Genomic DNA, 144,179 nt, shown 5'->3' on the forward strand with positions numbered 1-144,179 from the left:
AATAATGCTTCTAAAATAAATTTAAGGAAAATAAATGAAATCTTAAACAGGACCATAGGAAAGGGAGTATCCACATAGAAAAAATTTATAAAAATGCTCTCTCTACTTAAACATTAAAACTCCAGGGGCACCTGGGTGGCTCAGTGGGTTAAGCCTCTGCCATCAGCTCACGTCATGATCTCCAGGTCCTGCCTCGGGCTCTCTGCTCAGTGGGGAGCCTGCTTCCCCCTCTCTCTCTGCCTGCCTCTCTGCCTACTTGTGATCTCTCTCTCTGTCAAATAAATAAACAAAATCTTTTAAAAAACAAAAAACCCTCCAAATTTCCAACCATCAAAAGAAACAATTCCGGAGTGGAAAGGCAGCCACAAAACTCATGCAACAAATATGAAATAGACAAGCCACTCAAGAAAAAATAATGGGGTTTCATAGAAGAGTATATCCAAATGACCAAACTTCAGAAAATGTACTCATCTTCATGAGTCATCAGAGAAGTGCAGTCAGAAACACAATGGAATACCATCGTACACCTACCAGAATAGCTAACATGGAAAAGACAGAAAAGATGAAGCTTTGGTAAAGGCATGAAGCAACTAGACTCCTCTATACTGCTTGAGGGAGTGTGCATTGGGACAAGTACCTTGGAAAGCTACTTGGCAATATATTCTAAAGTTGAATGTGTATATATAACATAGGACACAACATTTCATTCCTAGTATATTTATCTAACACATATACATAGTATATATATATATATATATATGCACAATATATTTTATATGTATAGGAATATTATAGCAAAATTCTTTGTTATAATCCTCAAACTAGAAACAAGTTTAATGCTAATAAATAGTAAAATGGATAAAGTGTGGAGTCTATTTTGTACATTCTTCTTTGTGCTCTACAGGGGAATCTCATTTTGCATGGTCATTTGATGAGAACTAACCTCCAGTCTCCCGCTTTCAGCAGTCTATCCCGCTGCCTCTCACAGGAGGACCTAAGTCCCGTGCAGGCAACCATCTTGGTAGGACCACCCACAAGATGGTTGTGAAAGACCGCCCCCCCCCCGTCGTTAACTAATTAACTGCTCTTTTGTTGTGTAAAAGTACCCCTCCTCCCCTTGCAATGAAAAGACCCTTCCCCCAGGGTTGAATTCAATGTAACTGCTCTTTTGCCTTTCTGTAACCGCTTGGCTTTTAGGGCATGACACTTGACTCCTGTTTGAACAAGATACCCTCTCCTAATAGCCGGGGCTTGGTCACGTAGGCAAGGGGGCTGCATGGTCACATAGGTCACGTAGACAGGATGCCTTTCTGCTGAGTGATAAGGTCAAACTTCCCCTCTTTGTTTCCCCTTCCCGCCTTTCTCTTCGCGCGAGGGGGGTCTTCCAGGGCCAATCCACTAACACCAAGTATGCCTTTTTCAAAAGTTCAAACTGTCCACCAATCAGTTGCGCCCCACCCAAAACTTGTTTGTACCTTCCTATAAAAGACCCCGCTTCACTCCGGTTGGTGTGCTCGGTTAGCTGGAGCTGCCGACCACCCGCCGGTACCTGCGTGACAATAAACCTCTTGCTGTTTGCATCCAGTGGCAGTGTTGGATTCTTGGGTAAGGGGATCCGCGGGTCTTTCAGTTGGAGCCTAGCTTTCTTATGAGTCCACTGTGTTCATGGAACACTCCATATAGCCCACCAAATGGTGAGCATGTGGATGGTCCCATATTTTCCTTTCTCCTTTTCCTGACACTGTGAGCCACCCATCTTTGAATCTCTAAACCCTTCTCTGTGATCAAAAGTACACCCTCTGAAACAGCCGGGGATATAGATGAAACCACACCTCCACTAGGAACTGCCATACTACCTTGTGCTGAGAGGTACCACTATGGTCTCTGCATTTTCTGCAGCTCAGCAAGAAGCCATCCACACCCACCCATTTCCTCCTCCTGTAGGCAACCACCATCTCTATTCTCTATAAATGATAATTCTGAGAATTTCTGAATTGGCTTTGTGGGGATCACCACCTTTGTTTTCTCACAGGAACCTGAATGGGTATTCTGCAATGCTTCCCCTCAAGGATAATGATGCTTATTTAATGCAAAAAAAGAAAAAAAAAAAGCCTTCAGTTTTTTTTTTTTTAAGATTTATTTATTTATTTGACAGAGAGAGATCACAAGTAGACAGAGAGGCAGGCAGAGAGAGAGAGAGAGAGAGAGAGAAAAGCAGACTCCCTGCTGAGCAGAGAGCCCGATGCGGGACTCGACCCCAAGACCCCGAGATCATGACTTGAGCTGAAGACAGCGGCCTAACCCACTGAGCCACCCAGGCGCCCCAAGCCTTCAGTTTTCATCATTTACTTACTTAATTTGGATGGAATAGGGAAAAGAGTAGCACATCTGGCCCACCCACATTTTAGAAAGCCCTCTGGGAATGTGTCTTCTAACAGCATCTCTCCTTATGTTTTCAGCTTTGGGGTTTTGCTTCACTTTAAGACAACAGGAAAGATCCCACTTCTCCTTGCTGTTAACACTTGTATTCCTTGCCATTACTGAGCCCCTACTTTCTCACTTAAGAGAGAAGCCTGGGCGTACTCCTGCAAACAGCTCACATGCCTTTGGCCATTTCCTGGGAGTCTTCCTGCCAATATCTCTTCTAGGCATTTTCCATCCATCTATTTTATTTGAAAACCCCTCATTCACCCAGGGACTAGCACCACCCACAGCATACCTCTAGCATAGCTTTTATTACACGCTTGAAGGTGACATACCGCCCTTTTCTCCAACTAGGTAATAAAAAAACTTCAGAGCCAGGCTTGATTTCATTTTATGGTGAGCACCTGGAATGTGGTATTTAAAAAACTTTGCTTAATGAGTAAACAGAAGAAAGTGGTTGAGGTTCATTGTGAAGCATTGATACAGATTACTGGAAACTAGATATAAAATGGTCCATTATGGGGGTGCCTGGGTGGCTCAGTGGGTTAAAGCCTCTGCCTTCGGCTCGGGTCATGATCCGAGTCCTGGGATCAAGCCCCACATCAGGCTCTCTGCTCAACGGGAGCCTGCTTCCTCCTCTCTCTCTGCCTGCCTCTTCTCTACCTACTTGTGATCTCTGTCTGTCAAATAAATAAATAAAATCTTAAAAAAAAAAAAGGTCCATGATAACACTCCTCTGGACCTTTCACCTTACTGCTGCTGGTGGAAGGGAGATGTTTAACGGAGTGAGAACATGATGCTTTTAGGAATCTTTGACTTTGGCATTGCTTAGTCATCTTTTACAATTCGAACTTAGCAATGTGCAATCACTTTCATAGGCATAGCTTCCCTCAGTTCCCTCTCGAGTTCACAGTCTTTACTTCGGTATCATCACCATCATCCTTGTCATCATGGTTCTAATTTTATGGACTAGGAAACTCAAGTCCTCATTAGAAACTTACTGTTCATAGCACTTACTATGATGCTCCAAAATGCAAAGAGCTCCAGATCACAGTAACAAGTGCGTACTCTCTGATAAATAACCCAAAATAAATGTATACAGCCAACACAGTATAGTTCTCATTGCCGATCATAGTTGTAGTCATGCTAAACTATCCTTCTTGTCAACATGCTGTTAATAAGCTTGGTTTTACATGAATAGCACTAGAATAAGAAACAAGGACAGAACAGATGAGGTCTAGCATTTGCAGTCAAGTTTCTGGTCCTGGGAGTAATGTACCAGGTAAAGTTCATCCATTTATGGAAGCTCATTCAGGAGATTCTGGTCTTATATTTCTCTTTTGATCATTTAGATAGCTGATGGACCGAAACAACATGGGGCTTCCTGAAATCTCTCCTAAATGAAAGAGTTTCATCTTCTGTGCATTTCCTTATGAGAGCATCTATGGGTTTTGGTATCATCCTGGATTCTACAGAAACAAGCACACTCCCAAAGTCATAAGAAAGTTCTAAAACTATAGGTTTTTCAAACCAAAGTTGCCTGACTTGAAATTGCTTTGTTGCAACATAGATGAGAATACCGTTATCAGACTTGTGATTTGTGACAGTTAGATCTTGCACCTTTGAGTGTAAAGCTGATAGAATGTGTACTTTCATTAACGCCCAAAAGTAAAGAAATGCTCTAGTCTCAGGTTAGGCTAAGAAGAGGCAGGGAAATTAGAATAATGCTTACTAAATTTGACCACCAAGCTTCTCTAACCAGGTATTGTGGATTTTGTTACCATCCTTCATATTAGCAACAATTTCTTATAAATAGCATATATTCTCTTAAAGGATGAATATTATATTTTGGGGAGACTTAGAGTTGGTTAAAGATAAAAACTTTTGACCTGAGAAAATAGAGAACAATGTAGCAATCAGAGACGAAGTAGTTCACATAAATTGGGCACTTTTCTAGTGGGATGTTATCCAAAGGAAAAAAAAATGGAGATTAATTTGAGCACAGTAATGTTTTTCTAAAGTTAAGTTGTTCCCAGAAGTAGATTTTATTTCAGAAATCTTGGGATGCCAAATGGGCTGTAAAGAGCATTATTTCTGGGTGCCTAGGTGGTTCAGTGGGTTAAGCGTCTGTCTTAGGCTCAGGTCATGATCTCAGGGTCCTGGGATCGAGGCCCACATTGGGCTCTCTGCTCGGCAGGGAGCCTGCTTCCCCCGCCCCTGCCTGCCTCTCTGCCTACTTGTGATCTCTCTCTCTGTGTCAAATAAATAAAATCTTAAAAAAAAAAAAAAACAGTATTATTTCTTAAGGAAGAAAACCACAAAATCTCAAGAGTTATATGTATAAACTTTGTGTTCATACTTACAAAGTGGCATGGGTTGAAACAATACAAATTTATTTTGCATATTTATGGCATATGAATCAAAATCTGAATCTTCATTTTTTAGTTTTTTTCCAATATACTTTTAAAGTTTATTTGACATACTCAAACATATTTAAAAAAGAGAAGATCTCCAACTGAGATAAAACATGTCTTACTTGAGGATCATCAGGCTTGGAGGATTTAGAGTTCTAAGGGGGGAGTCTTTCTTTTAACATATTAAAATCATTTTCTAAAATTTTGTTTAAAGATGTTGTAGGAAAGTAAAAAAAAAAAAAAAAAAGAAAGAAAGAAAAAAGGACCAGAAATGTCTTTGTTTCTGACCAAGATTTGATCATTTTCATTTTAAATAAAAAATGAAAAGTGTACAACCTCATGCCACTCACATTTTTATCAAATGAATTATCCTATCTCCTTTCCAATTTCACTTTGGAAACTGATTATAATAAAGTTAAATAAGGATTTAATAGCTCTGTTTACATAAGCAGCATTAAGTGGAAAGATGAGGCAATAAGTTACATCATTTCCCCCAGGATGTTCGGCATAATACAAGTTCCCAGGAACTGTAATAGATAATCCATGAAAAGAAAATGTATTCTTTAGAAAAATAGATGTGGCAGATACTGATTAAATATATCAGACTGGGGCTCCTAGGTGGTTCAGTGGGTTAAGCTTCTGCCTTCGACTCAGGTCATGATCTCAGGGTCCTGGGATGGAGTCCCGCATCGGGCTCTCTGCTCAGTGGGGAGCCTGCTTCCTCCTCTCTCTCTCTCTGCCTGCCTCTCTGCCTACTTGTGATCTCTCTCTGTCAAATAAATAAGTAAAATCTTAAATACATCAGACTGGTGAATTTACTAAAAACTTGTGAGTTGAAAGGGCTCATTGCTTGGCCCCAATCTCTTTCTTAGCTTTATGCACACTTTGTGATCCATCCACTTGCCTTGTCGGTGGAAGGAGGGGTAACCAGTTGATGGACATTAAGGAGGGCACTTGATGTAATGAGCAACTGGATATTATATACAACTGATGAATCATTAAATTCTACCCCTCAAACTAATAGTACACTATATGCTAACTAGAATTCAAACAAATTTAAATAAATTTATTTCAAGAAAATCTAAAAAATAAAATAAATGCCATCTACATGCCTAAGACTTCCTACTGTATATCTCTAGCCTGTCATTTCTGCTCAACTCCAGACAACTGGAGTTTTCCTCACTATGTCTAATAGTCCTCCCAAACTTACCATGCTCAAAACTGAGCCCTGATATTCTTTACTGATTCTCTCATTGTCTTGTCTATGTCATTAAAGAGCAACTCCATTCTCCCACTTGCTCGGGCAAGAAATAAAATGGAGTCACTCTGTCTCTATTCTTTATTTCACACCACATATCAGCAAATCCTGTCCTTTCTACTTCACATTATACTATACCTCAGTTATACTGCACCATCTCGAGTAAATACACGGCAAAATCCCCCATTATCCCTTGCCTGAATTATCACCATAGCCTGTCTGGGGGCCTCCCAGAGGCTCACCCTTACCTTAATCTGTTCTCAACAGAGCATTGGATTTGTTTGACTCTTGTAAAATGCAATCCCTAACATGTCATTTTTCTGCTTAAAACTTTCCAGTATCTTTCACATCTTAAGCCAAAGTTCTTTCAATATCCTACATGGTCTTTTGCTATTTTGTCCTGGTTACTTGACTGAAATCATCCACTTCTGCCTTCGTTTCCTCTTCTTCAGCCATTAGGGTCCCTGTACTATTAGGAAAGGCCAGGATTTTGTCAGTGTTCACTGCTGTGCCCCAGTGCCAAGTACAGTACCTGATGTATAGTAGGTGCCCATGAAAGCTTTGTTGAATGACTAGCTTTACTGGAATAATCTGAGAGCTGCATAAGACATAGATGACCTAGTTGTTGATTAAGGAGCCAATGAAGCTGAAGTTATCCACCAGCAGTTGTAGAGAACTGGAGTATGTATATATTCCATGTACCTTTCTTTTCTAGGTTACAATAGGTGGAAATGAACCAATTTCTAAATTAATGTCTTTGCAGAGCAGTATGCACTTACATTGCTTTGCATCTGTCAGGAATGTTGAAATTTTAAGATTCTTATTCATTGTATTTGAAATGGAAATACTATCCCTTGAGGTAAGAAAGGAAGCTTTTAGGGAAAATGCGTGCACTTCAATGATTGCTAAGTCTTTTCATCATTGCCAGGCAAACACAGGCTGAGCATGAAGGCTTGCTGGGAAGGTTAATGATTAACTGCTCAAAGATGCAGGAGAGAAGTGGTCTAATTAACATAAATCTCTATGATAGGGGGTTCACATCCTTGCAGACAATGGATAAAGGTATATTTCTCTTTGCACGTTTGAGATGAATTGTGAACTGTAAAGTGACTTCCAGAACAATGTTAAATTGTGTCATAGCCAAATTTTAAGAAAAACAGTGCAATTAATTTACAAAAGACAGATCGTAAAGATATATCCTATAAAGCTAAACTAATTCAAAGATTGAATTAAAATAAAATAATCTAAAATAATTCAAAGAACTTTTTCCCTATCAAAGTGTCATTTTTGGAAAGTTGAAAAAGACTTTCTTTCACATATAATGTTAATTGGAATGATCTCTTCTCAACCATATCTATTAAATCATTAGACGTTTACTAATTCATTAATAAAGGAGTCAAGAAGATGATGAAGTTGGCTAAAAGATCATTTTAAGATTCTGGGTACTTATACACATGTTTTAAAAATGTTGTAATAAGATTCCCAGATTATTTACAAAACTGTTTGCTGTCCTTCAGGGCAATAAAGTCATAACATGTGGGGTTATGTTTTCTACCAGAGAGAAATCATTTGCACTCCTATTGCAACTAAATCTACCAGTTCCTGTGTACCTTTACAGAGTCCAGGACTTAGTTAATTGTAAATAGTGAATCACACAAGGCTATATTCTCTAGATCAGCACCATCCAACAGAAATAAAATAACCAGCCACACAAGTAATTAAAAAATTTCCAGTAAGCACATTGAATAAAAAGAAAAAGTAAAAAATGTTTTTAATAATAACTTTATGTAAACTATTATATGAAAACTATGATCAATTTAACACGTAATATAAGAAATTATTAATAGGATATTTTACATTCTTTTTTCTTACTATGTCTTCAAAATTTGGTGTCCATTTTATACTTCTAGCACATCTCGGTGCTGACTAGCCATATTGCAAGTGTTCAATGATTACAAAGGGTGGGTGGTAACCATGTTAGTGTAGTTTGAGATGATTAAATAATCATTGGATGGACTTGTTAAACAGTGCCTCAAGATGATGTTGAAAGGTTGTGCTGTACTTCTTTCACCTTATTTCCGAGTTTTGAGTCACTATACATAACATTTCCAATTAGGAATTATAGGAATTACAGTCTTTGGCTCCTAGGACATTAAGTGATAGCAAATAGAATTTTTCTACAGTATTACCTTATTTAGTATACTAAAAGTGTTTTTAAGAGCTATTTTTTAAAGATTTTAATTATTTATTTGTCAGAGAGAGAGTGGGGGGGAGAGAGTACAGGCACAAGCAAGGGGAAAGGCAGGCAGAGGGAGAAGCAGGCTCCCTGCTGAGCAAAGAGCCCAACACAGGACTCGATCCCAGGACCCTGGGATCATGACCTGAGCTGAAGGCAGAGGCTTTAACCCACTGAGCCACCCAGGTGCCCCTACAGATTATCTCTTGAAGATTATGGTCAAGTGTGTGTATGTTTGTGTGTGTGTGTATATATATATATATATATACACACACATTTAGGAATATATATACACATTTTAGGAATCAAATTGTGTGTTTTTCTTTGTGTCTGGTAGACATTTATAGATGGAATATTAAACTTTATTATTTTCAGAAGAAGGGTTGAGCCAGACCAAAAGCTGAAGAAACTCTTTCAGGGCTTTGAAAAAAAATACATATTTTTAAAGATAAGAGGTGCAAAAATAATTTCTATCTATCTGAAACAATACTGTAAAACCTCTGATTTCAGGGAAGGGTAAAAATATCTAGAAGAAGAAGTTTAACATGAAAACAGTACCAGTCAAATTGCTTAATACAGGCCCATGTGGCAGGAAACATCATGTAAAGAGATGGTCTAGCCAGCTGATGCAATTTCAGATCAACCATCAGGCTTTAACATTCAAATCAAATTCCCCTAGGCTGGGGTAAGCAATTTGGTTTTTTGGGGGGGACTTAGTCATCTGAATAGCAAGATGGGACTGTGGGCCAAATAATATTTAAAGTCTTATCCAACTCTCAATTTCTAGCTCTGACTTCACATGTATTTCACTCTGAGGAAAGTGACTACTATATGTGCATGCGTGTGTGTGTGTGTGTGTGTATACACATATATACATATATATGTGTGTGTATATATATGTACACGTATATGCCTACATACACACACACACACATATGAGCCACCCTATGCCAAAGTATTTTATTTTTCATTTTTTAAAAAGATTTTATTTATTTGTGTGTGAGAGAGAGAGCGCACACACAAGCAGTGGGAGCGGCAAGCAGAAGAAGAAACAGATGCCCCACTGAGCAAAGAGCCCGATGTAGGACTCATCCCAGGACCTGGGCTCATGACCTGAGCTGAAGGCCCACACTTAACCCACTGAGCCACCCAGGCGTCCCTGCCGAAGTATTTTAAATGAACCAACTTATACGGTTTTTAGAAGAATGAAATGGGCATGATATAGTTGGAGAATACTTTAGAATACTTGGAGAATAGAAGTATCTATCAAATTTTTAAAATAGAAATATAATTTATCCATTAGCTTCACGTCTACAAATCCATCCTTAAGAGAGAGTGGTATTCACATGCAAAGTTACATTTAAATCCTGTGGGTTTAAGTATTATATGTAAAGCAAAAAACCCAGAAAGAAAGCTAAAGGGACACCAATGTAAGATTAGAGCATCAGAATAATGTGCCAGAAGACAGCAGTTTTTTTTTGTTGTTGTTTTGTTTTTTGTTTTTTTTTTAAAGATTTTATTTATTTATTTGCCAGAGAGAGATCACAAGTAGGCAGAGAGGCAGGCAGAGAGAGAGAGAGAGGGAAGCAGGCTCCCTCCTGAGCAGAAAGCCCGACATGGGACTCGATCCCAGGACCCTGAGTACACGACCTGAGCCGAAGGCAGCGGCTTAACCCACTGAGCCACCCAGGTGCCCCAAGATTGCAGTTTTTAAGTGTGATAAATCTTTATGTACTTCCCGAAAAAAGTAGTGCATGGTAAGTAAAAATTGCAAAGTAAAACCGAAAGGTATACCATTTTGGTTCATGTATGCATGTTTATATGTATGTGTATATATGTATATTTATCTGGGGCTTATGATAATGATGATGATTATGTTGATATTGACGATGATATAGCTAATATATACTGGCCGTCACCTTGTGCTAAGCCGTATTCTAAGCACTCTACATGAAATGACTCAACTGATCCTCAAAACTATCCCACCAGCTAGGAATTCGTTTTCTCCCTTTTCAAAGACCACAAACAATTACCTAAGACAAAGTAGGTGACAGAACTGGAACTGATTTCAACAGTTTGTCTCCAGAAAGTGTGATCTCTTAAACCTTTCATTGAAATGCTCTGAACAGGTCCCGCGTGAAACAGGATAGTGGAAGCCTGGTTAGTGTGGTCAAGCTCTCAGAGTCTCACGGAGGTTAGATTCTTCGCTGAGCCAGGCAGGAACATTTGGAAAGCTCTTATGATTTCTTTTTTTTAAAAGAAAATCATAAGATTTTCTGGGCTCCTTTTCATCTCCAACAATAAGCAGCTGGATTCTATCTTTGATGTCTCCATTACTCTCTCAAGGGAATAAAATGGAAGGTTAATGAATGTAATATACTAAGGTCCTATTAGATAAGGAATAGTTTTGGGGGAAAATATTGGCACCCATTGGGTGAGAAGCTTTTTATTGGAGCTACAACAATATCGATTTGAGAATATTAATAATTAAGAACTGCCAGCGATGAGGAGACATGTTCTAGATTGAGTACAGTTGTACAACAACAGTGTACAGCCAGAGATGAGCCCTTTCACATTCTTACAGTCAGACAATTGCATTAACAATCGATGAAGGTCCAGGTGCATAACCAGCTGCTTGTGAAAGTTCTGAGCAATCAAGAGACTATCCCAAAAGAAAAGGAACCCACCCTAAATGATATTTTTGTCAGGATTATGTGGAGTTGTCAAGCACTTATCTTAGAAAAAAAGAGCAGTGATTTCCAAAGCTAATTCAAACCAGATGCAGTTTGAAACCCAAAGTATTTTCCAGCAAGAAAACAGTCTCTTTCAGGGAATTTCAGGGCAATTCAGAATCATTCAACTGTGCCCATACATGCTGCATTTTGCCTCATTCTACACCACAAATGTGTTTTTTAAACTTCTTTTCAAAGCAATTATTTTTGCCAGTCATACATACCTATTGCTGTGTATTTTACAGTAAATGTAAATGCTAGCCCAGAGCCAATAATAATGAATGTTTACAGGGCACATTCTATAAACGTGCTAGTTACTTGTTACGTACTTTTTATATGCGATCTGATTTTACCTGTACAACAGTGTGCATGGGTTTTCATATGTATGTGCCCAGTGCGTTCATCACCACCATTTTACAGATGGAGATGCTGAGGAGGTTACTAATCTGCCAAAGGCCACATTGCTCGTAAGTGAAGTATCTGGAAATAAAATATAAGTAGCTTTGTTTCTTTTGTAATGCAAAGTCCAGATTCTTAATTATTATACTCAGTGCCTCTAAGAGTTAAAACCATGCAGGAGGCAGGAAACAGCCTTCAAGTATCTTTTTATCTCTAACTTTATCACTGGAAAACCCACTTTGCTAAGCCGTATCTCCTAATCTACTAACTATTGGACATATTTGTCTGTCTATAAAATTGATACGGGCACAAAAGTGGCTTTTTAGGGGCCCCTGGGTGGCTCAGTGGGTTAAAGCCTCTGCCTTTGGTTCAGGTCATGATTCCAGGGTCCTGGGATCGAGCCCCGCATTGGGCTCTCTGCTCGGCAGGGAGCCTGCTTTCTCCCTCTCTCTCTGCCTGCCTCTCTGCCTACTTGTGATCTCTGCCTGTCAAATAAATAAATTTTTTAAAAAATCTTTAAAAAAGGTGGCTTTTTATTTTTCTCTGTAGTTTGAAGAATATCTTTTCCACATTTTCTAGGATGGGAGATAAAAGGTCAAGCCAAGATAACTGCCATATTTTTTAACAACTGTTGAGGAACATCCCATTTTTTCCTTTGGTTGAAATACAAAGTAAAAATACTCAAAAGTCAAATTATTTTCCTTCTAGTGAAGTAGAACTTAACACTTTTGAATTCCAATTTCATCATAAAACTCTTCAACTTCTCTTAGCAGATGGGCTGAGCACGCACATTCTGTAGAAAAGATTCACTTTTAACGGTTGCATAATCCCAAGAGGGAAAGTTGAAAGCTGTAAAAATGGAAAACCTGTCTTGGCCATCCAAATGACACAAGAAAGTTAACCTCTTGATGACCTTTTGAAAGATGTGACCTTTCCATAAAGAATGAGTTTGGTTTACTTGACATGACAAGAGGAGGAGGCCAGCTGGTTCCATCATTCTATTGGGAAGCCTGCTTGGCACAGACCTCCAGAGTGGTCCTCCTCATCCTCCCTGTTTTTAGTACTCCTAGCTTGAAATGTTTTAATTGTCACAAACCGTAAAATTACATGTTACTAATTTCCAACTAGTATTTTAATATAGAAAATCCTCCTTAAAACAAACAACTGGGTTTAAACTTGTCAATAACTTTAACAATTTCCCTCACCAATCTTTTTTTTGAGCAACTGTTCTCCACAGTGTGTTTGGGAAACTGCAAACAAACAAACCCGAACCAAACAACAGCAAAACCCTTTCTCTTCCTTTACAAGGTTACTTGATTATAATAAATATTCATCACCTCCGGTTTAATTTGGAAATTGCTCGGTGAGAGGGAAAGCAATGTCTGTGGACAGGAATTGGCCCCACTCATTTGGAGAGGAAGAAAACTCACCAGTGATCACCACCCATAAGAAAAAGCAGCCCACACCTGCCAGTTGTTCTGATAATGAGGGATGTGTCAGGCCATACCTCATCCTAAATGTGGCTGGCCTCCTGGATGGCATCATAAACTCTCCCAAATGTATCCTGCCCTGCAGCTCTAGAAGCTTTATTCATCTCATAAATATTTCAGGTCTTTATTGCAAAATCATTTTTAAAACCCCACAAAGCCCAAGTTTATTATGTTTTTAAGAAAAATGTTTATAATGGAGAATTGTAATCTGACAGAAAGTTGGCCTAAGAGAATAGGGGACCCCTATATGCCCATCACACAATATCAACAACTATTATCACTTTACCAATTTCATTTTTCTCTCTCTTTCCCCAGCTTCTTTCCTGGAGGATTTTAAAGTGACATTGTGTCATTTTAGTCATAAATATTTTACTATATCTTCAAATGATAATGGGATGTTTTTACCCTTTTTACCTTTTGTCTTTAAGGAATATATACATTGCATTTTTGCCATTGTTTAAATAAATACTACAGTCACATAGTAAAGGTCATTTATATAAGAGGATAGTAATTAAGACCATTAGAATATTGCTGAAAGAGAAGAAATATTTTCCATTTCTGTGTGTGCCTTTTCTTACTTTAAGTACTAAGCTTCTTTCTCTTTCTTGTTTCCTTGATTCAATAAGTAAATACATTTTGGGGTCATTATAAGTTTTGCATCTAGGCCAAAAGAAAGGCAACATAAGGCATATTTTCCTTAACAGTCACTGGATGTTTTTGTAATGATAGTTTGTAAAGCTGCAAGATTTCAGGTCACAAAAACAGGTATTTTTCTATGCGTTCTTAAACCAGGTAGTAATAAAATAGTAAATTAGTAACCCAGGTTTTACAGTTCATGTGAAACACTTCCTGAATTAAAGGTGTTCCTTTTTATCAAACAGCTAAAAGAGTATGCAGAGATAAAAGGAATTAGAATCACTATATTCATCTCCAATAATTCTCTCTGTGCTATTCTATAGGACTCTAAATCCCTAAATAACTTTTATTATAAGTCTAAGTTCTAAATAACTTTTATGTTATTAAACATATATATATTTATCAGAAAGATAGATTCTGAAATTTTTGTTGCTATTTCTATTTTATTTATTTATTTTATTTGCCTTGGGATTTTGAATCTCAGGTACACAGAACTGAACACCTTGGGTCATGGCAAATTTTTATTGTCAATCAGTATTTTATTTCATAATTGTTCCCATCCTTTCCTCCATCATCAATCTCCTTCCCACATTCACCTGGCAACAACTTACAGACAGTTAATTTGTACTTTTCCAAGCAAAAATCCACACAGTTTGTGGCAATTGGGAAATATGTGCATCCTTGAAATTTCTTTCCTTCCTTCCTTCCTTCCTTCCTTCCTTCCTACCTTCCTACATTCCTTTTTTTCCTTTAATCAGGGGGTGGGACACAAACTGGAGGGGCAAAGGGAGAGAGAGAATCTCAAGCCGACTTTGCGCTGAGTACAGAGCCCCACGAGGAGCACAGTCTCACGACTATGAGATCATGACCTGAGCTGAAAAAAAGAGTCAGTCTACTCATCGAATGCACCACCCCAGCGGCCCTGGAATTTATTTCTAATATAGGTATGCTTTTGATGGCATCAATGGTGTCACATTTTGTTTCTTCTTATTTTTTTTTTAAGATTTTTTATTTATTTATTTGACAGAGAGAGATAACAAGCAGGCAGAGAGGCAGGCAGAGAGGGAGAGGAGGAAGCAGGCTCCCTGCTGAGCAGAGAGCCCGATGCGGGGCTCGATCCCAGGACCGTGGGATCATGACCTGAGCCAAAGGCAGTGGCTTAACCCACTGAGCCACCCAGGCGCCCCTGTTTCTTATTATTTTTTGATCGTATAGTTTTCCTGTGGGGTTACACAGCTATTTCTTCCATGTTGCTTGTTGGCTCTGACACTGTACAGTATTCCTCTCACGCATATCCAAATGCCACATTTTACGTGAACAGATGCCTATTTGTGAACTCCTGGGTTGCCTTTCAACTGCTGTCTACCACAAAATGGTTTGGAGGCCATCACTGTCCATGTCTTCTGGTGCGTCTGTGAAGAGCATCTCCAGAGTGTAGACCCATAAGTGAGAGGTTTGGAGCACAAAGTATGTGCCTACAATTTTCACTAAATATTGCCAGATTGTTTTCTAAATGGCTACATTGTTTTAGAGCTGTGCCTCTCAATACTATATGATATTTTTCATTTCCCCACACCTTTAGCAGCCTCTAATGTTATATCCCAAATTTTTAGTGAGCTGATTGCTTCAGCATTACGTAACAGCCCCAGCAAGAATCCCAGTTATTATAGAGATTAGGTGCGTGGGCTCAAGGCCATCCTGGTTGCATTCAGATTCTAGCTCTTACCATGAAAAACTTGTGTAATGTTCTGTTCCTGATTCCTAATCTGTAAAATGAGATCATAATAATATCTAGTTCATAGAGTTGCTGTAATAATCTTATATTTTAAGAGCACTTGGAATAGTGGCTGGACATCGTAGGTGCTCAAATATTGGTTGTTAACATGGTTCCTCCAGTGAACATAAGGCCCAATTCAGTGAGCACCCCTCATGTATTTAGCGGCCACTCAAATTACTCCACAGCTTTAAATTACCTTTCTATAAGGCTCTTTGACATTGTTCTTGCTGAGTCCTTTTCCTTTGTATACATTCTTAACATTCTTGGTTTTTATAGAAATTGAAAGATTTTCACAGAGTCTACTGTTGATGATTTGATTTTGTATTTGTGGTCCGATTTTGAGAGCACATCTTTAATTCAATGTAGTAAAGTTATCAATTTTTTCCTTTATATTTCATGTTATTTTTTAATAGTGTTTAAAAATCTCTATTCTGAAATCATAGACACATCCAATTTTATTATTATAAATTTATAAAAATACTTATAAAAATTATTTATAATAATTACATCATTTTAATTCTTTTGAATTTATATTTCATTTTATATCAATCACATTCTTCTAATCATGTGATAATCTTTGGATTCTCTTATTGGTTCTATTGGTTTGTCAGAGATTCTTTAGACTTTTGATTCTCAGATTATCATCAGGAAGTAATGAGTTTTAATTCTTCCTAACAATTCCTAATCCCTTTTATTTATTTATTTTTTTGTCTTCTCCCATTACCTAAGACTTTCTGTGTCCTGTTGAAGTATAGTGAAATACTTGGTTTTCTATTTTTTTTCCCAACCTTAAATGAAATCCTTCTAAAATTTTTCATTTGATATGTTATTGCTATACTGTAGTATGTTGTCATTAGAGTAAGAAAATTCCCTTTCTACCTAATTTTTTAAGAATGTTGAACATGTGGGGATTTAATCTCTTTTTAATCTATTGAAATTATTATTATTTTTTTATTATTTTAAACAAAACACTTTTTTAGTTGATTGGACAAAATTTTATTTATAATATTAATGTTGATGTTTATAAATGAAATGGAACCATCATTTTATTTTCTTGAACTATCTTTATTGGGATTTTTATGCTAAAAATAGCCTAAGTAAAATAATTTTAGCAGCTGTTCTTTTTTTTTTCTGTTTTCTAGACAAACTAGTATACAATAGAAACATACATGGTAAAACTCATGTGCAAAAACTTCTAGAAGGAAAGTGTTTTAAAGCAATGTTGTTTATTTAAAATATATTGGTCAATTAAGATTTTCTATTTTTCCTTGTGTTAATTTTGGCATTTGACATTCTCTAGAAATATATCTGTTTGCTTTGAATTTCAAATTTATTGGCATTTATTTATTTAGAATATTTTATTTGATTTTTAAAATATTTATGTAATTGCTAGAATCAAATCCCTAGGGTCCCATCAACCCTCAGTCTCTGTCTTTGCTTCTCAGATTAAAGAACAACAGTCTGGCTGAGATCAATCTAAATACATGTTAAATCAATTTACTGTTCCTCATACATTAGGCTACCTCACCTGGTAGGGGCCTAAATAGGTTAATCCTGAAGTCTCGAGATGTTCAGATGGTCCCTATGGTTCAGATGGTGAGCTCATGACTCAGATTGCCTGGGTTCAGATACCAGCTCAGCACTGAGTATCCACATAACTTTGTGCAAGTTTCTTATCCCTTCTCTACCTCAGTTTTCCCTTCTTGAAAATGGAGATGATAATAGCTGTGTCCACCTGACATGATTGCTGTGTACTGGTAGTATGTATGAAAAAACGTACACAGTATATGGCACATACAAAATATTCAAAAGTAATCTGTTTATTTACAATTTAACCAAATGTGAATATATCACTTTGTATCTTGCATTTTTCCCTTCATTCAATGTTGTTACAAAAACTTTCCAGTAACTCATATTATTCTAAAATATAACTTCTAGTAACTTCCAACCATTATCAGATTTTTTTACCAACTATTGATGTAACTGTGTAGTTTTCACTCCTTTAAATTTGAAGATGAGCCTATTATTGGAATAGAAATATATGAAAATAAAACTATATGTATAGTTATATACCTATATAAGTTATATATATAGTTATATGCACACACATGCAAACACACATAGGGAAACACAAATGTATTATATATTCAATTATAAAAAGTCCAAAAATAAGAATTTTTAAAATATTTTGTTTATTAATTTGACAGAGAAAGATCACAAGTAGGCAGAGAGGCAGGCAGAGGGGGAGGGGGAAGGAGGCTCCCTGCTGAGCAGAGAGCCTGATGCAGGGCTTGAAACCAGGACCCTGAGATCACAACCCGAGCTGAAGGCAGAGGCTTAACCCACTGAGCCACCCAGGAGTCCCCAGGAATAAGAATTTTTTAAAATTCTGAAATATTATTGACTTACATAAACCAAGACATAACTAAATGCCAAGAGTACATTATGTTCCCAGAACAGTAAATTAAACTTACGTTAAACTTTAATGTTCAACTGATTTTTAATTTCACATGGAAAATTATGTAAGAATTGATGAGAAAATTTTGAAAAAATATATTTAGTGAAGACCTGCCATAGCGGAAGTTAAAGGGAAAAAATAATTATGGTGATAAAAGAAGCATACTACAGATAAATGAATAAATAAATAGATTAAATAGAGAGCTAAGAAATATGAATTTTACGTATGATAAATACAATATTTTGAATCAATACCTATTTATGGGTTATAGAACAAATCATATTAGGAAATGTAGTTATCACTTTGGAAGAAAAAATTTGTATTCTACATCATATGGTAACACTAATTATATTTCAAATGGATTAACAAGATCTAAAGGGAAAATACAAAATTGCCATATTACAATACAAAATACAAAACCACCATACAGTACACTATATGTGAATGATATTTAATATCAAGTTAGAAAGAACTTCCTAGGGGGGAAATAAAGGAGGAAAATAAATGAGATATTTGAAACCATGTGAGAGGAAAAATAGTCTTTACTTACAAACTATTAAAAATGTGTAATTCAACAGATACATATACAAATAGTAAAAATATGAAATTCCTGGGGCGCCTGGATGGCTCAGTAGGTTAAAGCCTCTGCCTTTGGCTCAGGTCATGATCCCAGAGTCTTGGGATCGAGCCTCGCATTGGGCTCTCTGCTTAGTGGAGAGCCTGCTTCCTTCTCTCTCTCTCTCTCTCTCTCTCTCTCTCTCTGCCTGCCTCTCTGCCTACTTGTGATCTCTCTCTGTCAAATAAATAAATAAATAATCTTTTAAAAAAATAAATAAATATGAAATTCCTATAAGGTACATAAATAGGTTACAAATATATAGAAAAGTGCATGACCTCACTAATAATCACAAATATACAAATCTTCAAAAAATTAGATGAGATTTTCATGCATCAGATTGGAAGCAATTTGTTTTTCAATGAAAGGTTAACATCTAATGCTAAGGTATGGGAAACAGATATTCTTTCTTTTTTATGGTGGTCATTTTTTTAAACATTTTAAAATTTAAATCCAATTAATTAACATAATACGTGTTATTGGTTTCAGAGGTACAAGCCTGTGATTCATCAGTCTTACAGAATACCCAGTGCTCATTATATCACATGTCCTCCTTAATGTCCATTACCCAGCCACCCCATCCCTCCACCCCATCTCCTCCAGCAACCTTCAGTTTGTTTCCTATGATTAAGAGTTTCTTATGGTTTGTTTCCTTCTCTGTTTTCATCTAGTTTTATTTTTCCCTCTCTTCCCCTATGATCCTCTGTTTTTTCCTTAAATTCCACAAATCAGTGATATCGTATGATAATTGTCTTACTCTGATTGACTTATTTTGCTTAGCATAATACTCTCTAGTTCTAGCCACATCATTGTAAATGTTTAGACTTCATTTTTCTGAAGGCTGCATAGTATTCCATTGTATATGTATATACCACATCTTTATCCATTCATTTGTTGAAGGACACCTGGGTTCTTTCCATAGTGTGGCTATTATGGACATTGATGCTATAAACATTGGGGTGCAGGTGTCCTTTTGGATGACTGCATTTGTATCTTTGGGTAAATACCCAGTAGTCCAATTGTTGGGTCATAAGATAGCTTTATTTTGAACTTTTTGAGGAACCTCCATACTGTTTTCCAGAGTGGCTGCACAAGCTTGCATTCCCACCAACAATGTAGGAGGGTTCCCTTTTCTCTGTATCCTCACCAACATCTGTCATTTCCTGTGTTGTTAATTTTAGCCATTCTGACTGGTGTGAGGTGCTATCTCTCTGTGGTTTTGATTTGTATTTCCCCAACACCAAGTGATGTTGAGCATTTTCTCACATGTCTATTGGCCATCTGGATGTCTTCTTTATAGAAATGTCTGTTCATGTCTTCTGCCCATTTCTTGACTGGATTATTTGTTCTTTGGGTGTTGAGTTTAATAAGTTCTTTATAGATTTTGGATACTAGCTTTTTATCTGATATGTCATTTGCAAATATCCTCTCCCATTCTCCCATTTGGTTGTCTTTTGGTTTTGCCAACTGGGGAAAGGGATATTCTTATATACTGTTTTAGAGAATGTAATTTGTAATATTTTAACATTTTTTAAAATAATAGAAATCCTTTGACATAGAAATTCCACTTCTAGAAATCTATAGAACAGGGACATTGTACATTTTAAGTGATCAAAAATTTTTATTGTTATAAGAACTAAAATTATTTAATTAGAAAAATGGTATATTAATAAAATGAGGTTAGTATTATTTTTAATGAGGTAAATCTATGCATACTTACCTGAAAGTTGTTCATCATCTACTAATTTTTTTGAAAAGCAAGACATGTATGAGGAGTGCCTGGGTGGCTTAGACTGTTAGGTGTCTGACTCTTGGTTTTGGCTCAGGTCATGATCTCAGGGTCTGGAGATTAAGTCCCAGGATGGGTTCCATGACTGGCATGGAGTGCTTGAGATTCTCTCCCTCTCTCACCCCCTCTACCACCCTCTAGCCCATGCACTCTCTCTCTTGCTCTCTCTCAATTAAATAAATAAATATCTTCATAAAAAAAAAATAAAAGCAAGCTGCATATGAATGTGCTCTCCATTTAGTTTGAAATGTGTGTAAGTATGTACGTATGTATTTGTGTGTGAATTTTAATATGCATTTACTGACAATTTTACTCTCTGGCAAGAATTCTTCCAAGCGGGGCGCCTGGGTGGCTCAGTGGGTTAAAGCCTCTGCCTTCGGCTCAGGTCATGATCCCAGGGTCCTGGGATCGAGCCCCACATCGGGCTGTCTGCTCAGCAGGGAGCCTGCTTCCTCCTCTCTCTCTCTCTGCCTGCCTCTCTGCCTACTTGTGATCTCTGTCTGTCAAATAAATAAATAAAATCTTTAAAAAAAAAAAAAAAAAGAATTCTTCCAAGCATGTTATCTTATTAACTTGTTTAAGCAACACAATAGTTCTATTGAATCAAACATCTCCCTTGAGAGACAAGAAAACTGAACATCCCAGGGACCTGCCACAGGATACCCAACTAGAACTGGCAGAGCAGGAAACTGAACCCAGGACAAGAGTGCAGTGCTCCAAAGCCTGCACTCTTAAGCACCAACATAGAGAGAGTTGGATGGACAGATGAACAGAGGTAGACAGATGGAAAGACAGAAAGATAATGCATGAATATGTCTGTACCTACTCAAACATTTGAAAAGGATATGAATCAAATTGTTAAATGTTGCAAGCTCTGAGAGGTAGACTTTATGGGCCAAAGATAGACATTAAATACTTAATTAATAAAATGTTTGTCAAAATGGGGAGCAAGAGAGATACAGTTACGTGGGAGTATAATCCTCTTACAATTTTTCAAATAAAAATAAAGTTTTAAATTATGACATTCTTTTAAAAATTCTAAAATGACTTGTGATTTGTTCATGCCTAACAAGTCAGGGTTTCCCAGAGGAGAGGATGGGAATTTTGGAAATTCTACACTGTGTACAGCACTCCCAACCAGTGAAAAGACCTGTGTACTATAGGTGACAAAACAAATTACAAATCAAAAGATATCTGTGATTAGAGCTAATTTGAAACTTATTCATAGTTGTTACTTTAAAAATCATCTTCAGTAAATGTAACCATTGTTAGCAGAAAAATTCACAATAAATATTAAAATAAAAAAATAGTGGGAAAAATGAAAAAAAGATTTTTGCCTTCAAACGTCTCCCAAGTATCTCAGTGCCCCACAATTTCTTTGATGAAACAAACTGCCTACCATTTTCTCTTTAGTGGACCTCAGTTGGAAAAATGAGCACCAGTTGTCTAAGGGATAAGTATTGAATGGCTTACTTTTGATCTTTGTCACTTCAGGAGAGGGACTGAGTATATCTGGAAGTGATGAGGCTCCCTTTTCCAAGTTCATAACAGTGTTCTCTGAAATATATAAAGAACAAAACAAAATAAAAACTCTTCAAAAATCCTTCCAGTCAATTTGAATAGTCCATAGAAGCCTATGATTTTAAGAAAACCTCAAAATATTGAGGTAAGAGGAAGCTAAGAGTAAAAGGAATACCCAATTGCTTCATTTAAACTCATATAAAGAATCCGGAGTTAAGAAGAGAATTTGCTAAAGGAAGTGATTCTTGGTAAATGAGAAGCAGATCTGCATGTCTTTCTTTTTAAAATTAACATATAATGCATTATTTATTTCAGGGGTTCAGGTCTGTGAATCAACAGGCTTATACAATTCATAGCAGTCAGCATAGCACATACCCTCCCCAAAGTCCATCACCCAGCAACCTTATCTCTCCCCCTGCTCAGCAGCCTGCAGTTTATTTCCTGAGATTAAGAGTCTCTTATGGTTTGTCTCCCTCCCCCATCCCATTTTGTTTCATTTTTCTCTCCCTTCCCACCATGAACCCTCACCCTGCCGCTCAAATTCCTCATATCAGAGAGATCACACGATAGCTGTCTTTCTCTGACTGACTTATTTCACTTAGCGTAATACCCGCTAGTTCCATCCACATCATTGCAAATGGCAAGATTTTGTGTTTTTTGATGGCTGCATAGTATTCTGTTGTGTACGTCTTTATCCATTCATCTGTTGATGGACATCTAGGTTCTTTCTGTAGTTTGGCTATTGTGGACATTTGCTGCTATAAACATTCAGGTGTATGTGCCCCTTCAGATCACTACATTTGTATCTTTAGGGTAAATACCCAGTAGTGCAATTGCTGGGTCATAAGGTAGCTCTATTTTTCAACTTTCTGAGGAACCTTCATACTGTTTTCCAAAGTGGCTACACCAGCTTGCATTCCCACCAACAGTGTATGTAGGAGAGTTCTCTTTTCCCTGCAACCACGTCAACACCTGTCATTTCCTGACTGGTTAATTTAAGCCATTCTGACTGGTGTGAGGTGGTATATCACTGTGGTTTTGATTTGTATTTCCCTGATGCCAAGTGATGTGGAGCACTTTTTCATGTGTCTGTTGGCCATCTGGATGTCTTTGCAGAAATGTCTGTTTATGTCCTCTGCCCATTTCTCAATTGGATTATTTGTTCTTTGGGTGTTGGGTTTGCTAAGTTCTTTATAGATTTTGGATACTAGCTCTTTATCTGATAGGTCATTTGCAAATACCTTCTTCCATTCTGTCAGTTGTCATTTGGTTTTGTTGACACTTTCCTTTGCTGTGCAAAAACCTTTTATCTTGATGAAGTCCCAATTGTTCATTTTTGCCCTTGCCTCCCTTACCTTTGGTGATGTTTCTAGGAAGAAGTTGTTGCAGCTGAGGTCTAAGAGGTTGTTGCCTGTGCTCTCCTCAAGGATTTCGATGGATTCCTGTCTCACATAGAGGTCTTTCATTCATTTTGAGTCTATTTTTGTGTGTGGTGTAAGGAAGTGGTCCAGTTTCATTCTTCTGCATGTGGCTGTCCAATGTTCCCAACACCATTTGTTGGAAGAGACTGTCTTTTTCCCTCTGGACTTTCTTTCCTACTTTGTCAAAGATTAGTTGAGCACAGGCTTGAGAGTCTGTTTCTGGGCTCTCTATTCTGTTCCATTGATCTATGTGTTTGTTTTTGTGCTAGTACCATACTGTCTTGATGATGACAGCTTTGTAATAGAGCTTAAAGTCTGGCATTGTGCTGCCCCCAACTTTGGCTTTTTTTTTCCTCTGGCTATTTGGGGTCATTTCTAGTTCCATAGAAATTTTAGGATTATTAGTTCCATATCTTTGAAAAAAAGTTGATGGCATTTTGATTAGGATTGCCTTAAATGTGTAGATTGCTCTAGGTAGCATAGAGATTTTCACAGTATTTATTCTTCCAATCCATAAGCATGGAACATTTTTCTATTTCTTTGTGTCTTCCTCAATTTCTCTTATGAGTACTTTATAGTTTTCTGAATAAAGATTCTTTGTCTCGTTGGTTAGGTTTATTCCTAGGTATCTTATGGTTTTAGGTGCCATTGTAAGTGGGATAAACTCATTAATTTCACTTTCTTCTTTCTTGCTTTGGTGTATAGAAATGCAACTGATTTCTGTGCCTTGATTTTGTATCCTGACACTTTACGGAATTCCTATATGAGTTCTAGAAGTTTTGGATTGGAATCTTTTGGGTTTTCCACATAAAGTATCATATCATCTGCAAAGAGTGACAGTTTGACTTCTTTGCCAATTCGGATGTCTTTGATCTTTGTTGTCTGATTGCTGAGGTTAGGACTTCTAGTACTATGTTGAATAGCAGTGGTGATAGTGGACATCCCTGCCATATTCCTGACCTTAGGAGAAAAGCTCTCAGTTTCTCCCCATTGAGAATGATATTTTCTGTGGGGTTTTCATAGATGGCTTTGATGATATTGAGGTATGTACTCTCTATCCCTACACTCTGAAGAGTTTTGATCAAGAAAGGATGCTGTACTTTGTCAAATTTTTTTTTAAAGCATCTATTGAGAGTATCATACGGTTCTTGTTCTTTCTTTTATTAATGTATTGTATCACATTGATTGATTTGCAGATGTGGAATGAACCTTGCAGTCTGGGAATAAATTCCACTTGGTCATGGTGAATAAACCTTTTAATGTACTGTTGGATCCTATTGGCTAGTATTTTGGTGAGAATTTTTGCATCCATGTTCATGTTCATGAAGGGTATTGGTCTATAATTCTCCTTTTTGATGGGGTCTTTGTCTGGTTTTGGGATCAAGGTAATACTGGCCTCATAAAATGAGTTTGGAAGTTTTTCTTCCGTTTCTATGTTTTGGAATGGTTTCAGGAGAATAAGCATTAATTCTTCTTTAAATGTTTGGTAGAATTCCCCTAGGAAGGTGTCTGGCCCTGTGCTCTTGTTAGTTGGGAGATTTTTGATGACTGCTTCAATCTCCTTACTGGTTATGGGTTTTTTCAGGTTTATATTTCTTCCAGGTTCAGTTTTGGTAGTTTATATGTCTCTAGGAATGCATCCATTTCTTTCAGACTGTCAAATTTGCTGGTGTATAGTTGCTCATAGTATGTTCTTATAATTGTATTTCCTTCATGTTGGTTGTGATCTCTCCTCTTTCATTCATGATTTTGATAATTTGGGTCCTTTCTCTTTTCTTTTTGATAAGTCTGGGCAAGGATTTATCAATCTTATTAATTCTTTCAAAGAACCATCTCCTAGTTTCATTGATCTGTTCTACTGTTCTTTTGGTTCCTATTTCATCAATTTCTGCTCTGATCTTTATGATTTCTCTTCTTCTGGTGGGTTTAGGCTTTCTTTGCTGTTTTTCCTCCAGCTTTTTTAGGTGTAGGGTAAGTTTTTGTGAGACCTTTCTTGTTTCTTGAGAAAGGCTAGTACTGCTATATACAGGACAACCTTTGCTGTATCCCAAAGATTTTGAACAGTTGTGCTTTTATTTTCATTTGTTTCCATAAATCTTTTCAATTCTTCTTTAATTTCCTGGTTAACCCATTCATTCCTTAATAGGATGTTCTTTAGTCTTCATGTATTTGAGTTCTTTCCAACTTTCCTCTTGTGTTGAGTTCTAGTTTCAAAGCATTTTGGTGTGAAAATGAGCTAGATGATCTGTCCATTTCAGTGGGGGGTGGGTGTTAAAGTCCCCTACTATTATTGTATTATGGTCAATCTATTTCTTTGATTTTGTTATTAGTTGGTTTATATAATTGGCTCCTCCTATGTTAGGGGCATAGATATTTAAAATTGTTAGCTCTTGTTGCTGGATAGACCCTTTAAGTGTGATATAGTGTCCTGCCTCATCTCTTATTATAGTTTTTGGGTTAAAATCTAATTTATCTGATATAAAGATTGCCATTCCAGCTTTCTTTTGATGTCCATTATCATGGTAAATTGTTTTCCACCCTCTCACAATCTGGAGGTGTCTTTGGGTCTAAAATGAGTTTCTTGCAGGCAGCATATTAATGGGTCTTGTTTTTTTGGTTTTGGGTTTTTTTTTTTTTTAATCCATTCTGATACCCTGTGTCTGTTGACTGGGGCATTTAGCCCATTTACATTTAGGGTAACCTGAAAGATGTGAACTTAGTGCCATTTTTTGGTCTGTAAGGTGACTGTTATGTATATTGTCTCTGTTCCTTCTGGTCTATTAGTTTTAAGCTCTCTCTTTGCTTAGAGGATCCCTTTCAATATTTCCTATAGGGCTGGCTTGGTGTTTGCAAATTCTTTTAGTTTTTGTTTTCCTGAAAACTTTTAATCTCTACTTATATTTTCAATGATAGCCTCGCTGGATACAGTATTCTTGGCTGCATATTTTTCTCATTTAGTGCTTTGAATACATCATACCAGTCCTTTCTGGCCTGCCAGGTCTCTGTATAGGTCTGCTGCCAATCTCATATTTCTACCATTGTTTGTTACAGATCTCTAGTCCCAAGCTGCTTTCAGGATTTTCTCTTGTCACTGAGACTTGTATGTTTTACTATTAGATCATGGGGTGTTGACATATTTTTATTGATTTTGAGGGAGGTTCTCTGTGCCTCCTGGATTTTGATGCTTGTTCCCTTCCCCAAATTAGGAAAATTTTCTGCTATAATTTGCTCCAGTATATCTTCTTCCCAACCCCCATTATCTTTCTTCTTCTTCTGGGATCCCAATTATTCTAATATTGTTTCAACTTATGGTATCACTTATCTCTCAAATTTTCCTCTCATGGTCCAGTAGTTGTCTCTCTTTTATTCAGCATCTTTATTCTCTGTCATTTGGTCTTCTATATCACTAATTCTCTCTTCTGCCTCATTTAATCTAGCAGTAAGAGCCTCCATTTTTTAAAAAATTTTATTTATTTATTTAACAGACAGAGATGACAAGCAGGCAGAGAGGCAGGCAGAGAGAGAGGAGGAAGCAGGCTCCCTGATGAGCAGAGAGCCTAATGTGGGGCTCAATCCCAGGACTCTGGGATCATGACCTGAGCTGAAGGCAGAGGCTTTTACCCACTGAGCCACCCATGTGTCCCTCCATTTTTTTTTATTGTACCTCATTAATAGCTTTTTTAATTTCAACTTGATTAGATTTTTGTTCTTTTATTTCTCCAGAAAGGGGTTTAATTTCTCCAGAAAGGGACTCTCTAGTATCTTCCATGCTTTTTTCAAGCCTGGCTAGCATCTTCATAATCATCATTCTAAACTCTGGTTCTGACATCTTACTAATGTCTGTATTGATTAGGTCCCTAGCCTTTGGTACTGCCTCTTGTTCTTTTTTTTGGGGGGGGGGGAGGGGTGAGGTTTTCCACCTTGTCATTTTATCCAGATAAGAATAGATGAGTGAGAGAGCAAAGTACTAAAAGGGTAGCAATGACCCCAGAAAAATATACACTAACCAAATTAGAAGAGACCCAAAACCAGGGGGAGAAGATAGGAGAAAGAAAAAAGAGAAAAAAAAATACATGATTAAAACAGAACCACACACTTGATTTTGGGTGTATTTTGGTCTGTTAGAAGAAACTGTCTCAACATTCCTCAAATTTTAATGAAAGAAAAACTTATATATATACAAAAATAAGGGTAAAGAAGATGAAGGGGATGGAATATGACTACAAAGATGAAAATTTTAAAAGATTCTAAAAAAGGAATTGATAAGATAAGAAGTTGCTGGAAAAAAGAAAGAAAAAAAAGGAGAGAATGCGGTCATTCTGGAGATGAGAAAAAAGTCATATGGTAGATCTAATGTATATTTTGATCTGTTAGAAGAAACTGTATCCCAAAATTTTGAAGAAAGAAAAATTTATATGTATATAAAAAATAGGTTAAATACAATGCAGGGATAGAACATGGCTATAACAATGAAAATTTAAAAAGACTTAAAAAGGTATTGATAACATAAAATAGTTTAAAGAGGTTGAAGTAAGAAAGAGGAAAAATTTAAAAAATAGAATAAGAAAAAATTTTTTTAAATTTAACTTTGAAAGACTAAAGAATCATGGGAAAAAAGCCATGAATTTTATGTGCTGTATTCCTGTCGCTCTGAAGTTTTGCAGTTCTCATTGGTGATCTTGGTCTTGGCTGGATGTTCTTGCTGATCTTCTGGGACAGGGGCCTGTTGCCAGGATTCTCAAATGTCTTTGCCCAAAGCAGAATTGTACCACCCTTGCCAAGGGCCAGGGTAAGCAATCTGCTCAGGTTTGCTTTTTGGGAGCTTTTTTTTTTTTTTAAGATTTTATTTATTTGACAGACAGAGATCACAAGTAGACAGAGAGGCAGGCAGAGAAAGAAGAGGAAACAGGCTCCCTGAGGGGCAGAGAGCCCAATGCGGGGTTCGATCTCAGAACCCTGGGATCATTACCTGAGCCGAAGGCAGAGGCTTTAACCCACTGAGCCACCCAGGCGCCCCTGTTTTCAGGAGCTTTTGTTCCCTGAATGCTTCCAGTAGAGCTTTGGAGGAGGAGGATGAAGATGGTGGCCTCCCAATCTCTGGCCTGGAGGAGCGGAGAGTTCCGGTACTCACTCCTCAGTGCACCCTCAGAGAAAAGTAGTCAATCCCTCCTGTCTCCCTGGTCTCTGCCTGCACTCTCTGCTCACCCGTCCTGTGACCGAGCGTTTCTGTCTCTGACGCATGGCCCTCTTTGGAGTCTCCAAACCCAGCTGATTCCTGCCAAACTCCGTGCCTCTCCTCCCAGAGAAGAAGGTGAGTTTCCCCAGATCTGCGGCTTGTTGGGTCCCTCCTCTTTGGATCACGGTTTAAGGCAACCCCGAGCTGAGCCCCTACTCCTCAGCTCCATCTCTGCAGCCGGCTCCCCCGCTCTGATATCTGGAAACTCTGCCTCACTCAGACAACCCTGGTCTTTTTGTGTCCCCATGGGTCCTGAGACCACGCTGTCCCCATGAGGGCTCCACCCCATGCTTACCCTCTGGAGCGATGTCCCTCGGTGGAGCGGACTTCCAATTTTGTGCTCCACTGCTCCACTGCTTGTGGGGAGCCAGCCCCTCCCCCACAGTCTATCTTCCCCTATGTTGTCTCAGATTCATTTCTCTGGACGTCCTACCTTCCAGATACTGGTCGCTTTTCTGTTTCTAGAATTCCTGTTTGTTTTTTTGTTTTTTTGTTTGTTTGTTTTGTTTTTTTTCCTTTGAACTCCTGTTGAGTCTGTAGGTGTTCAGAATGGTTTGGTAACTATCTAGCTGAGTTTCTGGGACCAAACAAAATTCAGGTCTCCCATTGCTCTGCCATCTTGCTCCTCCCCTCCCAGGTCTGCACGTCTTGACTTTTTTAAACAACCTGCCATTTGATTTAGGTGAATTAATTAACCTTATTTTGTACCTGACACAAAATGATTTAGGTGAATTAATTAGCCTTATTTTGTACCTGACACAAAATGATGATCTGGTTTTATTTGACTTCTGTCATTCTCTATGGTCTTAGAGTTCTGACGTTCAAATATTTAAGTAGTTGTTGAAAATCTGAAGTTTTTTCTCAGAGGTTGGTAAAGTTAGGGCAACACACAAACAAAACTGAATGAAATGTTAATTGTGATAATTAGAAAATAGATGCATTTAGAAAAATAAGGCAAAAAAAAAGCTGCTATTATCTCAAGCACTTTAGCCTCAATTTTATATTTTAAAAGCAGAATTGTCTTTAGATCTCTATCTGCATAAACACAAACTTAAAGCAAAAATGATCATAAATCATAAATCTCCATGGGAATTTGGATCCTCAAACTTCCCTTTTGCCATAAGCATTCTCTAATATGTGAACCCCTAAAATAATGATGGTGTTTTCTCTCAGTACTCTTACAGGAGTTAGCTATTTCCTATATAATTAAAATAATAAACTTTTTTATATATATAATGAAGATAGTCAAAAGAAAATTACTGAATCAAACTGCTGTAATAAGTAGGTTTACAAGAAATGAATTATTTATGAAAGCAGCAGACTTTCAAGACCAGTAAAACCATCACCATAATACTGAGCCAGGACCATGTTTTCATAGTGTATGTGTAATTTTGAATAAATTAATTAATGAAAGAGAAAATCATAGATTCTGACCGAAGCTAAAAGAAAAAGGTGAACTTTTTTTTTTTTTTGAAGTTCTAAGTTCTAGTTTGTCTAGTACGGTCATGAAAAATTTAAATATGACTTCCCTAGAGTGCATTTTCACTTTTAATAATCACACAGCTTTGATAGGTACTAGGGCTAAGGGCCCTTGCTAATTATTAACTGTGTTTATTGATTGTGTTCTCACAGTTGTGGCACATTATCACTTTTAATCCTCACAACACTCAACACTTCTGACTCTAGTTTTCATACTTAAACTCTCAAATCATTTGGTAAATCAAACAAAAGTGATTGCTTTATAGCAGGACTACCAATAAAACAAATGTATTTTTAATTACATTATTTCATTACTGATAGACAAAAGAAAGCAAATAAATGCCAATTTTGAAGCTTTTTCTTCTCTTGAAAAAAGAAATTTATACACACACACACACACTATACACTTCTGTCTTCTGCATGTATTTGATTTCAATAATTCTGTGGTCACAATTCAGTGATGGAAATAAAATAAGATCATCTGAGCTCTGAGGTTCTGCAACTTGAGGAATGAAGATCACTTGGAAACAATTTTTTGTTGTTTGTATGTCTTTATTTTTTATCAATTGATTCCAGTTAATTGCACAATGAATCAATTATATTCTTTACCATTGTTATTTATTCCAAGAATTTTTTTTTAAGATTTTATTTATTTATTTGACAGAGATCATAAGCAGGCAGAGAGGCAGGCAGAGAGAGAGGAGGAAGCAGGCCCCCCGCTGAGCAGAGAGTCGGATGCGGAGCTCGATCCCAGGACTCTGAGATCATGACCTGAGCCAAAGGCAGCGGCTTAACCCACTGAGCCACCCAGGCGCCCCTATTCCAAGAATTAAATTGTGCCACATTTCCCCTTGAGTACTAGCCTTCTAGAAGAACACCTGTCTTGAATTTAACCACAGTCCTCATACCTCAAACCTCCTAATTCTCGGTGAAAGACTTAATTATCTTGCCTGTTTAGACATGGACTAAGTGAGTATTGGAAATTGATTAAAAAAATAAAAAGTAATTTAATCCAAAATCAACTATTCAACCACACTGATTCAGTGTGTATTACCATAAGGCCAGAGAAGAAAATGATGAAACACAAGTCACTTAGTGAGCCTACAGTCTTGTGAGAAAAAACATACTTTCCCATGTGGTAACTGTGTATCTACAGCACTGGGAGCATGCAGAATTCTGAAATTCAGTGGAGCCAGGGTAACGATGTTGTTGAGTCTGGGCATCTTTAATTAAATATTAAAGAATTGCTAAGAGAGATATAGAAGAGGGGCTATAACACAAAGGGGAGAAAAGAATCCACTTTTAAGGACCTAGGATATGAAAGAGAGAAAATACAGGCATGGGAAGGAATTTGTTATCTGGTTTTAGGAAACTTTTTTGTATGGAAAATGGCCAGTCCTTATCTCATTAGACTTTGAGACATTATTCTGATAGGAGTGGATTTGGAGAGATGGATTAGCCACTATCAATTTCATTTGAATTTATTGTCACTTCTTATATGCCAGGTCCTATTCTAGGTTTGTGTCTACTTATCCATTTGATATTCACGACAATCCTATGAGGTATTTTCTTAATTGGTATTCCCATTCCACAGGTGAGAAAAATGAGACACAGCAGCGTTAGGTAACTTGTCCAAGCTCAGTCAGTTTAAAAGTCCAAGAGCCATTATTCGGCCCCCATCAAGGCCTTACTATACACTAGGCCCTTCACTTTGAGGCCGAAGATGGGACTCAGAGTTAGAGCAAGAATGTGGGCAGCTGGGATGGACTGAGAAACATTTTGGATACCCCAGTTGATTAAAGGTGGAGACAGAATGCTGAGTCAAAATTATATCATGTTAATGAAATTAGGGAGAGGAGGAGAAGCATGTTTGGAGGGAATGATGAGATTGTTTTGAACATGCTAACTTGAAATTGGCAGGATCATTTTAGGGAGGTCGGCTAGCAGGAAGCTGCAGATTTAAGTCTGGAGGCTGCTTAGCCAGGATAGAACTGGTGTGACAGAAGTGATTTACTTGCCTCAGGCACAAATTGAAGGGGAGTGGGAAAAAAAGTAATTAAGATCAATAATATTTCAATGTGATACTTGTAAAAATATCAAAATTAATGCAAAAAAAAATGACAACCCAAATATAGAAATTTTAAGTAAGGAAAGATCAGTATTTTTCCTTTCCCTTAGTCTCCAATATGGCCCCAGAGAGCATTATGAACAATTCTACCTTTATTTGAAAATCTTTATTTTTTATCATGATTTTTGCATCAATTTTGATTTGTTAAAATACTGTCTTAAAAGAGAATTGATCTTGGGATGCCTGGGTGGCTCAGTCAGTTAAGTGTCCGACTGTTGATTTCAGCTCAGATCATGATCTCAGGGTTGTGATATTGAGCTCAGTGCTGAGCTCCACACTGGGCATGGAGTCTGCTTAAGATTCTCTCTCTCCCTCTCCTCTCAAAAAAGAGAAGAGAGGGGGAGGAGAGGGAGAGAGAGAGAGAGACTGAAATTTGATCTTGATTCCCAAGCCTTTTTGTTGCATCCCTAAATTTTGCATCCCAGGCAGGTGCTACATTTGTCTTACCCTAGTCTTGGCCTAAGAAAGAGGAAATTCCACTTATCTGTACCAAAGTTCTTTTTTATTTCTTTACTAAAAATAAATTATTCCCTTTTTTAAAAAAAAAATTTCCTCATTAAAAGGAATTCCTTCACTGGCAGGAAAGAAATTATTACTAAAACTGAAACTGAACTTAAGTGATACTCTGATCTTAAGTTATCTTGTGTCCAGACCACCAGTTCTCATAATTTTTCACAAGAAGAAAGAAGAGAACAAACAATTTTTCCTTTACAGATAAGGAAACCAAGACATATAATGACTCAGTGACAAAGTTAAAAGTAAACTTGGTGCTACATGAGGCATACTAGATCAGAAGATTCTCTGGGGATAAACTGGAAGAAACAAAAATATGAAGTCTACTTATGTGAGCAAATCTTAACTAAATAATTTGACTGAAAGAATGACTTTTGGTAAACAGCATGTGCTTCTGAATGAGACATAGTGGCCTTTGTGAATTCTTCCTCAGCCATTTACAGTGGGGCGAACTTTGACAAGTTCCAGAGCCTTACTCAGTTTTCTCATCTATAAAATGAGCCTCATTATACCGACCTTTTATTGTTTTGGTTAGGAGGGGGAAAAAAGAGAATATAGCTAATGATATTTATCAATCAGCATCTCAACCTATAAGCATATGATACTCACAAAATAGGAAAATGTCAGAAGTTTGGGGGGTTTTGTTTTGTTTTAGTAGGCTCTACATAGAAGTTGAGGGACAGAAAAACCAAGAAGGATAATGCACCTGGTTGCTGGAAACTAAAAAGAGAGAAAAAGCGACATAGAATTACCGTGACTTTTGGTAGAAGGGACCACGTCAAATATTCTGACCTCACTCTTCTTTCTCCCTTTGATTTCCAACCGAACCCTAAGCTTGAGGTTATCAAAGACTAGTTGCTTTGGTCCATGCAAGTCAGCCCTGAGGGAAGACTGCAGGCTGCAGAATGGTGAAGGTACCTAGAGGAGCAACAGAAAGCTGACTGCCACAAAAATAATAGCTTTTGATGACTGAGCATTTTCTATGTAACAGACGCATGCTTTACTGTGTCATCTCATTTCATCCAAATAACAATCTTTATGGTAAATACTACTTTTCCCATTTTTTAGATGAGGAGCCTGAGACTTACTACGCTTTGCTAACTTGCCAAAAGCCTCAGAACCAAGAGATGGAGGCAGGAATTGATGTGCCATAGCCCATCACTGCAGAACAATAAATTGTAGTGACTGGTTTCATAATTATCATTACCATCCATTTTATTCCACCCCTCCAGCAATTATATTTCTAGGAATTTAACTCAGTTATAATAATGGATGTGTATAAAAAAGTATGTTCAAAAATGTTGTTTACAACATTGTATTAGCAAAAGACAGAAAAAATTTAAATGTCTCTGAACGTGGACAGTACATTTATAAGATGATATTTCTGTTTACCACAGTAGCAAAAAAGGCAGCTCTAGGAGCACTGTGTAATAATATGTGTTGATATATTCTTTAAGAACAGTGTTATAATGCCATTTATATTAGAAAATAAAAATATTACTTATATTCTTGTAGCTAAAGAGTATTTTTGGAAAAATACATAAGAAACTGGTAACTTAGCTGCCTCTGGGGGAAAGCAATTGGGTAGCGGGTGAAATTAAGTTAATTTTTTAATTCACAACTTTGTACTTTTGTACATTTTTTTCCTGAAGTCATGTAATACCTACATAAAAACATAAATTAATTAAGGAAAAATTGAATTGTACATGATTAGGGATCTTCTGGGGACTTTTGTAATTTGGAAAATAGTGAAAGAAAATGAAAATGCATAAAAATCAGTTTTCTTAGGGCGCCTGGGTGGCTCAGTGGGTTAAAGCCTCTGCCTTCCGCTCAGGTCATGGTCCCAGGGTCGTGGGATCGAGCCCTGCATTGGGCTCTCTGCTCAGCAGGGAGCCTGCTTCCTCCTCTCTCTCTGCCTGCCTCTCTGCCTGCTTATGATCTCTGTCTGTCAAATAAATAAATAAAATCTTTAAAAAAAATCAGTTTTCTTAAATCTTCAGATTCTGGGCGATTTGCTTTTTCAATAACAAAATCCTTTGCCATGCCAGCTGTGGTTAAAAGAATACAAAATAAGGAGTAAACATCAACATGTATGATACAGTGCTGCAAAAGCAAAAACTGTAAGGTAAATGATGAGAAATCGGCCCGTTGAAGCCAGGTACCAGGTAACTCACAAGGCAAACTGCGCATAATACCGCACAGCCAAAGGTAGCAGGTGGCAGAGCTTTAACACAGCTCCTGAACCCCAGGGGATGTACAAGAGCTGTGTCCCCTGCACAGGACAATCAGCCTTCCAGCTCTTCATCCTTTCCAAGAAAGCTGACATTTTTACTTTTCACAGCATTTTCAAATCAGAATGATCAAGACAGAAATTTTGGCTATCAGGAATGGAGAGACTGGGTAGTGAAATGAAGGAGCTCGTGATGAAGATGACTGTTGCCTGGACAGACTTTTTCTTTAATTTTTCTGTTTTTTTAAAGAAGTATGCACCCCCTGGAATTTAAATTGTTGATCTCCTCCACGTGTTACCAGAAAGAAATGTCCTTCCTTAAACCAGTAGGCATTTTCAGGAATTTCTTTAAATTCCCTCTGCATCTCTGGATTTCTGAGATTCTGGTTCTCCTGCTCACTCGGATTGGGGCGCAGGAGTTCGGTACCCTGCGTAGCAATGAAAATGGAAAGGGATCCCCAACTCCCGGAGTGACTGGGGCTCGGGCACTTAGCCCCTCCTTCTTCCGAGCCCCGCCTCCCCGCGGGGCGAATCCTATAAAACCATGGTCCACAGGGTCCCTACTGCAGGTCTCGGATTAGTCCGACTTCCAGATCGACTGGATCGCACGCCCCTTTGCCGGAGCAGAGCCTGTCGGAGCCATGTCCCAGGGGCTGTACCACGAGGAGTTCGCCCGAGCTGGCAAGCAGGCGGGGCTGCAGGTCTGGCGGGTCGAGAAGCTCGAGCTCGTGCCGGTGCCCCAGAGCGCTTACGGCGACTTCTACGTCGGGGATGCCTACCTGGTGCTGCACACCGTCAAGGCGGGCCAGGGCTTCACCTATCGCCTGCACTTCTGGCTGGGTAAGGGAGCGCAGGCAGGGCGGGGAGGGGCGAGGCCGCAGGAGGCTGAGACTGGCAGGCTGGAGGGCGGGTGGGGTCGGGGGAGAGGGGAACCGCAAACGGGAAGGGCCTGGGGACCCGTCGAGTCTGTCGTGTCCCCTCCGGGCGGCCGTCTTTGGGAAGGCCACCTTCCCCACGCCAGAGTCCACTGTTGCAAACACCGCTGCAAACGCGGGGCGCAGAGCTGTCTGGAGCAATCTTACCCCACGGGCTTAGACCTCTGTTAGGGCGGTCTCACGGCCTTGGAGGCTGGTTTCTTCAGCTTCTGTCCGTTGCACCTTCCAGTTGGAAACCCCGCTCCTGCCCAGGGTCGCTGCTTAGCGCACCCTGGCTCTGGCCAAGTCCCGCTCACCTTCGACAAGTTCAGTCCTGATCTCCCTGTCAGGGAGGAGATGAAGTCAAACAAGTTTGTAGGCATCCTCCGCAGCTGGCGAGAAGTACTCCTCCACCCCATACACACCCCCGCCGCCCTTTTCTCTGGTTAATTTGTTTTTATTTTTTGCCCTTGGGCTCCAGTTTATATTTCTCCCCACATTGAGGCAGTTAATGCTCTGTGCGACTTTGAATCAGAATCCACTTGCTCCACACTGCTCACACAGCTGGCTAAAAGAAATTCCTGCTGGTCAGGATGTTGGCGACCCTGGATAGAAAAGAGAAAAAAAAAATGCAGATCTTGTTAATATAAATAAATAGCTTTATATGGTTTATGTATTAATTAAATGAGTTGCTTTATTCTAGTAGTTATTTTTATTATTACTACTTATCTATTTGAACAAGGACACAGTGTAAAACTAAACAGCTTCTCCAGCAGTAGTAATTATTTTGGGCAGCACTTGTGCCAGGTTGTCAGAATACTGGGCCTTGTGTGTTCTACTTTTCCACCTTCTACTTTTACTCGTCAACATCCTGAATGTCCAGCCTCTCCCTGTAAGATCCTGTGCCAGTGGGCACACCCGGTCTAACAACACTCCGATTATCCGAGACCTACGGCCTTCTTTTCAAACTGTTTGCCTCTCCTGGACTTTGAGTTTGTTATTTTTAGCTTTATTCCTGAGCCTGGCGGGAGACCACACAAAACCACACACATATATATGCATTTGGAAGTCATTGAAAAGCCATCATTTTTATTTCTAACTTTTGAAGATTTTAAGAAATGAAATGGCAGAAACCATTAAGAAGGGTTGTTCTCAATGGTGGTGAATACCTGAAAGAGACACTCCCAGTGAGAAATACAAAGAGGGAGATGGATTGTTTTTATTATAGCATTTGAAGTTAAAATTTTGTGCTTGCTTGACCAAAGTCAAGCAGAGTTCCAAACACATTTTGGTTTCCCAGTGTAGTGTCACTATTCTTATGATAAATAGTGATCTATTTACATTTTATACCAGAAATCACTGAAAGCTTAATGTAAAACCATGTTCATGAATGAATGATGCCAGATAGAATAGTAGTGTCCTCATCTTGGTCTCTCTATTTGGAACTTGGATCTAGAATGAATAAAAGTATCTCTCAAATGCCACATTTGTAATTTTGGTGAATTAAGAAGCGGAGGCACTGCGTATCTTGTTGTAGACAGCAGTTAAGTTTGTCAGAGGACTGCAAGAGGCTTTGGACACAGTTTGTGGGGTTTTGTTTGTTTGTTTTTGGGGGGTGGTTATTCTGTAGGTTCTTTCTTACTCAAAGAAACTCACTCTTTAAATTTTTTTTTATGGTTTACAGATGCACATTAACTCCATTATTCATTTAGTGCTCACCAGTTTCGAAAACTATAATAGGAAATGCTTTGGGCAGAAACACTTCAGGCTTTTAAAGGTCTCCTAAAACTGAACTTAATAGTGTGTTAATTAATAAGTTAATTCATTCAGTAGTTATTCAATGTGCCTATCATTGTATAAGGCATTTTTGCATGTGAATAATTTATGGACTTTCTCTGAAAGTTTATAATCTCAAAGATACGATAAGACAAGCGATATAACACAGAACAGCTAAACGCTGTGAAAGACACAGTGTCTGTATTTATGGGGAAGCAGGGAAGGAGAGAAGCTTTGACAGAAAAGGGGAAAATGATAGTAATTGGAAGGATTTTGTCCAAGAGAGAATCATGGGGAGCATGGAAAAGTTTAGAGTAAAATGGTCCACTCGGCCTTTAGATGGAATTGTTCGACAGCTCTTCCTACTTTAGTTCCCTGAAGCAAGCTGGATTTCATCCAAAATCTTCTACCCTAAGACCTATATTTGGATGAGTTCATGAGAATTAATCAGAGAGGCAGATTGAGGAAAAGTTCCAAGAGGGAGAGCTGAAAGTTCAGGGGAAAGGAAGTCAACTAAAGGAAGTCAGTTGGAAGGAAGATGGAGGGGAATGACGTTAGACTCAGACTGGGTTGGAGAAGTACCTGGATAAAAATCAAGAAGCAGGCCATGTAAGAGGAGGAAAGGGGAAGCAAGAAGCAGCAGGACAGAAAATAGAAGAGAGGAAGAGTCATCTTTCCTGCCCTCTCTCTCAGAGGCTTTCTATGATACCCTTGCATATCTCAGATGATTTCCTTTTACTATTTTTTCCTTTATTTATTTTACAAAGTAAGAATTTGTTGCATATAACTTAAAAGGTGTTGCACTGGCCCTTCCGTAAAAGCCATTTCAGTTCTGTACGGAGCAGTTTAGATGTACCCACTTCTGCTTCTCGTTACTTAGAGCCTCCTGTCTCTGAGCACAGATGGATGATAAAGCTACTCAGTCACATCCTGGACGTAAGCTACAAACACCCTCCCTCCTCATCTCTCTTTTCCAGTTTTAAATTTTACATAAATGTATTTGAGAGCAGTAAACATTTGTGGTATATCTAGTCTGTGCTAGGTTCTATGCAAGACACTGAGAATCCAAAGAATTGGGTTACAATATACAGTGTACAATTTAAGGAACTTATAATATATAAATAGGGCTGCTGAGGACGCTGAGAAACTGGATTTTTATACATTGCTTGGGGGAGAATATAAAGTGGTACAACCATTATGAAGAAGAGTTTGACAGTTTTTTTACAAAACTAAACTTGCGACTACCATATGACCCAGCAATCGCATTCATGGGCATTATTCCAGAGAAATGAAAATTTATATTCATGTAAAATCTTATACATGTCCATAGAAGCCTTATCTGAATAAGTGAAAACTTGATTTGGTCCAGATTTCCTTCCACAAGTGACTGATTAATCAAGTTGTGGCATATCTGTAACAGAGACTATTACTCAGCAAGAAAAAGGAACAAACTATTGATGCATACAACTCAGATGAATCCCCAGTAAATTATTCTGAGTGAAAAAGACCAATGCCAAAAGGTTTCATACTGTATGATCCCATTTATATAACATTTTTGAAATAACAAGTTTAAACTTGTTGTTATCAGAGGTTAAGGATGGGGTGGGGAGGGGGAGATGGGGTAGTTATAAAAAAGCAACATAAGGGATTTTTTTGATGATATAACTATATAGTATCTTGACTGGGATAATGAATATGTGAGTTTACAGGTGATTTAGAGAACTAACTGCACATTGATGAATATAAGGAAAATTGGGGGAATATGAGAAATGTAAGTGGATTGTGTCAATGTCAATATACTGGTTTTTGCATTCTGTGCTGCACTGTGCATCCATGCTCTTGCTTTAGTATATTGTGATATACCAGACTATACTCTAGTTTGAAAAATGTGATCATTGGAGGAAATTTGGTTCATCGATCTATGTCTCTCCTTCTACCAATACAACTCTGTGGTAATTACTATATCTGTATAGTAAACCTTAATATCAGATAGAGTTATTCCTGTGATCTTATTTTTCTTTATCAAGATGTTTTGACTTTTTCGGGGACTGTGCCTTTTCATATAAATTTTACAATAAACAAATAACCCATAATAAACCTTCTTATGATTTTTATAGGAATAGTGTTAAACTTGTGGATCAACTCGGGGAAAATTGACATCTTTATTATATTGTTTCTTACAGTCCATGAACATTATACCTTTTATTTTTTTTGAACACTGTGTCTTTATATTTATTAAGGTCTTTGCTTTTTTTTTAAATTAACATTCTATAACTTTTAGCATGTAGATCATGTACCTGTCATCACATCTGTAAAACAACTTTGGAAAATTTTCCACATATGTACAAATAAAATGTAAAGCAACAAAATATAAAATAACATAACACAAAAGAACATATCATAACTTGAAAGACATTAGTACAAGATATCAGAAAAGGGAAAATAAATGAAGTCATAAGCAGAATTCATAGAGCAAATGCATATGAGTCTGAACATTGCTAAATTGCATCATGATACTGAATTGCATTCTAGTTTTCACATTCAAAAGCTGGTATTGACTTCTTTAGGATCTTTCAACTTCTTTAGAACAAGGATTCTGGCTTATTCAAGCTGATATTCCTTAGTCCAGCTCAGTACACAAGCATCAAAAGATGATAGCATAATTTAATTAACTTAATTCCAGTTCGCTCATTAATTGCATGCCTGTCCATTTACATCCATCTAAAGAAATCTGTCTTTCAACTTGTGCTCAAGTAAGAATGTTTATGTCAAACACATTATGCTTAATGCTTTTGATATTAACCTTGATTTAAAGTTCCCTCTTAAAACATCTCTGTGCAAATCTACATCTGTATCCTTATTTGTATTTTCATTTATAGATGGGAAAGTGGGCAGAATGTTCTTTCCGACTGCAAAGTTGTATAGGTGTTGTGTTTTTTTTTCCTTTGACCACAACAAGTTTGAAAAATTGATACTATGTCAAATACTCCTACAGCTAGTGGACTTTTTTTTGCTGAGACAATAAATTGCTACACAGGTTCTCTTTGAGAGTAAGAGAGGAATGTAAAGAAATCCAATTCTTTCATTAATATAGCTATTTCCCTTTCTTCAGCTTTGGTTAGTGCTCTCAGTTGGAGTTTCCTGTGAACTGTAGTTTTATTACGACTTCTAAATTTTCTACATCAGTTACTCGTGGAAGAAAATAGCATAACCTAATCACCACAACATGTTACTGCTGATTAGAGTCTGAGTATTAAAAAACTATTGATTCGTGTTGTAGTTTCTAAGAACCTATGCTCCAGAATCACAGAAACCTGCCTCTGTGTCATGTTCTACCAAAGGTCAACTTTATGAAGTTACTTGGCCTGTCGAAGCCTTTACTGCTTCTATTGTAGATGGTAGAAAATATTTTTGCTGCATGCGTTTGCAAAGATTAAATGAGATCATCCATGTAAACCACTAGCACAGTATGTGGCCCATATCAAGGATATTATAAATGTAGGCTGTTATTATTTCTAGAATAATTTATGATTTTTACACAGCTCAGACGCAGTAAGGGTTTTGAAGTGTGCTTTCTAAAATTTGAGTTTTGTCAGGGCTGGCTCAGGTCCCTGTGTATGCAGAAGATGCCAGTTCTGGAGGATTGCTTTTTTTACCTGAGTGAGGTTGCCCGAATGGGATTTATTCTAGAATTGTGAAAATTAAATGTGTGTTGTGTGTTAAATTCTTGGGTTAATAATACCTACATTCACATTCAACGGATGTTAGGATCTTTCTCTTACCCTGCCTTTTCCACTTAGAGAATATAATCTTACAACCAATAAGCTAATGAAGTGAGGGCCCTAAGACTTAAAAATAGGGATAAGGTCAAGTGATGTTCATTTTCCCATTCTAAAAACCACTTGCTTTTCTAAAGCTATTTATCTGTGGCCTATGATGTTCATATTCCTTACAGATATTAACATATTAGCAGACTGATGCTAATAAAGGCTAAAACAATTGGAAAACATTCTCATAGTCTGCTCTGATTAACAAATGAATCTGCATCCTACTAGAATATAGTGCTATATCTTCTCGAACATATACAGACATCAGTGTTGTGTGTGTGTGGATTTTTTTAAAAGATTTATTTATTTATTTATTTATTTTAGAGAGAGATAGAAGGAGGGAGAGAGATGGGCCCAAGCAGACTCTGCATGGAACATGGAGCCCAACATGGGGTTCCATCCCATGACCCTGAAATCATGACCTGAGGGAAACCAAGTCATACGCTTAACCGACTGCGCACCCAGGCGCCCCCGGAGGTGCTTCTTTTAAACAGTTTTTTTAAAAGAATTGAAAAGCAAGGGGCACCTGGGTGGCTCTGCCTTTGGCTCAGGTCATGATCCCAGGGTCCTGGGATCGAGCCCCACATCAGGCTCTCTGCTTATCGGGGAGCCTGCTTCCTCTTCTCTCTCTCTCTGCCTGCCTCTCTGCCTACTTGTGATCTCTGTCTGTCAAATAAATAAATAAATAAATAATCTTTAAAAAAAGAATTGAAAAATAAGAACAAAGCAATTCTTGTAGCTATTAACACAATAATATTTTATATTACAACATTTCTGTCAAAAGATTGTTCTGCTGAAAATGATTTATTGTGTTGATGTAGATATAATTCAAGAAATTCAAGGAAAATTTCAGAGCTTTTCATATAAAAAATTCTGTCTTAGTCATTTTCCTTGCTTGATAATGAATTGCTGTCTTTTGCTGTTTCAGGAAAGGAGTGTACTCAGGATGAAAGCACAGCAGCTGCCATCTTTACTGTTCAGATGGATGACTATTTGAGTGGCAAGCCAGTGCAGAGTAGAGAACTTCAAGGCTATGAATCTACTGACTTTGTTGGCTATTTCAAAGGAGGTCTGAAATACAAGGTATTACATTTGAACTATTTCCATTATGACGCCCTTTCTCTTCCTATCCATGTCTTCAGAGAAGGAAAGTTCATTAAGGACAGGGTTTTTTGTTTTATTTTTGTATCAATCTGTTTTGTTTACTGATGATATATTTCAGAACCTGCTGGATACATAGTAGGTGCTCAATATGTGTTTATGGAACATGGATGTAATATGTGAAACGTTCTGGGTTGATTTCATTTAATATGTTAATTTTTAATAAAGTTAAGAACTTTCAGTAATGTTGTCACAAGAAAGCCCTTTAAAATTTTGTGGAATTCTTTCAATAATTAAATATTGGGAACTTGGGTATTTGCAATTTTTGTTAATGCCATTCTAGAGAACCTCTGAAGTTGCTGCATTTGACCCAAGACTTGGGAATCTCAATTGTTCTAGAATATCATGATGCAATATTTGTAACATTTATAATTCCAGTTACTAGAAAAGACTATATACACATCTTCCAAATCATGTGGTTTGGTCTTGGAAATGATGCAAATGAAGCGAACCATTGAGTTAAATATATGTGTGGTTCAGCCTCACCAAGTCAAGTATACCTACACTGCTATACACACGTGCACACAATTTATGTGTTTTGGCCTGAAACACTAATCATTAACTGGCTTTCCTTCTGGGAGAAAAAGAAGTGAAAACAAAGTAAGTAGCTCCCTTCTTTTAAGGCAACCTTCAACGAAATATATTACCTTCTATGGTAATAGACCCTTTATGGAACTGGCCACCCTTCATGATCTCCCCTGCCTCCAAGAATGTTCAGTTACCATGTGAGAAATACCTCCCTTGACAAACTTTTTGGTAGCAATCCTTTTCAAAACCAGACACACTCCAGTGGGTCTTCTGCAGACTCCACCACCTTAACCTTTGAGCCTGTTAGCTTACTGAAGACCTAAGACCTCAGAGCTAAACTAGAATTCTGAATATATATTAAATTTATCTACTACAATAGTAGGGTTTATTTATACTTTTGCCTAATCAGAGCCTTAGTGAATATTTTGTGATGTCTGTTGAGATGAGGATAAACACTCATAAGTCCCCTTCTCTCTTGAAGTGATTTTTTTCACTCTAGGTTATAAACAACCCTAAATAGGAAATAATGTGTGACTTCTCATTTTATTTAATGCATGTGAGTTCCTACAGTTTATGTCAAATGATTCTCAAACTTCCTTTATGCCAATGAAACAACATTTTGAATAAGCTGGGTCTTACAGTTACTGAAAGCATGTAATAGGACGTCATCTCGGTTATGAACCCATTTCTGTTCCATATGACTTGTTTACCTCAGGCAAGTATGTAAGCTTTCTGTGCTTAGTTTCCTCAAATATATAGTGGATATAACAACAGCTTCCTCATATAGGTTTTATAAGGATTAGGATCAAAGTAAATAATAAAATACGTATATAGTGCATATACAGTCAGTAGGAACTTGTGATATTATTAATCCTTCTGGCTATCAGCAGGACCTCTGAAATCAAACTTCCAGATATATATTTAAAAGTGAACATGAACAAGAAATTTTACAGTTATAAAGTAAGTATCTTCTAATTATCAAGATCAAAATTATTTAAAAATCAGCATTTTTTGGTAAGAGGATATGTGCAAATGAAGGTCAAATTTATCAGCAAAAAAATCTGCTCACTGTCTTATCATTAGTGACGTTGAGCAGATGACAATGTGTGCAGTTGCAAAATACTTGATAAGAAATGTGGAAGCAAAGATAATTTTCCACCCAGAATAGCAAAGACTATTTATTTAAAGATATTATTTATTAATTTTGAGAGAGAAGTAGAGAGAGAGAGAGAATACAACTGGGGGGAGGGGCAGAGACAGAGGGAGAGAGAGAATCTCAACCAAACTCCATGTTGAGCTCAGAGCCTGACACCAGGCTCAATCTCACGACCCTGAGATCATGACCTGAGCTGAAATCAAGAGTCACATGCTTAACCAACTTATCTTCCCAGGTACCCCAGAATGGCAAAGACTATTATGTTGTACTTAATTTCATACTTACAAGAATGTGCTAAGCACTTCATGTGTATTATCTCATTTCATCTAAATAACACTGGTGGTGCAGTTTCTATCATTGTCACCCTATTAAGATAAGTGAACAAAAGCTTTGAGAAATTATGTAACTTAACAAGGTCTAATAGTGGATATGTGACTGGATGACCATCTAACTTCAGTGCCTAAACTGGTAATCACTATACTATGATGCTCTCAGTCTAAATAAATGGCTCAAATATCAAGGTGAATTGTTTTATTTAAGATTACTCTATGAAACAGGGTATCGTGTCTGTTTGGGATGGACACAATTTGACAAAGCCTACCATTACCAAGACAGCAACAGCCATATTAGGTTGCTGTGTTTAAGGTAAAGATTCAGCGAGGCAACATTAAGACCATCTTCTCATGTCATTTAATTGACCCGAGGTTTCTTTTCTTTTTTTTAAAAAGATTTTATTTATTTACTTGACAGAGAGAGATCACAAGTAGGCAGAGAGGCAGGCAGAGAGAGAGAGGAGGAAGCAGGCTCCCTGCCGAGCAGAGAGCCCGATTCGGGACTCGATCCCAGGACGCTGAGATCATGACCTGAGCCGAAGGCAGCGGCTTAACCCACTGAGCCACCCAGGCACCCCCGAGGTTTCTTTTTATGAGGCTTTTTAGGCTGGGGGAGTTCTAAAGGAGTAATATTTACCACTACTTCCTTTTTTTTTTCTTTTTCTTTTTAAAGATCTTATTTATTTACTTCTCAGAGAAAGAGAGAGTGGCAGGCAGAGGGAGAGGAAGAAGCAGGCTTCCCACTGAGCAGGGAGTCCGACTTGGGGTTCTATTCCAGGACCCTGAGGTAATGACCTGAGCCAAAGGCAGACACTTAACCAACTGAGCCACCCAGGTGTCGCTTACCACTACTTCCTTATATTAAATCTCTTTCCCAAGCTCAGTAAGACCTGGCTCTCAGCCATGATTGTAAATAGCAACTGTCAAACATCCATCAGCCAGCAAAACTGTGTTAATAGTGTCAATGATTTAAAGGATCATCCACTTTGCTTTCATTCTGCTGTGCGAAGGTAGAAAGAGACTGGGAGTTTCTAGGGTTAATTCAAACACTATTCCAGAAATACTTACTATGAAATACCAACATATATGAAGCTTACAGTTTTTCTTTTTGCCTTTTTACATCAAATTTTATTAAGACAAAATTAATTTTTAAAATACTGTTAAAGAGGCACCTGGGTGCCTCAGTGGGTTAAAGCTTCTGCCTTTGGCTCAGGTCATGATCCCAGGGTCCTGGGATCGAGTCCGCATCGAGCTCTCTGCTCAGTAGGAATCAGTGGGGATCAGTCCCCCTCTCTCTCTGCCTGCTTCTCTGCCTAATTGTGATCTCTGTCTGTCAAATAAATAAAATTTTTAAAAAATAGTGTTAAATGTTAAATATATCACTCTGTGATATGTATATCACTATATGGCAGTAGCTTAAATGTTATATAAGTATCCTCAGTCTGTTTTATATTTTGTAACATTTTTCAGATCACAATGTTCTTACACTGTTTATCAGATCACAAGGTACTTATTTTTTTAAAAAGTGAAATGGCCAAAACCAGTAATATGTGGATGAAAACTTGTATTTATTTTTATTGTATAATATTTTGTTTATTTATGGCAACCTTGATAAAATTATGGACTGAGAAATTATTATATATTACATAAAATTTGTGGTTACAATTGTCCTGAAGTCAGCTTTTAGCTTATAGTAATAAAGCCTTTCTATTCATGAAGGTCTTTTTTCTGGAGAATGGTGGTAATTTAAAGTCAGTGGAAATTTCAGGACATCTGAGTGGCTGAGCTGATTGTGTCTGCCTTCAACTTCGGTGGTGATGCCAGGGTCCTGGGATCGATTTCTGCATTGGGCTTCTTGCTCAGTGGGGAGCCAGCTTCTCCCTCTGCCTGCCATTGCTTGTGTGCTCTCTCTGACAAATAAGTAAATAACTTAAAAAAAAAAAGTCAGTGGAAATTTCAAACATGTCCTAATGATTACATAGGCAGCTTAATGTCTTTCTTTGGATTTATTATGTACGTTTATGAATAAACTTTTTAAGAATATTTTACTTGTTTGAGAGAGAGAGCATGCACAGGGAGAGGAGCAGAGGGAGAGGGACAAGCAGACCCCCGCGCTGAGCATGGAGCCCGATTTGGGGCTCAGTTTCATGACCCTAAGACCATGACCTGGGCTAAAAGGAAGAGTCATATGCTTAATCATTTTATAGGTTTCTTATACTGCTAATTTTCTTATCATATTAATATAGGAGGCCTTTGAGCAATAAAAGTGATTTGCTAACACTGCATCTTTATTATGCACGTTACCTCATAATTAATTGTGGAAATAAATAAAGTTTATAATTTCTAGCATTTAATTAAAGGAAAAAGTGAAAAGGTAAAAGCTGGTTTCAAAGAAGACAGGAAGATGTACTTGATATGGTTCATTATTTTCCTTAGTATTTTTAAATTGCATATAGTTTTGTTTTGTTTTCAGATATGCAACCAAATTTAGGGTATAAATACTCGGGCCTGGCATAGAAAGAAAAAAGAGAGAGGGAGAGAAAGAAAGAAGGGACAGAAATAAGGAAAAACAATTTTTATAATGTTAAAACAAAGATCATCAATGGGATCCACCCATCCCTGGCCAGGACTCAACTCCACTTCTGTGTCCTAACCCTGTGTGGGCCATGGGGGTTTGGGGGTGGCTAGTTCTCTCCTCACTTGCTCTTGTTACCTCTGACTCTCCTCTACTCTCCTGTCTTTTTCTTCCTAGAAATCTTGTCCGCCTCTCACTTAACTGGTTTTAGAATCATTCATTCCCCAAGAACACGAGCTACTGCTTCTTTTCAGTTATGTCCCAGGTTTTGTCCACTGAAGGTTCTTAGTAAATACTTCCGATGTTAAATTGAATGACTAAAACAGGAAGAGCAAAAGGCCTTAAAAGAAAAAAAAAAAAAGTGTTGATTTTCCAAGGTCTTCTCTTCTGCATACTTAATGTTTCACATGCCATTAGGTGGTTATTTTGTCTTGGCCTGACACGCAGTGTAGGCATGTACACCTGTGGTTTTATATGTTTTCGTATCTCGTTAGAAACCTCATCTGTTTTTGCTTTGTTTTCTGTCTAACCCCCCCACTGACCAGGCTGGAGGCGTGGCATCTGGACTGAATCATGTTCTCACAAATGACTTGACCGCTAAGAGGCTCCTGCATGTGAAGGGTCGGAGAGTGGTCAGGGCTACGGAAGTTCCCCTTAGCTGGGACAGTTTCAACAAGGGCGACTGCTTCATCATTGACCTTGGCACAGTAAGTGTTACACACACGGCAGACGTCTAAAGGAGAGCGATTTGTCTTCAGATAAAATCAGACGTATGTGCTGGGGAAGATAATCCCGTTTTCTGCACATGGGGAGGAGGTCATGTTTATGTGAGAGGCAATCATATCATATGACGAACTGGCAAGTACTGAAATCATACAAAGTGAGACTTCAAAGTTTTTATTCTCTTTGATAGGTTTAGAATGGAGTAGTGATTTAGTTCTTCCTACCATAGAACACACATTGAATCATTTTTAATATATCTACCCTTCTGTCTGAACAGAGCTTCCACTAATTATTTTTGTCCTTAATTGGGTATGGGAAAACATTTTTTCAGGGACAAATTAATTCCCCCAGAAAGCAAAGTTTCTAGGATTTCAGATGGCGATAGGATGAGTCTAAACAGCCTCCCTGAGGAGATTTTAGGGGATATTTTGGGACACATATCACACATATACTACACCATACTATTTCATAGTTTTTAACTATTTTAGAATATTAAAAGACAAGTATGAATATCAAGTATCATCTTAAAGGGATGGGCATTATCTGACTTAGGTTTTTATTTTTTCAGGATAAGAGGCCCCTCTAAGTTCAGGTATACTTATTAATAATTATTTTTTAAAGATTTTATTTATTTATTTTGAGAGAGAGAGGGAGAGAGTACAAGGGGGAGGGGCAGACAAAGAAGCAGACTCCCTGCTGAGCAGGGAGCTGGATACAGGGCTCCATCCCAGGACCCTGAGATCATAATGTGAGCTGAAGGCAGACGCTTAACCAACTGAGCCACCCAGGCACCCCGAATCATTATTATCTTGAAAAGAAGTATTGCAAGGTCTTGTGCTAGACTTTAGAAGGTGGGATTAAGTTGGGTCTTTTAAACTTTGTATAAAGAATAAAAGGCATTTTCTACCATTGCAAACCCATGGGCAAAGCAGAGAAGGCAGGAGAGCCCTGAGCATTTATGATCCCCTTCTTATTAAGCCGTATACATCAGCATCCTCCTCATCATCACAAACCTTTCTGCACTCAGCATTGTACAGAGACCTGCTCTGACCTGTGATGCTTCAGTTAGCCTGAGGCTTGCACAGTCTGTGGAATTTCCTCCCAGTGCAGAGCCAGTGAACGGTGAAGCCAGGATTCAGCCCTGAGGATATCTGATTCCTACCTGAGCATTTTATTTTACTGCCTCTTCATGGACAATATTTGGGGGGAAGCCAAAAGAGTTTATACCACCTGCATGGAGAAGGAACACTAAGGATTTTGAAAATGAAGCCACACAGTCAAGGTTCTGTAAAGGCAATATTAATTTAGAGATTAACTTAGAGATAACACAGAGATTAAGTGTGCAAGGTTATAAATCATTTGGAAAATGGACCCAAGCTATAAACTTAATGGGTTTCCCTCAGTTAGGATATACCTGTAGTTTTATTACTGCTAGTGTATAATTTGACTATCTTGGATCACACCAGCTTGTGTGCACAGTCGCCATCATTCTATTAATAACGTCCAAAGTACATTTCTCAGTGTCACACTTACACATCTGCACCCCAGATGGCAGTACCACTGCCCTGAACCTCACTGTGAATTTCTTGGAAGAGCCCTTTTCAGTTTTAATCGGTAATCCATTCTCCTAACTGGCTTCTCCTAACATTTTTATAGCTCTTTGTCCCTTGATAATTTAGGAAGTGTTTTGACATATAAGATAGCTTTTTTCATATTAAAAAGAGACCTCAGTTTTCATCCAAGCTGAGCTTAATCAACCTATAAAAGTTGGATATTTGATTAGATGATCTCTGGGGCCCCTAAACAGAAGAGACCCTTCTAATTGGTCATGTAATTCCCTACTGCCGTTACGTGAACATAATTCTTTCTTAAAATAACTTTCATGTGTAATGTAATTGCTTCACATATGCAATCATCTTTTTAATTACCATGAATAGCTTCCAGTTCATCTTTCTAACTATCTAATCTTTAACCTTGAGTAGTCATTAACTGCTCTGAAGCCTTAACTTCCTCATTTATTGTTTTCATCTTGACTCTGATTTCTGATGGTACTTCTAACCTTGGCTGACTATGATTCAGTCTCCCCTGACACAGAGTCACATCTGGAAATGAAAGTTGTCATCATGGTTTCCACAAGAGACAAAAAGCCGTAGAGGGTGGGAGCAAGTCACTTACAATAATGCAGGCTGAGTGGTAACCTGGGGTTTTCTGTTCTTTTTTTTTTTTTTTAAAGATTTTATTTATTTATTTGACAGACAAAGATCACAAGTAGACAGAGAGGCAGATAGAGAGAGAGGGGGAAGCAGGCTCCCTACTGAGCAGAGAGCCCGATGCAGGCCTCGATCCCAAGACCCTGAGATCATGACCTGAGCCAAAGGCAGAGGCTTTAAACCACTGAGCCACCCAGGTGCCCAGGTTTTCTGTTCTTAATTTACATTCTTTTCACTACTCTAAGCTAACTTGGTGGGATATCCGATGGTATGGTTCTACAGCAGAGTATCTTGCAACAGTTTCCGAATCTGCTCAATTCAGAATTATGTCTAATCTAGTTTAGAATCTTCTCAAAGTTGTATTGTTAATGAAATTATTTTGTTGAGCAAGTATGGAGCTTCTACATGGGTTAGATAGTTGGGTGCTGTGGCAGGCGAATGGTAGTTCCAGTGACATATTCTGTCTTCCCATGGGTAATGTCTGCTATGGGAGTATGGCCCATAAGTACAGGCTCAGACAGAGCCTCTATTATGAGGACAGAGCCTCTATTATGAGATTCAAGGAAATTATCTGTTTAATAGTAAATTATCTTTATTTTATAGAGTTAATTACCTTTAATGACTTTCAGGTTGTCTCCTGCTCTCATGCCTGATTAGAGACATTTTGAATGATTTTGTTTCAGAGATAGTTGATTGTCTCTTATGTTGTAGAAGTACACCATACCCCAGAGAGATACCCTGGTAGGAATCAAGCAGTACTACATATACTCTCATTTATTTGCATGATCTCTTTTTATGTTACTAATCTTTAACCAGTTGGTATGTTGTTAATGATTTCTGAATGGCGATAAGATCTTGCAATTACCTCGGAGACTGTATTTTTGGGATATGTCACAGTAAACAAAGAAGGACATGGGACCAAAATTTTCTCTACCAATAAAATCTTAACGGTTTCATGATTTCAAAATTACCTTCTTCATTAGACAGTACAAAAAGAAGCCAGTGTAATTTCTTCAAGTTTGTTGCATTATCCAGGTATGAAAAAAGTAGGTTGGACCTCTAAAGTTCTCATCCATCTAGAGCCAGCTGGCCAAAACTAAGGTTATAGACATAACCAAATCCTATATTTTGATTTGATTTTAGGAAGTCAAGTTTTTTGATCAGCAATCACTATTGTTAATATGATATGCCATATACCTTTGAAACATATGCTATTAGAGGATTTGAGACTACTGTAAGTATTTCATGATATGACCATGTAACCACCTCCATCAAAAGCACAAGATTATAAAATTCCCTATTTAATCACTTTGAATGTTAAGAAATTATCAACATTGTAAAGGATGATTTGGATGAGCTATCTTATATTTAGTATATTCACAGAAAATAATATGGGACATGGCTAGATCTTAGCAATTTGGAATTTACTGAATCTTTGAACTGTGAATTTTAATGTTGGTGAATTTATCAATCATCATTTTCCCACTATTTTTAAGGCTTTGAGGTGGTTGAAGTAGTTGTAGAAATGGCTAACACAATCATATCTAAATATATTACAACAAAACCATCAGTAACTACAGAATGTGGATGATAATGGAAAGAATCCATAATTTCAAAGTTGGGATCTGGAACTAACTCTTTTAGAAGTATGTGTCAGAGCCAACCACTAGGGGAGAGTTGGATTTCACAGGAGGAGGAATTTCTGCGGTTGAGTTACTAATTGTGCTGTTACAGGGCATGTTCCATTTCCTTGTTAACTTGTTTCGTCAGTTATGCAGCCTTGCCCCACTCGCCTTGTTCTTTTTTTTTTTTTTTTTTTTTTTTTTTTTAAGATTTCATTTATTTATTTGACAGACAGAGATCACAAGTAGGCAGAGAGGCAGGCAGAGAGAGAGGGAGGCAGGCTCCCTGCTGAGCAGAGAGCCCGATGCGGGACTCGATCCCAGGACTCTGAGATCATGACCTGAGCCGAAGGCAGCAGCCCAACCCACTGAGCCACCCAGGCGCCCCCTCGCCTTGTTCTTTATAACCTATTGCCCCCTCTTTCACTGTTCCCTCCTGCTGCTCTGAAACAGCAGTCTGCACTTCCGCATTTACCATTGGGTCCACAGCCCTCTTTTTCTGACTTTCACTCCCACCATTTCTTTGAAATGTTCATCCTATTGGAGCAATGGCTTCTGCTAAATCCAGGGGACACTTTGTTCCTTATCTACTCCAACTGACACTGTTGATTACTCCCTTTTATTTCAGCCTCACTCCCTCCCACCCCTGGCTTCCTGCTTTTCCTCCCTTTCAAGCTATTCTTTCTCATTCTTCTTCACAGGGTCTGCCCACCCCCTCATGTTTGTTTGTTTGTTTGTTTTTAAGGATTTCACTTTTGATCATTGTCTCTTTATACATTCTTCCTGAGCAAACTTGCCCTCACCCAAAGCTTCAACTATTCATCCACTGGTAAATCTCAATTTTATAGTCTCACTCAAACTCTTACCTGAGATCTATGTCAGCATTTCAGACTATCTCCCAGATATTTCTCGTGTGTATCACAAGAACCTCAAACTCAACAAGTCTAAAAATGGAACTCATTAACTTCACCATCTCATTCCAAAATGGTTTCTCCTCTTACTGTTCTTACCTTGTTGAATGGAGCTACCCATCTTTCAGACCTCAAACTTCAAATCTTAAAGTCATTGAGATGACTTCTCTCAGGGGCTTTACATTCAATTGCTCACTGGACCTACTCTCTTCTACCTCTTGAGTGTCTCCTGAATCCTTCCCATACTCTTTATCACTGTGATACTATCTCATTGTCCTTGCACATGACACTTTCCCTCAAGTCACCATGCTTTTGCTTTGCACACATTGTTTCCTTTGCCCAAGATCCACTCTTGCTCTGCATCACTTTTCTGGTGTCTGATATCATCTCATCCTTAAATATTCAACTCTGATATTGCTCCGTTTATGATGTATTTCTTGGCCTCTTCCTCCCTCTTTCCCCTGTCCCACCTCACACCCCTGGAAAATTAAACAAGCCTCTATCTCCTATTTCTTATCAGCTTGCAGACTTGTCTTGCCATTTTCCACATTTCCTGTCCCTTCATTTATCAACCTCACTCACTCACTTTGTCCTTATTAGAAAGCCCAGAACTTAGAGTCACTCAACAAATGTACAGTCTCATGCAGTCATGTGGATAGAGATATAATTTTCTTTTTTTTCACCTTTACCTCAACCTGAGTTCATAGTTAAGCTTCTGTTTCTTTTTTATTTTTATTTTATTTTATTTTTTCAGTGTCAAGCTTCTATTTCCACAGAAGCATTAAAAATAAAATAGTCTTGTCCTATAAGGTGAACCTTGTTTCTCATGAAAGCAAATCAGACCTATCTACCCACCCCCTTTCCTATCCCCCAGGTATAGAGGGTGTGTATGTGTGATATTATGGCCTGGGGATGGGGGACCGGGTTGAGACTGGAAGTGAGTCTGGTTTGCAGTGTTTAGCCCTCATTCCTCTCTAACATTCATTGAGACTTTGCCATTTCATTCGTTCTTGAGCTCTGGGCTTTGAACTTTGGCCTCTGTCCCAAGATGGTTCCTGGAAAATATCTATGGCCTTACTTTGGTCTTTTGTTATCTTACCCTTTCTGGTTCCGTCAGCCATTATAGTAGCCCCTCTGGAAGTCTGCCTTATTTTTCCCATACCACATGCTTTTGTGGGGATACTGTACCCACATTGTACCCGTGTTCATTGGTCTGACTGCGTGGACACTGTCTGCAGTTGTTTCTACTCTAATGTTCAAGGTCATGGATGAATATATCACAAATGGGTTGGAGGGGAATGCACTGAGCTCTTGTCAGAGATTCACTGCATCTGATCAAGTTTCCTAGTTCTCTTGTAATCCCCATACTCTTCTCTTCTTGGACCTGACCAACCAGTCTCATACTATTTCACGGTGTTAACCCCTAAGGCCAAGACTCTGGTTCCTGATATGCAAAACCAATTTTCTGTAAATTGTTTACAAACTTAAAAATGTACAGACTTAAAAATTTACAGACTTAAAAATGTTCATTTAAAAACAACAACAACAACAACAACAAAATGAGCAAAGTCTTCTTTGTTCTGGGTAAATTTGTCATTATCTGAAAGTAATCCATTTTACTAGTTTTATAAGGAGAAAGCCTTGAGGCAATAAGAAAAGATAATGGGAAAAATAAATCTAGTGTTAAATCTCTAAAATTTACCCTTCAACAGAAGTAGGGATGAATGGTATTTACTGTGCAGTTGGTGTGTGCTGGATGCTACAGTATAAAGATGGAAACCAGATAGTCATTGACTGGCAGGTGCTGTCAAATGGTGAGAGGCACAGACACATACACAGCTTGGAGTATGATGAGGTAGAAGGAGGGACTGGAACGGAGACGCACACATTACAATTAGAGAATGGATGAGGATACTAGGAAAGACTGCTCTCAAGGTATTAGGATTTATGTTTTCATTCTTACAAGCTCACATTAGAATCCTTAGGGAGAGGTTTTTAAAATACTGTGTAATGTGACCCCTAAAGATTCTGATTTTAAAGTTTTGGGATGGGACTTTGTGTAAGTCCTTTTTCAGTTAAAATTAAGAACCATTTCAATATGGGAAAAGTCTAAAGGTGCTGGAAAATTCAGGGTTAATTACGTGTCTGAAAAAACCAGATCAGTTAAAAATAGTTAAGTCACCAATTTGTGTGGCTGCCAGAAGTTATTTTTGATGAAGTGTGACTGTAAAACTTCTTTGTTTCGCCAAATACTCGGAAGAGTATGGAGAACATAATTTCACCAACTCTCCTTATCACTACAAAAACAATGCTCCAGAAGCTGTCATCTGGTCTCAGAAAGTGACACCACTATCAGCAGCCAAGCTAGAGGGGTCCAAGTCATGGCGCTCTCTCCTTGTCCTCCAGTTTACACTCAAAGGGCGTTGTTGACCAATCCTGTAGGCTTTAACCTTCTAGCTATCCCTTGGTTCTTCTTTTTTCCATAGCCACTGCTCTGCCCTAGTTCACAGGCAATCTCTTCCTTTCCGTTCACCAAGCCCTTAGTGGCCATGCACAACCACTCCATTCATCTCCCATTCTTCAGTCAGAGGTGTTTTAAAAATACATATATGCATCATGGAATGATGTTGAGTTGCCTTGGCTTTGAACAACAAGATAGGATGTAAATAAACACTTGTTCATCTAAAAACACCCCAAAAAAGTCATGGTTTAAAGCTTATAAATAGGAAAAGGTAGATTCCTAGAGGTATCTCACAAGTCATTTATGGTGTTTAAGTTATGATTAGAGAGCCTCAGGCAAAGAGGATATCTGAACGCGCTTTTTTTTATATTTTGTTAACTCAATCTAAGGGAAAAGTAAGCACAGTAAAAATAAAGCCAGCAGAGGCAAGGGAGAGCAAGAGGTCTGGCCTCTCTTATGCTTTCATAAAACTGTAGATGTATTTAGAATAAACAACTGAGCAAAGGACAAAAGAGTAACAAGTTTATGCTGAATTCTTTGCACATGTTATGAGTCAACATCACATGGGCTGTTCTGACTGTTCCTTTAAACTCAGCTTCTGAAATCTTGCTTCCCTTCAAGGGCATCGTTGAGCATTGTTTTATTTCTCCTCTTATTTCCTGCCCCCAAAGGAGGTTTGGCTGTACTTTGATGTTTTACTTGTTAACTCTGACCATGTAGTTTAAAGGAAATTTTAGAAACCTCTAGTCTGTCCCCAGTATGGTTGTTTCCATAAATACCACTCACTCCCTTATTGGTGGTCCAAACAGATTGCCCGTAACTGTTGTCTTTACTCCCTCATTTACTTTTCCAGTTATCCAGAGTAATTTTGTTTTCCTTTCCTAGTTTGTGTATTCAGAGTTAATTATAATTGGACAAACTTCAACTACAGGTTGTTCATGGGCAATTTGTACATCAGCAAATTTTGGCCAAAATTTAAGTGCATTTCATTCTGAATTGAATCGATCCTTCCATATTGACAGGGGGTTTTATGTCCCTTCCCCCAAAGAAGTATAACATTTAGTGTTGAATTGTTAAATTCTTTAGAATCTTAGAGTGTAAATAGTTGCCTCTGAAACCATGTTTGTTTTATCATTTTCAGGGTCTCAACTGCTTAAATCAGCTTTACCAAAGAATTTTTATTTAATTCCATCAAAGTATCATAAATAAAACAACTTATGTTTTACTATTTTAAATTTTACTTTTTTTCTTGTTGTTGTAATAGTATGCATCACCTGTTACACCAATTCGGGTATTTTTTTTTTTTTTTAGCTCTGTGTCGTGTTCTTGGTTTTTTTTTAGTTCACTCCCTCCAAAAAACAGGGTAAGTTGAATTATGGGAGCGTTTTTCAAGCACAGGGCCAATGGAGCACAGAGTTTCCTTGTGCACAGAGCAAAGAAGTGGTCTTACCCAGCTACCTCTGAATAGAGTAAGTGTTGGTAGTGCAGCTTATTAATAGTACTATACACATTTATTTAGCACAGTAGAGCTTTGTTAAAATGAGATGTCCTAACTGACATGCTTAAATTCTGTTTAAAATCTAAACAGATTTTCTATTTAAAATCCAAAGCACGTTTTAATGTGTTGCTGCCATGATTGAATGAAATATATTTGCAGAAAAACTTAAGTAGCCTTGAAAAAAGAGGGTTTTTTAAATTAATATTAATCTTTAAACAATTCTGGCTTTGGGCAATTTATAATTAAAGTCCATTTTTTATTGTATTTCTTATCTGAATTCACCACTGAAAATTAAGTCTAGGAAATAAGATAATATGTCAGTTTTATAGAAAGAATAACACAAAATTAACTGAAAATAATAAAAGAGTAAGCATAGCACAAAGCATTAATTTTCATGCCCAATAAGAAACTTTCTTTTTAAGACTTTAGCTATTTGACAGACAGAGATCACAAGTAAGCAAAGAGGCAAGCAGAGAGAGAGGAGGAAGCAGGCTCCCTGCTGAGCAGAGAGCCTGATGCGGGGCTCAATCCTAGGACCCAGAGATCATGACCTGAGCCGAAGGCAGAGGCTTAACCCACTGAGCCACCCAGGCACCCCCCAATAAGAAACTTTCTTTAACACCTTTTTTAGTGACTGGGTCATCTTTGAGTTAAAAAGGAAAATTTTACTTCCAAACAGTTTATTTTTATGAGCATTTCCTAGATGTGTTTTTTGCTATTTAAAAATTTTTGTTATTGAAGTGTAGTTGACATACAATGTTATATTAGTTTCAGGTGTACAGCATAGTGATTTGAGGACTCCGTACATTGTACAGTGCTCACCACGATAGGTGTAGTTACCTTCTGTCGCCATACAACATGTATTACAATGTTAATGAGTATATTCCCTATGTTGTACTTTTCATTCCTGTGACTTCATTATACCTGGACGTTTGTACCTCTTAATTTCCTTCACCTATTTCATCCATGCCTCTCCCCTCTGACAACCACTAATTTGTTCTCTGTATTTCTGATTGTAGTTCTGGTATTTGTTTAGTTCTGGATTTTTTTCTTTCTTTCTTTCTTTTTTTAAGATTTAGATAAATTTAAGTGAAATCATGTATTTGTCTTTTCATTTTGTGCTAGTTTTCTTCACTGTGCAGAAGCTATTTAGTCTGATGTGGTCCCAGTTGTTCATTTTTGCTTTTTCTCCCCCTTGCCTGAAGAGACATATTTAGAAAAGTATTACTAAGGCTGATGTCCAAGAGGATCCCCCCTGTGATTTCCTTTAGGAATATAACGGTTTCAGGTCTTACATTTAGGTCTCTAATCTATTTTGAGTTCAGTTTTGTGTATGGTATAAGAAAGTTGTCCAGTTCTACACTTTTGCATGCAGTGGTCCAGTTTTCCTAACATGTTGAAGAGACTATGTTTTCCCCCGTGCATATTCTTGCCCCTTTTGTCATAGACTAATTGACTATATAAGCATAAGTTTATTTCTGGGCTCTCTGTTCTGTTCTATGTGTCTACTTCTGCACCTCATTCATTTTGATTACTGTAGCTTAGTAGTTTATCTTGAAATCATGGATTGGGGTATCTCCAGCTTTGTTCTTTTTGCCATTTTTAAAGTAGAAACTGAGGTCCATCTGTAATGGTGAGGAATATTTTCTATAACTAAATTTATCTGTGAACTGATACTGCACATAAAAACTCCCAACCCAAGGTCATGTCATAGAAAATATTTGGGGATCCATGGACTACTGTAAAATTCTACATTAAATAATAATTATGTTCATCAAATTATTATCTGCAATTCTCTTCTAAACGCATTTGACCAAGCTAGCATAATGCTTAACAGAAGCTAATAAAATATAAGTGTGATTTTATATAATCTCTTTGAAGTCGATGAGAAGTCACTTACACAACTAGGTTAGGGAGAACACAGACATCTGTTGGACGATTAGATAAATGCACAGCAAATCAGTCATGTAAGTTACGAGTAAGTCTGAGAAATCTAGAGATCTAATCTGATCCAGTTCCTGTATTTCACTATAACATAGATATTAGAAGTTTGCTTTCTCAGACCCACTGAGAAAAGAATCATAGGCAGAATCTCATGGGATAAGATGGGAAAGAAACCTGAGCCAAGAGCCTAGGGGTACTGAGCAGAGAAGCACACTTGGCTGCACTGGGTCATTAGATGTTGCAGATCCTTTGCAAGTGCTCAGGTTCCTGTCTGTTTGTTTGTTTGTTTGTTTTTAATCACCTTTCAATGCCACTACCTGATTTCATTATTTTTTTAAGATTTTATTTATCTATCTATTTGTTTATTTGAGAGAGAGAGTGGAGGGTGGGGGGTGAGGATCAGAGGGAGAAGCAGACTTCCCGGTGAGCATGACCCCGAGACTCCAGGATCATGACCTGAGCCGAAGGCAGTTGTTTAACCAGCTGAGCCACCCAGGCGCCCAACACCACCACCTGGTTTTAATGCATGGTGATAGGTATGGATGAATGGTTGGGCACCATTTGTTTTCACTCTTTGGAATTGCTGACCTGGGCATAGTATTCAAATGGATTCCAAATGTGAGTCTCCTCTTCGGATGCCCAGACGTAAAAAAAGAAATTAGAGAGGAAACAACAGCAGTGCACCATTCTTTTAAAAACAGAAAAGATATTACCCCTTCATTGCACAGACTGGTTCAGAGTCTAGAGTGAAAGGAGTTACAAGGCATAGTCTTTTTTATTTTTCTTCTTATAAAGACTCCAATTGCTAAAACGTATATTTTATTCTTGAAGAGGAATATGGAATAATTGCATCAGGAACCTAGGGATGGGGTGAGGGGTCAGAGTCTCCCCCAGGCCTGTGTAATTCAAAACTGGGTGTCAAGGGCCAGGAAGAGAGCCCATTTTAGGCAATCAGTAAACATTCGTGAATAAAGTAATGACTCTGGACTGGAAATATTTTAGCTTCAGAGAAAAGAGCCATTTTCTCTTCTGTGGCTTCTGTGGATGCTGGGTGCTCTTTTATCTTGCTCTTGCTAATTGATGTGCTCTTTTATTTTATTTTGTTTTCTTAAAGGATTTATTTATTTGACAGAGATCACAAGTAGGCAGAGAGGCAGGCAGAGAGAGAGAGAGAGGGAGAGAGGAGGAAGCAGGCTCCCCGCTGAGCAGGGACCAGTCCCCCGCCCTTGTGGGGCTCCATCCCAGGACACCGGGATCATGACCTGAGCTGAAGGCAGAGGCTTAACCTACTTAGACACCTAGGTGCCCCCTTTAAAAAATATATATATTATTTATTTATTTGACAGACATGACATGCTCTTTTAAGTACTGCAAACACAAGGTTGTATAGCTGGTAAGTTGCAGCTGGGTCTGTTTCCTTCACACTTAGCCAATGCGTTAATCACCTCTCCAAAATGGACTGTGCACAAACTCCATGTGGAACCATTTTGAAAACAAGTGTAGTACAAATACATTATTAGCATTTGTTGTCTACACGTCATCTGTCCTTGCCAGCTTTCTCTTATTCCCAACGTTTAGCTCATCACAGGCACTTAATACATGTGACATTAAAAAAAGAGAGAGAAAAAAACTATTAAGTTAGATAAAAATTGAAGGTTTTCTTCCTGCGTATACATGCCTCTCTCCATCTGTTGAAACTGGATATCTTTAAAACTCTTTCTTCGCAAATACAGAAACGGAGATTTTGTTCCTGCTCCCACTTAAATGGAACTGTATTATCCTGTGACTTTATTTTATTTTTGAGGGTATACTTTGAATGATTTTCTCTGTTGGTATTTAAACACTTTTCTCAGTTTTTATGCATTAAAGAACAGTCTGAAATCTCCATATAACATTTACATAGCCATCCCCCTACTGATGGACATTTGTGGGGTTTCTGTTCTCTTTCTCTGTTTTTATAAACCATGTTTGAATACCTCCGTAGGATAGATTCCCAGAAGTTGAATTTCCTGATCCTAAAAGCACATGTAATTTTTTGATACGAAACCAAATTTCCCTCAGAAAGCCTGTATCAGTTTATGCAACCCAAATAAAAAATGACAATGCTCATTCCTATTTCCCTGCCAAGCATAGGTGCCATTACATTTTTCTTTCTTTCATTAAAACCACATTAAATGGAGAAAATGATATTTTATTATTAGTTTACATTTGTATCTATATCTTCTGATATTGTCTAAAATATACACTATTTTAATCTAAATGACAGCTAATATAATCTATTGATTTTAGAATACATTGAACTGTCATAAATGTCTGTTAAAATATAACTTTGATATTATCTGTTTTTTCTCTGTATCATAAATATATATACTATTATCCTATTATAGAATATTTAATATCTTCCCAATGTCTCACTAGTATAATTATACAGCAATAAAACTCCTTGTATATGTGGTTTCTCCCTAATCTTTATGAATAACTTATTAAAATGAATTCCAGATAGTGATATCACTGGGTCAAAGGTTTTAATTCTTTTTATGGCTTTTGATAAGATTCATTAAATTGCCAAAAGCATTAGATGAATTTTTATAATCATCAAGAGCACATTACTGTGACAGATTCTTTACTACCTTTCTGAAATAGGGTCAAATTATTATTTTAAACTTAGGTAAAACATACAAGTATACTTTCATAAATTGTAATTAATGGATACACACAAAGAATGGTGAGATATATAATTATATTTTCCATGTGTAAAAAATGGTTACTTCATAATGCTAACTGAAAGCAACCGATACAGAATGAGGTGTACGCATATAAAATTATATGTACCGCAACAATAGATAACTTTCATTTTATTTTTTATATCTTTTTGTTTTTTCCCTAATACTAACAGTGAGTATTACAACAGGACTAAATGTCCTCCACATGTTTCTGGGTCAAAAGATCTGTCTCTTTCTTTTAGGAAATTTACCAGTGGTGTGGTTCCTCCTGCAACAAATACGAGCGTCTGAAGGCAAGCCAGGTTGCCATTGGCATTCGGGACAATGAGAGAAAAGGAAGATCTCAACTGATTGTGGTGGAAGAAGGAAGTGAGCCATCAGAGCTCAGAAAGGTATTGTGACTTGAGCTGTTTTTTAAAGGTTTACCACTGTCAGTGGGGTGTGTGTGTGTGTGTGTGTCTGTCTGTCTGTCTATCTGTCTGTGTGTGTTACTTTTAACAAATTCCCTAATACTGGGCCTAGGCTAAGATTAGGTAAGGGGAAACATCAAGGTTATCAAAGTCATGATATAGAGAAAATAGAAAGTCAGTTCTCTTTTCTTTCACCACTGGTATGCCCACCAGAGGAAGCTCTGACTCCATCTTCTGTGGTGTAGGCAGTCAGATGGGTAACACTTTGACCTTGACTATAATAATATATTTTGGAAGGAAAATAATAGTTTATTCATATGGGATTCTGAATATATATTGCTTAATGCTGTGATAATGCTGTGATGCAATTTTTAGCATTCATTACTCTAATAAAAGAATGAAATAAAATCTTATATTAAGAGAATGAATACACCAATATTTTATATATTTCAATTCTCAGCAAGACCCCTGTGATTTTAGTATACTTGTTGAATTAATTTGAAAATTATCTTCACAGCTCTTTATATCTTTGTTATTTACTTAACAATTATAGCACTCTTGGACATTTAGTTGCCACCAGTTTTTCCCCTTTAAAAAAACAGCAGCAAGTGCCTCAGTGTGCATATTTTATATTTTCCCTTAAGATTATGTTAAGAAAAAAAAGATTATGAGTTAAGGGCATAATCATATTCAGGTGTCTTGACATGTTGATACATTGATTTCCATATGTTCATTCCACAGTATTTACTGAACTACAGTGGTATGTCAGGCACTAAATGTTTGTACCAATGTTTATTCTCTCATGACTTTGCAGAACCCTGTGAAAATTTACTGTTATAATAATATCATTTTGAATCTTTCTGTGTTTAATAGTAGCAGGTGGTATCTGTGAGTTTTCATTTCTTGGGAGAATACACATTTTCCTCAGTGACTTTAGCTATCTACACTCCAGTTTTTCTTTTCTTTTCTTTTTTTTTTTTTTAGTATTTTATTTATGTGTTGGAGTTACAGAGAGAGAAAGAGTGCACAAGCAGGTTGGGTATAGGCAGAGGGAGAGGGAGAAACAGACTCCCCGCTGAGCAAGGAACCCCTAAGATCGTGACCTGAGCTGAAAGCAGATGCTTGACCAACAAGCCACCCAAGCATCCTTGCACTCAAGTTTTTCTAACAACTGTCTTATAAACATGTTTTTAATAATTTTGATTTAGAGCAATTTCCATGCATTAGAGTTACTTAATGCAGTAATAGCCTACATAGTCCAGTGAACAAAAATTATATGGGATAATTTTATTGTCATAATGTCTTTAAACTTTATTATTTTAATAACTACTAAACACAGACTTTCATGTTAGTAATGTTTTAGAAATGACTTTTATTCAGTGGGAAAATGTTCATAGTCAAATACTAAGAGAAAAGGCAGGATATAAAATTTTATATACTGTAATATCTTTTTTTTTCATTTTTTAAAATTTTATTTATTTATTTGACAGAGATCACAGGTAGGCAGAGAGAGAGAAGGAAGCAGGCTCCCTGCTGAGCAGAAAGCCCAATGTGGGGCTTGATCCCAGCACCCTGGGATCATGACCTGAGCCGAAGGCAGAGGCTTTAACCCACTGAGCCACCCAGGCGCCCCTATACTGTATATATATCTTAATATATGTTTATATTTAGGTATATAGCTATATATTTGTATATACATATATACCTGGGAAAGATATGCTGAAACATTGCCAATATTACCAATATTGTCTTCGACTCTTGGGATATGGCTCCTTGTTCTTTTTTTCTTTATTTGTCCTTGCGTTTTCAAAATGTATTATAATAGACGTGTATTCCTTTTATTATTTTTTTTATTGTTACACATGTTTTCCTTTTGTGATCAGGAAAAAAAGGCCAACTAAAAGAAAAACAAAGTAAAATCAGGGATTAACTGAGTTTTCAATAGTTGTAATAACACTGCTAATAAATTAGACTTTGAAAACTATTCAAAACAATTTCTTGAACTTTTAATATTCTTTCAAGACCTATGTTCTAGATATGTAATCACCATTTAAGTCTTCCAGATCTCATATTTGGAAGCAAAAATCTATAAATAAGATGTGTTTCTAATTGATTATAATGTCTCATTTTAATAATGAGTCTTTTGCAAAGAGTGGACTCAGGATCAAGATTCGTTCTGGTGGAGTAGTAAAGGGGGTGCTCTGGTAGGCATCAGACTAGCTTCTCTTCTGTCATCTTGGGTCCTCAGGAAGTCCCTTAACCTCTGTTGTTTCTGGTTCCTCATTTGTAAAGTGCAGGGTTAGACAGAGTGGCTTCTGTGGTCCCTTTGGTTTCCAGCAATCAGTGATCCAACCTTGTCTCTTAGGCAGTTTCCGTGTTTAATTGCCAGGGAGTCTGTATTCTGTACCAGGAAGTGAAGGCACAGCCTGAAGGCCCCAACTGTGTGTGTATACATTTGCTTGCTTATTGGATTTCATTTAGAGCTTTGAGAGAAAAAAAGATTAAGCAGTAAATTAATACTTTAATTAATACATTACACTGTTAAAGTTAAAAAGAAAATGCAAATGAAGAAGAAAATTGTAAAATATAACTTCAGTTTAAAAATATTATTGATAGAGGGTCACCTGGGTGACCCACCCACCTGGCTCAGTGGGTTAAGCCTCTGCCTTCGGTTCAGGTCATGATCTCAGGGTCTTGGGATCGAGCCCCGCATCTGACTCTGCTCAGTAGGGAGCCTGCTTCCCCCTCTCTGCCTACCTCTCTGCCTACTTGTGATTTCTGTCAAATAAATAAAATCTTTTAAAAAAATAAAATATTAGTGATAGAGATAAGGGACATGATTTCATTCAGGTATACATTTTGTTCCTTGCCAGTTCATCCGGTGGGGGGAAGCTGAAATATTCTTGTTTTTAAGATTCATTTATTTGAGAAAGAGAGCCTGCACACATGCGTGCATGAGTAGGGGGAGGGGGAGAGGGAGAGAGAGAATCTCAAGGTGACCCCAGCTGAGCATGGAGCCTGATGTGGGGCTTGATATGGACCCTGAGATCATGACCTGAGCCAAAACCAGTAATTGGATGCTCTACTGTCTGAACCACCCAGGAGCCCCAGGAAGTTGAAATATTCTGAACAAAGATAAGAAATACAGTAACAGTATAGTTAACCATATGCTGCAATATAATATTTCAAATAATATTCCAATTTGTCATACCAAAGTTCAGCACAAAGACTTGCGACCATATTGATCAAGGTATCACTTTTATTTAATGAGCCTAAATTAATATCACTTGGCAGTTGTGTCTGAATGAGGCAGTTTTTCCTTTAATTTGTGCCTGAAGTGAGGGAATAGTGTGATAAGCCTTGTAAATAAGATAGTACAGTTCTAAGACAGATGGACTATATAGAAGGATAGATCTTTGTCCCCACAAAGTCCATACTGGCTTTGATAAACTAATAAAAATATAAAACTAGAATGCCAGGTTACATTTTCTTTATATTATTCCTCATGCTTTTTATAATATTAGTGATACTGTACAATAAAAAACTAACAGTAAGAGTATATTTTCTTTCAGCTATTTTAGGACAATTTCATCTTATCCCACTATATATGTGCACACATATGTATGTATACTACATATGTAATCTGTATAACTATGCATATACATATTTATCTGTAAAAAGGACTTTAAAGTGACTTTGTCAGGAAAGCATGGCTCATTGAGGTAAATATAGTATATTTCCAGGGGAAACCCAGAGGCAATCCTCAGCTCTGGGTATAACATTCTAGTAATCAGGGAAAAAAGTACTAGCATACTGTTAACAAAATATTAAAATATTTAAGTACCTGCATACAAACAAATGAGCCATGCAAATATACAGGGAAATGAAGTCCTGTGCCAGGCATGGTGGAGAAATTAACTATCAGTGCTCAATATCAATGAATGCTGGCAACTGAAAAGCAAACCAAACTGAATATAGATTTTAATGAAGACTGACAGAGTGCATGTGGACAAGACAAACAGGTTAATCAAAAACCACCTCAAAGCAAGGAGCATATGCACTACAATTAAATACCAGTTGCTGTGATATTCGCTGTCATGGAGCTCTGTTGCTTCATGATGACTTAATTTCTCTCATCTTGCTGTTCTGCAGGGTTTAAAGGCAAGTGGCTCCCTGGCAGGTTGAATTTTCTATGTGTTCCTTAATCTTTCTAGCTGCACTTTCTTTACATCATACAAGTACTTTTTTTTTTTTAAGATTTTATTTATTTATTTGACAGAGATCACAAGCAGGCAGAGAGGCAGGCAGAGAGAAAGGAAGGGAAGCAGGCTCCCTGCTGAGCAGAGAGTCCGATTGGGGCTCGATCCCAGGACCCTGGGATCATGACCTGAGCCGAAGGCAGAGGCTTTAACCCACTGAGCCACCCAGGCACCCCCATACAAGTACTTCTTGTCATTAACCCCAAAATTTCATCATCTAGACCTTTTTTTTTTTTTTTTTTTGCCACCATCATGGCAAACATCCAATGCCTACCATGTGACTGGCATTCTTTTGTGGGCTTTACAAAAATGAGCTCATTTAGTTCTCACCACAGCCCCAGGAAGAGGATACATCTGTTACCCCCTGTATTGGTTTGTGTTCCTCCAAAAGCCAACTCTATACAAGGACTTGGGGGCAGGTGGTTCTTTGGAAGATGATCCTGGAAGCAGCAAGTAGGAGTAAAGTGACGCTTATTGTTGATAAGTCATTTTCTGCTGTGGGGAACTGGGGCTTAGTCCCAGAGGGACCCTATGAAAACTGTATGAATCACCCTTCAGAATCAGCCCACAGGCACTTGACATTGCTGCAGGATTTAGCCAATAATTCCCATCTTTCATTGGTTGAGGGTCACTCATTGGGGGTTAACGTCCCAGAATTCCAGCCTTCCTTGTGTATGGATGCAGTATAGCTCAGTGGCCAGATAATACCATCAGAGAGCAAAAGTCTTTGACCTTTAAGAAATTATCTTACAGATGATCTCTGAGGTAACAAGTTGGAATGAGTGGAGCACCAATGGGATCTCTATATCCTTACTTTATGGATGAAGGAAGTAAGTCATGGAGAGGCTGCCTAACTTGCTCAAGGGAGAGTAGGAATGGGAGAATGGTGATTCACAGGGCAGTCTTCATTACAGAGGAACCATGTTAAACATACAGAGAGATGGGAATCCCATCCACTGCAAAGTTATTTTAGAACTACCAAAATTATGCCACATACTTTTGACAAAGTATTTTATGTATTATTTTATATATTTTATGTAGTATTTTATATATTATTTTATGTATTCCTTATCATAATACCTTTAGTGGCATAATGTTTGTCTTCAGTAGCCTGGCTCGTCCCTTTGTTTCATCTCTTGCTGTCAGCACGAAACCTTTCACCCTTACTATGGAGGGTATACAGGGTAATTGGGAAGACATTTTCTTGGAAGGAAAATACATTTTTTTTTAAAGATTTTATTTATTTGTCAGAGAGAGAGAAGGAGTGAGAGCGAGCACAGGCAGACAGAATGGCAGGCAGAGACAGAGGGAGAAGCAGGCTCCCCGCCGAGCAAGGAGCCCAATGTGGGACTTGATCCCAGGACGCTGGGATCATGACCTGAGCTGAAGGCAGCTGCTTAAACAACTGAGCCACCCAGGCGTCCCAGGAAAATGCATTTTTTAATGTGTGTATAAAAGTATGGAAATATTTTTCAAGAACCTCAGAGTATATGAAAGCTTTTTGGAGTTTTTTGGTTAAATATTGGTGTTGGGAAATATTCTGAACTATATAGATGGAGAGGAAGCTTTCACAACTCTCTTGCCATAAAACTTGGCTTAATCTGATTAAAGAGAATATATAAATCAGGTTTATTTACCTCTCTCTAAAGGGATAGAGGAGATAAAATGGAATAAATATGGGTAAATATGTGCATATGTGTATGTGGTGATAAGGGACAATGAGAAAATACTCCCGGAAGTTTGTTTAGCTCATGTTCTCAGAGTACGGATGCTCTGTGTAGGTCTGTCTTCTTGTTGCCTCTAAAGAAGAATTTGGAGAAGAAAGGCAGTTTCTTCTTCATTCCTCCCCTCAACCAGCCAATAGTAGTTTTTCCTCTGGTAATCACCAAAGTTGGTGAAAATAAGCAATAAGTGAGGAGGGGAGAAGCCCAGAGGCATTATGATAGAGAGCCAGTCTTGAGAGGAAGAGGGTGATCCTCCCCAGACAAGATACACTCTCTACACATCTCTGAATTTAAGAATTCTTACAGGCTATTTTCATGTATTTAGGGTTGAAAACAAATGCAGTGTGTCTTGCCACTTCTACTTGCCTATGAGTGTGATAGCTGGTGGGTCATGTTAGACTGACTCACAAAATTTGGAAGCCACCTCAGAATCTTTCCCTGTAGACTGCTCCAGGAGCTTCTGGCACTTAGCAAGGACAGGCCAAACCTATTTAGCATCCCTGCCCTGAAAGTTAGCTCACTGAGAGAGGGGCCACAGCTAATTTATTCATCATTATAGCCCAACTCTTTCTTATGGTGCTGATATATCATAGACACTCCATACATCAAACTTACTGATAAATAAACTGTAGCTAATGTGTGCTGACTCCCCAAGATAAGGTCATGTGTACAGGACTAAATGGGGGGAGAGAATTGAAACACATAGGAAGAACAGAGAATCCACCTTATAACCAAGGGCTAATGGTATCCTACATACCTCAGTTGTGGAGAAACTTCAAAGAATAGAAGAGATTACTCTGTCTTGTTTTCCTTCTCAACATTATGATTCCCTTGCTGAGGCACAGGAGACTATTCTTCTGGTTTCGCTTGAAAAGGGATATTTCGATCTGTCTTCCAAGTGTAGTTTTAAATCTAAAATAAAAGACTTTGACAAGGATACATGGTCAAGACATAGAGACTGCTTAATGACATCATTAGATCAAGACATAAACAAGTAATAACTTATTTAATAAGTAGTAAGTGAATAAGTAAATATAAGCCCACAGGGAGGTGTATGGCAGGAAGCTCAGTGGTAAAATCATCATGCAATGAATCAGAGGGGTGACTGGCAAGGTTACACCAAGGAGAGAGAACGACCCTTTAAGAAAGGCAGGTTTCATTCAATGTATATATGGATGGAGAAAGGAGGAGACCTGAGTTTTGTGGCGTTCTCACGGCGTGTCTGGTGTGGTGATAGTCACTTCATATACATCATTTCACTTAATCATCATGATGGGTGAATGGCATTAATTATTAGACCATTTTAAGTGCAGAAACAAAGTCACAAAGTCACTCAGGAGTGGGTCCATCCAACTCAAAGTGCCAGTTCCTACCAAATGAGGATTGTCAAAAAGAAAGGGGTGATGGTCATTGTGAAACATACTAATTAGAAACTCCAGAGACAAACAATGGGAGTCTCTCTTCAAGCACTAATCAGACAGAAATGTCCAAATGGGTTTGTGGTCTTACCAAAAAGAAGAAAAAGAAAAAAAAAAGAGAAAAAGAAAGAAGGAAAAGAAAAGAAAAATTAATGATTTCCAGAAAGAACAGGTGGGCTAAAATCTTTACCTGAGATTTGCTCTGGGGCAGCCTCCTGACTCCCAGACCATGACCATTTGTCCAGGGAAGGTTTCCCTGCAAAGCTATTTGAACATCAGAAATGCTTGGCAGACTTGTCTTGATGGTTGAGATAGATGAAACAGATTAGATTAACAAAGCTGATGCCACTAAAAACTTGAATATATCACAGAACCAAGCCCAGAGGGCTTTGAAAATACACCATGCCAGGGCTTCAGTTGGAATTTTGGGCTCAGATTTTAGTAGTTGGGCTCAGACTTTAGTAGTTGTTATTGTAACTCCCCAGATGGTTCTAATACATAGCTACTTAAGATAACTACTCTAATTTAATAAATTGGCATTCTGGCTTATGTATTTTAATAATTTGTGAGTTACCTTTTTCCATGTTATAGTATCTTGTAAGTTTGCTTTCCATTGTATAGTCAATTTGCTCTCCACGTAAGAATAACTTAGGAGTTGGCTTTCTTGTGAGTTGTACACGCTCTGGGGACTCGTCACTAACTTGAAACATTTTCATCCACAGTTCTGAGAACAGAACTCTGTAACTAGTCAATTTGCTCTCCATGTTGTAATAACAGGAGTTGACTTTTGTGAGTTGTACACTCTAAATCTAATCTCTCCTATTGTGAGGTTACTGTCACACTGAGGAACAGACCTGCATCATGGTGAGTTTTCCAAGGTCACAGCGTTCTTTGAGTCCGCTAGAGCTACAATGTCAAACACAGCATTGTCAGACACAAATGGCTGTTTAAATTAATTAAAATTAAATAAAATAAAAATCCAGTTACCTGGCTACAGTAGCCACATTTCAGGTGCTCAGTAGTTGGAGGTAGCTAATGACTACCATATTGGATAAGGAATATTTCAGTTACAGATTCTATTGGGCAGTCCAGATTATTAAATAACCAAACCTCTCTTGCAGACTTGTCATTCACTTTATCCTTTTATCCAAACATGTACTTCCCATGCTTTCTCTCAGTCTAAAATAACTTTACCCACTATTTGATATATCATATTACCCTTTTTATTTGACTTATCAGTAACAGGATAGAAGTATTTCAAACTCAGGGAAGCACACACTGGGATCCGGAGAGCAAATGTTGGAAGATTAGGTGGAGCGAGCCAAATGGGGTCACAGCTTTTCTCAGAATTGCTTGTAATTTTATATCTCTGTATGTCTTTCCTGTTATCAAATATTTGTCTGACCTAAACCATAAAATTCCTGGAAGAAAGAAAATATATCATAACAAGGCTATATTTTGCCTTTATAATTTGTATCTATTCACCATATGTTAACAATTAACTGTGTGGGCTTTTTTTTTTTTTCCAGTTAGGGAAAGGAATAAGACAGGAGAATTTCTAGGTAATTAAAATGTTAACTCTTAGGACCTGAGAGCTTCCTTTGTTTCTGGTGAGAATAGAAACAGCCATGCCTACTAGAGTGATGACCTTAAGAAGACTGTGACTCCGTTGCTTTGAGGAGCACTTCAGTAGGAGTTGGGAGGCCTGGAGTTTACATCCTGGCTTTACTCTTTTTTTTCCCACTTTATTTTATTTCATTTCACTTATTTTATTTTCAGTGTTCCAGCATTCTTGTTTATGCACCCAGTGCTCCATGCAATACGTGCCCTCCTTAATACCCACCACTAGGCTCACCCAACACCCCACCCTCTCCCCTCCAAAACCCTCAGTTTGTTTCTCAGAGTCCATAGTCTTTCATGGTTCTTCTCCCCCTCCGATTTCCCCCAACTCCCTTCTCCTCTCCATCTCCTAATGTCTTCCATGTTATTCCTTATGTTCTACAAGTAAGCGAAACCACCTAATACTTGACTCTCTCTGCTTGACTTATTTCACTCAGCATAATCTCTTCCAGTCCTGTCCATGTTGATACAAAGATTGGGTATTCATCCTTTCTGATGGAAGCAGAGAAGTCTTCTTTGGAGAAGTGTTTGTTCATGTCTTCTCCATTGTATATATGGACCACATCTTCTTTATCCATTCATCCATTGAAGGGCATCTTGGCTCTTTCCACAGTTGTCGACTGTGGCCATTGCTGCTATGAACATTGGGGTACAGATGGCCCTTCTTTTTCACTACATCTGTATCTTTGAGGTAAATACCCAGTAGTGCAATTGCAGGGTCACAAGGTAGCTCTATTTTTAATTTTTTGAGGAATCTCCACACTGTTTTCCAAAGTGGCTGCACCAACTTGCATTCCCACCAACAGTGTAAGAGGGTTCCCCTTTCTCCACATCCTCCCCAACACATGTTTACTGTCTTGTTAATTTTGGCCATTCTAACTGGTATAAGGTGGTATCTCAATGTGGTTTTGATTTTAATCTCCCTGATGGCTGATGATGATGAACATTTTTTCATGTGTCTATTAGCCATTTGTAAGTCTTCTTTGGAGAAGTGTTTGTTCATGTCTTCTGCCCATTATTTGACGTGATTATCTTGCTTTACTCTTTATGAAACTTAGACCCCAGGCAGAACTCCTAACTTCTCTCATTCTCATTTTCCTGATCTGTCAAGCCGAAATCACAGTTGAGAAGCATACAAGACCCTCTATTTTTTTTAAAAGATTTTATTTATTTCAAAGACAGAGATCACAAGCAGGCAGAGAGGTAGGCAGAGAGAGAGGTGGAAGCAGGCTCCCTGCTAATCCCAGGACCCTGAGATCATGACCTGAGCTGAAGGCAGAGGCTTAACCCACTGAGCCACCCAGGCATCCCAAGACCAACTATATTAAATGCTCTGGGGACTCGTCACTAACTTGAAACATTTTCATCCACAGTGATCTCGAGTTTTGAGTTGGATATTGTCCTTACTCCGGAACACGTATTATCCTTTCTTTTCCTACTATTCACTCTGAATACTTACTGCAAATTGTCCAAGCATCCTGACTTTTCTATAGAAAGTTAAAATAGAGAAAGTGCATCTTACGGGAGCAAAACGGTAAATATTGGAATTCCATTTTCCAAAGAGGTGGGGCTGCCTAAAAGTTTCAACATAAATAAATAAAGGCAGGGCAGGGCAAATGTGAAAGTTAAGATTTGAAGAGAGAGCAACTTTTTTCTTAACTTACCAGCCCTTTCTAAAACAAATTTACACATAGGCCCATTTACGTTTTAAAAGAAAAAGTCACAGTGGGTCATCGGGGAAAAAAAACAGAACACTAAGGATGGTCTTGACCCATGTCATGAGAACTCAGGAAAATCTGAAGCTAGGGGACTGTGAATCTAAAGCAAGTTGGTATAATTGCTATAATGGTTTAATATAAGTATCTTCTGAATTATTTTGAATTGAACTGTTGAAGGCAAAGAGTGAATGGCACAGCAGAAGGTCTACTTTGGCATAGAGCAAAAGTATACTTTCACAAATTTCCAGCCTCTCTAATGTAGAGTAGTGTCTTCAGTAGTTAAACATTTCCATTATGTTACCGGCAAACAGAGAAGAAAGAGATGCTCCCATTTTTCTACTCATTTCACACCTGTAACAAAATAACACCTCTGACCTTTGGAATCACTCAATTTTTAGCTGAAAAAAATAAGGTCCCTTTGTCACTGGTGGCCATTTCTAGGTCTTTACATTAAGGAAATTTTCTCTGATCAAAATGCCTAGAGCATTTAGGAATCCATCAAGAATAGTTACTATGCTTTGATGAACCGAATGAGGAAGTCTGAGGAAGAAGCCTAAGGTAGATTGTAAGTTAAAAAGGAGTTATAATTTCTGCATTTGAAGTAATGAAATGCCAACTGTTTCTTCCATTGGGGAGAGAAAATAAATAGTAGTTTTTGTTTAATACAAACGTTTACAATTTTATTTATTAAAGATAAATACCTTTCTTTTTCCCTAAATATTTTATTTATTTATTTGACAGAGAGAGAGAGAGAGAGAATGAGAGAGAGAATGGCAGGGGGAGTGGCAGAGGGAGAAACAGGCTACACCCTGAGCAGGAAGCTTTCCAAGGGTCTCGATCCCAGGACTCTAGGATCATGACCTGAGCTGAAGACAGACGCTTAACAAGGCAGATGCTTAACGATTGAGCCACCCAGGTACCCCAACTACCTGTTTGTTATTATTGAAATTTTACAAAATATACATAGTCACAATAGAGAAAAAAAACATTTCCACCTTTGAGGAAAAAATAACTAAATCCTTCCTAATCTTTGTTTTTGTGTATGTATCTCTGTGCTTTCACAAGAATAAGTTCCTACAGTAGATAATGCTTTGCAAGCTAAATTTATACTTAAGATATTATAAACATTTAATTCCTGACCATCACATAATCTTTATAATACTTTAATATCTGTGTAGTTTTCCATTCTATTGATACAGTCTAATTTATTGAATGAATCCCTTTCATGTTGGGCATTTATGTGGTTTGTGTTTTTTAGGATTGTAAAATGCTGTGATGTGTTTATTAGGTTGATTCTTTGTATGTATTTTAATTATTCCCTTGGAATAAACCGCTGGAATGGAATTACTGGGTTTAATAATTGGTCTCTTTCTTGTATTTCTGTTACCTACTTCTTACCAGAGAGCTCTTAGTAGAATACAGAATCTTTCCCAGCATTGGATGTTGTCAGTTGTCTCCTAACTTGTAACAATTTTATGGATAAAGAATTATTTTTTGCTTTATTTTACATTCCTTCGTCGCGTTCTCAGGTTGGTTGTACACTGTCGTATCTTGTTTGAAGGGCTGTTTGCTCACAGAACACCTGATGCGATGGAAGAACTTCCTTCTGTCAGCCTTTGATGCCCACAGCATGGGCAGAGCTGCTAGGATGGGGAGTGGAGAGAGGATTTGGAGAGAACAGCAGTGGAGGGAGGAGGGAGGAACGTCATCACCATATCAACCAGCATGTGTGCTGCACATAGACATGCTAGTATTGCTCTCACCAGAAACAGAGAACTGGGGATGCCTGGGTGGCTTGGTCAGTTGAACATCTTTTTTTTTTTTTTTTTAAGATTTTATTTATTTATTTGTCAGAAAGAGAGAGAAAGCACACAAGCAGGCAGAGAGGCAGGCAGAAGCAGAGAGAGAGGCAGTCTCTCCGCCGAGCAAGGAGCCCGATGCGGGACTCGATCCCGGGACACCGGGATCATGACCCTAGCCTAGCCGAAGGCAGTGGCTTAACCCACTGAGCCACCCAGGTGTCCCGAACGTCTTCCTTTGACTCAGGTCATGATCCTGGAGTCCAAGGATCAAATCCCACATCGGGCTCGCTGTTCAGTGGGGAGCCTGCTTCTTTCTGACCCTTCCGCTCTCGTGCTTTCTCTCTCTCACACTCTCTCTCTCTCACTCAAATAAATAAATAAAATCTTAAGAAAAAAAAAAAAAAAAAAGGAGACCTAAGAGAGTCCTTCTACAATCGTTGTTGCAAAACACCTCCTGCTTTATCTCCAGAGACCAGGCCTAAACAATTAATTGTGAAGACCATTTTGAAGTGCCCACAGAAGCAGCACAGCAGGCTAGATAAGGGCACCCACTCTGGAGCCAGAGTTCAAATCCTGACTTTGTCATTTGTTGTAACCTGCATGACAGTGGGCAAGTTACTTAGTCTGTTTCTTGAGGCATAAAATAGGATAATAACAGTGCCCCACTGATGTGAAGATGAAATGACTTAATAAATCCAATGTTCTTAGACCAGTGTCTGGTAAGCAGGGATATGTAAGCATCTTTTGTTTTTGTTAATTTTAATTTTTTGAGAGAGAGCATGCTCATGCAAAGGGGGGAGGGTTGCAGAAGGAGAAGGAGAGTGAGAACCCAAAGCAGGTTCCACTCTCAGGGTAGAACCCCATGTAGCACTCAATCTCACGACCCTGAGATGATGACCTGAGCTGAAAGCAAGCATCAGACACTTACTGACTGAGCCACCCAGGTGTCCCTGGAAGGATGTTTTAAACAAAATTTATGAAGTCCCTAATATGGCACATAGTAGCACTTGAGAAATGTAAGCTGGAGGTATGTAATACATTAAAAAAGACCATAAATGTGTAAACAAATTTCAATATATGTGGTTTAGACAAGACAGGTACTAGGTGTTAAAAGGTAGTTTTAGTTAAAAGGTAGTAACCAATAAAATCGTGAGTCTCATACAAATATAAAATAACCCACATCAAAGATTTTTATTTAAGTCATTCATTAATAAGAAAACTAGTAAGAGGAGCCTGGGTGGCTCAGGTCATGATCCCAGGGTCCTGGGATCAAGACGCACATCAGGCTCCCTGCAGAGGGAGCCTGCTTCTCCCTCTGCTTCTGCCAATCTCCACTGCTCGTGCTGTCTCTCTTTCTTGCAAATAAGTAAAATCTTTAAAAAAAATAATAATAAATAAGAGAACTAGTAAGGTATTGTACTTAGTTTGAAGAAGAATCCAAAGAACAGACAAGTGAATGGGTGATCAGTGTTAAGATGAATTTGTGGATAAATGTAAAGCTGATCTCTTCCACAGGGCAGAAATCAGTTTCATCTCCACCAGACAAAATTCCTTTGCATCTCTGTGGACAAAAATCATTTGCTGCTATCAATCTTCTATTGAATTAGAAAACAAAGACAAGGAAAGAAAGTAACTTTATGGTATCAGATCACCAGAAGAAGCCCCTAGACACCATCCTTGGAAAGAATCCTTTTGTCTCTTTCCAAAACTTCCCTAGTTTCCTTTGATTTAAGGAAGTATGCAACTAATTATTCTGAAAATGACTGAGGAGTGCCTGGGTGGCTCAGTTGGTTAGGTGTCCAACTCTTGATTTCAGCTCAGGTCATGATCTCAAGGTCATGAGACTGAAACCTGAGTTAGGTTCTATGCTGGGCATGGAGCCTGCTTAAGATTCTCTCTGTTTCTGCCTCTACCTCTTCTCTCCTCCCCCGTTCTCTCTCTCTCTAAAAAAATAAAAATTAAAAATAGAAAAATTTTAAAAAATTATTGAAATTATGGCATTGAAGGGATCTGTGACATAACTTAAGCCTCAACACTTAGCAGTTTTGTGGAACAATCACTTTTCCTCTTTGAGCATCAGTGAGCTTTTCTGTAAAATGAGGATAACAGTATCTAGCTCATGGGATCTCTTATTAAGATGAAACATGCCCAAAGCTCCTGACACAGTGTGTGACTCACAGCAGACACACAATAAGCAGTAACTATTCCTGGGCTAATTATAATTAGCTGAGCCAACCAAAGAATAATTGCTCAGTTTTGCTTCTACCACACAGAGTCAACCTAGGTAGAAGTTACATACAGCATTTGGGAGAGCCCTGGGGAAGGCAAGCGTGTGGCTCCCACAAGGGACACTGAAAACATCAGCTTGGTAAGAGAATGCTGAGAATGGTAGAGAATGCTGAGAAATAATGCAGGTGTCGGTAACATCCAGCTCTGAAGGGGCTTTGGAATCCATACACAAGTTTTGGCTCTGTCGATAAGCAGCCAATTCAGCATCATCTGGAATGCAGTTCCCTGGGCCTCACCCCAAAACTAATGACTTAATAGCTGGCTGTTGAGATTGTTTATTTTATCAGGTTACCCAGATGTTGCTTGAGCACACAGAGCTTTTTAAGTCACTGGTGCAGATAAAGGACATAAGACTTTTTTCCTGGAGTCATGTTCTTGAAATTTGGGAGTAAAGTAAAATGAGGGGCCTTCCAGCCAGTGTATAGGATAACTTTCTGGATGAAAAAATGAGGTGAGCCTGAAGGCAGAGGGAACCGACAGGAACAGGTGTAACCCATTGCTCAGGTGATGAGGGACTTCACTAAGGTGGGAGTTAAGGTGACTCCAAACATTATTACAAAGAAGTAGAATTTAATGACCAAGTGGGTAGGAGATTCAATATGGAGGACAGGCAGTGTTCAGAACTGACCTGATTTTAAGTCCAGGTGAATAGAACAGAGATTCACTGACGCAAATGGAGAATTGAGAATGGTTGGTTTTATGGAAAGTTAAGCTCAGTTTGGAGCATGTTAAAGGATGATGATACTTTTAAGTGGAAATTTACAGAAAATAATTGAAGGAAGGGGAGGGGTGGGGAGACTCCCAAGCTTGAGTGACAGGTCTTGGCTAGAACAATAGATGAAATTTTTAAGAAACATCCTCAGATAAGGCTTCTCTGTTTCCCTTCCTCTTTAAAGTTTATTTATTTATTATTATTATTATTATTTTAAGATTTTGGTTTATATTTGACAGACAGAGATCACAAGTAGGCAGACAGGCAGACAGAGAGAGAGGAAGCAGGTTCCCTGCTGAGCAGAGAGCCCGATGCGGGGCTCGATCCCAGGACCCTGAGACCATGACCTGAGCCCAAGGCAGAGGCTTAACCCACTGAGCCACTCAGGTGCCCCAAAGTTTATTTAATTTTTTTAAAAGATTTTCTTTATTTTAGAGAAAGACAGCACAAGTCAAGGGAGGAGCAGAGGTAGAGGCAGAAGGAGAAGTAGGCTCCCTGGTAAGCAGGGAGCCCCATCCCAGGACCCTGGGATCAAAGGCAGCGCCTTAACCAACTGAGCCATCCAGGCGCCACTCCCTTCCTCTTTAACTTGTCAAAATATATGTTTTTTCACACACCAAGTATTACATGAGTTAAATGCTAATCACTTGACAAACCTAAAATGACTGTTTAGGTATTATCCCACTTGTAAAACCTAAAATGACTGATAGGTATTATCCCACTTGTAAAAAAAAAAAAAAGAAAAAGAAAAAAGAACAGCTGTATTTGTAGTTTATTTCAAAGGTCAAAATATATGGCATAGATGATAAAGAGAACATGTTTAGTTATCTTCCTCTTTCTAAACAAGATGTAAAGTCCTTCATATTTGGGAAGATGGTTAGAAATTCATTTGTATACCCCAGTGAGGTTTTTGGTAAATGCTTAGTTGTTGTACTAAATTTTAAAATGATTCTTGGGGGGCGCCTGGGTGGGTGAGTGGGTTAAAGCCTCTGCCTTCAGCTCGGGTCATGATCTCAGGGTCCTGGGATCGAGCCCCACATCGGGCTCTCTGCTCAGCAGGGAGCCTGCTTCCTCCTCTCTCTCTGCCTGCCTCTCTGCCTACTTGTGATCTTTCTCTGTCAAATAACTAAATAAAATCTTTTAAAAAATTAAAAAAATAAACTAAAATGATTCTTGGGGATATCTAACAATATACAGCATCCCCCTATCCCTGCAGGTAAGCCTGTTTCTGGTAAATACCATGGGTTCAATTCCCAACTGTGCTACAACCCTTTGAGAGGCTAAATAAGAAACTTGGCTCATATGGGAATTGTCTGAAAATTAAAAGTTAGTGTGTGCTCCAAGTCTCAGACTCACTTGGCCTCCTGGGAAACTTCCAAGTCCTAGATATGTCCTCAACCCAAATTGTCGATCCAAACTCCTCTCTTGGTTACAGAAGAATCACAAAAGGGCACACAAGGAGGCTTTTCCTGCTCTTCAAAGATTCACATACTTCTAACACAGTAAAGCTGTTTTATTTATTTATTTTTTTAAGATTTTAAGTAAAGGTGTTCTTAAAAAGCACCTTTGATTCTAAGTGTTTTAATTTGTGTCTTGATCCTACTTTTAGCAAAAAAGAAAAACTGTACTATAATCATTCAGTATGTACAATGATCAAAATGTTTTATCGATCACTGTGTCAATAAAAAGATGAGCAAGTTCCCAGAGAAAATAACTTCCTTAATGTGCTTCGAAACTCCAGGCAGTGCCCTATTTGAACAAGGATTAGAATTTATATACATTTTTATTATTGCCTGGTATTTGGCAGAATGTATTTTCATACAATGTCTTGTAGAGAGCAATAAAACACATTCTGTAAGGAATTCCATTATATATGAAATATTTATTGAGTCTAAGTGAATACCTTCTTTGCATTTCTAAACTTGAATTTATGCTTATGTTGTTATAAAAGTCACACTGTTTAGAGTAAGTTTATATTTTTTTCCTGTCCTTAACAGTCTATATTTGTGTCAATTAATTTAATAATAAAGTTGCTTTGTATACCTATTTTTTTTGTGCTTGTAGTGTGTAGAAAATCAAAGCAAGTTCAAATGTACTTTTTATTAATGCTTTATATACTTAAATTTTGCATTGTATCATATATGCAAAAAATACATTCATTTATTCATTTGACAATTACTTAATGAGCATCTCTCATGCTCCAGACACTTTTAAGTGCCAAATATACAGCAGGAAATGTAGCATTATGTACTCCAGAATTTGCCCTTTATCTAATTATAATGGTCCTCTCCCCTCAAGTAGTAATTTGATCCAAGATTTATTGTTATTAGCACCACGCTCTAACCAACTGAGCTAACCGGCCAACTGATCCAAGATTTATTGTAATTCAACCTACAGTTTGCTCCTAAGAAGCAGAGGTCACAAGAAGAAATCTCTTACAGAAGTGAATTTAGAATTCACATTTTAATTGATTCCCGTTAGTCTTCAGTAATATGAACACCTCTGCTTTCAGGTGTAGGATTTTACTTTCTTGGAAGTTCACATCATAAGCAAACTCAGCGTTTGTTTACTTCAGTCAATTCATTCATTTGGTCCATGAGCAAAGGCCGATGCAGTATGATTGGTGAGAAATGTTTGAGTCTGGTCATTTTAACTGCAAATATGTTATAATTTATGTCTTTAGAAATATAAGATAGTTTACTTTTTTAAAAAAAAAAACTCTGCATCCTTTAATGAGAGGTCTTTATCTTTTATCTGTTCACTTTTTTCCAGGTTTTAGGGACAAAGCCGGAGCTTCCGGATGGAAATGATGACGATGACACCATAGCAGACATAACGAACAGGAAAATGGCTAAACTCTACATGGTGAGTTCACTGTTAGTGAGTTCTATTGTTTTCACTAGACAGGATGCAGTCGGGAGACATGTTCTGGATGGGACTCTGCTACCGCTGATCATCCTCCATGCTCTCAAAGACAAGTGTGTCAGTAGAATCCATTCTTTCCTCTAGTATGTTTATTAAAATTCCTCTTTTTATTATTTTTAGTTATTTTTATTAAAAATGTCAAATCAGTGAAATTATTGCTACAACTTCAATAAAATGATATAGTGTTGCCATGCTAGTTTGCAACGATAGATTTTGATATATGATGTTCTTAAAATGTTTCCTTCGTGGAATAAAAATACTCAGTAAGCATTTTCTTATAAAATTTTTTTAAGATTTTATTTATTTATTTGACAGAGAGAGAGAGAGGCAGCAAGAGAGGGAATACAAGCAGAAGCAGTGGGAGAGGGAGAAGCAGGCTTTCTGCTGAGCAGAGAACCTGATACAGGGCTGGATCCCAGGACCATGGGATCATGACCTGTGCCAAAGGCAGACACTTAACAACTGAGCCACCCAGGCACCCCAAAATTTTGATAAACTATAAAATCTTCATGTTATTTTAAATATCCTATTTAGTCATAATGAAGGCTTTCTTTATTACAGGAGGGCAAAGCTATCAAATCAAACAGCTGGGAGGAAACAGGGTAAAAACGACCCTGTCCTGGGCATTGGATACATAGTTCCATGTCACCTCTCTGGTGATGGCCCACTGGATGACCTTGGGCAAGATACGACCATGCTGGGTCTCGGTTTTCTTATCTGTAAAAAAAAGAGACAGATTCCTTTAGAATATTATTCAGGTTCCTTAGAACTCCAGAATTTTATTATTTTATTGCTGGTGGAGGTAACAGAAGCCACAGATACACCAGTTAAGGAGAATAGTCAAAGGGATCCTGCAAGAGTTCCGTCCCCTTGTAATTTTCCAAGTGCATGATTTGGAGCAGACCATTCATCTCACTGAAGAACTAAGTAGTCATCAGCCACCACAGGAAGGAGTTACATTTTCTGCTTTAAGATAACTTTGAGCTCAGAAACTGATTTTGAGTGAAGACCAAGTTGTTAACTTGTGTCTAATAAGTTGTGTTTTGTAAGGAGTAAGTGAATTATTTTCTTCTTAGATGGCAAGGGAAAAAATGTGGTCATGACTTCTGCTAAGTACTGATGATTTTAATAGAAACTACACAGAAATTGTTATTCTAAAGACTTTGAGGGGGTGTCTTGGTGGCACAGTTTAGCATGGACTCTTGGTTTGGGCTCAGGTCATGATCTCGGTCGGGGTCAAGGGATGGGCACGACTACCAGACTGTAAGCTCAGTGCGGAGTCTGCTTGGGATCCTGTCTTCCCTTTCCTTCCGCCCCCTCCCCCGACATGTGTTCCTGCTTTCTCTTCTTCTCTTTCTCAAATAAATAAATAAAAATTAAAAAACAAAGATTTCATGGCACCTTTTTTTTTCACTACTGCTTATCAAACCCATTTAAAGCTTAACAAATATATTTTATGCCACATCACCAAATAAAACCATTCTCCCACTTGGACAGCATTAGCAACTGAAGAAATGTTTTAAAATGGGAAGATGTTAATCCTGAATCATTCCTCCCTCTAGTGGATAAAAAATGTATTGCATATATGTAAAACACCAGGTCTGTGAATAAATTTAATTGGAGTTGCAGAACACAGCTGGGAAACAGTCACCTACACAATTTATAAAAAAACAGAATTCAAGCCCCAGCATAATGCTGCACAGCTTGACTACTGATTTAGGGAAGGCCCCAGAATCCACATATTTATCAAGTACCCGGGTGATTACCTTGCAGCCTACAAGCTGGACTTTGAAAAACAGGGAATTCTAACATCACTTTCAGTTTTGCAATACCACCTCCACCTTTAAAAAAATTGTTCTTTTAAAATTTTTTTTTTATTTTTAGATTTTATTTATTTGAGACAGAGAGAGTGTGCGTGTGTGTGCACGCACACGAGGGAGCAGGAGAAGCAGACTCCCTGCTGGGTGGGGAGCCCCATCAGCAATCTCAGGACCCCAAGATCATGACCTGAGCTGAAGGCAGTTGTGTAACTGACTGAGCCACTAAAAAAAGAAATGTTCTGGCGGTTGTTTCCAAACTTTGACAGTCTAAATAAATATTTGTGCCAGAAGAAAATTACTTGGACAATTTACACAAAGAATACTTAAATTACAGGACCTAATCTGGGAATAGTCTCTATGTATAGACTGTAATGAGCCACTGCCTTCTTAGCATAGCGCTTGGCCTATGGTAGGCACTCAATAAATGCTGAATGAATAAAGGTTTAAGCTTTGTTTTTCTTAATGTGGGTGCAGTGAGTCTTAGATTATTACCTAGTTGAAAAGATTGCTATAAAAATTAGTAACTAATCATGTAAAGTTCATCGCCTGGTGCCTATTATTTGGAAATCTCAACAAACCTTAGCCATTACTATTACCACTATTATTTTCTGGTTCTTTAGTTCCAGCGTTGAAACTTAACTTTCTGTTAATGGTTTTTTTACCCCAAAAGAATTTTTTTAATTCTTATATAGTTAACATATAGTGTTCTCTTGGTTTCTGGTGATTAATACAGTGTTTCAACAATTCTATTCATCACTCAGTGCTCATCATGATACATGTCCTCTTAAACCCCTTCATGTATTTCACCCATCGTCCCACCCACCTCCCCTCTGATAACCATCAGTTTGTTCTCTATGGTTAAGAGTCTGTTTCTTGGTTTCTTTCTCCTTCCTTTGTGCGTTTGTTTTGTTTTTGTTTTAAAGATTTTATTTATTTATTGGACAGAGAGAGATCACAGTAGACAGAGAGGCAGGCAGAGAGAGAGAGAGGGAAGCAGGCTCCCCGCTGAGCAGAGAGCCCAATGCGGGACTCGATCCCAGGACCCCGAGATCATGACCTGAGCCAAAGGCAGCGACTTAACCCACTGAGCCACCCAGGTGCCCCTGTTTTGTTTTCTTAAATTCCACATATCAGTGAAATCATATGGTATTTGTCTTTCTCCAACTTATTTCACTTAGCAGTATACTCTCTAGATCTATCCATGTTGCTGCAAATGGCAAAACATCATTCCTTTTTATGGCTGAGTAATATTCCATTGTTTATAGACACACCATATATTCTTTATACATTCATCAATCAATGTACAATTGAGCTGTTTCCATAATTTGGCTATTGTAGATGATGCTGCTGTAAACATAGAAATGCATCTGTCCCTCTGAATTAGTGTTTTGCATTTTGGAGTTAAATATCCAATAATGGAATTGTTGGATCATATGGTAGTTCTATTTTTAATTTTTTGAAGAACCTCCATACTATTTCTGCTGTGGCTGTACCAGTTTGCATTCCCACCAACAGTGCATCAGGGTTTCTTTTTCTCCTCATTCTTGCCAACACTTGTTTTTTCTTGTGTTCTTGATTGTAGCCGATCTGACAGGCTTAAGTGATATCACATTATGGTTTTGATTTTTTTTAAAGATTCTATTTATTTATTTGACAGACAGAAATCACAAGTAGGCAGAGAGGCAGGCAGAGAGAGAGAGGGAAGCAGGCTCCTTGCTGTGCAGAGAGCCCGATGTGGGGCTTGATCCCAGGACCCTGAGACCATGACCTGAGCTAAAGGCAGAGGCTTTAACCTACTGAGCCACCCAGGTGCCCTTATGGTTTTGATTTTTAATTCCCTGATGATAAATGTTGATGAGCATCTTTTCATGTGTCTGTTGTCCATCTGTATGTCTTCTTTGGAGGAGTGTCTGTTCATGTCTTATACTCATTTTTAATTGGACCGTTGGGGGTTTTTTGGTGCTGGGTGATGTAAGTTCTTTATATATTTGGGATACTAACCCTTTGTCAGATATGTCATTCAAAAGTATCTTCTCCTATTCTGTGGATTGTCTTTTAGTTTTGTTGATTGTCCAAAGGACCTTTAAGAAGCCTTTTAGGGAGGTACCTGGGGGGCTCAGTGGGTTAAAGCCTCTGCCTTCAGGATCCTGGGATCAAGCCCTACATTGGGCTCTCTGCTCAGTAGGATTCCTGCTTCTCTCTCTCTCTCTCTCTGCCTGCCTCTCTGTCTACTTGTGATTTCTGTTGGTCAAATAAATGAAATCTTTAAAAAAATTTTTAAATAAATCAAAAGTCTTTTAGGTATAGTGCCTGGGTGGCACAGTCATTAAGTGCCTGCCTTCAGCTCAGGTCATGATCCCAGAGTCCTGGAATTGAGTCCCCTATCAGGCTGCCTGCTCAGCAGGGAGTCTGCTTCTTTCTCTCCCACTTCCCTGCTTGTGTCCCCTCTCGTGCTCTCTCACTCTCTCTCTGTCAAAGAAATAAATAAAATCTTTTTAAAATTTTTTAAAATTAAAAAAAAAATAGCCTTTTAGGGTATAATTTGGCTCATGGATTTTTTTTTGTTGTTGTTGTTGTTGTTGTTTTAATAGCTTTGTTGAGATACAATTTACATACCATATCCATTAAAAGTATGCAATTCAATGGTTGTTATTATAATTACAGAGTTGTGCAAACATCACCATGATGTAATTTTAGAACATTTTTATTATCTGCAAACAAGTTCGTGGTTTTTATATTAGGTTTCAGATGCCAGTGGATCCATGAGAGTGACTGTGGTTGCAGAAGAGAACCCTTTCTCCATGGCGATGCTGCTTTCCGAAGAATGCTTTATTTTGGACCATGGTTCTGCAAAACAAATTTTCGTATGGAAGGGTAAGAAATGCCATTGACATAGTAGCTGCACTACAGACTTAATGGCTATCTCTTTGAAAAGGTAAAGAAAACTTTTCTGATTTAAAAAAGAAAGCCTATCATTTTGAGAATTGATCTGTAAATAGCTCATATAAAATTCAGATATCAAAACTGTGTTTTCTTCCTACTAGTATCATTTGCCAAGAACGATTGGGTTAAAGATAGCATTGGGCAATATAAAACGAATCTTTTATATATAATGGCAATCATTAGGATACTACAAAATATATTTAACATACCAGGACAGTTTTGCCATGCTCAGTGTCATATTTAAATTAAAATTATAATCATGTTTATTGCTTGGGGTGTGCAAATGTTTCATAATCATATAATGTTTTCCCTCTCTGATATTCTGTCCTTTTCATTTATCTTCCATTTAGGTAAAGACGCTAATCCCCAGGAGAGAAAAGCTGCAATGAAGACAGCTGAAGAATTCCTAAAGCAAATGAATTATTCCAGCAATACCCAAGTAAGTGTGTGTGGAAATGAGCTGGCTAGAAAAAAAAAATTAAAATGTGGGAGCTCATCCTGTCTTCACAAAACTTGTGTGAGAATTTGGATCAAACTACCCTATGCATGGAAGTCATTCTTCCCTTGTGTGTGTGCCACACTGTGTCCCATGTCCCTAGAACCATAGTTTTGTGGAGGATGGAATTTTGCAGAAACTGGAGATCAGACCTTCTATGGGCTGCATTATGAAAAAAGACCCCATCTGCTTCCTCCATGGCGTTTCAGTCGAGATGATCAACCACAGTTGGATGCACTGAGAGCACTTTTCAGTTAGTCCTTAGAGCAGGTTGTACAGACCTGGGCTAATAGCCAGATAATATTTGGCTTCACTGACATCCGCTTAGACACCTGATTAGTTACTCTTCCTTTTCTGAGTCTTTCAGTCTCATCCTTTCTCTTCAGTTTATGTCTTCACACAAGGAACACAATGAGATCATTTCTTCCAGGTTACAGATCTCTGATAAACCTAATGCAGAATAAGAGTCACACATATTTGACTGTAATGGTAACATGACAGAGCTCTGTTCTTACTTCAAGCATCCAAATTCAGGGGCAGTCACTTTAGTTGTGACAAAAAGCAGAGGTGGATTGTTTCACCTTCATATCTGATAATCTTCCATTTCACACTCACTCACAGATCCCAGCTTCTAGGTTTACATCTGTCACCACAGAAACCAAGACAGTCTTTTCCTGAGTTTTTTTCTCCACTCCTAGATGAATGTCTTTCCTCTATTTTATTTTTAGAATAATTATCATTGTTTTAAATTTTAGATTCAAGTTCTTCCAGAAGGAGGGGAAACACCAATCTTCAAACAGTTCTTTAAGGACTGGAGAGAGAAAGATCAGAGTGATGGCTTCGGGAAAGTCTATGTCACCGAGAAAGTGGCTCAAATAAAACAAATTCCATTTGATGCCTCAAAACTACACACTTCTCCCCAGATGGCTGCCCAGCACAATATGGTGGATGATGGTTCCGGAAAAGTGGAGGTAATTGGCTGCTTTTGTTTGTGTCTGTTTTCCTCAAGCCCATGTATGCCAGTATACCTGGAAATGTAACTTCAGAAGACTACAAACTTTGTCATTTAACTTTACTTATCAATAAAGGTGGCCCATGACTGTATATTAAATCAGGGAATTTAAAGTTGGAAGAGACAGTTTCTGACCTTCAATCCTATGTTACAATGTGTGTGTTGAGATTCCAAGAAGTTAGGCTATCTGTGCAAGATCACCTCATTACTATTAGACATGCTGTGGAAACCAGCCATCTTGTTTCCTGGTCCAGAATTGCTCCCACTCCTGGAATTGGGATTGTCCAGTGAGGACGAGTGGCTCTGAATGTACCAGCGACCATTAGTTAGACCTTTCCTTGTACCTTACGGGCACTCACAAAAGCAAATTGGGTACGTGCTAAACTCACAGATATTTATAGAGCATTCAAATTGTTTGTTGTTTATCCTCTTTTTCTGAAAAAAATTGCCCATAACCCCCTAATAAATATCCCTAATTCAATTCTCTTCACCCTCTACTCTTGAGTCATCTAACTTAATGAGTACTGGGTAATGTTGTGTCTTATTATAAAACATTTTAATGGCTTTCCGTTTTCAGCTGGGCCTGCAGGCTCTTCCAGGATTTGATCCTTGATCTCCTGGCTGCCTCACTCTACCACTGCCTGAGGGCTCTTCCCTCCTCCCTCTGGCTAAAGTCTCCATTCCTTTTCCTGCAGAATTCAGTTCAGTCATAAGCTGAAGCTCTTTGAGAAGCCTCCCCTCTGTCCTGGAGCTGCCAGCTGCCTTTGTGCTCAAACCATAAGTGATATTTCTCACAGAACCATCATCTAAGGACTGCAGAACAGTTTATTTTTCTTCCTGGCCCTCTCCTTAGTTCCTTGAGGGCTGGAATTGAATAGTTTATCCTTGTATTCCCAAGGCTTACTACAATGTTTGGAGCAAAGTATATGAGAAAGAAATTTAAGAAGTAATTTTGCCTCTTTTCAAAGACATGAAGGTGTGCATCTCAGCTATCTGGGGGTTGCAAGAACTGCAAAGGGAGAAAGGCCCCACATGGCCATTGTCCGAGGGGTATCAGCTTGCTGTCTGGGTCTGTCTCCTGCTCACATGCGCTTTTCTGCAGCTCAGCACAGCAGGAGGGTCTGGTGGCAGATTTGGCTTTCCAGCACCAGGTCCCAGGGACAGTCTCTTGTGTTGACTCTGAGATGTCCTCCTGAGTCAGCCCCGGACTTCGGAAGTCTCGGAGATTTCTCTAGGCTTTTAGGTTTAGCCCTGGGGTGCTGTTGTTTCTCCCCTGCTCACCAGGATGTCATGCTTCTCTCTGAAAGCACTGCTGCTCCTCCATCACCAAATTTCAAGGGGAGGCGTGTATCCTCCCCGGCCCCCGGAGGGTGCGCATGCGCACTTTGCCTGGCAGGCTTTCGTGTTGCTTTCCTAGTTCATCTACAGCTCTCATCTCTCCAACCTGGAGTGTCTTTAATCTGTGATGAGGTTGAGAACCCAGAAAAAAAAAAAAAAGTTTCTGCCTACTTTTATCTTTTCAGTCTTATGCCTAAATGGCACCTCTTGAAAATAGTCAAGCGATTGGCATCTTGATTATTTGGTCCCTATCTGCCACTCTTGCCTGAGGAAATAATCATGCTTTACTGTGCTGGGGGAAAAAAAATTTAATAAACAAACAGGTTGTCTCCCAATTAATGAAATATTTTATGCAAGTTACGAGATATATTTCTGAACCGAATATTTTAGTTCCTTATTTCACCAGAGTCTTGTGTTATTTTCACTAATCAATCGAACAGTAGGTATGTATTAATAGGCTCAGAACTGATGTAAGTACTCTGGAGGATGCAAAAAATATATGTATAAACACTTAAAAAATCAGTGAACCAATTGTCAAACTGATAAAATCTCTTCCTGTTGTTTAATTTGTAAGCTAGTTAGAAAAGTATTTAAAAGTTGTTTAATAATAGATCTAAAAAAAAAAAAAAAAACAAAACAAAACTCCTGAGAAGTACTATTAGATCAAGAAAATTTTAATTTTGCTATGGACATTCCATTCCTTTCAGATATGGCGTGTAGAAAATAATGGTAGGGTTGAAATTGACCAGAACTCCTATGGTGAATTCTATGGTGGTGACTGCTACATTATACTCTATACTTATCCCAGAGGACAGATCATCTACACCTGGTAAGTTCTCCTCTTTCCTAAAATCTCAAGTTTCAAGGTGGACAGATTTTACTCCATTTACATTTCATCAAATTCCACAGGATGGGACACCTGGGTGACTCAGTGGATTAAAGCATCTGCCTTCAGCTAAGGTCATGATCCCAGGGTCCTGGGATCGAGCCCCAAGTCCAGGTTCTCTGCTCAGTGGGGAGCCTGCTCCCCCCTCCCTCTCTCTGCCTGCCTCTCTGCCTACTTGTGATCTCTGTCTGTCAAATAAATAAATAACCTTTAAAAAAAAAATTCCATGGGACAAGGGGTAGAATTATCCTATAGTTATCCCGGTGAGATTTGTATAGCATGCATGTGGTATTTTCTTTCAATATGATTTTTGACTCTGATTTGTAGCTCTTCTCCACAAGCAGGAAGGGTTAGATAAAAAATCATCCTTTCTAGGGGCCCCTGGGTGACTCAGCTGGTTAAGCCTCCAACTCTTAATTTCTGCTCAAGTCTCAATCTCAGGGTTGTGAGATCAAGTCCCTAGGTGGGGCTCCTAGCTCAGCAGGGAGTCTGCTGGAGGTTCTCTTTCTTCCTCTCCCTCTGCTCCTCCTCCCACTCATGCATGCTTTCACTCGTTCTCTCAGATAAGTAAATAAATTCTTTTAAAATCATCCTTTCTAGTGTAGGAACAAGATTTTGGTATCCAAATGTAGTGTTCTTTTAGTAGATATGCGGTTAAATATCTCGCCTCCTGTGCAAGCTAACTCCAGCTAGCTAGTACTGACCACCATGCGTTCTTATTATTAAAATTCACTGAGGTCCTTCGTAATTGGAGCTGCAAAGTGGCAGTGAGGCAAACCCTCTGGGGGATATATATCATTTATGGCTCTGTTTCATACCCCAGGAACCTCAAATTGATGCATTTTTACTCTTGGTCCCCATGAAATTTGTGGCAATAAAGGAGAAAAAAAATTGCCAGCACACCCACCTCTTAATGTGGTTTTCCATAATAATTTGAGTTAATTGAAGGTTAAGTTTACTTAGAGTCTAGTGCCAAGGCTCTGATCAGTGGGAAATGTCCAATCGGGTAAGTGAAGCATACATACCATGCTGGGCTGTTCCAAAGGGATGGGGATTCTGCAACAAATCATATAGTGTCAGATTCTCCAACTTTTTATTAAGTGAAATCAGGGTGAAAGGTACAGGGGTGAAGCAGGATCCTACTTTTGCCTACATGATGATGGCAACATTCAGTGGGCGTATTGAGTGTACATGGACACGGGTCTCTGTTGATATGGAGATGTTTCTCTGTGGTGAGGGTCCTGCCAGATGAGAGTCACCTCCATCTGGACAGTGTAACCACTTACCACTTACCCTGACCGGTGCCTTGAGGCCAGCCAAGTTCAGGAGATGGGATGATTATCTTTATCCTATAGGCTCTTGGTGTCCAAAGGATGGTCTGGGAACCAGAAACATCAGCATTGCCTGGAAGCTGGTTAAAAATGTACAATTTGGGTTGCCTGGGTGGCTCAGTGGGTTAAGCATCTGCCTTTGGCTCAGGTCATGATCTCAGGTTCCTGGGATGAGTCCTGTATCAGGCTCTCTGCTCAGCGGGGAGCCTGCTTCCTCCTCTATCTGTCCACCTCTCTGCCTACTTGTGATGTCTGTCAAATAAATAAATAAAATCTTTAAGAAAAAAAAAAAAAGAAATGTACAATTCCAGGACCCACCTTTGGCCCACTAAAGCACAACATGCAATTGAACAAGATCCCAGATGATCCACATACACTCTCCTGATTAACAGGCCCTGCACCACCTTAGGCAATGGTTCCCATCACATCCTGTCAATCATTAATGTATTTAGCTACTTGACTCTCTGTTTATGATGTCATCTTCATAGCAACCATTTTTTTGAGCAGCATGTTTGTGCCAGCAAAGTGCTAGGTGTTTTCATTATTATGTTTCTTCCTCACAACCAGGTTATTTTTGAAAGACAGAAAGGGAGGGGAGAGACTTAAGATGAAGTAACTTAACCCAAATTCCCAACTGTTGTACCTGGTGAAGGAGCATTTCACACTTTGATAAACAGCTCTTTTTAAGTCTAAAGTTGAGCACCCCTATACCCTGGTGTAAGCTCTGTCCTTCTTTTGCAATTTTTTCTTCCAAAATATTAGCTCAGAAAAGTGTTTCTGGAAAGCATGGCCTTTACAGGGACAAATCGGTTGTTCTCAGTCAGCTTTTCTTTTGCATTCTGTTTCTTGGTCTTTCTCTCTGCTCTCTTTTGCATATAAAAAATCTAATTGATTGTGGCACTTAGCTCAGACAAGAGAGATGAAACAAGAAGCTCAAGAGCACATTTTGAAAAATTGATAATTCACCATCTACGTAAACAACTATGTGGCTGTAACGAAGACAGACTAAATTGGATGATAAATGTTAAATGCAGTTACTTTTTCTCAACTCATTTGAAAGTATTCACCGAGCACTTTCTATGCGCCAAGCACTGTGCTAGATAGATACTAAAGATACTGTGGTGAAAAAAAAAAATGACTCGTGTCCCAAGATGTGATACTTTATTTATTTTTTTTAAGATTTTACTTATTTGACAGTCAGAGATCACTAGTAGTCAGAGAGGCAGGCAGAGAGAGAGGAAGGGAAGCAGGCTCCTTGCTGAGCAGAGAGCCCAATGTAGGGCTCGATCCCAGGACCCTGAGATCGTGACCTGCGCCAAAGGCAGATGCTTAACCCACTCAGCCACCCGGGAGCCCCAAGATTTGATACTTTAAAAAGAAGCAGGTGATTAACAGGCATTTCAATGAAGTATGAAGGATTTTAAGATAAAACCAGGCTTAATCTTTGGGGAATTCTAGACGAGATACCAAGCCCACCCGTAGGCCTCCTGGAAGTGACATCTAACTGGGAACAGAGGAGCAGGTAGGCAGGCAAGCAAATAGAGAAGTTGTACTAAGCAACGCAGGGGACATGTGCTCTAATTTACTAGTAACGACTTATGGCTGGAGCAAAGTTAGGGAGCAAAAGATAAAATCAGAGAAATCAGAAGGAGCCAACCTATGAACAGCCTTGGAACCATCCTAGGGAGGATGAACTTTATTTTCAGGGCATTGGGAACCAGTCAAAGAGTTTGCTCAGGGAGCAATATGATTGGCTTTCCTCTTACAGAAGTTATTTTTGGTTGACATCTCTGAGAATGGGCTGATGGGAGAAGGCCGGTGGCAGGGAAGCCACTGGGAATGTGTTGCAGTAATTCAGCCAAGGGATAATGTGGCCAGAACTCAGTGTTAGAGCAACAGGGAGGGACGGATAAGATGAGTTTGTAGTATTAAGGCATTGGTATCAGAAAGACTGGGTATGAGAAACAGGGAAGATGACCAAATCACAGGTGGCCCCCGATTTCTGGTCCATGCACACATGGGTAGTGTTTCATTCACTGAGATAAGAAACTCAGGAGGAGGGCAGGCTTGGCCCTGACTATAAAAAAATCAGAGGGGAAAAAGTGAGAATATGCCATATTCTTAATAATTACTCTCTTTAGGACGGGACTAGGGTGGAAGAAGAGGTCATTTAATTTGTTCTTTCCAATTTTATGTGATCAAGGTTCCTAGGATAAGAATTTATCATTTTTTGAGATATCAAGAAGATACGTTAGATATTTCAGGGTCCTTTTGAGAGTCTTATTTTCACGGATGTTAAATATGTCAGTTTGTTAACGTTGTGTGGTTTGCAGGACTTCAAAAGCTGTGTAAAGGCAGTGTAGAGACATTTAGAAAATAAGCAGATCTCTTGAATATAAGCTTTCAAACTAAACAGCTTCCCAGGTTATATGATAATTTTGATGCAGGAATGTAAATGGTTAAGTTTGAGGCACAGTAAAAGATGAAGGACGAGAATTAAATCAACTACTGAATACACATATTGTTGTGGCTTTTTAAAAAATTTCTGAAACCACTTGTATTCTAAAATGTGGTCTTTTCTCGGGAATGTCAAGTAGTTGAAATTGAACAGACGTTGAACAATGGCAATGATGAATCTCTCAAAGCAGTAAATTCTATTTTCCTGCAGCATTTATTTGTAATGAGTAACAAGTGCCAAAGATTTATAAAGGAAAAATCATGTCAAAGTAGAGTTGTCCGCTCTTACCCCCACTACCCCTAAGTGTAGGTTTTCAAAACTGGAGTGGAGCAACTTTATTATGTCTTAGTTGTGGTGGAGTGTTTGACCCCCTGGGTCACAGATCCATAAAGCAAATGAGTCTGAATCTGTGTGGAAAGGAGCAAGCGTCACTTTGACATGAAGTGGAAGAGGAGCTGGGGGTAAGTAGTGAAAAATTTATTAAGAGCATCAGAAGGCAGGAGTTTGGTGAGGGTTTCTAGGTTTGCTGGATGAAATGCTTCAAGGAAAAAAAATGGAAATTGAGACAAAAGTTTGGTAATAATGTCTATAGTCAGTTGAATGTTTTTCTACAGATTAAAAAAAGGAAATAGAGAACTAGGCAGGGAACTGCAGATGTGACAGAGAAAGGACAGGTGGTAACAGACCCCTCTATGTTACTCCCTACTCCGTGCTCCCAGAGGCTTGCTGAAGTGTTTGTTAACATTATAAGCTCCTGAAAAATTTAAGCTATTGGCATTAAAAGACTATCTTTATGAGTAAGCTTTATTAGGGAAAACATTTTTTATTTTCTTTTGAATGTGTGCCTCACATGAGCATGTCTCCCCTCCCCCCCAACTTTTTAGAACTTTTTCCTAACATTTGACTCTGTTATGGTACAATGAAATATTCTGAAATCAACAAAACTTGTTTCTTGTACTCAGTGTTTTGGGGCATGTGTACGTGTATATATGTATTGCCCAGGATGGAAAGTTAGTGCTAATTTATTCTGGGTATTGGACAAGTAGATCACTCTTAAGGTTTCAGAAGAAAAGATATAGTTGACTCCTTTTTTTGAAAGATTTATTTATTTATTTTAGAAAAAGAGAACAAGTGTGTGTGTGTGAGTTGGGGGGAGGGGCAGCAGGAGAGAGGGAGAGAGAGAGAGAGAGAGACTCCAGCAGACTCCCTGCTGAGCAGAGAGCTCCATGCGATGCAGGGTTCAATCTCATGACTTCCAGATCATGACTTGAGCCAAAATCAGGAGTCGGACACATAACCGACTGAGCCAACCTGACATCCTAATAGTGTTAGCTTCTGAAATTCGATTCCAGGATTAGTATTTTTCCTGCTAACCCCTAGTCAGGCAGAGGTGGGATAATTGGCTAAAAACAAACCATGCTCAGTGCTTCGGCTTTCCCCCCACAAACTCATCAAACAAGCCGATCTCCCAAAGTTTGCTGTACAGGTTAAGCTAGTGGTTGGAGTTATAGCCACAAGGTACCTTTGAAAGAGAAATTGCAAATGAACTGGACGAACTGATTTATTGACCCCGGTCTGGGTCTCTGGTAACTGAGCCACTCTTACGGTTTTATGCATAAAACCTTTAAAGAATTGCTAGCATGACAAAATGGGGCCACTCCGTCACGTACTTCTGATGATTCTTTCCTTGATTTTTCTGGGTCCAGACATTTGTTACTATGGTCACCAAATGCTGATGTAAAGATAGAATGCTTCTAATATCCAGCCTAATAGATGGGGCTCATATTCTACTCAGATGGATTATTTTTACTGTGGAGACAATTTCCCAAAATAGGCAGCCTCCACTTGAAATGAGACAGACCTGATTACTGAGCTAAGTTATGTAAGGAGATAAGCCTCAGTTTCTTTTCCTATAATATGAGGATAAAAAATATAATTATCATGTGGAGGTCTAGGTAATATGCAGGGCAATTCATGGGTCAAGGTTAGCACTTTCAGAAAAACGATACCTTCTCTGGCTGTATCTTGTCAAAATGGTTTCATCTTGATCTTTCCTAATGACTTAAATCTCTGAAATGCCTACACTAGAAAGTCTTAAAACTTAAATACAAGCTGGGTGCCTGGGTGGCTCAGTGGGTTAAGCCATTGCCTTCGGCTCAGGTCATGATCTCAGGGTCCTGGGATCAAGTCCTGCATCGGGCTCTCTGCTCAGCAGGGAGCCTGCTTCCCTCTCTCTCTCTCTCTCTCTGCCTGCCTCTCTGCCTACTTGTGATCATTCTCTGTCAAATAAATAAATAAAATCTTTAAAAATAAAAAAAATAAACCTTAAATACAAGCTAATTTTCTTTACTTTGGTTCCTCCAGGCAAGGAGCAGATGCCACAAGAGATGAGCTGACAACATCTGCATTCCTGACCGTTCAGTTGGATAGATCCCTCAGAGGACAGGCTGTGCAGGTTGGGGTAGTTTCTCTCCTACAACTCACCCACGTTATTTGCTGGCCCAGTGACTACTTAAAGATCTCTCCAGTTGGGATGGGAATTTGGTCTTTCCTAAATATTGCATTTTTTCATTTTGCAACTTAAATGTTCCTGCTTTCATGCCATACTTCTTCTCTCAGATTCTGGAAAAGAGGGAGCAAACAAAATTGAAAAACAAAAGCAAAAACAAAAAACTAGTTAACAGATCAAAGGAACCAAAGGAATTGATAGTTATTTGACATAAAACTGTTCTACCCAAGTTATTACTCCCAGCTGATCACTTTCCAGTTTTCAGATCTTTGTAAGTGTGTAATTACTTCTTAAAAGATAATAATTAAACATTGAGGTAAATCAGATATTTTAGTACATAAAATTTAAGATGTGGACGCCAAATTTGGTCTTCTAGCTGGTTTTTTTCCTGTCTTGGTACTTGACAGTCGATATATAAATCAAGTTAGATCTTAAAATTTGAAGTTTCATATTAACTTTTTAATATTTTTACAAATTAGCAAGATGACTGAATTCTTTAAATGCACTGAACTTTCCCCTGAACAATTATATTCACTTTTGAATGAAATATTTCTAGTTAAGAACTGACATAAGTATCATTTGATTAACGTTTAAAGTATTCCTTAAATTATTCAAAGACTTTGAAGACATACATTGTGACTTATAAATTCTGTATTTTGTAATAAAATATTTGATACACCCAGTGAATGAATTTCCATTGTTAGTCTGTCGCATCCCAAATTCCCAATGAGATGGTAATGTTTAGTTTTATCACTAGATGGCAGTAGTTCACAGTAATGTTTAAACAACTCCAGTCCCCCGTGCCTCTGTTTTAAATTCCTTTGTAGGGTATGTTAACAATAGCGAAACATTTTCAACTTAACTTTTATCTCTTTTATTTGAATGTAACAATGGAAAAATGGATCTTAATTATTTCCCCCCCTTTTTTATCTATGTTGGCAACATAGAAAAACATAACATTGAGGTTTTCTCAATGTTAAGGGAAATGCCAAGGCAGCAACAGTTTTAAGTAATCCTAGCTTTGGGGCTGTGATTTAAAAAAGATTTCTGTGAGTTGCTACTTGCTTATTTGAATGCCAACTAATTGGAAGATCCCTGTGGGGGACCCCTGGTTGGCTCAGTCATGAGTCATGCGACCCTTAAGCTTGAGGTTGTGAATTCAAGCTTCACGTTGGGCATAGAAATTACTCAAAAAAATTTTTTTAAATGAAATGAAAAAGAAAGATGCCTGTGACGTTAATTATTTTTAGTGCTCCCTAGGCCTCCCTGCTATGGTGTATGCATTTATTTGGGCTTCTAGAAAAAGACACACCAGGGTGCATAAGACAGTTCAATTTTAAATAAAATATTAATTAAAAAATAATTGAAAAATTGAAATAATTTTAAAAATAGAGAGCTAACACAAAAGTTGAACTCTTTATGTAAGAAATTACATCAACAATTTATGTAAGAAATAACAAACTCATTTCTAATCCAATGTCTGGTGTTAAACTAACAAGTGAAAGTAAATAATTTACCATTTACTTTCTTTAATTTCCTTGTCCTGAAAAGTCCTTATATTACATATTTTTAGAGTGTTTATATCAAGCAAATCTATTACCATCCTTATGAATAAAAAGTAGAAAACAAATTCTATTTATTTTTGCCAGAATTTGATGTTTGGAAGCCAGATTGTCATCATCTTTTCATCTCATGGTTACAGAGATGTAGAAATAATGAGTATGCTTTGGTGTCGTCTTATTTTTGGAAGCATTTAAATGCACATCTCCTTACCTTCTGAACAAGTTCCAAAATATTTCTGAAACAAGTGTGTCACTACACAACTGTCAAGTGTCAATGCTCTTGAAAAAAGAGTAATTTTTACAAACAATGGTGTACATCAGCACTTTGCTGTCTTTTCTCTTTTGGAGATGTACATGAACACACTTACAGCTTTGGACTTTCTGGAAGCAGGACATGGTGCCCTACGGTGCTGTCTCCCCCTGGAAGAAATAGTTCAGTGTGCTGTGTCTGGAGTCAAAAACGCTTAACTCAGCCAGAAAACCATGCTTCATTAGCATTCACCTATATTTTCTGTTAATCACCATGCCTCCTGCTCTCAATTTCCTATTTATTTTTTATTGTTTGCTTTGTTTTCAAAAGAGAAGATAACACGTGTGGAAATACAACCTTCCTTCCTTGCATCCTTCCTTAGGTTTCTTTTATCCTCTCTGCTCCCAGATCCGAGTCTCCCAAGGCAAAGAGCCTGCTCACCTGCTGAGTTTGTTCAAAGACAAACCGCTCATTATTTACAAGAATGGAACATCAAAGAAAGGAGGTCAGGCACCTGCTCCCCCTACACGCCTCTTTCAAGTCCGGAGAAACCTGGCATCCATCACCAGAATCATGGAGGTAATGCCATGCTTTCAATCAAACGTGCCCTATTTATGGACTTCCCGGTGGACCTGAGCCATCAACAAATATTAGTCTTCAAAAAATTGGCAAGCAGATTCCCTCTACTTCAATAATTAATCCATTGTTCACCAAAACCAAAACAAAACAAACACACACACACACACACAAAAAAAAAAACCCACAAAACAAAAACAGGAGAACCAAGTAAAAAGTGAACTCTGGATATCAGGCCTCTCACACTTTTCAACTGCATTGTACTAAAAACAATAAATAAATAAAATAAAATTTTAAGAATGTAACAAATCAAATGGTCAAAGGCCTGAAGCTTTATCTTTTAGAAGGGCCTGGAGGAAGATGGATGGCAGGTGATGGTCGGGTGGTCACAGGGGAAATTCAAAAGGGAAAACCCTTGTTTGTCCTAGTGTAACAAATGTGGAAGGCAGGCTTCACCGTATTGGTCTGCAGCCATAACTCAACCAGCCAAATAAGCTGTCTCTGACTGCAGCTGGGGAACCAATCAAACTCCATGTCACAGGTCAGAAGACAAGAAGACCTCATGCATGGACCAGCCAGCAGGCCCAGGTGTCTAATGGCTGAGTGTTTTGACCTCTGGGACCATCCATCACATTACATAATCCAGACACCTCCATCACTGTTGAAATCCACGTCTCCCCAGTCACCCCTAAACTGCCCACCACATTCTGTAATCCCCACACCTGGACCTACCTGCCAACCCTTCCCCTTGGCACAAGCCATTCCGCGGAGCCCTTGAAACCAGCTGGGCCGTGACATACCTTCCACCTGCAATCTCCTCTCTGAACCAGCCCCCGCCCCCCGTACCTCCTTGCTCTGTGGCATCCTCTGAGGACACAGATTCCCATATAGCCCTCGCAAGGGCAAGTTGTTTTTCCTCAGTGCCCTCTTACCAGGTATGGGGGCGAGTAGGGTACCCTCCTGGCCCACTCTTGCCTCCTTGACTTTTGTCCCTCTTATCAGACTTCCCTCCCTCAACATCCTGTGCCGTCGTCCATGGAGCCGCCAGCCCTTCCCCTCTTATTCTTTGGTGACTTCAGCCATTGTCTCACTGACTCCATCCCTCTGGCTTCTCTCATCAAACAGACTTGTCCTTGACCCCTTTTATCTCACACTCATGTGGTCCTGTACTGAAATTTGCTATAACTTTAGCACCTCGAACATCTAATCTCCGACAACCCTCTCCTGTCGTTTGGTCCCTTTACTCTAGGATGCACATTCTAGCAATTTCCAGTCTCAAACCTAAGTCCCTGAACCGTCTCCATCCAACACACCCTTCATGTCTTCCCTCTCCAAACCTCCAACACGCCTGCTGTCCACTGAGCACGGAGTCAGAGTTCTCAGAGAACATAAATGTAATCACACAAGAGTCACCTCATCTACTCCCCTCCAGTGTCACCAGCGTGCTCCTGTCTGTACACATATATTCTCCTTCCTGCCTGTTTCATGAAGTAAATGTAATTTATTTATATTTAATAATTTGTAAGTATTTTATAATAGTTCCTTAGATATAAATAATGATAATTTTATAAATTAATATCAATATACTCTTACCCATAAGTTAGCATTACAAAGTAATGTTTGTAAAAAGTAATATATCGGTAAATAAATTAATACATATTTATTATGTAAATAAATAAAATGTGACTCCTGCCCTGAGACCAAATTCCTACCACTACCACTACCCCCAACTTCTGTCCCAGTCCTCTTGACTTCCTGCGGACTTTCCCGGAGTTCCCCTCTGTCCCGTGTTCTTACCTCACCTCCAGTGCATCATGAGGGCAGACAGTAACCTTTCTCTTCTCTGTCATCAGTGTATTCTTCTCTTCTGGATCATTTCCTTCAGATAACAAGCATGCTTTCAAAACACTCCCATTTTCCATTAAAAACCCCTCTCTTAACCCCGACGCTCCCAGCTACCATATCCTTTCTCTGCCCTCCTTAAGAGAGCACGGATCCTCAAAAGCATTGGCCTCATTCCCTCCCTCGTCCCTACATGGTTAAGCCTCTTCTTTGTTAAGCCGCTCTCCTCGGGCGTCCTTCCAGCCACTCCTAGCATTTTCCAGTACTGTGTACTGCGTAGCATTTACCGAGTACCTGCGTTTCACGGAGACAGAAGTTATCTTTTCTAACCCCTTTCCTTAACCTTCCACTGGCCTTTGCCACAGTCACCCTTCCCTAGCTTCTTGAAACACTATTTTTTGTTTTTTTTTTTTCACTCAGCCTCTGAAGCAACCACACTTACCAGCATTTCTTCCAAGTTTCTGAAGAGGTTTCTTGCACCAGTCCAGTTTCTGCTTCTCCTCTGCCCGTCCTCCAAAACCCCTAGGGCTCAGTCTTGGCCCTCGCCATGGCGATCTCATTCAGTCTTATCATTTAAATGCCATCATGTATATTGACCTCATCTAGAACATTCTGTACATGGATTCTCATATGTTCTATTATGACTAATTTTTTTTAATCTGTCAAGGTAACCATTGAGCTTTCCTCTGTAGGCACTCTTAGCTGGTTTCAGATGGAAGAGTCTAGAACCCTTGCCTTCCTAGTCTCTTTCCCGCAGGCATGTCTTTAAGAGGCATGTGAGCTGCTTGTGACCTGGTTCCTTTGTTGGCTTGTAACCTCTCAAACTGGCCTTCACGTTCCCAGCCTCTCTGAATGGAACATCAAAGAAAGGAGGTCAGGCACCTGCTCCCCCTACACGCCTCATCAAAATCATTGTAAGGCTTTCTGTTTTCATCTCCTGGGAGGCTAAAGCTTTGTGATATTCTATTTTGGAACTAATTCCCCGAAGCCACACTAGTCTGTGTGTGGGTCTCTTGTCCTCTGTCTGTCTATCCTCCAAGCTCTTCCCTCTGTGCCAATAAGGAGACATTCGGAGGAGAAACTGGCCGTGCGGGTTCCTATCAGTCTCCGACATCCCATCTGGCAGATTCCTTTAAATATGGGTCCAAGAGGCCTTGTTCCTCCTTCAAAAGGATGATACCCACATTCCTGAATGTTAGCAACCCCTGCAACACATCCTTAACATTTCTAACAGACTGTGTGTCAACTGTACTTTAATAAAAAAATAAATAAATAAAAAATAAAAGTTTCAACAACTGTTCCTTCCTCCTCTAAGGCTCTCTCTGGAAACAGGGTCCTGGTGAGCCTGGTGAAATTCAGCTGTCCGCATAGTTGATGGCATCTCGACCCAGTTGGCCAAACACCATCATCTGACACCTTCTTGAAATACTCTCAGAACACCAGACTTGTATTTCCTTCCTCTCTCGTGGCTGTTTTATCTCAGACGTGCTCACTGGTTCTTCATCACCTTGAGTCCCACGATGGTGCCGAAAGTCATACACATCCTGTTATAGTCACATGGCCATGTGGTCAGAGGCTCTCACAGAGTCTGACAAGAGTCACAGAATCCCAAGACCGTAGACATGAAGGCACAAGCCCATCGTGGGGCCCTCGGGCTCACTCCCAGGCCTGAGACTACACCAGCTTGCCCTGCCCTGATGTTCTGCCTTCTGCCTCCTCCTCAGGTCAGAGTCCGGGCCCATGTGGGTCCTCCTCATTCCCCTGTGGCCACAGGGAGCACAGCTGTGCTTTCCTGGCCTGATTCCAGACAGTGGCCACAGCTTCTTGCTTGAAAGGAAAGGTCATGTCAGTGCTGTTACTAATCTACTATAGCCTTTTACAATTTGAGTTATAATTTATCTGAGCTTGGAGAACCCTTTAGTGAATTTGCATTGTTATTGCTTTGCCAACATTGGATTTCAGTCCCTGTTTAATGATTTTTTATGATTTTATAATTTTTTTTCTTTTTTTTTGATTTTATGATTTTTTATGATTTTTATGTTTTGTGGGGTTTTTTTGTGTGTGTGTGTTTTATTTCAATATAGTTAATGTACAGTGTTATATTAGTTTCAGGTGTGCAATATAGTGATTGAACACTTCCATATATTACTCAGTGCACCCATCCCTCCACCCACCACATCTCTGGTAACACTGTTTGTTCTCTATATTTAAGGGTCTGTTTTTCGGTTTCTTTCTCTTTTTTCCCTTTGTTTGTTTTCTTTCTTAAATTCCACATATGAGTGAAATTACCTGCTATATTTCTTTCTCTGCCTGGCTTGTTTCCCTTAGCCTTATATTCCGTAGATCCACGTGTGTTGTTCCAAATGGCAAGATCTCATTGCTTTTTATGGCCGAATAATCTATATATCCTGCTTCTTCTTTATCCACTCATGTATCAGTGGACACCTGGCCTGCTTCCATAATTTGGCTATTGTAAATAACGGCTCAATAAACATAGGCGTGCGTGTCCTTTCGAATTTGTGTTTTCAGATTCTTTTGGTAAATACCCAGTAGCACCATTACTGTATCATGGGATAGTTCTATTTTTAACTTTTTGAGGGACCTCCATTCTGTTTTCCACAGTGGCTGCACCAGTTTCCATTCCCACCAACAGTGCATCAGGGTTCCTTTTTCTCCACATCCTCACCAACATTAGTGTTTCTGATTTTAGCCATTCTGACTGGTGTAAGATGATACCTCATTGTGGTTTTGATTTGCATTTCCCTGATGAGGAGCATTGTTGAGCATCTTTTTCATGTGTCTTTTGGCCATCGAATGTCTTCTTTGGAGAAATGTCTATTCATGTCTTCTGCCTGCTTTTGATTGGATTATTTGTTCTTTTGGTGTTGAGTTACTTAAGTTCTTTATATATTTTGGATACTAACCTTTTATTGGATATGTCACTTGCAGATGTTTTCTCCCATTCAGTAGGGTATCTTTTAGTTCTGTTGGTTGTTTCCTTTGCTGTGTAGAAGATTTTTGTTTGTGTGTGTGTGTGTGTGTGTGTGTTAATGTAGTGCCAATAGTTTATTTTTGCTTTTGCTCCTCTTGCCTCAGGAGATATATCTAGAAAGACTTTGTTATGGCCAACATCAGAGAAACAATGCCTCTGCTCTCTTCTAAAATTTTTATAGTTCTCACATTTAGGGCCTTAATCTATCTAGAGTTACTTTTTGTGTATAGTATAGGAAAGTGATCCAATTTCTTTTTTTTTTTTATCTTTTTTTAAAAGAGACTTTATTTATTTATTCATGAGAGACAAAGAAAGAGAGAGAAAGAGTGGGAAAGGGACAAGCAGGCTCCCCATGGAGCAGGGAGCCTGATGTAGAATTTGATCGCAGGACCCCAGGATCATGCCCTGAGCTGAAGGCAGATACATAACCAACTGAGTCACCCAGGCTCCCGGAAGTGGTCCAGTTTCATTCTTTTGCATGTAGCTGTCCGGTTTTCCCACAGCATGTGTTGAACAGATAGTCTTTTTTCCCATTGCATATTCTTGCCTCTTGGTCAAAGATTAATTGATCATATAAGCGTGGCTGTATTTCAGGGCTTTCTATTCTGTTCCACTGATCTATGTGTCTTTTTGTGCCAGTACCATACTGTTTTGATCACTACAGCTTTGTAATGTATCTTGGAAGTCTGGAACTGTGATACCTCTAGTCTTGTTTTTCTTTTTCAAGATTGCTTTGGCTCTTAAGCGTCTTTTGTGGTTCTATGCAAATTTTAGGGTTGTTTGTTCTAACTCTGTGGAAAAATACTGTTGGTATTTTCACAAGGATTGCATTAAATCTGTAAATTGCTTTGGGTAGGTGTCCCTTTGATTATTTGGAAAACCTCATAAATAGGGGAGAGAAAAACTGAACATCTTTATTTTTAAAGATTTTTATTTATTTGTTTGACAGAGAGCTCACAAGTAGGCAGAGAGGCAGGGAGAGAGAGGGGGGAAAGCAGGCTCCCTGCTGGGCAGAGAGCCCAATGTGGGGCTCAATCCCAGGACCCTGAGATCATGACCCATGCTGAAGGCAGAGGCTTAACCCACTGAGGCACCCACATGCCCCCAAAACTGAACATCTTTGCTTTATGTGTGTCATTTGTATCTATCACACCCACTTTCCAAACATCACTTATAGTCAATGCCTATTCTTATGGTTTCTTTAAATATTATCTTTGTTCCTTCTCATTTAAGTTTGGCCAACTTTATTCTTAGAGCCCTCTGCTGCTGTCTGTGGGCAGCTGAACATAAAAGTGATACAGAGCAAAGTACTACTACTGTTTCTAATGCCAGAGTGGTGTCCTAGTGCCACCCTGGAATCAGGACAGAAGGTTGAACGGATGGTTTGTTTCTGTCACAGCTTCTCGGACATCTTTATTGAGGGAGTAGTGGTGAATCTGAATCCCTCTGTTATTTTTCTTTATATTCTAGGTAGATGTTGATGCACAGTCTTTGAATTCCAATGATGTTTTTGTCTTGAAACTGCGACAAAACAATGGCTACATCTGGATAGGAAAAGGTGCCAGCCAAGAGGAGGAGAGAGGAGCAGAGTATGTGGCAAGTGTCCTCAAATGCAAAACCACAAAGATTCAGGAAGGCGAGGAACCAGGTGTGTACTGTGGGGCCAAGGACACTAGCCAGGACTTGTATTTGGTATAATTGCTAATCATGTAATTTTAAAACTTTTTCATAAACAGGGCTTTTGTAAAAGTTATAGGGCATTACAGATCCTTCCCTTAGTTGTAAAAGTGGGTGATGGAACCTGCTATATTTAAATAACTTCTTAACATTAAAGTCAAGATGAAATAATATCATTTGTTAATGTAAAGACAACACCGGCTCTGGGCTCCTGGAAGTGCATTGGCTAACTCATTGTGTTTTTCACAGAGGAGTTTTGGAATTCCCTTGGAGGGAGAAAACACTACCAGACTTCTCCACTGTTAGAAACCCAGGCTGAAGACCATCCACCTCGGCTTTATGGCTGCTCTAACAAAACTGGACGATTCATCGTGAGTGTCTTGCAAAACACGGGGTTAGAACCGAAGAACATTGGGAGAGGCCTTCCCATGGGGCTCTCACACTTTTCAGCCACGTCAGTGCTCTGATTCTCAGTTTTAGCTTGCTTATCTGCAAACAGGTGATCATCTTAGCTCTACAAAAGTTCATTTTAAGAGTCCATGACATAATGGATTTGAAAGCATAGGAACACTGTAAAGTACTACATAAATCAAGCCGCTTTAAAAAATATCAACTACTTGGCACCTGTGTCAGCATGAGGCTGTAGCTCTATGAATATGCATATGGTTGGATTTACTAATTTAATAATTTGACACTTTCTGTGGGAAACCGTGGTGGTTTCTGATCAAACTGTGTCAGTTTTACACTTCAGTTTCCCAGGGAATAAAAAGTTTCACCATGTTGACTGACTAGAAATATTATGAAAATATTATGATCATTGGGCAGAATCATAGAAAGCTACATATGCACCTGCAAATTGAGTGAAATCAGCAAGAAGGTTTTATTTTATAGTCATTCACAGGCTTTGAATTGCAGACATTTCAAAGTATCTGGTGTACAAGACTGATTTTATATCAGGCTCTAAAATATCCTGGGGTGCATCCCCTCATCTCAGTTGAAGTGTAAAAATTCTGTTTTCTCTGTTTGACATGCTAGCTTTTTGAGCAAATATTTTGCTTAAAGAACAGACTTCTTTCTTATGTAAAATTTGATACAAAGATTTGGTCACCATGTCCTGGTGAATACAAACTTTATTTTTCAACACATACCCATGAATTGTCTAAATCATTCCCCAGCTACATTGCTTGCTAGAAGAAAATGCTCATGTTCAAACCAAACTTGAAGATTATAAGAGATTTGACCTAAAACTTGAAGGTTCAAATTAAAGATTCAAATTGTGATAAATATTTGGTTGTTGGGCACCACAGTTGCTCACTGACTTTCTAGGAAATCCATGTATTTTAGAAACTTGCCAGAAAAAAAATCTGTTACTTTACTCTTTTGACTGTTGATTCAATATGGCATCTAATCAACTTTTTTCAACTAACATTTCTGTAATTTCTTATTAGTATTATTTGTTATTATTGTTATAAATAACAAGCTTGTCTCCAATGAAGATGTATTTTACAAAAATAATACCTAGGCTTTGTTCTCAATCAGGTTTAAAAAAATCCGTTAGTCTTTGGTTTTGTCATGAACATATTTAAGGGAAATATACTTTTCCTTTACACCTACTCATTTTCTTGTTTGATATTTGGAACTCCGACTATTCCCTTCACAATTTAAAGAAAAGAAATGTGACTGATTTGATTTGAAGTATTTGATCTAGTTATCATCATCAAAAAGCAGGCCTTAGACCTATAGATTCACATAAGATAGCAGAGCCTGTGGGCTAAAAGCATAGGTTTTGGAACCAATCTGCCTATGCAATATCACTTACTTGGTGATATTACTTACTACCTGTGTGACCTTAGTCTGGTTACTTACCCTCTCTGTGCTGTGGTATTCTCACCTGTAAAATGGGGATAATCCTAGTACCCACTTCAGAGAGTTGTGTGAATATTAAATTAATTGTTCATATAAAGGAGTTAGAACAGTGCCTGACATGGTATGATATTTAAAGTTTTTTTTTTTTTTAAATCATTATGTGATTGATAAATATTCTGTAAAAAAGATAATATAAACTAAGTTTTTGCCTTCTGTAAGTAGTTTTTGTCTGTATTTTATATAACAGTCTCAAAGTTTCATCAGGTTACAATAAATATGTATTAAGGTCAGAAGGCTGCAGGTTGCCTGGGACCAAGTTTATCCAGGCCTGGCCCAGCTGGAAGGTTCTCCTTTGGACTACAGGTTGGATCCGTGCCTGTTTTTCCCATGACTGAGCCCAGGAGCACGAGAGGGTCCCTGAAGAGTCACATTTGCTAATAAGACATGGCCAAGGCCAAGACTATCTCCACTTACTCTACTGTACCACAGAGTCACACAGCAGAGGGAAGAAGTGAAGAGTTAAGAATTATAGCCCTGTCTACCATACCTTCCTAAGGGTCAGGGGCTTCGTTATCCAGAATCCCTTAAAAATTTGGAACTTTGGATTAATACCTGCCCACTGGTAGCGTGTGCATTAAACTAACCCTCCCTAGCAAACTTTAAAATTAACTACAGAGAACATGATTTAACACATTTAAAATAATAATAATAAAACTTTGCATATGGAATATCATTGTGTCAAAAATTGTTGATTTAGGCAGCACCTGGACGGCTCAGTCGGTTGGGCATCTGTCTTCAGCTCAGGTCATAGTCCTGGAGGCCTGGGATGGAGCCCCACATCAGGCTCTCTGCTCAGCAGGAAACCTGCTTCTTCCTCTCTCTCTGCCACGCATTCCCCCTACTTGGGCTCTCTTTCTCTCTCTGTCAAATACATAAATAAAATCTTAAAAAAAAAAAAAAACTGTTGATTTTGAAAATGACCAGACCTATTGATTTTATTAAAATAATCTTGACCTACAAAATAAAAGGCAACTGAATACTTAGACCATAAGTTCAAATGTCTTTAAGGACTAGGAAGGCAACGGAGATCTGTGAAGCAGCTTGTCACAAGGGACTGACAGTGGAACTGTGGTCAAACGGACTATAGACTCCCTGAGGCATTCCAGTGTCACGTTTGTCATAAGCACTGTGCTTCCCAGATCAGATTCCGTCAGCTTGTGAGAGACGATTAAACAAACAAATAATTACCTAAATATTTATTACCCAGAAAGAATAAAAACATGGCTACCAAGCTTTATTTTTATGGTGTTTTAAAATAATATAATGCATTGGTTCCCTATATATTAGAAAAATTATTGCTTTACTCTTTGATCCTAAGGCTTTTTCAAACATTTCAGATTGAAGAGGTTCCAGGAGAGTTCACCCAGGACGATTTAGCAGAAGATGATGTCATGTTACTAGATGCTTGGGAACAGGTAAAATCATAATTGGTGTGTTTATACTTGGGAGCTGGCAAAACCGGCTTTGAAAAACGGCAAGTCTAAAAATAAATGGACTTGTGAGTTTAGGCAACATTTTAGAAAGACTCAACACAGTTTGGCAAAAAATAAAACTGATACCTGTGGCAAATTGATTTCCAAATGTGGAAAAAATTCCATGCTACCGTCTGGGGCTGTGTAGTTTTAGGCATAAAAGTTCTATTTTTCATTTATGTGTAAAATTCATTCACTCCTAATTTCGTCATGCATTCATCCATTCATTTAAGTAGCAAATGTATTCATGGGTACAATGCCTTGGGGGTACAGTACCATGGCAAAGTCAAAGATTTAGAGTTTTTCTTGAAATCCTACAAGGAGTCATCATAGGGGACCTTTCCCCTGGGGAAGAAACAGACACAGAATAGTCGTGACTCTATATAGAAAATATGTTGCTGTTATGTGTGGCTTTATTTGGGAGGAAATGAATGGGGATTTGGCATGCTGTATCTGATAGTTGAGGTTTTGTTGTTGTTTAGCCTTTGTGTAAACTGATAATAACAGAAGGGAAAAATAGATATATTAGGGACTAAAATGTATGGAACAACTATGATACCTGCATCTGAATTAGGCCTACTCTTAGAGTCAACATCAGTAAGTAAAGACTTCTAGGTCTGTTCTTAATTGCTAACATCATTTGGTTATATTATCCCTTATCTTCTTGGTCTAGAATTAACATGTTAGAATTTGGAATCTAGTCACAGATTGTCCCGAGGTGAATGGATCACATAGTTGTAGATATGAAATTTAAAACATCATGTCAATAAAAACATCCTTGTGTGTTAAGAATTATAAGAGGGGGCGCCTGAGGGGCTCAGTGGGTTAAGCCTCTGCCTTTGGCTCAGGTCATGATCTCAGGGTCCTGGGATGGAGCCCCAGATCTGGCTCTCTGCTCAGTGGGGAGCCTGCTTTTCCCTTTCTCTCTGCCTGCCTCTCTGCCTACTTGTGATCTCTGTCAAATAAATAAATAAAATCTTAAAATATATATATATAATTTTTTTAAAAAGAATTATAAAATAGGGGCACTTGGGTGGCTCAGTGGGTTAAAACCTCTGCCTTCAGCTCAGGTCATCATTCCAGGATCCTGGGATCGAGCCCCGCATCGGGCTCTCTGCTCAGTGGGGAGCCTGCTTCTCCCTCTGCCTCTGCCTGCCTCTCTGTCTACTTGTGCTCACTCTCGTGCTCTCTCTCTCTCTCTCTGACAAATAAATAAATAAAATCTTCTTTTAAAAAAAGTAATAATAATAAATCTTTTTTAAAAAGAATCATAAAATAAGGAGCACATGGATGGCTTAGTTGGTTAAGTGTCTGCCTTTGGCTCAGGTCATGATCCCAGGGTCCTGGGATTGAGCAGCTGCACCTCCCCACCCGCCCCAAAATCAGGAATCTCTGCTCAGCAGGGAGCCTGCTTCTGGCCCTCCCCAAGCTCTTGGGTATGCTTGCTCTCTCATGTGCCAGTTCCCCCACCTCTCAAATAAATAAATAAAATGTTTAAAAATAAATTAAGGTAATTCAAAAGAATGTTTCAGCATTGAAGTTCACAACCTATGCATTTGACAAGAAGGATACATACAGAATACGTAATTATATCAGTTTTTTTAAAAAACCTCAAAAAATTTTAAAAACCTCAATATTTAAATACTAAACATTGTAGCACTTTTACCAAAGTGTTAGAAGATAGAGTTTTAGGTGTACATTACAGGCTTAAGGCAGAGGCTTTGCAAGGGAGGCTGAGGTCCCTGCAGGAGAAAAATAATATGGGGATAACGACTGCCTTACATACATACCTTAAAGGGGCGGCTGCAGAAAACAGCCAATGTATTGTTTTGAGCAAGTGTATGAACTAGAAAATACTATATAAACCTGAAATATCAGGATGTGAATTCTGGAGCCAAACTGGCTGGATATCCGTTTCGAGTATCTCCCTGTAAATGCAAACATTGGGAAAGTGATGGACCACCTTCCCTGTACCTCCTTCTCCACGTCCCTAACTTGGGGGCTTGCTGGGAAGATGAATTGAGCCATGTGGGAGAAGCTCTTGGTATAGGGCTTGCACCGAGCCAACACTCCCCAAACAGTACGTATTATTGTTTCGTTTTTCAGATTTTTATTTGGATCGGCAAAGACGCCAATGAAGTCGAGAGGACAGAATCTCTGAAGTCTGGTAAGCGAGATCCCACGGACAATGATGGCATTTACCCTGAGTGCTTATTATGAAGTTCCTGACTGCTCTTTTCCCCACATTCTTCAAATCACATATTAAAACCAGGCAGAATCTAATAAGCTTTTGCTTTCTGAACTGAAGTGTAATGGAGTCTTTTTGAACTGAAGAATTTCAGAATAAGAATAAGAAAAATGTTGTGTTACCTAATTTAGAACATAATTACACCAATTTATTCTACAAACTTCAAATACACTTTATTATAGAACTAGTAAAACCTCTGTAACTATGATAACCTAGATTTTTTTAAAAAAATTCTTTTTTGAGTAATGCTGCTCTTTCTGGAACAATTTTTTATTTTTAAAAAGTACAAGAATAATTATGCCATAAGGATAATTCTATAAAGTTTGAAATCTTTTTAGGCAATCATTAGACAGATGGCAGATGAGAGAAATCGATAAGGAATTGTTCGTATGGAACAGTATTTGGCTCTTCAGGGCAATGAAAATTTGACTCATTATTTTTATTGAGAGACTTTTCACTCCATAGTTACTTTAGTTTAATCAAAACTAACTGACCCTATGACCCAGCAACTGCTCTACTAGGTATTTATCCAAAGGATACATATATAGAGATTGGAAGGGGCATAACCACCTCAATGTTTATAGCAACAATGTGCGCAATAGCCAAACCGTGCAAAGAGCTCGGATGTCCGTAGACAGATGAGTGGATAAAGGAGATGTGGGACATATATATGTATATATGCATATATATAATGGAGTACTACTCAACCATCAAAAAATGAAATCTTACCATTTGCAACAACATGAAGGGAGCTAGAGTGTATTCTTCTAGGTCAGAAGACTTAAGACTGAAATAAGTCAGAGAAAGACAAATACCATATGATTTAAGTCATACGTGGAATTTAAGAAAAAAACAGATGAACACAGAGGAAAGGAAGGAAAAATAAAATAAGAGGAAAACAGAGAGGGAAGCAAACCATAAGAGACCCTTAACTATAAGGAACAAAGAGAGGGTTGCTGGAGGGGAGGAGGGTGGGGAGTGGGGTAACTGGCTGATGGGCATCAGGGAGGGCATTTGAAGTAATGGTACTGGGTGTTTAAATGCAATTGATGAATTCTACCTCTGGAACTAATAATACAGTATATGTTAATTAAACTGAATTTAAATAATTTTAAAAAAAAACAACTAACTGAATATGTTTATCTTTTAATTCTTTATAGCCAAAATGTATCTTGAGACAGACCCTTCTGGAAGAGACAAGAGGACACCAATAGTCATCGTAAAACAGGGCCATGAACCACCCACATTTACCGGCTGGTTCCTGGGCTGGGATTCCAGAAGGTGGTAAACAGGTTTTTAATAGGAAAAAAAAAAAAAAACCACAAATATTTTGGAGCCACTGTCCCATTGCTATTTTGAGGGGAAGAAAGGTTTTTTGTTTATTTGACTTTAGAAAATTAACCTCAGCCCTATGACGATTTTTTAATTCCTTGTATTGGTTTGGAATTCTTTCTAAACTAGAATTTTCTTATGTCAGTATTTTGAAATAACCTAAAGTAATTTTTGTTACAGACCAATATTAGCTCTGCTGAAAACTCATTTGTATCTTTTTATATGACCTTTTAAAAGGTTTGAAAAGCTATGCATAGTCTAGGGGAGTTTATCAGGGAATTTTATAATTCAGGAAACTTTAATCAAACTAGTTCTTTATATGCCAGAGATGTAAGCCATAATGCCTTGGAGGTTATTCTCCTTCCCATGTGCTGTGTTCAAAAGAATTGTATATTTGCAATGAGGTTTATGTTAAGATGGTTTAAATGTTTGTTATCTGCCTTCTTCTGCCAGTGTGACTCTGATACCATTCACTCCTAAGTATCATCTTCTAAGAGTAACTTTACCATTTTTGCCTTTTTAAAAGCCTTTGAAATCACAGCTTTTTCATGACAAAATAATTACAGTCTCATCTGGTTAGATATATGTATTTGACAGTACACGTTTAATACCACAAAGGTTACATACGAAAAAATTCATTAATGCTGTCTTTCATCATTAAAATGCATCTCTTTTGGAAAGGTTTTCTGTTGTGACATTTTATTTAAATATGACATGTGAGTTAATGACACAATTAGTTTTAAGGTTAAATACTTTTATGCATAAATAAATACGAATTTAATATTTCTTAATTCATCCTCATTAAGTAGTCAAAATTAAACAACTTTTCCAAGGTTACATAATTATGAAAGATTTTAAATATCAGTGCATATGAAATCTGGGTCCTGTTAAAGATGAACTGAGGTGTATTAAACATTTCAAGAGTTTATCTGAACAAAAACCAATTTGGATTGGGCAGTGCCAAACTAAAAGCAGTTAGGAGCCTTCTACCAGCAGGACTGCAGGGAAAGAATTTTCTAGAGAAAAAGCAAAGTGAGGAAATTTTTTTTTAAAGCTTTTATTTATTTATTTGTCAGAAAGCGAGAAAGTGCAAGCAAACTCAAGCAGGGGGAGCAGCAGGCAGGGGAGAAGTAGACTCTCTGCTGCACAGAGAGCTGCACGCAGGACTCAGTCCCATGACCCTGGGATCATGACCTGAGCCAAAGGCAGACACTTAACTGGCTGAGCCACCCAGGCGTCCCAAAGTAAGGAAACTCTTGATTGCCTAGGCTGAATGCCCAGTTGGCTGTTTGCGAGGGTTGTCCTCAGGTTTTGATTTTGTAACCTTGAGGCATCTGTAGGGTTAGATTTTGGTTTGCCGACATAGGTCTCCGCAGTATTAGAGCCATGACTCAATCTAATGGCCTCCTTGTTTAAATAATTTAACAGACCCCAGAATATAGGAGTTGGGCCAGAAGGAGGAGCACTAGTAAAGCAGAAACAAACTTTGGCAGTAGGCTAGGAGGTGACTCGTGGAGAAGCAGGAGTCACATTTCCATGGAAAGGGGACTCAGAGCCAAGGAACGATCTGAGGAATTCTCACACTGTCTCTGGGGGATGAAGGATGGCTGTGCTCCACACGGGGTCCAGCATGGTCCTGGCAAGCAGAATCGAGCCCCGTACCATTGTGGCAGAAAAGCGAACGGTCGTGCGGGGACCCACAGCTTGTGTGAGTGGTGAGGAAGCCGCGAGAAGCTGCACTTCTAGAGACTGTTCAGTCAGTAAATCTTTTTATTGGGCATCTACTGGGTGTGGGGCACTATTCTGAGCACTTGGGATCCAACATGAATGAAACAGACAAAATCCTAACTGTCATGGAGTTTATAATCCAGGGAAGAAGCTAACAAAAACAAAGGCAATAAGTAGATACAGTTGTTCCCACCTACCCTCAGTCTTGCTTTCCTTGGTTTCCGTTAACCTCGGTCCACTGTGATCTGGAAGCAGATGATCCTCCTGAGGTAAGCTCAGAAGGCCCATAGTAACCTAACGCTATGACACAATGGTTCATCCATTTATTATTGCGTCCCCCAGGCATTTCACCCCAGGAAGAATAAGACTGTGCAATAAGACTTTGTGAGAGAGAGAAAGCCCACATTCACACAACTTCTATTATAGGATATTATAATCGTTCTATTTTGTTGTTATTGTTAATTGCTCCTAAGTACTAATTTGTAAATTAAATCTCAACAAGAGCTATGCACGTATAGGAAAAAATACCATGTATAGGGCTCTGTACTAACCTTAGTTTCAGGCATCTGCTGGGGATCTTGGAATGTATCCCCTGTGGATAAGTGGGGACTAAAATGTAAAATATATCAGAATGTAAATTCTATGGAGGAAAGATGTGTAGGGAGGGAGGACAGGAAATATTAGGCAAGAGTGGGGCAGAGTACAATTTTAATAGAGTGGTTATAGAAGGTCTTTTTGGGTAGATGATAACAAAACCTGGACTTGACAGGGAAGGAATGGACCTTGTGATCGCAGCCAATCTGAGGGAATCCCAAGAACACAAGCGTTGGGAGCATGTGTGATAGAATGGCTTCATTTTGTCATGCCTGAATTCTGCAGAAGCAGGGAGATCCCTTAGGGTTCTTTCCTGTCACCACTGAACTAGAACAAATTCATCTTAAGCAGAACTGCTGTTTTAAGCCTGAGCTATGAAGAGATTGCTTTCCTAAACCCAAACCCAAGTCCTCAGAGGCAGAGATGGTGACCACGAAGGAACCAGCCAGGTGGTCAGCGCAAGCATTGTGGGGAAGATGGATGTCTTGAGCAGGGGTGCCCAGCTCCAACACTGGAGGTGGCTGCAGAAATTACCAGCAACCACGGCTTCTGTGTCAAGAAGACTTACAAACCTGACATTTAGGAAAGTGGTGGGCAGCTGGTGGGGAGATGGGAATAAGATGATTTATAAAAATTACCTAGAAAGGGTGAGCTAGGCAGTTGCTGGTTTTGAGTTTCATACCTAAAGCTGTTATGGCTTGAAGAAACACCTGCAAATCATGTAAAATCATTATGAGGGGAGGGGAACCATCTACTTCTAAAAAGGCGATTGGTGGATTATAGAAGGGTGGTTATTCCATGATACTGTATCATTTTAAAACTCAGATTTTATGTAAATCCTCACAGAAATTCATCTTCTGGATTTAAAATGCAGTTTTATACAGCTTAAGATAGAGAAGTTTCATAACTTTCTATTTTTCTTGAATGGAGTTATTGCTTATTAATTTTTAAAATGAACTTTAGATTTCTTCTTTTTTATTTTCCTCAAAGATTTTTGGGATGAAAAAACAAAAAAATATAGCTGGTCCTCAGTGACTAGTGCTTTTACAGACCTTTCCTTACTTCAAATAATATAACACACTCCTTTTTGTATGAAATGTGTGACTAGAAAACAAAATTTAGTGAATTCAGGAAAACCATGTGCTAACCAGAAATAATATTCTAAGGGGCGCCTGGGTGGCTCAGTGGGTTAAAGCCTCTGCCTTCGGCTCAGGTCATGATCCCAGGGATCTCTGCTCAGCGGGGAGCCTGCTTCCCCCTCTCTCTCTCTGCCTGCTTCTCTGCCTACTTGTGATCTCCGTCTATCAAATAAATAAATAAAATCTTAAAAAAAAAAAAGAAAGAAAGAATATTCTAGTCAGAAGTAGCACATCTTGGGAATTTTAATGATTTTTAAGATTTTATTTATTTATTTGATAGAGCTAAAGAGCAAGAGAGCCCGAGGAGGGGGTAAGGGGCAGAGGGAGAGGGAGAAACAGACGCCCTGCTGAGCAGGGGACCCCCCACCCCCGACATGGGGCTCCATCCCATTACCTTGGGATCATGATCTGAGCTGAAGACAGATGCTTAACCAACTGAGCCACCCAGGCACCCCAATATCAGAAATTTCAAATAAGAAATCAGACTGCGACATTAACTTTGAGCCAAAGGCCGGAAAATGAGGAACCTATGTAAAATGAACTACTATTTTATCTTACCATTTGTTTTATTTTGCAAGACCACTAGAAAATTGGTTTCAAAATAACCTCCACATTAGACAAATTATTCAGAGGGATGGAATTCTAGTCAAAATAAAGAATAATAGTATTCATTTTATATGTACAGGATGCATATGTTATAGTTCAAAATGTATTATTGAAACTTTTCTCACTGTCTTTATTCTCCACTATGATTTCTTCCCTTTTAGTTTTAAAGACTTACATTAGATATTTTTAAGCTATGCTATGTATTTTGCAAATTATCTAGCATAATTTTCTCTCAAATACCATCTTACCATATGACCTAAAATATTAATGATAAGCTACTTTGATGCTGATAGAATAAAAAGTAAAGTTGGATCCACATTTTCATATATGTGCCTAGATAAAGTCTATATGGTTCAAAAAGTTAAACTGAAAAGGAAACTATGGAAAAAAAAAAACAGAAGAAAACACGGAATTACATCTCAATAGGGAAATCATCTCTCAACAGCTACTAGAGTGAGAGGAGAATCGGTAAGAACATGGAGTTCTCAAACAACGTTCTCAACTAGCTTAACCTGATTAATACGTACTGAACATGCGACCAGTAATAGCAGCATGCATATTTGCTTTGCAAGGACATTTAAAATATTCAGCAAGACAGAAAATAATACGCTGAACCATAAAAGAAATTTCCACAAATACGAGGAATTGAAAAAAATCATACGATGGTCTCTAACCATAGTGGAATTAAACAGGATGTGAATGACAGGGAGATATCTGGCTTATCTCCAAATCTTTGGATGAAAGGAGAAATCCCAAGGGAAATGAGAAACTATTTGTATTTCAGTGAAAATTGGAATGCAGACTATCAAATTCTTGGCTAACTCAATATTTAAAAGGAAATTTATAACATTAAATGTTAATGTAACATAAATGGAAAAGCCTTAAGTCAATGATGTAAGCTTCCATCTTAAGAAACTGAAAGAAGAGCAAATTAAACCCAAAGAAAGCAGGGAGATGGGAATGACTAATATGGACTCTTCCAGAAAAAGGGAAGAAATATGAATTCCTAATATCAGACAAAAAGAGTCCATAGAACATATGGACACTAAAAAAAAAAGAGACATAATTTCATGCTTATAAATTTGACATTGATGAACAGGCAAATTCCTTGGGAGACAGACTAGTCAGGTTAACTCAAAGTATTCCAGCCACCTATGTAGCAAAATGTGCGCATGCTAAAGAAATTGAATTCATAGTTACATTTCCTAGCAGAAAAAAGCCTAGGCTTAATTGGACTTCACTGGTGACTTCTTCTTCTTCTTCTTCTTCTTTTTTTTTTTTTTTTGCAGATTTGCATATTTTTATTTGTTTTTAATTTTTTATTTTTTAATAAACATATAATGTATTATTTGCCTCAGGGGTACAGGTCTGTGAATTTCTAGGTTTACACACTTCACAGCACTCACCATAGCACATACCTTCCCCAATGTCCATAACCCCACCACCCTCTCCCGACCCCTTTTCCCCCAGCAACCCTCAGTTTGTTTTGTGAGATTAAGAGTCTCTTATGGTTTGTCTCCCTCCCAATCCCATCTTGTTTCATTTATTCTTTTCCTACCCTCCAAAGCCCCCAATGTTACATCTCCACTTCCTCATATTAGGGAGATTATATGATAGTTGTCTTTCTCCGGTTGCCTTATTTAGCTTCACTGGTGACTTCTATCAAACATTTAAGAAAGCAATAAAAACCAATTTTACATACACACTAAAAGATGATAAAAAGAAAAAGGAGAAAGCACTTCCTGATTCGTTGATGAGGCCAATATTATCTTGATACCCAAAAGAAGCAGATTATAAGAAAGAAAAACTACATACCAGCATTTCTCAAAACATAGATACCAAAACCTTTAAAATACATCAAATTGGATCCAACAATATGTAAAAATTGAAGAAGCTTGTCATGGAGCCCACCTTAACACTTAAGACTGTGTCAAGAATCCTCCATATTAACAGACTAAAAAGGAAAAACCATATGAACATCTGAATAGATGCAGTGAAGCATTTAATAAAATCCAATGACCATTCATAATAAAAGCTCTCAACGAAGTAGGAGTAGAATGGGCGTTTCTCGATCTGCAAAAAATGTACATCCTATTTGAGAGAGGAAAACAAAGGTTTCTCAGTAAGATCTGGAGCAAAATACGGTTGTTTGTTCTAATCTTTTCCAAATTTTATTGGGGGTTATAAGTAGTGTAATAAGGCGGGGCTTCTGAACCTTGGCACTATTGACATTTTGTAATCCTTTGTTTTAAGTGTTGGGGGGAGGGGTTGAGCATTGCAGGTTGATTTGTAGAGTCCCTGGCCCCTGCTTACCCCATACCAGTAGCACTCTCCTCCTCTACCAACAGTGAACCAACTGAAAATGCCCCCTGACATTTGCAAAGTCCCTGGGGAGATAGAGAAGCACAATGGCCTCTTCATGGAGAACCACTCTAATAAGAGAGAGACCTAAAAAGCTCAACGATTGAAAAAGAAGAAGTATTCTTGGTGAAAGTGATCTGGGGGGGGGGGTGCCTGGGTGGCTCAGTGGGTTAAAGCCTCTTCCTTCAGCTCAGTTCATGATCCTGGGGTCCTGGGATTGAGCTCTGAATCAGGTTCTCTGCTCAGCGGGGAGCCTGCTTCCTCCTCTCTGTCTGTCTGCCTCTCTGCCTACTTGTGATCTCTCTCTCACTGTCAAATAAATAAATAAAATCTTAAAAAAGAAAAGAAAAGAAAGCGATCTGGGCATTAATAGCCTTTAAATGCTCCGTGGTGATTATAATATGCAGCAAGGGTAGAGACCTAGTAGAGCCTTTTACAAATCAAACACAGCTCTCTCAGGCTCTGGAGCCCTCTTCATTAACCAGGGAGCATACTTATATTATTTTTATATGCAGGAGCAGAAAAAACGATCGTTGTTTATCTTTCAAACACAGTATTTGATAATGGCCAAACATGCCTTTGACTTAAAATTTCTTTCCATGTTCTACTCTAGCCTTGAATCAAATTTGAGGTAGTCATTATCCCAGTACAAGAAATCTGCATGCCCACAGCATAAGATTTATTCTCCATTTACTGTAGACACAGATTTTTATTTTAAAGCAATAAGAATGGACATTATCTATTATCTATCTAAATCATTATCTATCTAAATCAATGTTCTGTCTGATTAAAACAAAAATTAAGACCTTTTTTTAAGACTTTAGAACTGCGTATATCTAAACAGTACAGTAGAGGGCACTCTTCCTCCATGTTAATAAAGGCAGACTTTACTAGTTGGTCAAAACACTGAAAAATAGTCATATTTAATTTTATTTTAGCTTGAAAAAGAATAGTGCTTCTAGGCAGGTCAAATGTGGCTGTGTTCTCATTCTAGAAATATTTTATACTAGCCTCTAAATTTGAGGTTCAACAGAGTGCAATCATATATTGATTTTTATAATATATTTGCTACATGCCAAGATAGCCTGGCATGTATATCTTAGCATATTTATCTGTCTGTCTATCTATCTGATATATGTATGATATCTATCTATATCTATACATCTATATTGATATATATCTATAAAATCTATTATATATAATATAATATATAATATAGATACAGATAGATAAATCAATCCTCATGTATATCCTTGACCTGGTGATACAGCAGAGAGCAGACAGTTAAGGATGCCCTGTCCTCAGTGAAGCTACAGTTTAGTGGACAGAGACAGAAAATAAACAAATTCTCAAATATGTCTTCTGCTGTATAGCAATAGGTGTTATAAAAAGAGTAGGCCAGAAGGGCGCTTGGGTGGCTCAGTGGGTTGAGCCCCTGCCTTCAGCTCAGGTCATGATCTCAGGGTCATGGGATCTCTGAGGTCCTCTGATCTCTGCTCAGCAGGGAGCCTGCTTCCTCCTCTCTCTCTGCCTGCCTCTCTGCCTACTTGTGATCTTTCTCTCTCTCTCTCTCTTTCTGTCAAATAAATAAAAAAATTAAAAAAAAAAATACTAAGGCCAGAGAGGATAGTATTTGTGAGATGAAGGATTCCATGTTAGATGGAGGGAACAGGAAAGGCCTCTCTAAGCTGACATTTGGTCAGAGATCGAAAGGAAGTAAGTAAGGGGTTGAGTCTGTGATGGTAAACTTTGTGTCCCATTGACCCAGCCATGAGATGCCCATATACTTGGTTCAACATAGTTTCTGCGTTATTGGTGGGGCTGTTTCTCACAGGGATTAGCATTTGAATCGGTAGACTGAGTAAAGCAGTTGCCCCCCCCCCCCCCCCCCCCCCCCGGCATGGGTGGGCCTCATCCAATCTGTAGAAGGCCTGAATAGAACAAAAACGTGGTGGCCGGTTGAATTGGCTCTCTCTGTCTAACCACTTAAATTGAAATACCAGTTTTCTGCCCTAGGATTGTGATGTACACCATCAGCTCTCTTGGTTCTCAGGGCTTGGTACTCAGATGGGAATTTATACCACCGGTTCTCCTGGGTCCCCAGCTCGTAGACAGAGTATTGTGGGACTTCTCAGCCTTCAGAATCATATGAGCAAATTTCTTAAAAATAATTCTCAATTATACACAAACACACACACACAAACACACACACATAGCTCCTACTGGATTTGTTTCTCTGGAGAATCATGACCAATGACTAATACCCTGGATGTATCTCTGGACAGATCTAGCAGAATCTTCAACCAGAGGGAAAAGAAGCTGCTTGGTTTTTTTTCAAGGCTTTGTGAGGAGGCCAGTGTGGCTGGAGAGGATTGAGAGGGATGGAGAAGTGTGGGAGATGAGGCAGAAAGGTAGTAGAAGCATAGATCGCCTAGAAATTGTGGTATTTTCATTTTTCCTCTGGGTAAGATATGGTGAAGTGACATGATTTGTCTCACATTTTGAGAGGATAGCTTTGGCTGCTGAGTCAAGAAGAGACTGAGGATGGCAAACCTGAAAGGAGAGGCCAGTGAAGAGATTGGATAGTAATCCAGGCCAGAGCTGGTGAGGAGGGACTGGATTCAGATATGTTTGAAATATGAAGCCAGGAAGAGAATAATGGATTTGATAATGGCTGTGAGAAAATGAGAGAAATTGACTCTCAGAAGAATTGCCATTTACTGAGCTGGGAAATGCTGTGGGAGGAGGCGTTTGACTGGGTAACAGGAGTTGAGCATGTTCCCTTTTGAGATGCTCACCCTACTACTGGACTGTCAGTGGAGGTTGTCAGGTAGACTAGTTAAGTTCAATAGAGAATTCATGGCCAGGGACATACATTTGCTATGAGTCAGCACATGGCTACATTTAAAGACGTGCGAGCCGACGTGATGACATGAGGTGTGAGTGTAGATAAAGAAGGCATCTGACAGGATAACTGAGTCCCAGGATGTTCCACTGTGGAGACGCACGAGAGGTGGGGAGGAGCAGCAAAGATGAGAAAAAGACCAAAGTGAGGCAAGAAGTCCAAGGGCATCCATGACGGTGAGGATGTCAGCCTCCTTTAGTCGTACAACAACCCGCGTCTTTCTGATAACGTTCCCACAATATAATCATACTCTTGTGAATGTTGTAGTAGATGCTTAAGGGGCATTTCTCAGCAAATTGTGCATTCCCTAAAACAGTGACTTTCCACCAGAGTGAATTTTGCTCCCCAGGGGACACTGGGCAATGTCTGATGACATTTTGGGTTGCCACACTAAGGAACATCAAGAGTTGCTGGCACCTAGTGGGTAGAACCCAGGGATGCCGGGTCACATCCTACAGCACAGGATGGCCCCTTGCGACATAGGATTATTTCGTCCAACAAGTCGACATCACCAAGTCCAAGAATCCCAAACCTAGAGGTTCTGCATTTCAAAATGGAAAAAAAAGTAGTGCGTTACCCCCAGAGAAATTTTAAGGAGAGAAGCTAAAATGAGATATTACCACATGATAGGACAGCTGTGTTTTTTAACATGATATTTCACATAAAGGACAAATGAGATCTTCAGATTAACTCAATTTGCCATATTCTTATCATCATGAAATAGGGACCCTATACCTAAGACTTAGTTATTTAACAGATATTAAAATATATGGTGTGTGTATGTGGAGCCTTTTTTTCAGTTTTAATCACTACAATTTTGAGATGCTATATTTAAAATTGATGTTGAATCAATTTTACAATCAATTTACGATCAATTTTACCATCAATGATGTATACTCATTTCCTATTGCTGCTGTTACGGATTATCCTAAATTCAGTGGCTTGAAACAAGACAAATATATTGTCTTCCTGTTCTGGAGCTCAGAATTATAAAATGGATTATCAGCATTGGATTTTTCTGGAGTTTCTTGGGAAAGAATCCTTCTCCTTGCCTTTCCCAGCTCCTAGTGGCCTCCTCCATTTCTTGGCCTGTGGCCACTTCTTCCGTATATAAAGCCAGCAGTGTAGCATTTTTCAAAAATCTTTCTCTCTCTCCCTATCTGACCTCTGCTGTGTGACCATTAGTAATGCCTCCTTCTCCGGCTGGCTTTCCTATCTCTACTCCTTCCTACGGTTGTCATGTAAGGTGATGCACCCACAGGTTCCAGGCAAGTTGTGGTTATCTTTGAGGGTTTGTAATTCTACCTACCACACAAGGTAAAAAGGCACATAGTGAACTCCGTGTTCTAGTGGTTGGCATATTGGGGGAAAGCTGAGAAACGATTTTCCAACTCTTTCCATCTATTCCACCTTCAGCCTTAAAAACCTCATTTCCGAAACAGACGACAAATATCATTGTAGCTAGAGGGAAATCTGGTCAGCATTTCATCTCTTTCCCAGTTCTTGCCAAGTCGCTGTTCTTGCTCCAACCTGAGAAGGAGGCAGAAGGAAATCCTTCATCCTGGGCGGACATGGGCCCTTGCTATCTGTACGATTATAGTAGCACTACTTGAAAAGACAAAAGTAAATATGGCATAATTATGGGGACAAGGGAGGAGGTACAATAATATTTCACTGGGCTTTAGCCAAAACCAAAATATTTTGAACAAAAATTTGAAAATATTTTGAACAACAATATTTTGAAGGATCCAATTTGATAAGAGATTTTTGAGCTTTGGTTTTTGAGAGTGGCATTTTTCTATTCTCAGGTACAGGATATCTGTGAATGCCTGTATTTTAGATACAGTAGAGACATTACTAGAATGATAATAGTCTCAGCAGGTCATCGGTGAGGTTAGCCAACAGACTTCTAATGGTACATAATATTCAACCCGGGTTTGAAGGAGAGGAATCATTATTTGAAATTTTGACTCCTGAATATAAAAGTACTTCAAAAAAGGTCATATTTTTTATTCGGTCAAGTATTATTTTACATGAACCTTTATGAGGGCAGTACAGATAACATCTGGTTTTACAATCCTTGAATCAGCGGCTCATTTAAGTCTGTATTTTATATTTGCCTTTGTAATGTTTTAGGCCCCAAGAGGTCATCAGTTACTCAAAGTAGAAAATTTATATAAAGCCTAACCATCCCTCCAGAATCCACACAACCCTCTGCTTTATGTTCCCGTGATGAGATTCCTTAGGAAAAGAAGTTGCTGCCAAAACCCATATATTTCTCAAGGAATTTTATAAATGATACATAGGAGCAAATCCTTTCATATTCTGCCACAAGCTCAAACTGCCACAAGCTCAGAAGAATGTGTAAGAACAAATAGCCACGGAATAATAATTCCACAGCTTTTAATGAAAAAACATCAATAGCAAAGTTATTATGTTCTATTTCCTGGTAAGGATCACAGGTACTCTTTCGTTAGTGAAAATATTCTATGATCCTAAAATTTCTAGCTGCCTTGGTTTTTATTTTTTTAATGTATTTAGTAGTTATGGACTTTTTGAGTCCAAAAGGAAAGGGTGTAATTTCATTCCAGGCATGGTTTTTCCTACAGAAAGGAAACAGCTCTGGTCTCAGCAGAACAAGAGTCCCTCCTGGGCATCCCTATGATGGCATCTAATAGAAATGCAATGGACAGATGATTGGACTTCCTTTGTTTTGTCAGAAAGCAGTGTAGTCGGTTCTAACACCAACATCCCACTAAACACTGCATGGTGTCTTCATAGGTCCTTTAACTAAAAGAAACGTCAAGAGGACCCTGGCTCTATCATTACTAGTTGGGACGGGGATATTAGGTAAATTGCTTAATTACTTTTTAACCTCGGGTTCTCTAATAGGTAAGCCTACATTTGCTTGCCTGCTCATTTTACAATCCACATACGAGACAGCTTTCACTGGGGAGTGTGGATGCTGGGAAAACACCGGAAGTCAGGGGAGGTCATGGGCGGCCACCCAGGCTAAGCCAAATGACAAGAGAAGGAGACAATGAACAAGAGCATGGCCAGTCTCCAAAGTACAGAATACCGAGACGACAAGATAAACTGCATGAACGAAACCAAAATTCATGGACGTGTCAAAAAGTGGATACGCTGAGGAATGGAGTTTTAAGCATAATTAATTATTCACTACTCATAGCTACCTTGGCAGGAAGAGGAGGGAGTGTTGGGAGAAGCTCAAGGATTGAGTAGAATCAATAAAACAATAATGGTGGTGAGCGTGGGGCAATGGGGAAGAAACCCGAGTGCCAGAAACTCTCTTCCTGATTTGAAATACTCCCAGCTCCCAGGGGAGTCTGCTTCTCCCTCTGACCTTCTTCTCATGCTCTCTCTCACTCATTCTCTCTCAAATAAATAAATAAAATCTTAAAATAATAATAATAATAATAAATATAAATAAATTAAAATTGTTCTAATATATGGCATCCTGACTTAGTGACAGGCGTGCTACGAGTGAGTAAGTAGGTATTACAGGCTGAGATACTCATAATCCTTTATATGGTAAAACAGTAAATAAAACTGTTACCAGTGGTAACTAAGAAGGCAGATTAGATGCCTGCTAAGGTTGAGAAAGTGCAGAATGTTAATGTGTGCTGGGGGTTCCTTGCAGCTTTTAGCAATGTGCTCTAAGAGAGAGATGAAGTCAGGCGGGAATTAATCAGTTTAAAGCAAAGATGAAAGGGGATCTAAGGCTGCTCTCTTCTCAGCAGGTGGCCTTTAATCTAAATTGACTAAGAGATTAGTAACTTGGAAAAGCCAACTGTTTCTATAAACAAAATAACAGTAGATAGAGTTGTAGCTCAGGACCTTATTCAGGAGCCTTCCTTTAAGTGTTCTCAGCCAGGAATGTGAGCCAATCCAAAATCAGATTAAGGGTGTTTTTCCTCTCATCGTAGCTGCTCTTAATTTAAGGGAGAGAGGGATGATTGTTACGGTGATATCCAGATAAAGTCTCCAGTTGTGGTTTCTTTCATATACAACTACCAGGAACAAGTAGACAAAGAGTCAATTCTGATTTTGAGCCAATTATACCACTAAAGAACTTAGTCTACAAATATCTGTGATTATTTAGCCATAAAGCACCGCCTGAGATCCTCTCAGCAGAGAGAAACTCGTGCTAAATTCTGCTCAAAACATAGAACTCCTTGTCTATCATCCCATCTAGCATGGAAGAGAAGGGATGCTCTCCAACATGCATAGGAGCTGTGTCCCTGGGGATTTTGGCAAGAGGAGAGTTTCCCAAAGGGCAAAGCCCAGAGACCAAAATGACAAGGGGCTTTTCAGAGAAAAATGCAGGATGGGGCACCTGGGTGGCTCAGTTGTTAAGCATCCACCTTTGGCTCAGGTCATAATCCCAGAGGTCCTGGGATCGAGTCCCACATTGGGCTCCCTGCCCTGCGGGAGGGAAACCTGCTTCTCCGTCTCTTACTCCCCTTGCTTGTGTTCCCTCTCCCACTGGGTGTCTCTCTGTCAAATAAATAAATAAACAAAATCTTTTTGAAAAAGAGAGAGAGAGAAAAGCAGGATTTCATTAAGGAAATTTTTCCAACTCTAGTGAAGATACTCTTTGCCCTTTTTGTCCAGCAAGATCTCAGCGCTGCTCTAGACAAGTGATTCTGTAGGTTTCCCATTCTTTGCATGTCCAAGTAGGAATCTTTCTTATGGTTTTCCTGATTCTATTTCCTGGCTGTATGTCAGGATATTTGCATTTGTGTGTGGGACTTGGCGACTGGAGGCACGGCAGTCAACTCTGCGTTGCTCACTCTTGGAAAGGACGTGAGTGGGATGAAAGAGACAGGGGATAACTGAGTTATCATACAAATACATCATGGTAGAAGCTACTTAGGGTACCCTAGTGTTCAGCATCCCTTCATTCCTTCTAATCATAGAATCGACCAAAATTTTAGCAAATACGTCACTAATGAGGTAAAACTGAAATTTCTCAGCCTTACTTGGAGCCCATCGTGGCTACGTGACTCAGTACTAATGTTTACCTAATAGGCGTTTACCTGAAAAGGAATCTTCTTACTGCAGAAGTTTAATCTGGATACTAATGAAGATGGCACTTGAACATTAGACCTAAACAATATAGGAAAGCATTATTTCTAGGAATCGTGGAATGAAAAATAATAAAAATTTTTTTGTCAGGATCAGGCAAGCTTTTGTTTAAAGCTGGTGAGAAGGAATCAGAGTACTTTTTCATAGAATTAATAATGAGCAAGATTAGTGACTCAGTGTAAATTGTATTTCACTATGTTTCTGTAGTTCATCTAGTGGCTTTTTCTTATCTCTGATTTCTAGGCATATAGAAGGATCTCAGTTAACCTCTCTTGAATGGCAATCTCAGACAGGATAGGCAGCAAGATTATAAGCTTGCGAAAGCCTAAAATGATTATTCAGTTTGGTTGTGCCCAAAAGAAAGAGAAGAGAAGAAAGCATAGCAATATGATTTCTGAATGCATCACAGCAGTAACATATGCTCTCAGAAGACATCAAAGAAAAAAAAATATGATATGCTTCCCTACAAGAAAATACAGCCAGTCAGAAGTGCTCTGCCTTGGAGAGCCATTTAAAGAATTTATTTACTTATTTGACACACAGAAAGAGAAATCACAGGTAGGCAGAGAAGCAGGCAGAGAGAGACGGGGGAAGCAGGCTCCCCGCTGAGCAGAGAGCCTGATGCAGGACTCGATTCCAGGACCCTGAGATCATGACCTGAGCCGGAGGCAGAGGCTGAACCCAGTGAGCCACCCACGTGCTCTGGAGAGCCATTTAGAGATCAACTGTACTTACTCCAGCATAACTCTGGATATTCCTATCTCCTATCTTAGTAGCTTCTTGAATTATTCTTCACACCACCTACTCCTCTAACAGTCCTGGTAAAAAGAATGGCCTCTGTACTGTATTTTTAGGAATGTTTGTCCTCCAGTAATGGTGAGAAGCCTGCTATAGAGTTGAACATTAAGCATCTGTCCAACAGGCTCATCATTCAACCTCGCGAGCGCTCGACCAGCCATTTCCCAAAGCTCCACACTCCGAATGGATACTGTTGTGCAGAGCAACCAGCTCTTTGACTACAAAGCAGTAAGCTGAAACTTACTTTCAATTAGAAGGGGAAAAACCCTAACGTGCACTTTAAGCCTGATGCATTTGAACAGGGTTTGGATTCAAAGGCACATATGTCCAGCCTAGAATGACCGTTCATTCTAGCTGGCTGTTGTCCCCCAGTAAGAAAAACAACCTGGGGTGGGGCCAGAGGCTTATAACTTTATATGAAAAATGATACGAAGGAAGCCATTACACCTATAAAAAGTGCTTGGACTCCAGTCTTCTTTAGGGAGTGGCTAAAATAAAATATTTCACTTGGCAATACCAAGTAAAAATCCTAGGGAGGGTGTGGTGTGTCTGGAAGTCTCAGCCAGTGCTGGTTCAAGTTGCAACTGATAGGTTGGTTTTGAAAAACTTCCACTTTTGATTAAAATGAATACATCCATACATACCCCACGACCCAGAAATTTCACTCCACGGTATACACCCAATAGATATGCATACAAGAGTGCACCAAAAGATATGACAATTTTTAAGTGATAAATTTATTTTTTTGCATTGGCAAAGAAATGAACATATTGATTTACAATTTCCTTGTATAATGCAATCAGTGGAAAGCAAATTGGAGGTATTATTTGCTTTGTGCTTTGCAACTTGTGTTTTTCTCTGTCATTATGATGTGAATGGCAGCTGACTTATTTGACAACACCAGTCCCGAATTAAGATGTCATTTTCAGCACAGAATGGACTATGATATTTGCACATATTTCATCCTGTCTTCATCTCTTCGGAATGATGATTTCCAATACATTTTCTTCCTAATGCCAGCATGAGAATTCAGTAGTCATAATGTTTTCTAGAACCTCTGAAAAAAACTGGCTTTTGATGTAGTTACTTTGACAAAGTCCATTTTCTTTAGAGGGATTATTTTTAAGGTTATTATGATAAAAATGAAACTATTAAAAATGCTTGATCATAAAATGCATTTCCATACTGATTACGAGCAGTACTGAATTAAAATATTATTCCCGCAAATTTGCTGTGACACAGTCTGTTTTAATAATTCATGAATTAAGATTAATGTTGATGTTATCCAAATTATTCTGGCTAATGTCAACTCCCAAGTAAACAAATAAACAAGAATGAGATCATTTCAGATTTCCTAATTATCCAACATCGGCATTAGCGTGTGCTGGGATGTATTTTATAAGATCTTTCCTCCTAGGGGACTGATGATCCCTGGATTCAGTGGAACAAGAAAGACAGGGGATGGCCCTCAGCTCCTTAGAATGGTCAAAGGAAGAGATGAGTGGGGACAAGTAGTCACTGGAACATGGACCCACCAAAGATGCTAACAGGTGGAAATCCCTCCTGACCTCTTCCTTTTCCAATGAACTGGAAATAGCAGCTGAATAAGGAGTCTTTAGCAACTGTATCTTCTGGAAAACAGTCTTGCTTAATGTTTTAGGTGTTTATTATGCATCACGGAGCTCACGTCAGATAGAGTTCAGGGAATAAGATGAAAAAGGCAGGCGGGCAATTAAAGTGAGGGGGACTGTGACTGTCTCCCTCATCTTAGAAGGATCCGATGCTTGGAAAGGGAGATCGTGGTGAAAGCTGATGCCAAGGCTCATTCGTATGATCTGTCTCTAGCTTGCTGCTTCTCCCTGCCCTCTGCCTATGGAAGGAGTCCCCAAGGTATTTATTATCAATGTTATCATTTTTTTCAGACACAAATTACCTCAAGGTGTCAGTGAAGTTGGAGAGTTCGTGGAATATGAAAAACAGAACGAGTTGCTAGAAAGTGTGACCCATTCTGGGTGGAGCTGCTGTGTTTTTCAATTCAGGGCTGCTGCATGTGGTTTTTGAGAGTACATTTCCTGACCCATCTGTCTACGGGTTGAACCCACTTCTCTATGGATGGTAAACAGTAGACAGGCAAATATAGACTTGACCATGTCTGAGCACCACCTTCAAAAACCGGAAGCCACACGTCCGATAGCGAGACCTGTCCATGGAGTCAGGAGATGCCCTCCCTGGCGAGGTCTGGGGTGGAGGTAAGAGGTGTGCTAGAGACCCATTTTGGTGTCAATACACAACACCACCATGATAGCTTTGTGTTAAGGAAGGAAGTAAAATCCAGAAGAAATGTCTCTGTGGTCACCAGGGGAAGAAAATGGTTGAATAATCCATTTGACTACTACTTGACCTGGAGACAGGTAACATGAGTAAACACAATACAAACCACTATCCCTAATCTAAACCACATTAAATGTGTTTAACACGGTGGTTGGCTAAAATGGCACTGTGGCAAATCCTGGCCATTGGTTGCCCTGTGCATGCGAAGTATACAGCCCCTGGTTTTACTCAGGTCACACCACACTTAGCCTTGGAATTTTTATAGATGCAGCCTGCTGTATGTAAGTATGTGGTATGCAGATGATCTCACGTGTTCAGAATCAGATGGGAATTAACAAAAGCTAAGTGTTCAGAGCAGGGGTATTCTCGGGTTTGGGCCTCATCGTTACATGGGCTGCTGGGATTTAAGGGGTTTCATCAGACTGCTAATGCTGCTGCTGCTGTTGTTTTGGGGAGACGCCCTGCCTGTAGATCATGGCATACTTGCAGGCTAACGTGTGCAGGCTATGGGGCCAGAGAGGGAGGAGTCTGGGGGCTCTCTGCCTGTGCTCTAGGCTACAGCAGATCATGGCTAGATTGGTGCTTACAGAGCCCAGAAGGCAGATTTGACACGTAATTTCCATTTTTAGATAAGAGAATAATACTTTGGGGGGTCAGTTTCCCAGGCAAATCATGCAGAGATAGAAGCTCTCCAGACCAGCAGAAAACATCTGTTGTCCAATTGGAGGCATAGATTCTGGTGCTGTCCGTCTGGGTGGGTCGAGGCGCCCGTGTGGTCGGGGCAGAAGGAAAAGAAGCTTTGCTTTTCCTGAACATCTGTAGCCATCTCTGAATACAAGATATCAAGAGTATCCTGGTGTACACACACACACACACACACACACACACACACACACATTTTGTTTTGTCACGGAGAAATCACCTTTATTTTCTGGTTATAAAAATGTAACCTGGGGCACCTGGGTGGCTCAGTGGGTTAAGCCGCTGCCTTCGGCTCAGGTCATGATCCCAGGGTCCTGGGATCGAGTCCCGCATCGGGCTCTCTGCTCAGCAGGGAGCCTGCTTCCCTCTCTCTCTCTCTCTCTCTGCCTGCCTCTCTGTCTACTGTGATCTCTCTCTGTCAAATAAATAAATAAAACCTTAAAAAAAATATATGTAACCTAATTTACGTGCCCCTCACCACCACATTAATCTCAATTGATACTGCAAACTAAAGAGAAAGAGACCCCGCTCCTGGAAGCCTCTGAAGTAGTTCCAGGGCTGGTTGAAGTTCTCTTGAGAAGGCAACAAAAGGGGGTTTAATATAGAAGAACGCGGAGCAGGCCTTGCCCCAAACCTCCTCTTCCCAGAAGCTGCTGTATTTCCTCCTTCATCTCTTCCCAGCCTCCAGCCCAATTCCTGCTCTTACTGTTACTCTCCTTTTCGCCCTTCAACATGATCGAGCCCCAAAGCAACAGAAGCAAACAAGCAAGCGATAACTGGCTGAGCTGAGGGGAGAGCCTTGCCTCCTCAGAAGGGTGAGGGAGTCCGGAGGATTGCGAATCAGATAATTTAGTTGTAGTTATTTTATTGCTCTCATAAATTGTCTGTTTCCTAAGGCAGCCATCATAAATTACCACAAACTTGGTGGCTTAAAACAACAGAAATTTATTCTCTCACAGCTCTGGAAGCAGAAAGCCAGAATCAAGGTGTCGTCTGGGTCACATTCACTCTGAAGACTCGAGGGCAGACTCTTTCCTGCTCTTTCAGATTCTGGAAGCTCGAGGTCTTCCTTGGCTCATCGCCAATCCTTCACTAGGCCTCCTTCACTGTCTTTTCTTCTTAGAAGGACACTTGTCACCGGATTTAGAGCACGCCCCATTAACGCAGGATGATCTGATTTCGAGAGCCATAGTTACATCGGCAAGAATTTTTTTTTGAAATGAGATCACATTCACAGGTACAACTCAAATTTCCTTGTATCACTGTGCACAGAGTGAAAGCCTGGATGGAGTCCGAGCCCTGCATCAGGCTCTCTGCTCAGCGGGGAGCCTGCTTCCCACCCCCCCCCCCACTGCCTGCCTCTCTGCCTACTTGTGATCTCTATCTGTCAAATAAATAAGTAAAATCTTAAAAAAAATAAAAATAAAAACCATACAATGGTGATCAAAATAGGCAGAGTGTAGTGGAAAAGCCAGAACATTAAAGGAAAATTATATCACATTTCAAACAGTCAATCATACTGAGAGTAGTAAGGAAGCTAGTCTGAAATCTGAGGGAGAGTAGGATAGGCGGGCCTCACAGAAGACGCTCTGCAAGAAGTAACATTTAAGCTAGACCTGAAGAATAAGTAGATGTTATCCAGGCAAATAAGCGTCATGAAAAACTGTTCCAGGGGAAAGAGTAACAGGGGTAATGACAAAAGGTCCTTCCAGAAAATGTTTCATATTTCAGGAATTCAGAGAAAGCTCCTGTGCTAAATGCTATTATTTAGCCCATATGTAATTTAAAAAAAAAATTTTTTTTTATTTATTTGTCAGAGGGAGAAGGAGAGAGAGGGAGAGCACAAGCAGGGGGAGAAGAAGGAAGAGGGAAAAGCAGGCTCCCTGCTGAGCAAGGGACCCGGGGAACATGGCCTGAGCGGGAGGCAGCCGCCGAACCACTGAGCCATCCAGGTGTCCCTAGTCCATATGGAATTTTTACTTTTTCTTACTTTTACTTTAAAAAGTAAAAAAAAAAAATTTACTTTTTCTTTTTACTTTTTCTTATTCTTAAAATCAGAATTCTGATTTTATTCAAAGGAGAAAACCATCTAGGTTAAAAGATAAAAAAACACAAAAAATACGACATGTTTTTGCTTGATGTTGGGGTCCGTTATCAAAGGAACAAGACTGAGACAAAGTGAAAGTTATGCAAAGCCTTGTTCTATGCCAAGCTTTAGAAGTTAGACTGACCGACCAGGGGAACGAGACTGAGACAAAGTGAAAGTTATGTGAAGCTTTATTGTATACCAAGCATTAGAAGTGAGACCGACCGGCCAGGGCCGCCTCCAAAGAGAGTGACCCCCTCCCGATCTCACAAGCTGGTTTTATAGGGCATAACCGCAGACCCAAGGTATGTGGCTTATATTGTTAAGGCGTTTACTCCCGGAATCGATACCTGGAACCATACCAAGAACTACAGGGGCGTTTATTCCCGGAATGAAGTCCGTAGATGTAAACAACACTATGGCTACCTAGGCAATATGGAGTCACTCTGGCTAAGCAGGCCCTAACAGTTAAAGAGGTTTTAACATTAAATTGGCCCTAACACTTGACTTACAGTTAAGGCCCATTTGGCAGAGTTCTGGCCAGGGAGACGTAAGCAGATGTTTAGGTGATTTGGGTAAGTTTTACTCTCCTGCTACAGATTCTATCTCTTTTCCTTGTTGCTTCCTCCTTTCTCGCCTATCTGTAATATGTATGATTCCTACCTGGAATATGGAGATGAAGCAGCCCTCTTGAAACCATGAAGTAACCATAAGGAGAAAAGCCTGAGCTGTGGGTGGTAGGGTTGAAAGACACAATAAGGAGCCTAGGAGGTTGATGATATCATGAGTCAATGTTCTAACCCTGAACTGTCTACTCCTGGATTTCTTTTTTATTTTTTTAAGATTTTACTTATTTATTTGACAGGCAGAGATCACAAGTAGGCAGAGAGGCAGACAGAGAGGGAGGGGAAGCAGGCTCACTGCCGAGCAGAGAGCCTGATGTGGGACTCGATCCTAGGACCCTGAGATCATGACCTGAGCCGAAGGCAGAGGCTTTAACCCACTGAGCCACCCCTGAATTTCTTGATATGGTAAGTAATAATGGGCCCTCCCTCCAATTTCAGTGATTTGGGGTCACTAGTTACATATAGTTGGATGTAATCTCATCTATACAGACGCTTGGTGCATTGTGTGTGAAGATTAAGGCTGACAAGCAAGCAGAAACAAGATCAGTGGAAGACCTTAAAACCTGTTAAAGAGTTTGGACTTTATCCTAGGAGCCTTAGGGATACCACTAAAAGATTTTAGGGAAAGAAGCCAGTCATCACATTTGCATAATAGAAAGTTTCCTTGGCTGCAGGGTAGAGAATGCACTGGAAGGGGTAAGAATGGAAGCAGAACCACCATTGAAGCTGGCAACCATCCAGACAGGAACAGTAAAAACTAGAGTAGCTGCCTCGAGGATGGAGAGACGTGAATAGTCCTGAGAGATACTGAAGTAGGGACTTTGCATACGGCTGGATATAAAGGGTGAGACAAATAGATGAATAAAGGTGATGGCAGTTTTCTGGCTTAGTCGGCTGAGCGAGCGGTAGTGTCATTTCATGAGAGAGAGAGTATGGAAACAGACAAGCTCTGTGGGAGGAACATGAGCTTGGTTTTGAGTGTTCTGAGTCTGTGATGTCCATGAGCTCATGCGAACGTTAAGTGCTGGCAACACAGATCAGGAGCTTAGGCTGTGTCTCCAGCATATAGATCTGGGAGTCGTCATCATTGAGATGATATTTGAGATGATATTCGGAATGGTAAGAGGAAATGCGGAAGCCCTAAGAGGTCTGTAGAGAAAGAAAAGGTGAAGGTCAAGGTCAAAAGAATAACACTTAAAAAATTTTCCCTACTTGGGGCGCCTGGGTGGCTCAGTGGGTTAAGCCTCTGCCTTCAGCTCAGGTCATGATCCCAGGGTCCTGGAATCGAGCCCTGCATCGGGCTCTCTGCTCAGCGGGGAGCCTGTTCCCCCTCTCTCTCTGCCTGCCTCTCTGCCTACTTGTGATCTCTCTCTCTCTGTCAAAAAAATAAATAAATAAATAAAATCTTAAAAAAAAAAAGTTTCCCTACTGGAAAATAAAAGCTTCCAAGGACCCTCAGAAGAAAAGGCCAAAGAAGGAGGGAAAGGAAAACAAGACTGGACTGTGGTATCTAAGAAACCTGGGGGAAAGAAGAGTCTTCAGTCTCACAGCTGCTGAGGGATCAAGGGAGATAAAAATCCAAGCACTGTCTGTCAGATGCGGCTCTGACAGTCTTTTGCTGACTTCTGTGAGAGCAGTTACCGTGGGAGCTCAGGGGCTGAGGAGGGAGCATGAGGTGACATCATAGAAAGAGCTAGTACAGGAAATTCCTGAAAGAAGTTTGGCATGGGTTTTGGCTGTGCAGCCCCTAAGCCAGGGTCTCTGGCTCTCTCGCAGATTCAAAGAGCTATTTGACATTTTATATGTTCCCTTTCTGCTTAACTAAGTGGAACTGATTTATTTCATTTGTTGGCAGCTTCAAACCTCAACTGCTATGTGCAGACCAAAGTGTTGAAATTGAGGGTTTCCTGGAAGAAAAAATATGATTTTCTAATGCAATTACCTTTAATTCTTACCTCAGCGAGGGCTGTGATTCCAGAACATCGTGGATCACTCAGAAAGTTCCATCATCTCAGGACAATCCCCAGAGTTCCTCTAGTAGATAATTTCTTATATCTTAAAAATCTAAGAAAGAACCAAAAGTTTCCTCCTTCCATGTGTGAAATGTTTTGTTGTCAGAGCTCCTCAGGATGGCACACGAGAAATCTGGTGTCCTGGTTTCATTTAGTCACTCAAAGTTATGTGCATAGAAGATGTACAGGGAAAACCAACCAAATTCAAATTTTAGTGTTCTATGTATTTGATTAAATAATTTGTAGTGTGTTTAGCACTCACCGCATGAAGGAAGATAACATGCAGTGAGATCTATTGTAACAATGGTAAAGAACATTTTGCATTTTCTACATTATTTTATAAATAGGTATCAATATGTATCTCATTTCTCCAGAGCCTAGCACAGTGCTGGCAAGAATAGACTCTATAAATATTGTACATATGTGCAGATATACTCTGCCTTTGTACACATTCATGTTTAATTCCCAAGACATAAATATCAGGCTGCAAAAGGAATTCACATACATAACACTGTCTGTGTTTATGCCAAAGTTTTACCAGTCACAGGGGCGTTCAGCTTGGTAAGGAGTCCGAATTTTCAGCCTGGATTAGAATGTATACAAACACAGCTGCCCAAACTGAGATCTCTGTCTCCGTCTACTGGCACAGAGGATTGCCAAATACCTTTGCTTCATCCTTGTTTAGTCCTCTTCTTTGATGTTGCAGCAGCACAATTTTTATACTTTATTTGGAGTGAATTATCTGTGAGATGAAAACACATAGTGGACCCGGTCCTAAACTGAAACCCACAAGGCATGTTGCTTTGGGGAGCCTTGCGTATGTAACTGAAGCTAGCTCATGTTCTTTATTTCCTTGTCAACCAATCACTCTTCAGATGGCCTGACATCTTGATACCAAAACTCAAGATCTGTTAGAGCCTGATGGTATTTGCCCTTTGAAGTAGAAGAACTGTAAAAAATTCAGTCAAATGTCTGTTCTTCCAAACACACCAGGAATTGTAGCATATCCTGGAGAGCGGGAGTATAAGTTTTCGGTTTTGTTTTTACTACTATGAATGTGCTAGATTTCTATATCCTTGTATATGGGTGAGTGTGAAAATCTTCATAAAAGAAATATGATTGGGTCGACTGGGTCAGTCAGTGAAGCAGCTGCCTTCCGCTGGGGTCATGATCCTAAGGTCCTGGGATGGAGCTCCACATCTGGCTCCTTGCTCAGCAGGAAGCCTGCTTTTCCCTCTGCCTGCCACTCCCCCTGCTTTCTCTCTCTCTCTCTCTCTCTCTCTCTCTCTCTGGTAAATAAATAAGTAAAATCTTAAAAAAAAAAAAAAGAAAGAAAGAAAAGAAATTGATTTACTTGCATGAGCTGATTAGTTTTTGAGAGATTGCTAATGGCCTCCTTTTTTAAAAAACCTGCTCAATAATTTTTGGTATATTCAGTTATACAGTCATCATCAAGATCAATTTTAGGACATTTTTATCACCATAGAGAGAAGCCCCAGACCCATTAGCAGTCCCATACCATTTTTTCCCATCCCTCTCTCTTCCCAGCCCCTAGGCAACCACAAATAGACTTTCTGTCTCTACAGATTTGCCCAAACTGGATATTTCATATAAATGAAATCATACAATAGGTGTTGTGACTCACTTCTCTCACCTGGCATGTTTTCAAGGCTCATCCATGTTACATAGTATGCAACAGGATTTCTTTATTCTTATTGCCAAATAATATCCCTTTGTGTGGATACACTACATTTAGTTCATCCATTCACCCTTTGATGGACATTTGGGTGGTTTCCACCTTTTGACTATTATGAATAAGGCTGCTTGGAACATTCATATACAAATTTTTGCATGAACGTGTTTTCATTTCTCTTGAGAATCTGCCCAGAGCTGGAACTGCTGGCTCCTATGGATATTCTGTTTAACCTTTTGAGGAACTGCCAGAGTTTTCCAAAGCAGCTGCACTGTCGTGTGTCCCTAGCAGCAGCTGCATATGACTTTTTAATCTCCAAATATTTACATATTTTAGGAATTCATTGAAACTTTCAACTTCTGTATCCAATAATATAATCTTTAATGTTTGAGTAAAATAAAAGCAAACAGAATGTCTTAATTGTTTGGAAATTGTTATTTGAAATCCAAAATATTAAGTGGTAATTGATTTTTAGAAGCCTGATTTTAATACCCGTTTCTTCAAAGAGGGAAACAATATTTTTGCTATATTATGTATAACTATACTTTGCAATTTTACAAGTTGTGTATGACCTTCAGAAGATTGCATTATATTATACTTTTCATTCCTTCATTACAAGCTAATTGAATGCCCTTCACTAACCTCTGACTAAATAAATGGAAACCCCACTTACTGATAAAAAGCAGGAAAAAATTAGAAAATAATAACCATGTTCATTGTGTATAATTTCCTTTTAAAATAGAATATGTAAAATTATTTTCCAAGTGTATTTCCCATTTATACATATGAATAAACAGAACTAAAAATAGGTCTAATTTTACTCTAAGATACAAAACATTACATTTTAAGTTGATCTTCTGATACTAATAGTTTGACAAGTATTGTTAGAATCAAATGTTAACATATTTTGGTGGATCATTTATACTTTCTCTGTACCTCTGTTTCAGAATGAAATAAAAAGTTTTTTCTGGTTTGAGAAAAAAGGATAGGATTGGGTTCTATTTTGTTCTATATTACAAGCAGGATTTCAAATTGAATACTATTTATCTTTGTAATAATTCACATGCACAGCTTTCTAATATTTCAGGTCTTTTGTGAATTGTCCTACTAAATTTAGTATATAGGCATCATGGAGACAAGTTTAATTTCAGCATTTTAGAAATGTTTGAGAACTATACTATTTCTGTGTAATGTCTTAAGTTATAACAGAAGTGATTTCTCAGTTTATGAGGATGATTTAATTTTTAGATTTCTGTTGAAGAATATTGACTCTCGGGTTTTTTTTTTTAAATGTTTTATTTATTTATTTGACAGAGAGAGAGAGAGAGAGGCAGGGAGAGAGGGAATATAAGACGGAGTAAAAAAGGGAGAACCAGGCTTCCCCCTGGGCAGGAAGCAGGATGCGGGACTCAATTCCAGGACCCCGGGATCTTGACCTGAGCTGAAGGCTGACACTTAATGACTGAGCCAGTCAGGTGCCCCTGATTCTGTTTAATAAGCCATCCAACACACTTTCAATTTATGTCACAGAGAGTTATTAGTCTAAAGAACTTTTGAAGACCAATTGGTGATACATGTGGCATCAAGAAAGCCCCAATTTTCTACTAAAAGGCACTGCTATATCTTAAAATAGAGGATAGCAGGACAGTCCGTCAACAACAGTTGTTTCTCTATGAGTATTAACCTTTAAACTTGATTGCATTCCTCTGATTTCATTGAAACCACATCTGGATATGCCTTAAGACTATATAATCCTTTTGGATTGAGAACACCATAAATTTGCTACCAACTCTCAATAGATTCCAGACTGCTAGTTATTAATCCTCAAATACTCTATGTTCATGATAAATGAAGCATACTAAGAATTAATGTACTAAAAACAGAAAGTATACATTCAAAACAAGCACATATTGACTTTCCTCATTTTTTTGCTGCCCTAATATGCTACCCTGGAAACTTTATGAAATAACTTCCCTTCCATTTTCTCCCCATCCCAGAATTGAGTCAGCAAGTGGTCACAGAGAGAGCTCTTACCTGAAGTTAGTTAAGTTACAACTCCAAAACACTAGCTTAGTGGAGCACCTGGGTGGCTCAGTCAGTTAAGTGTCCCACCCTTGATTTTGGCTCAGGTTATGATATCAGGGTCATAGGATCAAACCCTGTTGGGCTCTGGGCTCAGCAGGGAGTCTGCTTCTCTCTCTCTCTCCCCTGTCCCTCTGCCCCTCCGTTCCTCCCTCGCAAGTTCACTCTAAAATAAGTAAATAAATCTTAAAAACAAAACACACACACACTAGTTTAGTGACCCTTGGCAAATAAATCACTTAACTTCACAGACCCTCAAGTTCTTCATTTATAAAGTTGGGACAAATCACACAGATCTTTCTTATAAGGCAGTTTGGATGATAATTGATGAATGGGGAAAACCCCTTTTAAAAATAAGTTTGTAGACTGTAACTGCTCTTCATGTGTTTATTTAACAAATTAATATTTATAAATGTTAATAATTTATCAGATATCAAATCTGATAAATTAAAGAGTTTGTTCATTAAATTACTCACATTGGTGAGTAACTTTTTTTAATTTATTTTTTATTTTCAGCATAACAGTATTCATTATTTTTGCACCACACCCAGTGCTCCATGCAATCCGTGCCCTCTATAATACCCACCACCTGGTACTCCGACCTCCCACCCCCCCCTGCCCCTTCAAAACCCTCAGGTTGTTTTTCAGAGTCCATAGTCTCTCATGGTTCACCTCCCCTTCCATTTTCCCCCAACTCCCTTCTCCTCTCTATTTCCCCATGTCCGGTGAGTAACTTTTTTTTTGAGCCAACATTTATTTTTATTAAAAGATTTTATTTATTTGACAGAAAGACATAGCGAGAAAGGGAACAGAAGCAGGGGGAGTGGGAGAGGGAGAAGCAGGTTTCCCGCTGAGTGTGGTGCCCAGTGCAGGGCTTGATCCCAGGACCCTGGGATCATGACCCGAGTGGAAGGCAAATGCTTTATGACTGAGCCACCCAGGTGTCTAATAGCCAATAATTTTATCTCTCTTTTAGTAGGTCAGACATGATGCTGCATCTTGGCTCATTCTACCATTTTTATGCCCCAGATCTCAACAGTTTAGAATAATTTTTAACTCTAATTACTTATAACTAAAATGCTTTCAGGAGGGGCTGCTGGGTGGCTCAGTCAGTTAAGCATGTGCCTTCGGTTGAGATCATGATCCCTGGGTCCTGGGACTGAGTCCTGCATCTGGCTCCCTGCTCAGCCGGGAGCCTGCTTCTCCCTAGCTCTCTCTGCTTGCCGCTGTGCCTACTTGTGTTACCTGTTAAATAAATAAAATATTTTTTTAAAAGTAAAAAATAAAATGGTTTAGGTAATAAGTTCTGTGATCTTCAGGAAGCCTAAAAATAAAGGTAAGCATGTTCAAATAAAATACTATTTTTAGGTATGAAATCATATAAAATAAAGTACTAGTTTATTTAGCATTGTTGGTGTTATGCATAGACTAACTTCATTCATTGCCCCCAAAAACAAGCCAAGGAGGAAATAAGGCACAATGAAGACCCCGAGGCACACTTAATTTGCTTATTTTTTTCACTCTCCCAATATTTTCTTAAGGCCTGGATCAGTTAGTTGACAGGTGTGGGACTAGAAGAATGTTTAAGAACGGTTGTTTGGGTCTTCCTCCGATCTGGTACCACCTACAGAGGGCGCCATTTCAGTCCTGTCTCTGGTCTCCACTGTAAACTGGTTCTACTTTGGCCCCACGGCAGGGCGTGCCCTACATTTCCATCGAATGAAAGGAAGACTAGTGTATCCGTGTTGATTCTATGTAGCTGACCGGTAGCAATTCCTTCCTGGACTTCCACGCCCTCTTTCAGTTCTGCACACAAACATCACAATATTCAGGCAGCCTAGCTTGGGTCGTATGCGTCTAGTTGCTCTGCTAAATCCGTTAGAGCCCTATGACAGGCTTCTCACCTCATGTATCAGTCTCTAGCACATGTCAGTCTCCTCTCCAAAGGATTTTAACTCCTGTTTTCCTGTCAAGCCATTTCTCTGCTACCTTATTTAGGACTTCTGTTACCTCTATTCCAGGGTCCTAACAAACTGCCTGACTAGTCCTACCTGCTCTATTTTTTTTTTTTCTTAGACTTTGTTTATTTATTTGAGAGAGAGAATGGGAGAGAGAGAGAGAGAAGCAGACTCCCTGCAGAGCAGGGAGCCTGATGCGATACTTGATTCCAGGACTCCAGGACCGTAACCTGAGCCAAAGGCAGTTGCCTAACCAAATAACCACCCAGGCACCCCATGCCCCCTGCTATTCTCAACCATTTTTTGCCAGGGTAATCTCAAAACACAGATCTGAAATTGGTTGTCTTCAAATTAAAAAAAAAAAAAAACAAAAAACTTTGACTATTCATTCTGCAATTGGTGGAACCTACCTCAAGAGCTGAGGGTACAGGAAGGTCAGAGAATTTATTTTTCAACAACTGCCTCAGAATCAAATATTAGGTTAGCACGAAGACCACTGTTTGTCTCCTGGGGCCTCCTCTCTCTGCCTGAATGACCCCATAACCATGGGAACTTAAAGAGCCAGCCTTATCTGTAAATACTTTGTGATGATAGAGTCAAGGATTATATGAGTGGCCTCCCCATTGGCCTTTCAGCCCTTTGTTTTGGTCTGTACTGCAGTGTTACTGTTCAGACAAGACCTACTCTCCGTAATGTGATTATTGGTCAAGATCTCTGCACAGCCCGCAGTAGTTCTGACGTCTTGGAAGAGTGAGCTTACATCTGGAGGAAGTCCACCCTGCTAGGAAGGCAGGATGAGGACAAACTTTTGCATTCATCCACAGCATGCACCAGAACTGGGCCTTTCTCCCATCTCCGTTCAAACCCCGCTGTTGAGTCCAGGTCCCACGGCAGACCCTTGCCCCACTTCTCAGAAGTTCCCACTTGAAGCCCCTTCCTGCTATAGCCTTTGACTGAGACCATGTCAATCTGAAAAAAAGAAGATTCAGAAACATACAAGGTCTTTTATTCCTTTTCCACCCAAGAAATTCCTTGGCTTCAGACTGTTTTGTACCTTTCTCTAAGTAACAATTCCATTTGCAGTGGCAATACTGTTTACAAAAAAGGGCCCTATTCTGTCTCATTCCCTAGGCAATCTTTACCTAATTGTGTTGCATTTATTTCACTAAAAAGGGCATTTAAACTGCCTTTTTTCTTTTTTTTTTTTTACAACCAAAGATACGCCTCAAGGAAACTTACACTCATTCCCAGTCAGAGAGGCAGCTGGCAGCTTTTACATGGCAGATGTGTCTGGGTTAAAAAAATAATCAGCCTAATAAATCACCTTGCTGTGATAACTTCTGTACCAGCATTGTGCAAGGCATTGGAGATCAAAGAGTCTAGCAGGAGAATTAGACATGAAAACAGAATTTCAAAGTGATGGGTGCTTAAGGGGTGGTAGGTACACGAAACTGACGTGGCACAAGGGAAAGAGGGATTTACTCTGACTGGGAAACTGAGAAAATCCTCACCAAGGAACAGGCTCCAGAACCTTGTATTGAACAGTAAACAGATCTCCAAGGGGACTAGGGGACAAGGGTTCATGCAGGGCTGGAAGGGGGATGGACAGGGGACATTGTGGGCACTGTATTAAAAGGACAGAGGCATGAATGAGTGTGGTATGCTACAGAATACCTAAGAGAAGTCGGAGCTCCATGTGGATGGAGCTCAGGAATGAGGGTGGGGAGGTGGGGAAGAGGGAAGAGTGGCCAATGAGGTAGAAAGCGGGTCAAAAAATCAGTAATCAAAGCTCTACAAAGTGGAGTATTACAACTTGGGGGAAACATGGAGGTGTCCGGAGGGAATTCAAATCTGTGGTGTAATGTGGTGCATTTTGCTGAAATATTAATTTTACTTTCTGATCGGAGGATCAGAAATTTTAGGAGGGTAATTTTATGGGGATACATTTTTAAAATCTTTACACTAAAAATCTGTTTCTTTAGTAATAACTGGAGTTGTTTTATTGACACTTAAATAATGTTTGTTTGTTTTTTCCCACCTCTACTGATACTATTCTTTTTTTTTTTTTAAGATTTTATTTATTTATTTGACAGACAGAGATCACAAGTAGGCAGAGAGGCAGGTAGAGAGAGAGAGAGGAGGAAGCAGGCTCCCTGCGGAGCAGAGAGCCCGATGTGGGGCTCGATCCCAGGACCCTGGGATCATGACCCGAGCCGAAGGCAGAGGCTTTAACCTACTGAGCCACCCATGCACCCCTCTACTGAAACTATTCTTTGGGAGGTCCTCAGTGACCTTCTGCATGGTAAGTAATTTTTGGAAAGTGACCAATGCATCCAAAAATTTGTTCAGTCCCAGTCCAATATCTTTTTTAAAAAAAGATTTTATTTATTTATTTGACAGAGAGAAAGATCACAAGTAGGCAGAGAGGCAGTTAGAGAGAGGGGGGAAGCAAGCTCCCCGCTCAGCAGACAGCCCAACGCAGGGCTCCATCCCAGGACCCTGAGATCATGACCTGAGCCGAAGGCAGAGGCTCAATCCACTGAGCCACCCAGGCACCCCCAAGGAAGTTGGGCTTCCGCCATTGATGACTCTGTGGTATTATTACCCTACACCAAGTTAGTTCCAAAATCTCCATCCAAGACTTAGTAGAGTACCTGAGCAGAGTAGTAACTCCTTAAAGGGAAGTGATATTATTCTATTTCTTGATAGTTGTTACAAAGATGTGTTCACTTTCTTAGAGGTTACCAAGCAACACACTTAAGATTTCTGTGCTTTTTTATAAGCATTTTATGCTTTTTGAGAAAAAAAAAAAGTAAGAATAAAAAAGAAAAAAGGAGCAGAAGGGGCACCGGTGTGGCTCAGTGGGTTAGGGCCTCTGCCTTCGGCTCCGGTCATGATCCCAGGGTCCTGGGATCGAGCCCCACATCGGGCTCTCTGCTCAGCAGGGAGCCTGCTTCCTTCTCTCTCTCTCTGCCTGCCTCTCAGCCTACTTGTGATCACTATCTGTCAAATAAATAAATAAAATCTTTAAAAAAAAAAAAAAGAAGGAGCGGAAGATGTTATAAAAGAAAGATACTGGGGGTGCCTGCATGGCTCAGTGGATTGAGCCTCTGCCTTTGGCTCAGGTCCTGATCTCAGGGTCCTGGGATCGAGCCCTGCATTGGGCTGTCTGCTCAGTGGGGAGCTTGCTTCCCCCCTCTCTCTAACTGCCTCTCTGCCTACTTGTGATCTCTCTCTCTGTCAAATAAATAAAATATGTCTCCTGGAGCCTCCTCTCTCTGCCTGAATGATGCCATAACCATGGGGACTTAAAGAGCCAGCCTTATCTGTAAATACTTTGTGGTGATAATAAATAAATTATTTTATTTATAAATAAATAAATAATAATAAATAAAATCTTTTTAAAAAAAGATATTGGACTGGGACTGAACAAACTTTTGGATGCACTTTCCAAAAGTTACTTACCATGCAGGTCAATGAGGACCTCCCAAAGAATAGTTTCAGTAGAGGTGGGAAAAAAAAATTCAACTAAGTGTCAGTAAAACAATTCCACTTATTACTAACGAAACAGATTTTTAATGTAAAGATTTAAAAAATGTATCCCCATAAAATTACCAAATTACCAAAATTATTCAAGACTTTCTACTATCAAGGTCAGTTTTTTTTTCCCTTTCTGAATCTGCCTCATATCACAGAGCCCTGTGCTCTTGTTTGTTGATAAATTACCTGCTCTTTCCTTGGAACACATTTTGAGTCTTTCCAGTGCCTTTGCTTATGCTGTTCCTTCTTTCTTCCTGGAATACAGCTCCTTCTCCTGGCCTGTTCCTCCGCCCCACCTTCCTGCAGCACACGCAGCTCAGAGCCTTCCTGTGGGACTCGGCGTCAACGGCGACTTCTCAGTGAGGGGTGCCTGCTCCTCCTGACTGAAGGTAAGTCCAAGTCTTCGGACATTTTCATGACATTATGTGGACCCCTGCTACAGCCTTGATCTTTTCTGACATTGAATTTTCATATTAGTTTTACATCCATTTTATATCATTTTACCATTTTATATTGGCTTACTATTAAAATATCATCTCAAAGGAGGAACCATGGTATTTTGTACACATATCCTTTTGTCAGTCATCACTTATATTTTTAACCATAAAAGAGTTCTCCACGCTCAGCAGCATGAACAGTCCCTGATGTCATATATTTGGCAGCACAGAAGCATTCAGTATGCCACTCAGATGTGATCAAAGATTTCCTCCATGTCAACTGAAATGTAAATAAAGTAAGGAGTAAAAATTTAAAATAGAAAAAAGTACAGGGGTGCCTGGGTGGCTCAATGGTTAAGCGTCTGCCTTCAATTCAGGTCATGACCCCGGGGTCCTGGAATCGAGCCCCAGGTTGGGCTCTCTGCTCAGCAGAAAGCCTGTTTCTCCCTCTCCCTCTGTCTGCCACTCCCCTTGCTTGTGCTCTCTCTTTCTCTCTGTTAAATAAATAAATAAAATCTTATAAAATAAAATTAAAATAAAATAAAGTATAGAAGGCCCCTTTTATTTTGGGTTAGAGTTTAATTATAACTTCCGTATCACAACAGAAAGCTCACCTAGGTTTTGTAATATTCTCCATAGGCAACCAAAATATATTATTTATAGAGTGAGAGAGATGTTGATATCCAAACACATGTGATGTATTTTAATTGTCTTCTTTTTCTCGATTAAGTAAACTTTTCTTTTCATCTATCAAGAACAATTCTCCCAAAAAAAGATGTTTTCCATTGGTACATGAGAACTCATAGA

General features: G+C 39.0%; 1 protein-coding gene and 1 long non-coding RNA gene across 2 annotated transcripts; one reads left to right on the forward strand and one right to left on the reverse strand.

Annotated features, from left to right (window-relative positions):
• Window positions 1–35,301: 35,301 nt before the first annotated feature.
• SCIN (scinderin) lies at window positions 35,302–111,345 on the forward strand. Its single transcript, XM_004743424.3, has 16 exons — window positions 35,302–35,597; window positions 42,203–42,357; window positions 47,572–47,733; window positions 61,361–61,510; window positions 79,843–79,935; window positions 84,557–84,689; window positions 85,109–85,197; window positions 86,010–86,225; window positions 88,312–88,433; window positions 94,644–94,734; window positions 97,009–97,179; window positions 103,481–103,658; window positions 103,937–104,058; window positions 106,951–107,028; window positions 109,192–109,252; window positions 110,494–111,345. Exons 1-16 carry the CDS (start codon window positions 35,399–35,401, stop codon window positions 110,619–110,621), a joined length of 2,148 nt encoding a protein of 715 aa, XP_004743481.1. The 5' UTR covers window positions 35,302–35,398; the 3' UTR covers window positions 110,622–111,345.
• LOC106004916 lies at window positions 84,504–99,140 on the reverse strand. The gene is made up of 3 exons (XR_001177999.2): window positions 98,974–99,140; window positions 94,764–94,901; window positions 84,504–84,662 (listed from the first exon to the last, which is right to left on the reverse strand). It is a non-coding gene; the product is annotated as an uncharacterized LOC106004916 (long non-coding RNA).
• Window positions 111,346–144,179: the final 32,834 nt, after the last annotated feature.

The sequence above is a fragment of the Mustela putorius genome, unplaced genomic scaffold (assembly GCF_011764305.1).
Source record: "Mustela putorius furo isolate JIRA1106 unplaced genomic scaffold, ASM1176430v1.1 tig00003845_pilon_pilon_pilon, whole genome shotgun sequence".
Lineage (NCBI taxonomy): Eukaryota > Metazoa > Chordata > Mammalia > Carnivora > Mustelidae > Mustela > Mustela putorius.

Bases quoted from the DNA above. Each gene is read 5' to 3' on its own strand.
- SCIN (XM_004743424.3), top strand. From the start codon at position 35,399: ATGTCCCAGGGGCTGTACCACGAGGAGTTCGCCCGAGCTGGCAAGCAG. The intron at 35,598-42,202 runs GTAAGGGAGCGC...TTGCTGTTTCAG, and splicing joins TCGCCTGCACTTCTGGCTGG to GAAAGGAGTGTACTCAGGAT. The intron at 42,358-47,571 runs GTATTACATTTG...CCCACTGACCAG, and splicing joins AAGGAGGTCTGAAATACAAG to GCTGGAGGCGTGGCATCTGG.